The sequence below is a fragment of the Nuphar pumila genome, chromosome 2, assembly GCF_984573655.1.
Source record: "Nuphar pumila chromosome 2, dmNupPumi1.hap1.1, whole genome shotgun sequence".
NCBI lineage: Eukaryota > Viridiplantae > Streptophyta > Magnoliopsida > Nymphaeales > Nymphaeaceae > Nuphar > Nuphar pumila.
This window is the reverse complement of record NC_143250.1, coordinates 4260340-4363345: the sequence shown is the minus strand read 5'-3', so window position 1 is coordinate 4363345 and position 103006 is coordinate 4260340. Positions and strand designations below refer to the sequence as shown.

The 103006-nt window shown below is 38.0% G+C and overlaps 3 protein-coding genes across 7 annotated transcripts; all 3 read left to right on the top strand.

Moving 5' to 3' along the window:
* Positions 1–9160: 9160 nt before the first annotated feature.
* On the top strand, positions 9161–23120 carry LOC149844531 (cytochrome C oxidase assembly protein). 2 transcript variants are annotated; one of them, XM_089994744.1, is made up of 4 exons: positions 9161–9463; positions 21535–21748; positions 22297–22423; positions 22619–23120. In XM_089994744.1, exons 2-4 carry the CDS (start codon positions 21561–21563, stop codon positions 22700–22702), a joined length of 399 nt encoding a protein of 132 aa, XP_089850870.1. In that variant the 5' UTR covers positions 9161–9463; positions 21535–21560; the 3' UTR covers positions 22703–23120. The 2 variants fall into 2 exon arrangements, with proteins under 2 accessions (XP_089850870.1, XP_089850866.1); XM_089994740.1 differs by having other exon boundaries at positions 21524–21748.
* Positions 23121–29369: 6249 nt separating this feature from the next.
* LOC149844530 (ADP-ribosylation factor GTPase-activating protein AGD5-like) lies at positions 29370–65282 on the top strand. Of its 4 annotated transcripts, XM_089994716.1 has the most exons (11): positions 29370–29550; positions 30365–30423; positions 31543–31633; positions 33080–33134; positions 33262–33352; positions 33448–33664; positions 60670–60874; positions 61305–61492; positions 61622–61858; positions 62011–62069; positions 64771–65282. In XM_089994716.1, exons 1-11 carry the CDS (start codon positions 29500–29502, stop codon positions 64922–64924), a joined length of 1407 nt encoding a protein of 468 aa, XP_089850842.1. In that variant the 5' UTR covers positions 29370–29499; the 3' UTR covers positions 64925–65282. The 4 variants fall into 4 exon arrangements, with proteins under 4 accessions (XP_089850842.1, XP_089850849.1, XP_089850856.1 ...); XM_089994730.1 differs by lacking the exon at positions 30365–30423 and having other exon boundaries at positions 29444–29550; XM_089994735.1 differs by lacking the exon at positions 33080–33134 and having other exon boundaries at positions 29473–29550.
* Positions 65283–88128: 22846 nt separating this feature from the next.
* On the top strand, positions 88129–90118 carry LOC149844529 (uncharacterized). Its single transcript, XM_089994696.1, has 2 exons — positions 88129–88878; positions 89430–90118. Exons 1-2 carry the CDS (start codon positions 88275–88277, stop codon positions 89819–89821), a joined length of 996 nt encoding a protein of 331 aa, XP_089850822.1. The 5' UTR covers positions 88129–88274; the 3' UTR covers positions 89822–90118.
* Positions 90119–103006: the final 12888 nt, after the last annotated feature.

Below are 103006 nucleotides of genomic sequence, written 5' to 3'. Positions count from 1 at the left end.
CGGGTTTGTCATAAGAAAAACCATACCCGGATCCTATAAGGACAACGTGAACCAGACCTGATAAAATAATATTTTTATCATTTTTATATTGAAAATTAATGGGTATTAATAAGAAGTTGAGTTGGACCCGTGTCTGGTATGAAATTTCACAAGCCATTCTATATACTAATCGTACCCATCTGACCTAGTTTCTAGTCGGACTTCCTTCTTTATCACCAAACACTAACCCTATAGGGTTTGATACGGATCAGTCTGACTGAAATCTGATTCATGTATCCAATTAGTATATGAACTTGAGTATGGTTTGTGAAATTTCATACCAGACACAGATTCCTATTAAGATCTGCGATTTTGAAATGTAAAAGGTAAAAAATATTAATTTATCGATATATATTTTTTTCTTATAAATGAATCAGATCGGACCCGAGACCGGACATAGTACCAGCACCTCAAGTTAAACCCGGGTTCGGTTCCATCAGGGTCCGAATCAGATCCGACCCGTTGACACCTGCACCGACATACCACAAAAAGGAAAGCGAGAGTCGGGAAGAAAAGATCAAAACGACCCAACTGGCAGAAGAACTCGGTCACTGTGTTCCCTTCACGCTCTCCACCGACCCAATGGTTCTCTCATTCGTTAAAATTAGTTAGAGAACGAGAGAATGCGGGAAAGCAAGAAAACCCTAGAAAACTAGGGTTTTTTGAAAATGGCGGATGCATACGGCACGGCCGGTGGCGGAGCACCCTTCACAGCCGGTGACGCCGGAGGGCAATCAAAGGCAGCTCCGACATGCTTTTCGGCATCAGAAGGGACGCGGTTGGCCAAGATTGCAACTTCCGTCTGCTTTGTTTTCAGCCACTTGAGCTCTGGTAGCTCCCGCTGACTGGTTCTTGTCAAGGGAATCTATAGCATCGACCTCGTTGATTTTGGAGGGGAAAGTCCATTATGTTTCCAGAGGGTCGTGATCCTTCTGGTATCTTGAGAAGTGAGAACTAATCTTTGGCTAAAAGTCGCCCAAATGCTACGTGTCTCAAGCTAATCGATGTCGATTGTCTTGATAAATTTTGGTTGTCTATTTCTTTTGCTGTCAATGAGATGAACGAAGAGAATATTATTGTCTGCTAATTTTATGGGATTTGATCGATGAAATTGCTTACTCTACTATGCAGTTTAGGGAGAGTGTCACATCATGGGTGTGCTTGTTCTATATCCTATTGCAGTGGGTTATGATGCTCAAGGTTAACCACGAGAAATAATCTTTGGCCAACAGACTAAATACTAATGACGATTCTCACGATCAGTGGGTTATGATGCTCTTTGGTTTTTTTCCCATATCAGGAGAATCTATTTGTTATTTTGGAGGTGTTTGATGTCGATGTAGATGATAGCCTGGTGAAATCCTTAGAATCGGGATTCTCTTCAGGTGGCAGTAAGGATTGATGAATCCATGTTGAGTGGCATCTTGTTCCAGTATGTCTTGCTGTGATGAATGTTATGGGCTTGTGATCTGGGATCGATGTTCAATGCTTGCCTAGGTCTAGTGGAGGTGATTTCCTAGCAATGCTTAGGTGTGTGGATTCCTTCAGTTTGAGCATGCCTAAGAGACTAGGCTCTTAGCTCTGCCAGATTTACTTTACCACTTATTCACTTTTCTGATAGATAGACTGTTAAAATATGTTGAAAGTAGAATACAGGACTAAGAAAAAAAAAATCTACTGATTCTGTAGGCTCTTCTCCATGAACTTGGCTAAGAGAAAAAGCTCTAGTGATTCTGTAGGCTCTTCTCCATGAACTTAGTAAATTATGAAGGCAGTTTTTTTTCAGTGACTGAAGAAACACTTTCTAAGACGGCTTTTTTCCAATAAAATACTGTGGTTAGCCACAAGTCTTCCGTAGCATGTCTGAATAGTTTCGCCATTCTGCTAACAGGTAAGCACGAATAATTCCTTTAATCTCTATTGGGCAAATTTCATGTTCCATTGTTCATCGACAGTAGCTTAAACAAACCCTGGCATCACAGCAACTCTGAGACGGTCAACTTTTCTGCACGCCCATGTCCAATGCTCAGTTAGTGGTTTTTATTGGGTTTCATGTTGTCATTTATATCCTTCATCTGTATCAGTGTTGGTGTCACTTGGGTGATTTTACACTGTTTTAATGAGAAAAATAAAAGATGCCAACGCCGATGAGTGGTGATCTTGAACGAATCAACAGATCTAGAGTGTTGAGGCATTGGCCACAATCGATCTGTGTATTCTTAAGCTAAAATGCTGGGTGGGATCCACTTATGTTACTTTACTACCCAATATTTGCAGGACTAAGCTGCTTATTTTTTCTGCTTTTTTTATAGGCATGATTTATATTTTCTTGACAAAAAACACATTGATAAAAAATGTCTACATTGATCTAGTATAAATGGTTAATGTCTTTCATTGTTTTGGATCTGTTGAACAATTACCTGATCGACAGATATAGCACAACAGATTTTGGTTTATGAGTAATTTGTCTGTCCTCCCTAATTTTATATAATATAAAAGTCAGTTTCTCATTGAACCACTTTGATCCAAAGCGTGTTTACTAGTACATAGATGATGATCAACACGTTTGCAGACTCAGATTCAGCAAAGAACGCCTACAACTTTGAAAACTGAGTGGCCCATGCATCGGGGCGTTCTATCCTGGTTAGAAGGAACCAATTGTATGTGTGTGTGTATGCACGTGCAGTTATTTCCTTCCTTCCCTTCCTTTGCATATTATATTTTTTAGCTTTTTATTTATATATATATATATATATATATATATTTTTTTTTTTTTTGAAACATTATGATTTTAGTGAAATGTAGTTTTATTAAGTCAGCTATTCATCGTACTGTAACAATTAAAAAACAGAAATACAACACATACCCGACTTAAGAGTGGATACTTAACATTAGTTACCATCATAGGAGAAACCTTCAGTACAACCATGACCAGACTTTTCTATCTACAGACTGTTCAGTCATGAGTGCCCTACAATATGGTTCAGTTATTTTACGAAGGAATTACATTAATCACATTTTAGGCCCATTTTGGAATCTGGTAGCTGGGATGGGCGTTTATGCATTTGGGATGGGAAGTGAGGCCCTTTCTCCTTTGTATTTACACTAAAGAATGGATTTGGCAGCTGCTGCTGCTTCGAATGCATAAACGCACATGATTCCATCCCAGCTACCAGATTCCAAACAGGGCCTTGAATTTCTCTCCTGTACATCATGCCAGTTCCACTGGTGGTGCTTTCCGAACCACTGTGGCACTGCTTTCCGAGCTGAGGTTTGATGAACAACTATTGGCTGTAAAACACAGGAAAATCCAACCATAAATAATACCACACATGCATCAGGGTTCCTTTAGATTCATGTGATCTAGTGCTGAACGTGTGGTCCAATTTAATACAAACCAAAGAATGTTACTGTTGACATGTTGCAAATCTTTTTGAAAGAAAGGCGCCAATATTCAAGCAATAAACCAATAAGGCTCCATTTGGAAACTGGTAGGCAGATGGAGATTATGCATTTGAAGAAGTGGTAGCTGCTAGATCTAACACCTCTACGAGGTGGTGGCTATCAATTCCATTCTTTAGTGTAAATACAAAGGGGAGAAAACCCAACTTCTCATCCCAAATGCATAAACACCCATCCCAGTTACCAGATTTCAAACATCCACCATGAAAGCAGTTTGACCAAGTTTTTACCAATTGCATTAACTCAAGCTCCAGCTACTAGTTTCCAAACGGAGCCTAATATCTTTTGGATAGGAGCTGAAAGTTGTTTCAGAGTTTGAAATCAATGACAGTTTTGACAGTAAATTCAGTACTTCAGAAACTATATTGAAAAGTATATGAAACTAATTGCTCGTGAGCTGTTGAGAATAGATTCCAACCATAAATGTGCTAATGTTATTGGCAGAAGATGCCCCTGAAATCAGGGCAGCTAACAACGGTTGCGATCAGTAGTCACCTGAGAGCCATGCCATCCTGAGCTAGTTAGGAAAGAGATTATGCAACCTTAGGTCCAGCGGTAAGGTCACTGAACGTAGTAGTTCCAATGAGAAAAGAAGCCCTAAGAAATGAGACAGAATGGTATTTGCTGAGGCCTGCAAAATCATAAAAATATATGGGCACTTTTCAGATAGAAAAAGCACCAGATCAACAGAAATGGTTATGTTAACAAGAACAAAGCATATTTCTTGACCAATGAGGAACTTTCGCAAAGTTCATTCTGGATCCAGAAGAGAAAATGAAAATATTGTAGTTTCCATGATCCATAATTTAAGAAGTTGTTGATTGTTTACATCTTAACAAGCCCTTGGAATAGCTAAAGAACGTACTAGATTCAAGTGCTCAACTTTTCTCCTTTTTTTTTCCTTTTCTTCTTAATGTTGTCTTTAAGCGGTTTCTTGAAAGACAAACCAAGACAGAAGCAACAAAAAAATGCAACCATTTTTAGCATAACTGGTTTTTCAAAATGGAAAGTTTAAGGCTTTAAGCTATACATGTATTGAGGAGCACATACTTTGCTGGGAAAAAAGTTGGTCAGAGTACCCAAAATTAGTGTCATTTGCATGCCCAACACGTTCATTATTTGCTGAAAAAACAAAACAGGTTATATGTCCCCCCCCCCCCCCCCCCAACCCGAACACGCAGGTGCGTCTTTGGGGATTCGAATGAGCGCCACGTATGTAAGCACGTGGGGCTCGTATCCTTGTGTGTCAGCATCAATTATCATCAGAGTTCGGTGCAGTTGCAAAGACTTAAGTACCCTTTCTCGTCATTCCCGTCATGAAACGATGATTCTAGAAAAAGACAAAAATGTCCTCTATCTAGAAAATGGAGGATGATCTTAACTCTTTAAAGTCCAAACATTCTATTTTCGCCCTAAACAGTAAACTTCTCTACTGTAACAAAAGCTTCGCTCAATATTTTGCCCTTAACATTCTGGATCACCCTTTGACAATGCACCATCTGCTGTAACAAGAGCTCCTTTTGATGACACACCCTTTGTTGTCGTCTACTACCATCAGAGCACCCTTTGCCATCATCTGTTGTCGTCGGAGTACCCTTTGTCGTCGTATGCTGCCGTCGGAGCACCCTTTGTCGTCGTCTATTATCGTCGGAGCACCCTTTATCATCGTCTGCTCGTGAGAAATAGTAGAACTACTAGAGAAATCAATATTTTGTCTATTGTTCATCATGATACCAAAGTGAAAGCATCAAACTGAATAAACAGAGAATAACGATTTACAACAGATATAATGATGACAACATCAAACTTAGTAGACAGAGAGAAACAATTTGCAACAGAGATCAGATCAAAGCGTAGCGATTTATAGTAGAAATCAAATAAAAAAATAGTGATTTAAAGTAAAAATCAGATCATGAGTAACGATTTACAGTAAAGATCAGATAAAAGAATAACAATTTACAGTAGAAATCAGATCAAAGAGTAGCGATTTATAATAAAGATCAAATCAGAGAGTTACGATTTACAGTAGAAATCTGATCAGAGAGTAACGATTTATAGTAAAAATCAGATCAGAGAGTAGCGATTTACAATAAAGATCAGATCAGAGAGTAGCGATTTACAGTAGAAATCATATCAGAGAGTAACAATTTACAGTAAAAATCAGATCAGAGAGTAGCGATTTACAATAAAAATCGGATAAGAGAGTAACAATTTACAGTCGAGATTATATCAGAGAGTAGTGATTTATAGTAGAAATCAAACCAGATAGTAGCGATTTACAACAGAGATTAGATCTGATTTCTATTATAAATCGATACTCTCTGATCTGATTTCTACTATAAATCGCTACTCTTTGATCTGATCTTTACTGTAAATCGCTACTCTCTGATCTGATTTATACTGTAAATTGTTATTCTTTGATCTGATTTCTACTGTAAATCGCTACTCTCTGATCTGATCTCTACTGTAAATCGCTACTCTCTAATATGATTTCTATTGTAAATCTCTATTATCTGATTTGAGTTTTACTGTAAATTGTTACTCTCTGGTCTGATTTCTACTATAAATCGCTGCTATCTAATCTGATCTCTGTTGTAAATCATTGCTATTTGTCTAATCAGTTTGACACTGCCACCATTATCTCTGCTATAAATTGTTATTCTCTGTCTACTCAGTTCGATGCTTGCACTCTGGTATCATGATGAACAATAGACAAAATGTTGATTTCTCTGGTAGTTCAACTATTTCTCATGAGCAGACGACAATAAAGGGTGCTTTGATGGTAATATACAACGACAAAGGGTGCTCCGACAGCAGTAGACGACGATAAATGATGCATCGTCAAAGGGAGCTTCTGTTACAACATATAGTGCGTTGTCAAAGGGTGATCCAAAACCTAGACTCGTGGAAATGTGGACTCACGAGAATGTGAAAAGCTATTTATGGGAGGGCATTTCTGTCAAACACATATCTATCTTTTAGAGACTCCTATTTTTACAGAAGAGATCACAAAAACATCCATATCGTTCATCATCAAGTTTATTTTCTGCTGCAAAGCGATTCTATGTGCAGCTGAGGATACATCCTCTCAAAATAAATGAGCTCATTAGTAATGACAGCCCACTACACCATTTTCTTCAGACTGAGGTTGATTCTTAGAAACTCTAGCAATGGTGTACTCTTGAGAATATACTTCACAAACTTCAGCTCAGGCAATGTCCCCTTGAAAGAGCCGATGGGCTACATGATAAATCACTTTTACGATGTAGGAACAAACCCAAAAATATTTTGTAACACAAAAGCAAGAACGAGAAAAAGACAATGTATTATAAAACAAGTTAAAAATCAAAGCAATGATAAGAATTGCGAGAATATGCAAAGCTATTCACGGGAAAACATTTTCGTCAAACAAATATCTATTTTATGATAAAATATTTTTGTCAAACACATATCTACCTTTTTCATATCTTATTTTATTATAAAATCATCATACATAACATTGACATATGAATTATAGTGGATCCCAAGATATTCCTTGGTACACACCCGAACAGGTGAATTTGTCTTTCAGGGAGAACACAACACCCTGAATTGGTATATGTTCTCAAGCACATTTTCCAATATTGAGCCTTTATCATGGAGACAAGATAACCATGCATATGTACCAAAACACTTACCTATGTTGGATAAGAGTGACGAGCATCTGGATTTTTAACCTTGGAAGTTCCAACTGTGCCCCCAGATGTTTTGTTCTAGAACAACCAAATAGTTTCAAGTATGAAATACAACTTTTTTATTTTATTTTATGCATCTCTTCAATATGCACACTTATGCAAGCATATACAAATCACCAAATAGTATAACTGTTGAAAAGATCTCTGTCCATTCAAACCTACTTTTATAAGCCACTTTTGTAGGTTAGATGATACAGTGTTAGGCAATGCTCGGACTGTACTTTCAGAAAGACTGTCATCATGGTCCAAAGATGCAGTAGAACATAGATATGAGCAATATGATATGGATCTTTTAGAAAGTTGAGACATCATCTAGCAAACAAATTCAGTTGCAGGTAGTTTGAAATTGGAAGCTTGAATTGCCTTCCTATTTATTCTGTGGAATACCTCTTTCAAACTACAAATTTGTATCATCACACTCTTGAACACCCATAAGTCTCACCAACGATATCGTTTAGCAGACAAATTTAGTGGTGGCAAGTTTGAAATTGGAACTTGAATTGCTTTGCTATTATTCTATGGAACACCTCTTTCAAACTAATTTTATATGACCAAACTCTTGAACATCCATAAGGCTCACCAAAAATATCCGTACATCATCAACAGTTGGATAATAATGACAGAGAAGAATTGGTCTAAACAAGAGTCCGGAGCGGGTGCAATATGATTGCACAAAAATTTGTCCATTAATCACCCGATTGCCCTTCATAAGTCTTGGGTCCCTGACAGACCCTATTTCATGATGGAAGGTGATCAGGTGTTTAATGCACAAATCAGTGTTGTTAAAAGCGCAAGGTGCTCCACTCAATATTTTGTTTTGAAAACCTAAAAAAACTAAAAAAATATCTAAAATTATAAATAAATAAAAAATTACTTTATTGATGAAGCAACAACCAATAAGAAATAGAAAATCTGGAATAAATACTAAAAAATATGAGATTAACATATACAAGTAACTAAGAAATTGAAAAACTAATTATATAACTGAAAATTATAATGTATTCTTCTTCTTTACTAAAAAAATATGAGATTAACATATAAAAGTAACTAAAAAACTGAAAAAACTAATTATATAACTGAAAAATATAATGTCTTCTTCTTCTTTACTTTAAAAAAACATATAACAGTAACTAAGAAACTAAAAAAACTAATTATATAATTAAAAAGTATAATGTTTCACACCTCCGGCTGGCGCCTTGAGGCGCGTCTTTTGTGCCTCAAGGCGAGCATTTAACAACACTGGCACCAATATCTGTGCAATCATTGCACCTGATCTTTTCACGTCTAAACAATGGCACTGATGGGCTGTTCAATTCTTGGTGAAATGTGCACTGGAAAAACAAATGGGCTATTAAAGATGAGATGGACAAGTAAGAACTATCATTTTTTGCCAAGCCTTAGTTCACTGGTTTAGTAGATTATATATTGGGTTTTCTACCCTCATTGTGTACAACCTTCATTTCCTCATTTTTTGCCTTATGCTGGCCACAGTATTTGCTATAATCTAAGATCTATTACTCTCTATTTTGTCAATGATTTTTTCATTTGCTTAGAAACAAAGAAAAATCAACAAATGAATAAATAAAATTATAATCCATTCCAAAGGAAATTTAAAAGGCATCTACTTACAACATTATAGAAGTCAACTCCATCGGATAAGGATTACACATGAGGACGGAACACGTGCGTTTTGGAACCTCAGGGAAGCGATAATTTTAAATGAGAAGTGTGCTTCCTATTAATGGAAAGCGCGCTTCCTCATTAACTGGAAGGAAGCTTCTCATTAATGAGGAAGCTCGCTTCCTGATCGAGTTTCTTGTTTTTGAGTGCTTGGACAGTTTTAGCCTTCGATGTTTTTATTACCGAGAAAAATAAAGGAATCTGTTTTGGAAAGAGTAAAATGATAATTTTGAGTTCTTGTGAAATATAAAATCCTCTCTCTCTCGCTCGCTTGCTCCTCCCTCTCCGGCGACCTCTAGCGTGCTCTGGCGGGCTCCGGCGACCACCATGGGTTTCTTTTTTCTCACTTCCTAAAGCCCCACGACCATCACCCTTTCCTTTTCTCACTTCCTAAAGCCCTACCACCACCAACCCTTTCCTTTTCTCCTCTCTCACCTCTTCCCCCCTTCCGATTCCCTTCCCGAACCCCTCTTCGTGATTCCACTTCTGATTCTATCTCCCCATCGTCTCCTCCAGGTGAACAACTTGAGAAGGCGAAACTTGCACAGGTTTTCCTCCATTTGTTCTTTTTTGTGTTTCTGTTTGCTCATATATAAAATCTTAGGTCCTTCCGAGGATGAGTTTGCGTCGTTGATGGTTGCCAACCACCCAAATTATTGTTGGTCTTATTGTGGTATACGGGATGTTCATTTTTTTTCTTTTTGTGCAAATGGATTTACATTTTGAGTTATTGTTATCGTGACATTAGGTTTGTCATCTTGGTATAATTGGTTCCTTGTGTGCATTAGGACATCTAAGTTTGTGAGGAAAAAGAACCTTTGTATGGATCCAGGTGATGGTAATTTTAGAAATTAGTTATAAGATGATGGTTTCAAACTTGGCCTGATTGTATATGGTATAGTGGAAGGGAATGGAGTGTTTTGTTTGAGTGACATCAGGAATCTTTCTTGTGGGCATTTTGAATAGGATCATAAGACTCATTTTATTGGGCGTGGAGAAAGAGAGGAACAATTTAGTATAAAAAACTGAATTGTAGGTTTTCTTCTAAATTTTTTAACCAACTATTAGTTTGCTTAACTTGGAGATAAGGTAATAGATGAAAATCACAAGGCTATCGATCATTTAGAAGGGATTTGAATGGAAGTAACCATTTATTTAGGAAACAGGATAGGTTAGGATATTACGTTGTTATTCACCATGGAATATTCCCAGTTCATTTCATTTATCTTGATACACGGATACTACTAAACACTCGTTAATAGGTGAGAGGGGAGAAAATGAAAGGGTTGGTGGTGGTGGGGCTTTAGGAAGTGAGAGAAAACGTGAGCTAAAAAAAGGCAGTCTTGGTACATGCGGAGGGAGAAGAGTGGAGGAGAAGGCCGTCGAAGGCCTCCAATCTTCGTCACCAGCACCACCAGCGAATAAGCACCTTCTTGAATACTAGCAAGTAGCAACTCTCTCTCTCTCTCTCTCTATATATATATATATATATATATATACGGTGGTGGTGGGGTTCAAAATAAGCTTTCTCGTCTAGCTAAGGATATCAAAGCTTGGCTTCATAGTCGTAAGGTGGAGAAATATCAGCAGATAGCCGCATGAGAACAAGAGATTTTTGCGTTGTATCAATCTATGTCTTCTCCTGACTCTCTTTCTGATTTGCAACTTCTCAGTCTCCAGGCCAGGTCCTTAAAATTAACTATGCTCTTGAAAAGCTAGAGGATCAAAGAGGAAATTCGTTGGAAGCAAAGGTCTAGGGTGAAATGGCTTGCGGCTGGTGATGGCAACACTAAATTTTTTCACTCATATGCTTCCCATCGTCATAGGAGGAAGGTTGTTCCTTCTATCTTCATTGAGGGTGTTTCTTATCTCAATTAACACGTTAATCTGACAATCTCGCTATACTTTAAGGATTTATATTCTGCTTCGTCAACTACGGAGGGTGTCTTTGGTAATATCCTAGTTGACTCAATTCAGTATGAGCAAGCCCGATCTATGCAAAGAAGGTTCTCTGACGATGAGATTTTTACGGCCATTAAGGATCTGTCGGGTTGGAAAGCGCCTGACATTGACGGGTTTCATGTCGACTTTTTTAGAATCTTTTGAGACTGTGTTAAATCAGACGTGGTGAGCATGTTTGATGAGTTTCATCATAACTCCAGACTGCCTTATCATTTGCATGTTGTTATTATTTCACTCATTCCGAAAGATGATGAGGCCACTGATATTTCTCGATTCCGACCAATCTCAGTTATGAGTGCTCTCTATCGGATGTTTGCCAAGGTTTTGGCGAATAGGCTGAAATCGGTGGCTAACCAGATTTTTTCAGACTCTCAGTTCACCTTTATCCGTAATAAGAGGGTCCAACACTCGTTCATCATGGCGTTCGAGGTTGTCCATTCCTTGCAGCATAGCGGTCAACCTTACTTTGTCCTTAAATTAAACTTTCATAAAGCTTTTGACTCTGTGCATTGCTCATTCTTATTTCAAATGTTAGCAGATTTCGGTATTGGTCGTCGTTTTTCTGGTTGAGTGAGAGAGCTGGTCTCAAATGCTCAGGCCATGTTAAATATCAATGGTATTAGAGGAGACTGGTTCAAGCTGGGGCGGGGTTTGCGGCAAGGGTGCCCCCTATCGCCTTTGTTGTTCAGTGCAGTTGCTGAGGGTCTTGCGGTCTTGCTTAAGCGGGCTGCTGTATCAGGTTTCATTGATCCTTTGCAGGTTTCTGACTTCCCGGGTCATATTCTTACTTATGCTGATGATATGATCATTTTTGGTCGTGCAAATGTTCAACAGATGCTTAGGTTCAAGCTTATCATTCAGTTCTTTCTCTCCCTATCTGGGCTTTCTTTAAATGAGACCAAATGCTCTATTACCATGTTCAATGTTAATGCCAATATGCTTGCAGCTGGAAAAAGAATTTTTAATTACACTATTTCTGACTTGCCTATTATGTACCTTGGCTTGCCGTTACAAGTGAAGCACCTCTTTTCAGCTGCTTGGGCTCCGACACTTCAAAAAGTGAAGTGCAAATTGCTTTCGTGGCAGTCGTCTTATCTCTCCAGCGTTGGCCGTCTAACCTTAGGCAGACATGTTCTTTCAACTATTCCAGAATTTTTCATGTCTATGTTTGTGATGCCTGTGGGAGTAGAGAAGCAGTTGACGCGCTTGCTGGCAGGCTTTCTATGGTCTGGGTGTCAACTCAAGGGTAAGTATCACTTGATTGGTTGGCGTTCGTGTAATGAAGTGCCAAATGAAAAGAGCAACGTCTCCAAGCGAAAGCACGAAAGCACGCACATACACAAGATGCCACTAAAGGGCAAAATAAACCACAAAAGTGGTCAAGCACAAAAAGAAGATAAAAAATATATCTCACTTCATAGAATGCTTCAAAAGAAGCTTAAGAAATACATGGGGCTGTGCCCCTTATTTATACACAGCAAGAGACCCAAGGAGGGGCTCCCATAGAGTCGTTGGAGCCCCCCAACGGTCATATTTATGACCGTTGGAGGGGTCCAACGACTCTATGTGGACCCCTCTCAAGTGAATAAAAACAAAAAAAAAAACAAAAAGGAAAATGAAAAAAGGAAAAAAGAAAAAGAGAAAAGCATATCAATGATATGCGTGTACAGGGTGAAATGACAGAAATACCCCTATCGGGTTTTACAAAATAAATATATATATATATATATATATTTATATATATAGATAGACACATAGACATATATATATTATATATATGTGTATGTGTTGTAATCTATGTATATAGATATATATATATATATAAATATACATCATATTTTAACACCCCCCCTCAAACACATGGTGAGATCACCGAGAGTTTGCTGAGGAGGAAGTAGAAGCGAGGCGAAGGCAAAGCTTTGGTGAAGAAGTCCGCCAACTGATATTCGGTAGGGACATATGGAAGTTGAATGGTGCCTCGTAAAAACTCATCTCGAACATAATGACAGTCCATCTCAATATGCTTCGTTCGTTCGTGAAAAGTGTGATTGCTAGCGATATAAATGGAGCTCTTGTTGTCACAGCATAGCTTTGAGGGAGTTGAGAATGAGACACCCATATCTTTAAGTAAGCTTCTTAACCATATAATCTCAGTGGTGGTAGTAGCCATCGCACGATATTCGGCTTCAGTAGATGAGAGAGAAACTTTACGCTGCTTTTTACACCTCCAGGAGATAAGTGACTCCCCAAGAAACACACAATAACCTGTGGTAGAAATACGATCATCGGGGTTACCCCCCCCAATCAGAGTCAGTATACGCAAGTAAAGTAAGAGGTGAAGAAGAGGATAAGAATACTCCCTTAGTTATGAAATCTTTTAGATATCTGATAATCCTCATTACTGCTGCCATGTGAGTGGTGGTAGGAGCAATCTGAAATTGGCTTGCACTATGAACTGCATGGGAAATGTCAGGTCTGGTAATAGATAAATATGTTAAGGATCCAATCAATTGACGATAAGGCGTGGGATCTGCTAAAGGAGTGCCATCATTGACTCTCATCTTGGCATTGATCACTTCTGGAGTCTCCACCCTTTTGTCATTTGTTAGCCCAGACCTAGCAATAATATCAGAGGCAAGCTTCATCTGAGATAGGACATACCCCTTGGGGGAGTATGCAACTTCAATTCCTAAGAAATACCTCAAAAAACCCAGATCAGACATATCAAAATTTTTCTTAAGAATATTTTTAATAAGATCAATACCTTTCTTATCATTACCTGTGATAATCATATCATCAACATATAATAACAAAATGGTTATGTATTCATTAGAAGATTTAACAAACAAAGCAGTATCAGTGTAACATGAGGAGAAACCATTATCAAGAACTACTTTGCTAAAAAGATCATACCACGCTTTTGGCGCTTGTTTTAACCCATAAAGAGCTTTGTTTAATTTTAGAATATTGCCTTTCCCAATTTCAAGACCCGGCGGAGGATCCATAAGAACCTCTTCACATAAAGTTCCATTTAAGAAAGCATTTTTAACATCAAGTTGGTATATAGGCCATTGTTTGATGGATGTTAAAGCAATTAAGGTTCGTACACTAGTCATTCTGGCCACGGGAGCAAAAGTCTCTTCATAATCAATCCCATATTCTTGGGCATAGCCTTTTGCTACCAAACGAGCTTTGTATCTTTCAAGAGACCCATCACATTTAGTTTTGACTTTATATACCCATCTACACCCAATTGCCTTCTTCCCTAAAGGTTGAGGAATAATGCTCCAGGTTTGGGCCTTGTTAAGAGCTTCTAGTTCGATTTTCATGGCTTCAATCCAATGTGGGTGATCTTTAGCTTCCTTGAAAGAGATAGGTTCGTGATACAAATGAATTAACATAAGACAGGCCCTATAATTCGGAGAAAAAGATTCATAGGACACAAACTTTTGTTGTGGCCTACTTGTACGAGAAGATCTCCTAGGTAGATTGTTGTCAGTAGATTCTTCTAAAGAGAAGTCTTGAGAGTATCTGTCAATAGCAGGTTGATGTTCGTTTCCTATCCGCCGGGTATAGACATTTATATCATTAAGGTTTTCATTTTGGGAGGTATTATCATGTTGTTGTATATCATTATAATGTGAAATTCCATCACAACTAGTATCACAAGAAATAGCCTCAGGAGACTCAATTCTAGGAGCTAAGTCAAATAGAAAAGAATAATCGATGTCTTCCTTAGATGTGTGGATATCGAAACCATTTTGTTCTTCAATAAAGTTTACATTTCTCGACACATATAATTTATTGTTTCGAATATCAAAACATCTATAGCCTTTTTGATTCTCACCATAGCCAATGAACACACATTCAATAGCTTTAGGTGACAACTTATCTTGTCCTAAACTAAGTACAAAACATTTGCATCCAAAGATTCTTAATCTATTAAAATCGGGAGTAATTTTAAATAATTTTTCAAAGGGCGAAACATTTTTCAAAGAGGAAGAGGGCATATGATTCACAAGATATGTTGCGGTAAGAAGAGCTTCGGCCCAAAAGTTTGTAGGAACACATTTAGACACAAGAAGAGTTCTTGTGGTTTCAATTAAATGCCTATGTTTCCTTTCCGCGAGACCATTTTGTTGCGGAGTTTTAGGACAAGATCGTTGGTGTAAAATTCCATTTGTTTTAAAATAATTTTGGAAGTCTTTAGACATATATTCTCCTCCTGAGTCGGATCTAAAAATGGCTATATTGTGTTGGAATTGGTTTTGAACAAGAGCGTGAAACTCTTTAAAATTAGTGAAGACATCAGATTTATTCTTGATAATATAAACCCATGTGTATCTACTAAAATCATCAATAAAAGAAACATAGTAAGAGAAGCCTCCTTTGGACATAACGGGTGCCGGTCCCCATACATCGGAATGCACAAGTTCAAAAGGCCTTTTTGACACAAAATTGCTATGAGAATATGGAAGAGAGTGAATTTTCCCAAGAATACAATCATTGCATGTAAATGTATTTGTATTACAAAATTTTTCCAAAAATGGAAAAAGGTACAATTTGGAAATACTAGGGTGCCCAAGTCTCTTATGCCAAGTCTCAATATCTTTGGATTGAACATGATTACAAAATGATTTGGATGGCAAAGACAAAAAATCCATATAGTAAAAGTCCCCTCTTCTATGGCCTTGCCCAATCCGCTTCCCGGACCGGAGATCCTGCACATAGCAATGGGTTGGTGAAAAAGAGACATTACACTCAAAATCGGTAATTTGAGAGACGGAGAAAAGATTTAGATTAAGTTTTGGAATGATTCGGATTTTGGGAACAAAAAATTCTTTGTTTTGGTCATAAATTTTCTCAAGGTTTCCAATACCCTCAACATTTAAAGAAGTTCCATCGGCGGTAGATACATATGATTTAAACTTATTGAGACTTGGTTTTGACAAAAGTGATGCATTTGGAGTCATATGGAAAGAGGCACCCGAATCAAGAATCCAAGAAGACATACCTGGGAATGAAGAAATGGCGGCACCGGAAGTGGAAGGTGAGGATGATGATGTAGAGGCGTTCATCTTCATAAATTGTTGGAGAGTTTCGGTTAGATGAGCGATGGAATCCTTTATGTCACCATCATTCTTTGAATCTTCATTGATGATTGGAGGAGTTTCTCCCACAGAAGCTACCTTCTTCTTGAATTTAGGGCAATCGGGACGAATATGGCCCGGTTCATTATAATTATGACAAATGATTTTCCTTCCTCCACCATTGTTCTTCCAAAAATGTGGTGGTTTATATGATCTTACATTGTTGCCGGGTCTAGACACGGCATGTACTTCATCAACATCCCTTTTCAAGGCCAAACGGGTTTCTTCTTGACATAAATCGGCCAAAATATCGTTTAGAGGAGTAGAGGCTCTATGAAGTAGAGATCCTCTAAGTTGTTCAAACTCGGGACGAAGCCCATGAATAAATTGAAAGAACCTCTCTTTTTCCATTTGCTCTTGTCTCATAGCAATAGCACTTCCTTCCCATTGCGGTTCGAGAAGGATAAGTTCATCCCATAAAGAGGATAGGGCACTATAGTAGTCCCTAATGCTCATATCACCTTGTTTGGTAGCTCTTACCTTTTCTTGAAGAAAAAAATGCCTAGCAAGGTCTCTTTGAGTGTGTCGCAATCTGGGCAAGCGGCTCCGGCGTGAGCCCATTTTATCTGTCTGATGTTCTTTTCTCTTGTGCTTTCTTTATTTGTTTTGGCTTTTGCTCTTGTTTAGTTCATGTGTTCAACATTTTGTTGATCTTCATGAGTGGTAATGTTGAATTACTTTCGTCTCTCTCTCTCTCTCTGTGTGTGTGATCGGGTCAGGGAAGACCATGAACGGAAGGTCTGATATGGGGACATAAAATGGGCTCCGGGTTTTGGTAGGATTTCGGTGCAACGGTTCAACTAGGTTTCACAGGAACCGCGACGCCTGACGCGTAGCACCGTTTGGAACAAAGGTCTTTTTAAATCCTCGACATTGAGGAAGGTTTTGGGAACCCTCCCCAATGCACGGTTTTGACGCCAAGGTTGTTTTTTCAACACCCTCCATCCGAAGCCTACCTCGACGCCCATCACCATTCCGACGAACCCTCCCAGTAGCATTCTCACTGCTAGTGATCTCACTCCCGGTAGGATTTAGTCTCTGCTTGTACACCGCCCTCCATGAGCTAAGGAAGAGGGCAAGGAGGCCCAAGCAGAACATATTCAAGGTACTCTCTCTCTCCAGAAAAGGGGCTGCCGACTGGCTCCTTTTCCGGTCGACCCCTCTCTATTCCTGTCTCTCTTGCTGTCCGGACAAGGGGCCAGCGGTTATCCCCCTCTCTCTGATACACGTTTCACCTATCTGAAGAAACAGAAAACAACTCCTGAACAATTTTAGCATCAAGTGAAAATGTATGTGCAAAAATTGAAAATATTTCTAAATTATCACATACAAAGAAGAGCCTGTGATTGATGGTGCCTTTAATTGTCTGACTTGTTCATGATTATTGAGATTTGTATATCGTGTGTATGTAGTTGTGATTATGTATGTGTAGTTTGTACTGGATGCATAAAAGATGAACTGAAATGTGCTGTAAAAATCATTTGTATTGGGTATCTATATATATCGGGTAATATTTGTTTTGTGTTTCTCTCATGTGAGTTTTACTGAAATCAATACTTTTTTGTTACCTGGCATGTTGAATGAATGAGCATATTCCTCAAGTATGGCTGGGAAAGATCCTTAGCCACCATAATGTGTTGTGGCATCGAGCAAGGTGTTTGGGGGTGTAGCCATGAACGCCATGATGGATTTTTAGTTTTGGCAGTGTAAAAACGATATGGGATTTTGAGAGATGATGTGCCATGTGTCATTCTATGTGGATATTATGTCATTGCTCGTTATCAACTTATCAACAACATTCTTGTTCATGATACAAATACGCAAAGAGCCTATTTATGATGAATATCAACATGAGTTACTACCCAATTAATGAATCATACACATTTTGGTGTCAATTTGACACGTCAATATTATTAAAGTCGGAGGCACAAACATCCATGGGGAATTAGAATCAAACAAAAAATCTATAACATCCATGGTAAATTAAATTTAGATGAAAAATCTGCACTAACATCTTACACAAAGGTTTATGGAAAGATGCATTGGTGGCATATTGCTGATTAACAACTGCAATGTGACTCAACCTATAGCAAGAAAAATATGTATTTTGCTCACCAAAGGTTTCCCAGTGAACGCCCTATTGCTATTATGTGTATCCTGTGGCCACAATTAAGAGGTCTTCACTTTAGAAACCCATTTACATGCTGGTAGAATTACCCTAATAAGATAAACTTGATCAAATGTTTCATTTCCATTGAATTAGTTGGTGATCTTTTAGTTAGCTTTGTTCAGTCAAAATTGCTTCAAAGCTTATAGAAAATGTGACTTTTTGATCCATGTGAGAATATGACTTGTCTAAAATGGTAATAGGGAGGGCATACTGATGGAGTCTTGGGATCTAGCTTGCAAGTTAAACTAGATGAAGAAAAGGAAGATAACAAGTGATCAAAATTGGAAGGTTGATAAAAAAAGTCAAAAGTGGTGCTAATCTGTGTTACTCCTAGAGGTCCAACTTATTTATCACTGTCCAGTTGTGTTCGACACCAACAGTGACAATCCCTAACATGGCTATTTTCAAACTTCAAAGTGTCCAACACTATTGAATACACTTAACATTGTGTGAAGTGTCATAGATTCCATGTCTGGTGTATGGACACTTGAAAACTTGTGTTTAGTACATTATGAACTTTTTTTATTTTATTCTCCAAGTAGTAATTATATTGTGAATGATGTCTACCTCTAGACCAAAAATGCTCTTTGGTTTTATTCTTTAAAAGAACCTAAGAATTCTTCACCTAAACTTCAGTGATTTTACAACTTGTGATTTCTTTTATATTTTTTCCTTCTCAACATGTTTGACACTTTGTACTCGTGTCTGACACTGACACACATATCAGTGTCCAGGTAATATAGGTGGTAAATGAATAAGCTCTTTCATGACAAGTAGTGCACCAAAAACTCATGACTGGATTTGAGGAATGCTTCACCTCTTGTAACAAGGGAGGAGAAACAAAGCTGCTGCACACAAGAGCTACAGTGGTTATAGTGAAGTAAACTTACATGTAAAAGCCTAGTGGGTGAATCATCTGCAAGACAGTAATGCAAAATGTACTAACTTAAGCAGTGGATGTTTGACCAAAGGAGCAGGAACAACAGGTTGTCCTCTCCCAGCGCAATAGTTCCTCACACATTTCACCACTCCACCAGAAATTCCGTCTGCACAGCTGAAAATTTTGAAGAACAAAGGATCTTTTTGCAATGTGCATATGCTTTCATTATGCTGATCTGTTTATTGAGGTTTAGCATCGGCGAAGAACCCTTAGTTTGAAATCAGTTTTGAAGCTGTGATGCAAACTGAATTTAGAAAAAGCATTGAGAGGGCTGACTTTCCTGACCTCAGGATGGGTGAGAGCTCAAGACTGGACTAAGATAAGTTGGAAATTTGAGCTCCTAGTTGTAGATCCTGATACACCTAGGATCCCGCATTCCCACTACCCAGCAATATTACCTTACCATTCTTTGCTAGGTCCCTTTGTTGGTTGGCCAACTGTGTATGATATAACCATTTTTGAAGGGCATCAGCCCCTTGTATAAGAATGCACAAGGGAATTATGTCCCTTGCTCATGCCGAATCAAGGCGACTCCTTGGCGGTAGGAGGTGTCAATGGGTTGGGTTTACCCGGACCCGACCCAGACCAAACCCTATAAGGTCCAGGTACGGTGACAAATAAGAAGACCTGAGTCTGGACCCGAAGGTCTGATTAATACATGGACCCAGGTATAGTTTGTGTAATTTTATACCATGCCCGGGCCTGACCCGAATCCCGATTAAGATCCGCAAATTTTTAATGTAAAAACGATAAAAAATCTTATTTTACTGGTTATGGTCCAAGTCTGGTTCATGTAGTTCTTATCGGGTCTGGGTATGGTTTATCTTATAGTAGACCTGATTAGACCTGGGTCTCGACCCGATACAATACCCGAAAATCTGGTCCAAGTCTGGTTTCACCTTAGTCCGAACCAAACCCGACCCGTTGACACCCCTACTTGGGGGCAAGGGGTGCGCCATGAGTTCACACCGCCAGGAAAGTGACCGTAAGCTATGTAGTCAAAAGAGCCGACTAGTTGGCCTAGGCGTAAGTAAAACGCCTAGCCTTTGCAATTCTTAGGTGGGTACCTTAAAAGGTATCAATTTTGCTGATTAGGCATCAACTAAGGTGCCTAGTCAGTGACTAATCTGCCTCGCCTAGGTGCAAGGGCAGTTTAGGCATTTATTATTGTCATTATTTCATATATATATATATATATTCAAAACTATACAAAGGAAGGGGGTTAATTCTAAATGATTATGTTTTGATGAAATTTTCTGTTAAAGGCTGAAAGTGAGATATATGTGTGGTTTTTGTAATTTTTTCTATAAAAGCTTGAAAGCATGTTTTTAGTGTGACTGATGATGTACTTTGTTATTTATATATGTATTTGTTGTTGTGCTTCTATGATTTTTTTTGTGAAAGGCGAAAAGTGTTATTTATATATGTATGTGTTGTTGTGCTACTATGATTTTTTTTGTGTAAGGTGAAAAGTGTGTGTATCAGAGTTGCCAGTCGGGAAAGCAGAAGCAGAAAGAGAGGCATTTTCAAAATTTTAGGAAGCGGGAAGCGCGGGACGACTTAGAAGCGAATCAGGAAACTTCTCGGAAGCGACTTAGGAAGCGAGGGGGAAGCGAAAAAAAAGAAAAAAGAAAGAAAAATAAAAACACGAAAAAATGAAAAAAGAAGGGGAAGCAAGCTTCCCCTAATTGGGAAGTGTGGCTTACCATTTTTTTTTGGCGCTTCCCAGCACGTTTTGGAAGTGCCACATTTCTTGCTTCCGAAAAATGCATTGTGGAAATGCGCTTCCCCATGCCGTATATATTTTTATTATTCTATGAATAAAATGTGTGTGTTTGTTATAATCAATTTTTATGTGTAAGGCTGAAATCATGTTTTGTTGATTATACTTAATATGTTATGAATAATTGTATATATATATATTTTATATACATATATATTTATATTCTGGTTATATATTTTGTGAAAGCATGTGTAATTGTGGACTTTTCGATAAAAACAACTTATTACCAAAAGAATTAAACATATATATATATATATATATATATATATATATATATATATATATATATATATATATATTAATTAAGGTACCAACTAGTTCGATTAGTCCTGCTTAGTCCTCTACTAGTCTTTTTAGGGGTGTACCAACTAGGCACCATCTAGTGCTTTTGACTACATAGACCGTAAGTATGATGGGCATAGCCTGCGCAACTAGGCCTCTGATCTCGGGGGGTGGTTTCCCCATTCCTCATGGAAAAAAACTGATTATTTTCTTACAAAAATGATCTATTTTAGTTTATAAGCGTTAAAAATTTTCTTGTGAGCTTTCTGTTTGAATTTAATATCTATGACTCTTAACATAAGTTGAAATGTTTGATGTTAGTCCTGTTTCAGGGTCAAGTGGTGGATGGTGGTGATTGATGATGAGTAATTCTTTGGATTCTGCTAACAAAGTTGGCTTAGCATTCCCTGGTTCTGACAAGATAAAGGAATCAGCTGCAGCCTTTAAAAGATGGGGCCGTAGAAGTCCATTTCTTAGATATGGTCTTCCACTTATTTCACTTACTGTCTTCGGTGTTGTGGGCCTTGCTCAACTTCTACAAGGGAGGCAAGTAGTGATCTTTTGTTTCCTCTCTCTCTCTCTCTCTCTCTACAAATTGCTACATGTTTCTGCTGGGTCTTGAGGGTGTTACTAAATGCATAGGAATCTTCAAAATTCTCCTTTATGTTGTGGAGGTACAGCAGTGGGTTTCTGAATGAACTCACGCAACAGTTAGACAGTGGTAGTGTCAACATGATACAATCATACAAGTTATCATCCATACAGATGATGACTGAAATTCTCAGGAATTCAATAGTGTTCAATTGTACTAGTTCCAGGGTACGAGTTTTGGCCAATTTGTTCCTTTTTTGGTCAACCTACATGCTGATTCAGTTTGTTCCTGAATCCCTGAGTTGATGCACGATCTGGTCTGTCTTTTGAGTTCATACAGTAGGGTACATGCACTATATACCTCCAAAAGTGCAATTTTTTATTTCTTAGGCTCAAATTAGCTGTCAATTTTTATCCAACTAGCAATCCCTTTGTCTCGAGTTAATGTTTCTAGGTTGAGGGATTGGGTTTCTTTCTCACTAGAGGCCTTTGCTTTCATCCAGTAAGGACATGGATAAGGTGAAGGATGACAGTGCATGGGAAATTATTCAGACTACAAAGGCATTGTCGAGAACTGGACCTCTGGAAAATTTGAAACCTAAGAAGATTTCACTAGAAGAGGAATTGAAGGTATGTATAATTTTGCAGATTGATGGGCTTTATTTTCTTCTCCTTTATTTATTATTAAAAAGTTAGTTTGCTATGTTCTCTTCCTCCTTTATTTATTGTGATCGTGGTGGGGTTTTTCTTTTTTTGTGGGTGGGGAGGGTTGGGGTGCAAAGGTAATGCGTAAATTTGTATAATTGCTTTGTTTCTTGCATACAGGCCCTGCAGGAGAAGGTGGACATAAACAACTATGAGTATAAGAGAATTCCTAGACCAAATGTGGTCCAAACAACTAAAAGCTAGTCAACTTGATAAATATCTCATTGTTTTCTGTTGTTCCTTGAGAGGGGAAGACTGCAATGTGTTTGGTTTTCCATTACCTTTACTGCTGCTCATAAAGGAAAATCGTCTTATAATTCGGAACTAAGGGAATTTGAGATGAGTGGTCATGTAGTTCATCTTATGGCTGATCACTGTACCATTTAAAGATCATTCTCAGTGGAAATCTTCATGCAGTTTTGATAGATATGCAAGTGACGGTTCACCTTTGTTTTGAAATAGCTAGACTTATTCATGCTAGGAGTAAATATGAATATTCTTTGTAGCAGGTCCATGGAAGAAGAGCATGTTGATCAAAGCTTATATTATTTTATATAATAAATTTGTATGGTCTTCAACGCTTAATGTAGTTATCTTGTTTAATGATTGTGCTGTTTCTGAATTGTTGGTCTGCATAATCTGAACAATGTTGTTGGAGCCTTGCTAGTAGGTCTGAGTTGCCAGCCACAGCTTATCATTTATCTGTCTATGCCATAACCACGAATTACCATGAACATAACCAGATTGGACTTGCTTATTAGAGGGACAGTGTGGTTTTGCCATGTAATACTGTCAAGGGCAGTCATGCATTTGTGAAAAGGTTTAGTTGAGTTCTGGAAAAAGTGTGCAACTTTATAATTGGTAAATCACAATTGCAGCAACTTTGATTTCACAAACACGTACGCACACACAAACAATGTTTTTACGTGGGAATTGGTAGGTCTTAAACAATTTACCCTCCTGTCTTAAACCATTTCAAAAAATGTTATGTGCAAGTGGTTTTTGCTTAATCAGAACCCATAGATGAGTTTATCATTGATGACTTATTAAATAACATAAGATCAAATTTTATCTACCAAAAGTTTTTTTTTTTGGCTTCAAACAAAAATATGTTCCTTTTATATTTTTAAGTTTGTAATATAATCCAGTTGGTAATTAGGTATTTTGATTGGTATGGCATGTCTGACATAAAGCGTGTTCATTTTGCCAAGATGAAGTGAATAGGATCTGCCAAGAAATATTGATGGAGTGTCCAACACAACTTAGGGCGTCTAGGTGAACCACCCATCACTCAGTAGGCAGTCATGAAGCAGAAGTTGAAGGAAAAATAGGAACCCTAGCTGGTTCTTCCCGAAATGCGTTGAGGCGCAGCAGTTGACTGGACATCTAGGGGTAAAGCACTGTTTCAGTGCAGGCTGCGGGAGCAAATGGAGACCAACTCTGAATACTAGATATGACTCCAAAACAAAATAATAAGGGTCAAGATCGGTTAGTTTGGTGATATCTATAAGAACTCATCTGAACATTGAATTGCCTAATTGAATTCATGTTACCCCAAAGTTTCATGATTCTAGAAAATCGGTGGCGGGGTGGTGGTTGGTCCAACATGGCAAATTCTTCTATGGAGTTTTGATTCCAACACCTGATCCGCTTGTTATTCTAGTTCTACCAAATTAACTTTGCACATTGTAGACATGCAATGCATGTTCAATGGTATGATTCATATATTCATGTTTGTCATCCACGACTCTTCCACCAATGGTTCCAATCATATGATAAACACTCGCTTTTATTTCTTCAAGGAATAAAACCATTTATATTAAATTCAATACTGAATCTAAATCTGATTATTAATTGGATCCTATTTTGATGACCGAATCCAACTAAATGGATTTGAATTCGTGTCGAATTCTACTTACATCCGTCTCGTTGACAACCCTACGTGCACTATTGTTTGCCGATGCTGTTGACTGGATCGGGTCTGACCAGATCCAAATCAGATAACAGCGTAAGACATAAATGGGTTTGATTTGATTATCAAGTCAGACCGGTACAAGTACGGGACAGGTTTATCCCAACCTGGCCAAATAACAACCAGTAAAGTGCCCATATCTTACTCAAATCATGTCAGGTTAATAAAATGAATCCCCAGATGCAATCATTATAAATTAGAAGGTATTTAAAATTATATTTACTCCAAAAAGTACATATAAAATACTCAGGTCAGCCAGGTCGGTTTGGATATCTTAGCAAAATTATATCCCAAACCTGGCCCACATGGAAATTCAGGTAAAAATTTTCTATGCCCATACCCAGATATTCAGGTCCGGTTTGGGTTGGGTATCCAACAAAAACCCACCCTATTGACAGCCTTATAGGCCCTTCTTTTTCCTTTAAAAAAAAATAGATCAGATCTAGATTGAGATCCAACAGAAATACTATGTCAGAATCATGAGAAAAAATGAGATATTTGATTGGCTAAAGTAGGGACATAAGATCCAGTCCTGTTCTGATTATCCAGGAACTAAGTCTGGTAAATGAGCCAAGGGATCCGAGCTAATTGGGTTGTTCAGGCTCGGCTTGTTAAGGGTACACCCCTGTTTGGGCTTGGCTCATGAGCTCGTCGCAAGCTGAGCCGAACCTAAGCTCATTATGAGCAGATCAAGATTGAGCTGACTCATTTTCTAAAAAAATTGTTTTTTGTTTCTTTTAGAGCTTGATAATATATAAAGTATGTATATAATATATGCATAGATTATGCACATTATATATAATATATATTATAAATATAATATGTAAAACGAGCTGAGCTTGTTATATTCATGCTCGCTCATTTACCTAAACGAGCTAGCACCAATCTCAATTTCTGAACCGAGCTGAGCTGAACAGCGAGATGCTCATCTCGTTTCTCAGCGCTACCCCAAACTAGCTTGGACAGGCCAAGGGTTCCTCCAATTCAGACCTGGACCTGGGCACATTTGGATCAATAGTCCTGACCCTGATCCATTGTCAAATTTTTAGGACCGTAGTGAAAAAAATTAAATGACAATATTTATCAGGAAATTATCGGGATATTTCCAAAGTAAAAAAATCACAATATTTTAAAAATATGCTAGAATATCACTTTTTGTTGGTACCAAATGTATTCTGGTGTTGTGACTATGATTAGGGTGAGGAATAGACAATATGACAACATATTAAGAATGCAATAAGTTTCTGTCCTACTTTTGGGTCCATGATTGAGTACATAATGACAGTATTATACTTGAATAGGATAGTCTGAGGTGGGACCCAGTCAGGCTGGTGGTGGTCCTGGCCCACTGGGCAGTAGTGATAATGACTAGACCAGCCTGCCAGGCTTTGCCCAACTAACCCACCCGAGCCTGTCTCTACACAAACCGAACCGGTTCACCACCACTGAGTCGAGTTGATGGGAGGTCGCCGTTATGTTTCTTTTCGGGGAAATTTCTATGTAGAGGACAGCCTTTGGCTCCTAAGTTCCTAACCCCAGAAGAAGGCCTCCAGTTTTCTGAATTTCTGGTTATGGGGTGTAAATGGATTAGGATCAGATGTGGCCAATATCATGGATTTGAATTGGGATTTTGATGGTGAGAAACTCATACTATATATATATATATATATATATATATATATATATATATATATATATATATATATATATATATATATATATATATATATATGAGTAATGCGCTCGTTCTGCCCTGTTAGGCCCTTTCAAAAATCATAGTTTTTGGTATTTCTCTCACATCTAATACCATAGATATGATTTATAGGTTTTGTTTAGTGGAACCTGCTTTTGATCACCGGAATCTGACCTATATACAGGTTCTTCTGGTGATCCAAAATCAATGGCTAGGAAGGTATCAAATTTTTTTGGCTCATAAAACTACATTTTTTCATCGAAAAACATGATCCAAGAGTCTATTTTCACTAAATTGAGCATGTAAAACACATCTAACAGTTCAGATCTATCATAAACACTTCAAACTATGAGGCCTAACGGGGCAGGCAGAACAAAAAAGTGGCTAATATGTTCAGTTCTCTCTCTATATAGAGAGAAAGTGTGATGGGTAGGTGCTAAATGAGTTTTTCAGGCTTATTTTATTTTATTTTAAAATGCTGGCCCTACAGATGTGATCTATAAACTTGATATTATAAGGATCAGTGCTTGAAGTGTTCAATTAAGACACATGGGTGGGTTTTTAATTATAAGGTTGAAGTCCAAAATCTTTGTAAAATTTTGAGGCTCCAAATATCAGAATTTTCATCTAAACACATGATCCAGGTATGGATTCCTAGTAAATCCACCATGCCCAACACATTTATAGGGTCACAACTGCAAAAAAAATACACTGAAAGAGCAGAAAAACCCCATTTATTCATATCATTTAGCACCTACCCATTTATCTCTCTATCTTTCTTCCATTGTTTTTTTCACAGTTCTGACGGGGCATGGTCTATTTACAAGGAATCCACACTTGGATCATGTGTTTTTGATGAAAAAAATGATATTTGGAGCTTCAAAAATGTACAAAGATTTTGGACCGTTGATTTTTCAAACGTTACAAAAGCCCATCCATGTGTCAGATTTGAATACTTCAAGAGCTGATCCCTATAAAATCAATTTCACAGATCACATCTGTACGGTCAGAATTTAAAAATAAAATGAACAAAACCTGAAAAAGTCATTTAGCACGTTTCATTCAGCACAGACCCATTACTCTATATATGGGTTCAAATATCCATCAAATTTGGATATCAGTCCGATTCATTAGCATAAAATCAAGACCATATTCACATTTGATTATCTTACCTAATGCAACTAATGACATCCCTAACATGAGCCTGATATCAGATAAAATTTCGCTCATTGACATCCCTAACATGAGCCTTTATCTTATTAAAAACTGCCAAGCAGAGGCCTCAGATTAACATCCATCGTTTTGGGAAACGTGATTCTGTTGAGTTTTCTATATTGCGTTCTGGATTTGGATAATACTTGTTTTTTTTTTCTAAAGATTAGCCCCACCAGTTACACAACATACCATTGAGTTTTGAACTTACAGCGTCCCAACACATGGTGATTTGCACTAACAGATCCTACCAAAAAAGCAGAGCCCCTTACTTGTTTACCCTAATAAAAGAAAAGGGTAAGTATTATTTTGAACATTTAAGGTATTATTATCATTTAAATCAATTTATTTCATCGCCCTACCTTCTTTTGCAGCATAATGCTGCTTTTAATCAAATAAATTTTCATTTATTCTAAAAAAAAAATTATCTGATACTTGAGTTAATGTTCAATGTCAAGAGTAGGTCTCTGTATGTCAGTTTCAAGAGAAGCATAGGCTCTTATCAGCAAATTCAAAAATTTGAGGCCTTTTTCTGGGTTGGAGGCAAAAACTTGGCCATAGACTACATGTTGTGTTAAAAAAAAAACTTGACACAAGTCTTAGTCTTGGAATTTTCTTGGCAAGGAAAAATCTTGTCATAAATTAAGAAGTAAAAAAAACCCTTCAAAATCACATATAAAAAATATATATAAAAAAATATTACAAATGGTAAAATATTCAAAAGATGTTGGTATCGTGATTGAGTTAAAAGCACAGTAATTTCAAGACTGATGATAGTTTGAAAATATCGTGGTTTCTATCAGGATGATATCGTCATTTGAGATAGTAAGCGGTTTGATCGCAATAGTTTAAAAAAGTTTACTATCTGTGTGGCTATGGTTTTGAATATGTAGAGCCTTTTTCAAAAAAAAAAAAAAAAGGAATATGTAGAGCCCACAAAATTTGGTATAGTTGGTGCATGTCTATATTAATAGGAATGGGATGCAAATGCCAAAATTCAGATTCAGGATGAAAAATTTTCATTTTTTTGGCTATTCTGGATCTAATTCTGATCCAAATCTCTACGTACTTTGCTGTTCCCGATTTGAACCGTTTGCATCCCTGTATGTTCAGACCCTACACGAAAAGTCAATAAAGTCTCATTTGAATCCCTTGGATTTGATTCTCTTTGCGTAGGGTCTGAATATACAGTTCGGATCCGGAACAGCCAAGTACATAGAAAACAATCAATGGATGACCCTTTTTATCAGAGTTTTTAAATCATTCATACAAAATCCACCATTTTGAATGCCCCCGGATTTCGGTATGGAGCCCATGTTGCATCAGCATTGCCCTACACTCTTGAGTTTAAGGCATTAAAACATGCCCTATCCTACACACAAATGCTAGGTTGCATCTTTTCAATCAGACCATATAGATGTATTCAAAATAGTATATTTGATAAGAATCATGCTTCATATCATATTTTTTGAACATAAAAACAAGTTTTTTTAAGTCATGAAATTTTGATACATTGCAAGCCATTGATTTTGAAAGGACTTAAAAAACCTACATGCAACTTATAATCACTTTATTTAAAACATGTTTTCTACTAAATAATGCTTGTAGATCATATCTTATAAGGTCGGATCAACAAAAAAAGTTCAAAGAACTTGAAAATTTATAATTTCTATTAGGTGGGAGTAGGTGAGCACCCTATCATTACTAAATAAAATATTATATAGGCGGCAAGGGATCCACTCATCTAATAAGGGTAAGCCCTTGAAGTTTTAGGCTGACAGGACAACGACCGTAAGTACAACAGGCAGCGCGGCTAGGTCAATGCGCCTAGGGGTTCCTCCGAGTAAAAAAAAAAATATTCATAGGCCGCAAGGGCTCCACCATTCGAATATGGGGTAATTTGTGACCAAGGAGAAGAGGAGGAAAAATACGGAGAAGGGAATCAGAATCATAAAGACGATAAATTCAAGACGGGAAATATTTTCCCCAACGGATTTCGTTCTCACGGAGAGAGAGATTGAGTCTTCCTTACCTTTCTTTCGTCTCCCTCTTCTCTCTCTCTCTCTCACTCGATCGGATCCCTCTTGTGATCCCGTCCGGGCAGCTAGGTCCGAACGGGTAGCAATGAACGAGAAGGCCTCCGTCTCCAAGGAGCTCAACGCCAAGCACAAAAAGGTCCCTCATTTCCTCCTCCATCCTCCTTTTATTCCCTTCGAATTTCCGATAAAATTGTCGATCGATTATTCTAATTTTTGTTATTCGTCCTTTCTGCGTCTCCTTTTGATGAAGAATTTTGTGAAAAATTTCTCCTTTTTATTTTTTTTATTTTGGATTAGGGATCGACGGATGCACGTAGTTTCATATATTAGGAAACATATCTGATTTGCCTCTTTTCGTGATTTTAGATCTTGGATTCTGTTTTTTTTTTTTCGTTTTACCGATTTGATCTTTAGGAATTCTTTTATTCGATTCGTTTCGTCGATGATCGGTTGCTTCGCGTTGCAAATTGCCAATCGCGGTGTTGTCTTGGTCTTCTTTTTCGATTGAATGTTTTGCTTTTTAAAGTAAACATCAAGAAGATCAAATTTCCAATCGAAAATTGGTCTTTTTTGTTTTTTTCCCTTTGGTTATTGGGTGCAATCTTGTTAAAACTCATCCCTACGTTGTCATCGTTCCGTGGCTTGCACGTCTTCCGCAATAGCGCGTGGATCTTGCGTAATGAATGATCGGTTCATCCATTTTATGATTTTTAGGGGTTTTCCTTTTATTTTTGCCCAATGTTTGAAAGTTTTATTTTTGATGGGATTTTGACCGTAAAAATCCAAATTTTCAGCTGAATGACATGCAATTAACGTGAGATGGCGCATTTAGAACGGTGAAATCTGATGCACGATGATCATTTTTGTTTTCCTTTTGGTTTTGCGATTGCAATAAGTTGTTGGCTACTACAATTTTTCTTGACATAGTCTGTGGCGTTCGGATTTTGTAGATTCTAGAGGGGCTCCTTAAATTGCCAGAGAATAGGGAGTGTGCTGATTGCAAATGCAAGTAAGTATATGCATAGCCATTGCAATTGGTTTGTTATACGTGTTACAAGTATAAGCAAACGAATGAATATCAAGATTCCCATGATAAACATTGTGTATCTTGGATGTTAACCTCCTGACCCTTGACAGTGGACCCACAGTTTTGGAGGCCATTGTTGGATATTTGAAGACTTAAGAACTATTATATCATCCACATACTGCATTTAATTCTTGGATGAAGGAAGTTTCATTGTTTGTCATTGCTATAATATACAATTGTCGTTGTTGCCATTCTTGTTGTGTTGCTGCTGCTGACTTTGTTATGATGATGATTACACTGATGGTGATGATGTTGTTCAAACAAGAAAAGGTGAATTTGATTAATGTCACTGTTCTTCTTCCGCTAGGACAGAAATGACTTGTTCCTGTCCCTATTAGGATTTTCTAGTTGTAGAGAATCTTCATCATCCTTTTTCTCTATTATATCTTGGAGTGCCTGAGATGATCTTTGTAAGCGATCATCTGAGCCTTGTTTTCAGTCTAATCCAGTTGAAACACTTCATCATGTTACTTTTCCTTGTTCTGCTAAGGTTTTTGCATTTTTTTTATTCATAGCAAGTTATCTACCTCTATCTAATGAGCCTGGTTGCGCAATCTTCCCTGGTAAGCTGCTGACCCTTGCTCTTATTATATGTAATGAGTGGTTGACTTCTACTCCTGTGCAACTCTATCTGGCCCATGATAAGTGAAGCTACCTTATAAGTTTCTAGGCTCTAGACAGGATGACCTTCATCTTGGTTGCTGTTCTTCAATTTTGTTGACTTTGAATCTGTGTAGTTTTAGAAGCATGACATTGGTTGAATGTTGAATGAACATTGTGCTCTTTTGGTTGACAGGGCTTTGAGGAAACTAAATATAGTATATGTGCCTCTTTATATGTGAAATGCCTGCATATTTACCATATGCTTCTGTTATTCTCTCGTAGACATGCTATGTTTGATTTGTGTTACTACTTTGCCAATTCTGTAGGTTGTGTCTTTATGTTGGTATGGTAAGTCTTGGATGCATTTAGTGATGCTATTTAAGATTCATATTTTGCAGCTTCCCTGCCTAATTCTTTTTGCTTCTTTCTTTCACGCAGAGGCCCACGATGGGCAAGTGTGAACCTTGGGATTTTCATATGCATGCAGTGTTCTGGAATTCACAGAAGTCTTGGTGTGCACATTTCAAAGGTTTCTTTCCTTGCCTTATGCACCTTATCAGAATCAGGACCTCTTTGTAGAGATTTAGATTGGTAGATGGAGTTTAATCTGGGTGGTTGTATTGTTCAGTGGACTTGTAAGTTAAAACATTCTCTCTATGCACTTGTGTCTTAGAAGACTCCTGATACGTTGTCTCGCCTCTTGAGACATAGCTTTCATGAATATGTGCTGTCATCAGTGCAAGTTGATCAGAAGTTCTTGTATGGTGCATTATAATACAGACAACTTCTTATTATTTTTCGCCTTCATAATATTGTACAAGTTAAACATCTTTTATCTCTCTTTGGTCAAGCAAAACTTGTCTCAAGCTATTGCTGATAGTTTAAGGGGGAACAGGATGCATAATATAAAGAAAAAGGATCTGCTGGGAAATTGCATCATGGAGCATGATCTGTTTCCCATCTTCTCCCACATTTCTAGATAAATGGATGCATCATCAGAACACCCCCCTTACAGGAGGAAGAATTGTTCAACCGATCAGCTTTTCCAATTGATAAGTCCTTATATAATTTGATTCTCCGTTTATTCCCATTAATACACAGATAGGACCCATAGAATGTGACATTCGTGGTCTGTTTAGTATCCAATACACTTTATTTATATGGTTAAGAAATTAAATTCTATTTGGAGGATTTTGTTGGTGCAATCTTGATGTTTAATGTGTTCTGTGTCCTATGAAGCTATTTAAATATCTAAGTTTGGCACTCTTCTCTGTGTGTGCATATCTCTCTCTCTCTATATATGTATATATATGTATGAATGTATATATCCAAACATGGTAACATCTCAGTCCTGAGAAGGGATTGTACCACAAGATTTAGGCTTGAGTTTTGTTGTAATGATTGCCAGAAAATCTTGACAGAACCAGAATAACAGAATAAAGAAATGAATTGTGGAAAAAGAAGTATAGGTGGAATGAAGTTGAAAACTAGCACAATGTTATTGGTATAAAAAAATATTATCTGAAACACTAATTAAGAAATGGAAAAGCAATAAGAAGAAAGTAGCAGCATATCAATCAGGGTACAGGGCCTAGAATGTCTAAAGAAAAATTATTATCTTGATGTCATATGTTAAATCTAAGAAAACTCCTGTCATTTTGTCCACATAGAGGAATAAACAAGTACGTGTTGCTGAAGCATTTGGTTCTTTAAATGGTAATAACGTCTACTTCTCACTAGTATCTGATTCTTGTTTTTGCTTTATTTCTGTTATTTTCATGTTTTGACTTGATGCCTTTGTTAATGGGCCTACCATATTAAAGATGACAATCTTTTTTTAACCTGAGAATCTTGTTTGGAGCTTGCCAACTCAAACTTGGGAATATGTGATGAATTGAGTATTCATGTGTGAGATGAATGGTTGCTGTGAATTTTTATGTGATCGACTACTCATTGTGTCAAATGAAAACTGCAGGTACGATCTGCCACATTAGATACATGGCTTCCGGAGCAAGTAGCTTTCATTCAGAGTGAGTATAGTTAGCATAGAATTGTATTTTGAGTTCTCAAGAAACATGCTGTACCATTTATCAAGATGTAACTGCAATTTAAGTTTTACTCATGATCAATATCGATCTTTTTCCTTTTACCTTGTAGCTATGGGAAATGAGAAGGCAAACAGCTACTGGGAAGCAGAATTACCCCCAAATTATGACCGAGTTGGGATTGAAAATTTTATTCGTGCAAAGTATGGCTCAAGTTTTATTAAGGTTCACAGGAGATGCATAAAAATGGTGCTTAATGACGGATTTAATTCTCTTGTTGTTGTTACCAATGCTTTAGGTATGAAGATAAAAGATGGATTCCTAGGAATGGAACATCGAAGACACCTTCAAAGCCATGTGAAGTGGAAAAGGCATCTGAGTTTAGACAGAGGTCACGAGATACAAGTACTTCAGAATCTGCAAATGGTTCAGAACGAACATCTATTGAGAGAAAGAGCCCTCCTCCACAGATTATAAAGCATCATAACCCAATCGTTCTTAAATCTCCAGATCAGGTACTTTGATGCATAATTGTTCCTCTTCAACATGCTTGATACATTGATGGTATTAGCAAACTGTATTGAGTTATTTTAACTTAATTCTACCTATCTGGACCCATGTTCATTTCAAATTAGTTGTGGTAGAATCAGGTTTTGAACCGATCTGTGTTATATTTGGATATGGCCCAGGTTTGCCCTTAGCCTGTCTATTTAAAGTAAGGAAGTGGTCTTGCAGAATGTGTGCAATGAGGGCTCATTTCTTGTTTTATTTTCTTGAATGTTGTCAAGATGCTTCCCAGTGTCCCTAGTTTTCCTGCTGTGCTCTATTTGAATTCATGCCGAGATCTCAGTTTGAAGATTTTAATTTTATTGTATTTAATATTTCACAAAGTTCATGTTATGTGTTTGATATCTTTGGTTACCTTGTTTGATTTTTTTGTTATACTATTTTCTGTAAGGAAATAGGCGGAAATACAAATAAAAAGTGATAATACTTGAAGGTCCAATAATGAACAAGAAATCACAAGCACATAAAATGCAAATACGCAAACCCACCAAGGGGAAATTACAAGCATATAAATTGCAAATCCATAAATCCACAATGGGGTAATGCCAAAAGGCAAAAGAAATAATTTTATTAAGAGAATGTGTGAGAACTACAACAAGAACGAGGGGTAGCACCCCTTTATATACAAGATGAAAAAGAGAGAGAGAGGGAGCCATTGGGGCTCCCACTAGATAGACGTTGGGGAGAGCCCCAACGTCTATACAAGTGGGGCCCCAATGGTCCCAAACAAGGAAAAAAAATAAAAATAAAAAATTAAGAAAATAAAAAAATCCTAAATAAGTTGTACACAACTTATATTACATTGTGAAAAGACCAAAATATCCCTATTGGGTATTTTGGATAAAACAGAAAAATACATACATACATACATATATATATGATACATATACATATTTTAATATTTTTTGCTCAATTGTTTAATATCTATTAATTTCTTGTCTTCTGGTCTTATTTAATTTGTTTATAAATTAATAATTAAGAGTTGATGTTAAAAATGAGAAATGTGATACTGCAACTTTTTTTTTTATGTTTTTTGAGCACGCCACAAGTGGTTCTGTAGAAACATGGTTTCATTATAAAATTTCCTAATTACAAATTAACTAGCTTCACTTTACACTTGTAAAGTCAAAATGCTGCATTGGGTTGTGCCTTGTGGTAGATAGGCATAGTTGCTGTGTGAATGGTGGTTTAAACATCACACTGAGGCTCAGGTGGAGTTTAGCTCTCCAACCGATGTCTTTGAGGATGGGATGACTCTATATTTCATTTTGGTACTGTACCTAGCAGCGATGCTCTTCTAGCCTTCAAGTAACTAGGTTCTTTGATATCTATAACTTTGTTAAAATATAGTTTTGCGTATGGATCTGGATCCAGATCCATACGCATGGCATGTTAAATGACACATGCTAAATATTGCTTCATTAATGGCATCCTTGTAATATCTCTGATATTACAAGGATCATTGTATATCCTTTTGTTTTATAAAGGCTAGGGCTTGGAGGTCGAGCCTGTGTGTGCCGTGTGAGAAATCAGATGTGGGAGTCACCTTACTATCGTAGCAAGAGATAGAGAGAGAGGTAAGAGGGAAGAGAGAAAAAAAATGTTGGGCGGCAATGATGTCTTCTCCCCTTTCCATTGATATTTATATGTTGTACGAGTGGTACAATACAGTACAATAGTACAATACAATACAGTATGCTGTACAATACAGTACAATACAGTACAATAGTACAATACAGTACAGTATGCTGTACAATACAGTACAATACAGTACAGAAATATATTCATTTACATATACATATTTAACAGCCTCCCTCAAGTTGAGGATGATCTTCAATCATGCTCAACTTGCCCTTAAGTAACCAAAATTGATGACTAACCAATCCTTTGGTGAAGATGTCTGCTACTTGGTCTTCTGATCTGACATACGAAGCCTCAATTTCTTCTGTTTCAATCTTTTGTCTAACAAAATGCTGATCAATCTCAATGTGCTTTGTGCGACAATGATGAATAGGGTTAAAAGAAATATTAATGGCACTTTGATTATCACATAAAAGCAGAGAGGAAGAGATAGGTTCATTCAACTCTTGAAGAAGATGCCGTACCCAAGTGACATCAGCTGTCCCTGCTGCCATTGCCCTGTACTCTGCCTCAGTGCTGGATTTAGCAATGGCCTTTTGTTTCTTACTACTCCAAGTGACAATATTTGGGCCAATAAAAACACAATATCCTGAAACCGACCTACGCTCATCAGGGTCCCCACCCCAATCTGCATCACAATATGTAAGTAAACGGTGTCCTGTAGTGAAGCTTTCATCTTTGTGATAGAGCAATCCATCTCCAATAGTCCCTTTCAGATATCTGAGAATACGCTTAATACATTCCATATGACAATCAGTGGGAGCATGCATAAACTGAGATGCTTGATTTACAGCATAAGCAATGTCAGGTCTTGTAAATGTAAGATATTGCAACATACCAACAATGCGGCGATATAAAGTGGAATCATGATATAATTGGCCTTCTTTTGCACTAAACTTATGATTTAAGACAGATGGGGTGCTGAGAGGTTTACAATTAATCATACCAGTGGTGTGAAGAATGTCAAGAGTATACTTGTGTTGACTTAGAGTGAGTCGATCATCTTGTCTATCGACTTCAACTCCCAAGAAGTATCGCAATGGGCCTAAGTCCTTCATCTTGAATTTGGCCATGAGTAAAGACTTGACCAAGGCAATATGTGCATCATCACTCCCAGTGATAATGATGTCATCAACATATATAAGAACCCAAGTAGTAACATGATCATTCTTATACATAAATAAAGAATGATCAAGTATACTCTTAGAAAAGCCATGCTGCTGAATTTCCATGGAGAAACTCTCAAACCAAGACCGAGATGCCTGTTTTAAACCATAAAGAGACCTTCTCAATTTACAAACCCATGTAGCCGCATCATGTTCACTATATCCAGGAGGTTGCTCCATATACACCTCTTCCTTCAAGTCCCCATGTAGGAACGCATTCTTGACATCCAACTGGCTAAGAGACCAACCATGCTGAAGTGCCAAAGTGAGGATCACACGAATGGTGCCAATTTTGACAACAGGGCTAAAAGTTTCCTCATAATCTTGCCCATATTGTTGTGTGAATCCGCGTGCAACAAGGCGAGCTTTATATCTTTCAATGCTACCATCTGGTTTACGCTTGATCTTGTAAACCCATTTGGAACCAACAACATTTCTATCAACAGGTCGAGGAACAATATCCCATGTATGACATTCATGAAGTGCTGCCATTTCTTCGTTCATAGCTTCAACCCAAGCTCGAGAATGGACTGCCTGATGGAAAGTAGACGGCTCTTTCTCTTTGGCCACATTGGTTAGAAACAACTGAAAGTCAAGAGAAAAATTGTTGTAACTAACCCAACGATGGATAGGATGCCTTTCACGTGTGGATCGTCGAAGAGGGGGAGCCTCGTGAGATGGAGTTGAAGGGGCTCCTCGACGGGCATAAACCAAACCTGAAAACCGTGAAGGTGCATCCTGGATGATGGAGTTGTCTGCTTCAAACTGAATTGGTTCATCAACAACAGGATCTCTGATAGAGTCATATAGCAAAGTATCACAAAGCCATGGATCATAAGTAGTTTGCTCATATACCTGAGAAGTATCACAAGTGCTGAAATGGTCATCATAAAAAACAACATTTCTAGACACCTTAATCTTACCCAAAATAGGATCATAACATCTATATCCTTTATACCCATCGGCATATCCCAGAAATCTGCACTGAACTGCTCTGTCCTGAAACTTGTTACGTAAAGAATGATCCACATGGACATAACAAATGCATCCGAAAGCATGCAAATCATCATAAGAAGGGTGAGAACCGTGAAGCAAATAATAAGGAGACTGATCTCCTAATAATTCCATAGGCAACCTGTTAATGATATGCACTGCAGTGTGAAAGGCCTCAGTCCAAAGAGAGAAAGAAATATCAATATTGTGCATCATACTTAACGCGGTTTCAACAATATGCCGATGCTTACGTTCTGCTACTCCATTCTGTTGTGGAGTGTAAGGACAATAGGAGTTACGTGTGATGCCATGGTCCTTTAAATATTCACTAAAATCATGAGATATGTATTCTCCACCACCATCACACTGGAAATAAGTGATATTTGAATTGAAAAGGTTCTGAACAAGAGCATGGAATTGTTTGAAAAGTTTGAACACTTCAGATTTAGATTTCATAAAGTAAATCCAAGTGTAACGAGTGAAAGAGTCAAGAAATAACACATAATAACGAGAGCCAGATAGAGATGAAACAGGAGCTGGGCCCCAAACATCAGAGTGAATAATTTCAAATGGCTTGGAAGCTCTTTTATTGATACTTTGAAAGGGAAGTACATGACTCTTGCAGACATTACAACTAGGACACTTATGATCTAATTTGACTTTGGGAATAAAACCCTGAGAAGACAATTTGTCAATGAACCCTTGACTACAATGACCTAACCGACGATGCCAAGAAACTGACTTATTACATTGCATAACAGAAGAAGACTGACTCAAATAAGCAGGAAAAGATGGAGACACGGTAGATGACGTCTTCAAAGTCCCGGGGGCTGCTTCGAAGACGTACATGTTTCCGCGTCGTTCACCCTTAGCGAGCATCTTCTTGGTTCGAAGGTCCTTAAGACAAACAGAAGACGGAGTAAATTCCATGGATGAATTTGTTTCATCAACCAATTTAGAAACAGATAAAATGTTTTTCTCAATGGCAGGAGTGAGTAAGACATTTTTCAATGGTAGTGTAGATTGTGACAAAGAGAGAGATGCATTTCCAGTATGAGAAATAGGGTGGTGGGAACCATCTCCCGTGACAATAGTGCCAGTGCCAATATAAGGAACCATGTTGGAAAGTTTACCTGCATCAGAAGTAACATGTGCGGCTGCTCCAGAATCAATATACCAAACTCCATCATCATTCTGACGCAAATTCATGTTGTTAAATGCAGTCATCAGAATTTGTTGCACATCATGTGGCAACCCTGCACTCTGTCCCTGATCAGTACCCTGATGTGCTCGAAAATTTCCCTGCGGCTGCCCCTGAAACTGTCTAACATTCATCTGTCCAGCTCTTGGTCCTGGCCTCCCTGCCTTGTTGCGATTCTGTGGGTTGTGCCAACAATCTGCTTTCACATGGCCACGCTTGTTGCAATGGAAGCAAGTAGGGACACGGGTACCTCTAGTGGCAGGTGGAGCAGTAGGAGTAGGAAGGAGTCCTCCACGGCCCATATGAGCAGCAGGTGGACGAAATGAGGTAGACCCAGATGTAAACATGACAGGATGAGGATCATCAATAAGATGATCTTGAGTCAAACTAACTTCATACTGTAGGAGTTTGGCCTGTAAATCCTCAAAGCATGGAAGTGTAGAGGCAACCTGTAATGCAGTGCAAAACATACGATATTGGGGCCCAAGGCTTCCCAATACCTGCTGAACAACATCTCTGTCAGAAACAGGATATCCAATAGCGGCCAACTGATCAATGATAATTTTGATATCCCCTAGAAATTCAGTAATGGTCTTAGTTCCCTTTCGCATAGATTGGAACTGCCATTTCAGTTGAAGTGCACGTGATTCAGAAACCTGTGAATAAGAGTGAGCAAGATGTCTCCATAGTTCTGCAGCAGTAAAATGGTCAGAGATAGTTTGTAATATACGATCAGATAACGTGGCAGTCAAATAGGCAACCACAGATTGGTCATTCTGAAACCAAACATCATACGCAGGATTTGGAATAGCAATGCAACTCACCTTCCCATCATTACCAGTTACCTCTTGCGTAATAGTCATAGGTGGGGCGGGTGATCCCCCATCCAGATGCCCGGAAAGACCATGACTTCGGATAAACGGCAGAATTTGGCGTTTCCAAAGTAAGTAGTTATCATGAGTTAATTTGTGAGAAACAAGTTGAGAAAGAAATCCGGGGCTGATTTTAGAATCCATAAGGAAGAAGATCAAAGATGAATCAAATAGCACGACAGAAATTCGTAGGTTGTACGGACAGAACCGTACGGACAGAAATTTTTGAGTTTTGGAAATCACGATTTTTTAGTTAATCGTGCAGAATGTACGATTTATCAACTATATTGCAAGAAATAGATAAGAAATCACAAGAAGTTTGAGAAAAGAGGCACTTTTGAGAAATGAGGGTTCCCAAATTTGGGGAAAACAGAAATTAGGGTTGATAAAATTGGGGATAACAGAATATGTAAGAATGAAAAGATGCACGATATGAGGAAATGAAGAAACGACGTCGAAATATAGTGATTCAACGGAGAAACAACAGAGAAAAGATGAAAAAAAACACTTTCCTTGAGAACGCCAAAAAACGCACGTCAAGGTCCTTAGGGGCCTTCCAGATGATCGTGATTACCACGCCCTTGGCTCTGATACCATGTGAGAAATCAGATGTGGGAGTCACCTTACTATCGTAGCAAGAGATAGAGAGAGAGGTAAGAGGGAAGAGAGAAAAAAAATGTTGGGCGGCAATGATGTCTTCTCCCCTTTCCATTGATATTTATATGTTGTACGAGTGGTACAATACAGTACAATAGTACAGTATGCTGTACAATACAGTACAGTATGCTGTATAATACAGTACAATACAGTACAATAGTACAATACAGTACAGTATGTTGTACAATACAGTACAGTAGTACAATACAGTACAGAAATATATTCATGTACATATACATATTTAACATGCCGCCCCAGCCGATTCTGCAACTCCTCTCTCTCTCTCTCTATACTTTCCTGTGAAGCTGAACATACGAAATCTGATATGGTATCAAAGCACAGGGTTGCGAAATCCTATTAGAGGCGTCTTCAGCGAGATCTGAGCCAGCCAACTGAAGAAACAGGTTTTGGCTCGTCATCCATCTTTTATTCTCCTCTCCAATCTTTCTTTCTCCTCTCCAATCTTTCTACCCAATCTGTTAGTTCTCGTTCCCCTTTTTATTCTCTCCGTGATATCCTTCTATGCCATTTTTTTTTATCCTGCTAGTCTGCTACTCATAAACAGCCTGTTTGATTCTTAACGTGATATCCATCTCATCGTCTGCTACGCAAATTTTTTTTTTCTCGTTTATCAAGGACTGCAATCAACATTGCAAACTGTTCTCCTATCTGATTGCAGCCTGTTTGATTCAATTTTTGATTGTAGTCACCATCTTTATTCATCCTTTAATTGCAAACATTTTGCAATCTCTTTGCTTCCAGATTTTTTTTTCTTTCTCCTTTCCTTTATTGCTATTTTAGTGTTTCCTGTACAACGCCTATAGGTAGATTGTAACAATTTGCAATCTCGATTCTGAATCCTGCAAAAAAAAAAAACTGAAGTTCTCTTGATTACCTGTTCGTTTCTTTCATTCGTTTTGTTTGCTTATTCATTGTCCCATTGATATGGATTACTCATCGTCATCCGGTCCCTCTGCAAATTTCTTGAGTCAGCTCGTTACAGAAAGACTTACTCATTCTAATTTTTTGACTTGGAAGAGGCAAATCCTACCTTTTATACGGAGTCAGGATCTCGATGAACATTTGGATGGTTTAGTTCCTATACCACCACGGCTTATTTTGCAGAAAACCAAGGATGAGAAAGGTGACACAATTACCATTTCCATTAAGAATCCAGAGTATACAGTTTGGAGGAAGCGGGATCAGTCTTTAGTTGCTTATATTACGTCAACACTCTCTCAAGAAGTGTTGGTTACTATTTCAGATGATTGCACTGCGGCGGATCTGTGGAGTAAGCTGTCACAAACTTACTCTCAGATATCAGAATCCCGAGTTATGTTCTTAAAAAATGAATTTCAAAGTTTGAAGAAAGGCTCCATGACAGTCATGGAATACATAGGCCGCTTGAAGAGTATTACTGATCAATTGGCTGTCGTTGGAAGTGCTATTGCAGATAAAGATAAAGTTCAACAACTCCTCAATGGATTGAGTCCTGATTTTGACATGTTTACTACAGCTTTATCATGCCTTCCTCACTTGCCCACTTTTGATGACCTCCAAGCGAAACTTCTCCAGCATGAGATGATTATGAAGCAAAGGGCAGAAGGAAATGAATCAGCTCGTCCTCATTCAGTTTTGGCCATGGACACTTCTGTAGGTTTTGGACGATGGAATGGCGGGCATCAAGGAGGCAGAGGCCGCGGACGTTTTGGGTAGGGAGGACGTGGTATCTTGCCTATACCTAATCTTTCAGGGGGTTTTAACACAGGGAATCAGAGGAGAGTGCCCACTTGTTTCTTATGTAACAAAAGAGGACATGTGAAAGCTGATTGTTGGTTCAATCTACAGAATAGAGGAAAAATAAACAAAATTGAAAATAAATCCGCCACTGCTGTGGACACAAAAGGGCCATCCACAGATGTGCAACAACTTTTGTTATCAGCATTGTCACAGATGACGATCAAGCAAAATGAACAAGGCGAATGGTATGTTGATTCAGGTGCCGCCACGCATGTTACGGGTAATGCGGGTAAGTTATCTCACTTATTGCCTTATTTTGAAAAAGGTAGTATAGTTACGGGAGATGAAACTTATCACTCCATTAGTCATACTGGCAATGCACATATCCCTATGTCAAAGTCCTCACTTCACTTGTCCAATGTCCTTCTTGCTCCTAATATTAAAAAGAACATTGTTTCTGTAGCTAAACTTGTTGACGATATGAATTCTTCTGTCGAATTTACTCCCTCTTTTGTTTATGTTAAGGATCTACGAACGAAGGAGACGTTCACTAAGGGGGAGCGACAAGGAAACATGTACGTCTTCAAGGAGATTCCTTCAGTGTCTTCGTCTTCAGTCCCAGTCCTCCAGTTGAAGTCGTCTAAGCATCCTTCAGTGTCTTCGCCTTCAGAGTCTTTGTTTTTCCCTTCATTAAAAGTTTTTAATTCATCTTATTGTAATAAGCCAGATATTTGGCATAGTCGTTTGGGACATTGTAGTCGGGGTTTCGTTGAAAATCTTGTATCTGATGGTCTCTTTCCAGAGTCTAGTTTATGTTCATTTTTTGCTAATAATAATAAATGTTCTTCATGCGAACTCTGCAAAAGCCATGTTCTTCCTTTTCATATTATAAATAAAAGAGCTTCAAAGCCATTTGAGATTATTTGTTCCGATGTTTGGGGACCCGCACCTATTCCTTCTCTTTCTGGGAGTCGTTACTATGTTGTCTTTATTGATTCCTATTCCCGTTATACTTGGATATATTTCTTAAAACACAAGCATGCAGTTTTTCAAATATTTCAAGAATTTCATTCAATGGTCAAAACCAAGTTTGCTTGTGATATTGTGCATTTACAATGTGATGGTGGAGGAGAGTATTCATCGAACGAGTTTATTGCCTTTCTTCGGGATAAATGAATAAGTCGACAGGTTTCTTGCCCTCATACTCCTCAACAAAATGGGGTTGCAGAGAGGAAACACAGGCATATTGTCGAGAGCGCGATGAGCATGTTACATGATAGCAATGTGCCCGTTAGTCTCTGGACAGAAGTTTTTCACACATCTATTCATATCATAAATCGTCTTCCTATGGCACTTTTGGATCGGAAATCTCCCTATTATACTTTATTTGGGCAACATCCCTCTTACGATGAACTGCGTGTTTTTGGTTGTGTATGTTATGTACATATTGATTCATCTCTGCGAAATAAGTTTCAGGACAAGGCTGTCAAGTGTAGATTTGTTGGGTATGCAGATGAATACAAAGGTTATCGATGCTATGACCCTACTACAAAACATATTAGGACCTCCAGAAATGTTGTTTTTGACGAACGAAATTTTCAGGTTAATGACTCTGCAGCGTTGCCATCTCGAGAATTAGAAGTATATGATCCATGGATGAGCGCCGATCTTTTTGCTAATACAGGAGAAACATGTCAAACAAATTGTCCTTCCTTCGGCTTGAGTAGGGAATTGAATGACTCACAGATGCATGTTGAATTATCTCCAGTTGTGCCACCCCCAGTAGAACGCTTCTCTGGACAGATATACACTAGACGGGACAAAAATACAAAGCCGAGGAATGTGGAAAGCATCGCCAATGATCCGGCTCAAAGGCCGTCACACATTAAGCATCCTATTCAACGATGGGTGAGTTATGAGACCTTCTCCCTTGATTTCCAGTTGTTTATGTCTCAGCTCACAAAACAGGATGAACCCACTTGTTTTAATCAAGCTCTTCAATCCCGTCATTCGACTGAAGCTATGAATGAAGAAATGGAAGCTCTTCATGAATGCCAGACTTGGGAAATAGTCCCTCGGCCAAAAGGAAAGAATGTAGTTGGCTCAAAATGGGTTTATAAAACAAAGTATAAGCCTGAAGGAAGTATTGACAGATATAAGGCACGACTTGTTGCTCGAGGATTCACACAACAATATGGTGAAGACTACGATGAAACTTTTAGTCCGGTAATCAAAATGGGTACTATTCGTGTCATCATATCCCTAGCAGTCGATCGAGGTTGGAGCCTTAGCCAGATGGATGTTAAAAATGCATTTTTGCATGGAACTTTAAAGGAAGAAGTGTATATGGAGCAACCTCCTGGTTATGCCGAGAAGGATCCTACTGCCTGGGTGTGCAAACTAAGGAAATCTCTGTATGGATTGAAACAGGCGTCCCGTTCCTGGTTTGAAAGTTTCTCTATGCAAATTCAGAGTTATGGTTTTAGAAGATGCTCTCTGGATCACTCACTCTTTATTTACCAAAAGGCAGACATTGTTATACTTCTTCTTATATATGTTGATGACATTGTGATCACTGGGAGAAAACTTTCAAGATGAAAGATTTAGGGGAGTTGAGGTATTTTCTTGGTGTGGAAGTTGACAGAAAACAAGACACATTGACACTCATGCAACAAAAATACACTCTTGACCTTCTGGAAAGAGCCGGGATGACGAATTGCAAACCAGTCAGTACTCCTAGTGTATTGCATCAAAGGCTGAGCTCTGAAGATGGTCATCTTTGTGTCAACCCTACAACGTATAGAAGCCTCGTGGGGATGTTACAGTACTTGACCTTCACCAGACCTGATATAGTTTATGCTGTCAATCAGGTATCCCAGTTTATGCATGCTCCAACGGAGGGTCATATGGAAGTTGTGAAGCGCATTCTACGCTATTTAAAAGGAACTATAGGAGACGGACTTGTTTATCGCAAGAACGATAATCTGCATAAAGGACATGAACTCATCACTTATACAGACGCAGATTGGGCAGGGGATCCAGATGAGAGACGATCTGTCTCTGGATATTGTGTATATATTGGACACAATTTAGTGTCCTGGAGCAGCAAAAAACAAAAGGCAGTGGCACGATCGAGTACAGAGGCTGAATACAGATCGATGGCTGCAGGCACGACAGAAGCCACATGGATTAGACACTTATTGAGTGACCTTGGGGAGACAATTATTGGATCATTTCTTTTATGTGACAATCAAAGCGCAATAAACATTGCATGTAATCCTATCCAGCATAGCAGAACGAAGCACATTGAGATTGATCAACATTTCATACGGCAGAAAGTCGAGATGAAGGAGATAGAACTACGCCATGTTCGAACAGAAGATCAAGTGGCAGACCTGTTTACCAAGGGGTTAACAGGACGTCAATTTTGGCTATTGAAGAGCAAGTTGTACATGCTCCAAAATCACGTACAACTTGAGGGAGGGTGTTAAAATATAGTTTTGCGTATGGATCTGGATCCAGATCCATACGCATGGCATGTTAAATGACACATGCTAAATATTGCTTCATTAATGGCATCCTTGTAATATCTCTGATATTACAAGGATCATTGTATATCCTTTTGTTTTATAAAGGCTAGGGCTTGGAGGTCGAGCCTGTGTGTGCCGCCCCAGCCGATTCTGCAACTCCTCTCTCTCTCTCTATACTTTCCTGTGAAGCTGAACATACGAAATCTGATAAACTTGTCACGACCCCAAAACAATCCCGTGATTGGTCATGTCTTAGGGCATGACTGTGAGCTGTTCATTTCTGACATTGGGTATTAAATAAACCCAACAAGCTTTATAAAAGCAAGAGAAAATAAATATTTACAGAGCATTTGTGCAACTTTATTAACTAAAACTATACTTTTATTTCATTTTCTATAGAAGCCCAAAATATGGTTTTGCAGACATTTACAAGTCTTTAGTATATAAAGTTAACAAAACAAATGATTCAATTTTTTTTTATCATTTTCTATCAATATCTTTGTCCATGATTGTCCTTCCAAAAACTTTGCAACTATTACCATCCTCCTTTATTCTGAAAAGCACAATAACTATATAATGGGCTACCACTGCCAGTAAGTTACTAATTTCCATCCATCCATTAGAATGTTAGGTTCATTTTCGAAATAGTAAGGAGCATTGCTTATACAAACCTCTTTTCAAAATTCAAACTTTTTAAAGATGATATCTCAAAAAATCATCTTTAAAAAGTTTCCGATAACGGTTGGGTTACATCAAGGATCTGCTTTAAGCCCTTTCCTATTTGCGATAGTGATGGATGAGCTTACGAGATCAATTCAAGAAAATGTACCGTGGTGTATGATGTTTGCTGATGATATTGTTTTGATTGATGAGTCTAGAGCTGGGGTTAATGCTAAGTTAGAATTATGGAGACAAACATTGGAAGCTAGATGTTTTAAGTTGAGTAAGAGTAAGACTGAATATATGAAATGTCGGTTTAGTAAGCAACGAAGTAGTGTTGGGAGTGTAGTGAAGCTTGGTGAGCAAGAAATACTGGTGAATGATTATTTCAAATATTTGGGATCCATCATTCAAAAATATGGAGAAATTGATGGAGATGTAAATCATAGGATAAAGGTTGGGTGGATGAAATGGAAAAGTGCAACTGGAGTGTTGTGCGATCGTAGAATGCCATTGCGGTTGAAGGGAAAGTTTTATAGGACGACTATTAGACCCGCTTTACTATATGGTACAGAATGTTGGGCTGCCAAGAGACATCATATTCAAAAAATGAGTGTAGCTGAGATGCGGATGCTTAGATGGATGTGTGGAAATACAATAAAAGATAAGATTCAGAACGAGGAGATACGTAAGAAGGTAGGTGTTGCACCCATTGAAAATAAGATGCGAGAGAATCGTTTACGGTGGTTTGGACATATTCGGCGAAGGCCTAATGATGCTCCAGTTAGAAGGTTGGAGAAATGGGAAAATATATTAGTTAAAAGAGGTCGGGGTAGGCCTAGGAAGACTTGGATGGAGATGATAGGAAAGGATATGAATGCTTTGAACCTCACCGAGGACATGGCATTGGATAGAAATGATGGGAGGAAAAGGATTCATGTGGAAGACCCAAAATGAATTTCTTTTTTGGTTCATATCGCTGACCCCAATTGTTTTGGGATGAAGGCGTAGTTGTTGTTGTTGTTGTTGTTGTATATCTCAAAAAATCGGGTCACTTTTAGGAAGGATTTATTCAAAGGAATTAATTTTCTAAGACGACTCTCTTTTATAAAAAGCCCATTTACAATTAGCCTTTGAAAATTTGAAATAAGGTGCAATCTTTAGTTTAGTTTCGATAGCATTGGCTTAAACAATACTTTAAACAATAACCATTGGTATAAACATTACTTTAAAACTTTATTGTCTTAAACTCTTGTCCAAATCACTATCTACCAAAGCTTCAAGGGTTGGACAAAATCCCTTCACTATTACTGATGAGCCAAAACATTTAATGCCAATCTCATTGGATAATAATTACCAAGTAGTGAGGGGTTCACTTCTAATAGTTTAGAACCTAAAAGGGGTTAAAGCACGAGGCAAATACCATCCACGGGTAACATTTTATCCCATTAACTCGAACAAAAGATCTGTCAAACCTAGGGCCAGTTCACTGAGTTAGTAAAACTCTCATGATAAGCGTTTGAGCCATATAACATTTAACACCCAACACTAGAGGACTTCCTCGGAAGATGCATCGAGGAACACTTAACCAGTTAATGGTTTGATACATATACAATACAAAAGCGATTGAGGCTCGCGAGTAGACTGCGAGCTACGAGTGTAGACTCTGCCTACAAGAGCAAAGCGAAGTGAGATTGGATGCGAACAAAGCCGTTCTTAAATTGACAAATGCTTTAAAACTGAAAGCCATTTTGCTTGGAAAATCATGAATACTTTCAATCAATGATTTAAATCAATGAATATAAATTCAATTTTTTTAAATGAAAAGTTTAGGTATGAACAATCTTTATAATAATCATTTTTGAAACCATAGGCGGCATAGACTTTTTCAATCGTACTGAAGTATATAAAAAATGAATAGCTTTACAATTATGACCAATAAATTCCATAATTATGAAGGAAAAAAATTCTTATCATTATAACTTGCATTAACAATTTATAATGGAAGGAATATCTCTACTTTAATAATCAAAATGTAACTCTATCACAAGTAGCAATGGGTGAGTAGAAAAATTATAACTTTAGCCATGAATGGTAAAATATACTGTAATTTCAAAATAAAAATTTCTAACTTTACTTTGAAATGTAATTCTCATTAAAATATTATTCTAATTTTAAATGGTAACCAACAACTTATTCTCATTAGGGAGGGTAAATAGTAACTTCAATTTAATTTCTAATTACAAGTCATAAATCAAATTTAACTTTAAAATGATAAGTAGTTACTTACCTTGAACTTGGTTTCTCTCTCTATGGAACGATCTCTAGGTCTCTTTTCCTTGTCTCTACACTACAATTGATGGAGAAGGGGGCCTCGATCACCCCCATTTATAGTTTTTCAGCTCTACTAGGGTGTTGCCACCCAATCCGCTATGTGTCTTCTTTGTATTTGGTATAACAATGTTCATGGACACTCAACTACATGAGGTGTACATTCATTATTTGCTTTAATTCATGTGTTGACACCTAATGAGCTGAGGTGTAAGCTCTTATTGACAAAAAGCGACTTGATGTGTCTTTCCATTATGTTACCATGTAACTAGTTGGAGTTTTTGTGTTGGATCTTATTGGATTCCAAATCCAAATCCAAATCCAAATCCAAATCCAAATCCAAATCCAAAATGATATATTTAAATCCATGACCATACCCAAAATGATATCCAAATCCAAATCTATATCCGTATCCAATTTATTGCAACTATTTTTCCTTTATATCCTTCTCCTACGGTACCTATACAATTATAACCTTGTGTTTGACTTTATAGGTGACCTAAGTTTGACTTTTACAAAATCCCTAGAATATTTGTCTCTTATAATTCTTAGATAATTATGACCATGGTTTGACTTTCTCAGGTGATCAAAGTTTGACTTTTACAAAAGAGCTAGATTATCCGTCTCTCATAATTCTTGGTCATTTATAACCGTGGTTTGATTTTCCTAGAGGACTCAAGTTTGACTTTTATCAAAGACTTAGAATATCTGCCCCTTAGAATTTTTGGACAATTATGATCATGGTTTGACTTTTTCAGGGTTAAGCTTGACTTTCACAAGTGACTCACATCAATATATTACGTTCAATATCATCCATGCAAAGCCAACATAGTCTTAGATGCCTTGAGTATGAAAAGCATTGAAGTAATGACTCATATGATAGCAAACTTAAAAGTCCAACCAATGCTGATTGAAAGAATTAAAGATGTATAGGAAGAAGATCAATATTTGAGGGTTATAAAGGATGAAGCTGAAAAAGGTTTGAATCTAGACTGCAGTATATAGAAAGATGGTATATTGAGGTACAAGGGATGACTTTGTGTCCCTAATGATGCAGGTATAAAGAAATAACTATTAGAGGTGCATCAAACTCAATATACTATGCACTTGGGCAATACAAAAATATACCAGAATTTATGGAGTATTTACTGTTGAAACAACATGAAGAAGGAGATTACCTAGTTTATATAATAACAAGTTAAAGCAGAACACTAAAGACCTGATGGCTTGCTTCAACCCTTGCCAATTTTCGAATGGAGGTGGGAATATATAACAATGGATTTTGTTGCTAGACTGCTAAGAACTACAAATGGTCATGATATAATTTTGGTCATTGTAGATAGATTGACTAAATCATCTCATTTTCTAGCTATTAAGAAAACAACATGAATCAATTAGCAAAATTATATATTTGAGAGATCGTGAGACTGCATGGAATCCCTATAACAATTGTATCTAACAAAGATCTGCTATGGGTACTAAGTTACAATTTAGTACAATTTTTCATCCCTAAACTGATGGACAGTCTGAAAGAATGATCCAGATATTGTAAGATATGCTTAGATCCTATATAATTGACTTCAAGGGGAATTGGGATAATCACTTGTCTTTGATAGAGTTTGCTTACAATAACTTTCAGGCTACTATTCAAATGGCTCTATATGAAACATTGTATGAGAAGAAATGCAGATCACCAGTTTGATGGGAAGAAGTAGGAGAAATGAAGCTCATGGGACTAGAACTGGTACTAGAAATCACATATAAAATAAAATTGATATGTGACCAACTTCACAATGCCTAAACAGACAAAAGAACTATGCTGATAATTGAAGAAGGAATATGGAGTTTCAAGTTGGAGACCATGTGTTTTTTAAAGTATGTCCCTGCAAAGGAATCATGAGATTGGGAAAAATGAAAAGTTGAGCCCTAGATTTATTGGACCATTTGAGATTTTAGAAAGGGTTGGAGAGGTTGCCTACATAGTAGTGCCTTACCTCCCCATCTATCAAATATTCATAATGTATTTCATGTATCAATATTGCAGAAGTACGAGCCAAATCCATCATACATTATTCATTATGAGCCTTCCCATATAAGAGATGATTTGACATACATTGAACAACCTGCGAGGATTTTGGACCAAAAAGAACAGGTTTTGCGGACCAAGGTTATACAAATGGTCAAAGTATTGAGGCAACACTATTCAGAAGAAGAAGCTAGCTAGGTGCATGAAACAGAAATGAAAGCAAAATATTCAAACTTATTTTAAGGTACGTGAAATTTAGATGACTAAATTTCTTTTTAAGAAGGTCATAGTTATTTGTAAAAGACAAACTAAGGTCATAGTTATCTTAAAATTATAGGGGACAAATATTCTAAGTCTTTGGTAAAAATCAAACTTGGGTCCCCTGAGAAAGTCTGACCATGGTCATAATTGTTTAGAAACTATAGGAGACGAACATTTTGTCTTTTGTAAAAGTCAAACTTGGGTTCCTTGAGAAAGTCAAACTATGATCACAATTCTATGAGGCATATATTTTAAGTCTTTTGTAAAAGTCAAATATAGGTCACTTGTAAAAGTCAAAACTAGGGTCATAATTGTCTAGGTGTTGTAGGAGAAGGATAAAAAGGAAAAATAACAAAAAGGGTTATAATGGATTAGACATAATTGGGTATTCGATCAACATCCAACATAGTTTGGATCCTAAGGGTTTTCGGATAAATATATGGATTTGGATATCTTTTGGGTACGTGTATAGATTAAATATGCTATTTTGGATTTGGATTAACAATAGGGTCTAATCCAAGTACTTCGATCCGCCACATGACAACATAATGGAAAGATACACCAAGTAGTTGTGTGTCAACAAGAGCTGATACCTCAATCTATCATGTATAAACACATGAATGAAAGCAAATAAGAAATGAATTCTTCAATTAACCAAGTGTCCACGAACGTGGTTACACCAAACACAAAGAGGATACATGGTGGATTAGGTAGTAGCATTCTAGTGGAGCTGAAAAACTATAAATAAGGGGGAAGGGGATGAAAACCCCATTTCCTATCATTTGTGGTGTAGAGACAAAGATGAGAGACCTAGAGGCCATCCCACAGAGAGAGAAAAAGAGAGGAACGAAATTTAAGGTAAGTTACTAGTTATCATTTTGAAGTTAGAATTATGGTTTGAATTATAATTTAGATTAATTTTGAAGTTAGGACAATTACCATTTAAAATTAGAGTTATATTTTAAAGCGAGTAATTTTCATTTTGAAATTAGAGTTATATTTTAACTTATGTAACTTGATTACATTTTGAAGTAAATTATGTTAAAATGTATGTAAATATAATGTGTATATATAATATATATATATATATATGTGTATCTGTATGTATACATACTTATGTATTTATATGTATTGCATATATATATATTGTAATATATTTGTAATTTTTTTGTTTTATTTTTATTCTTTTTGACTAGGCAACATAGAGTTGACTAGATTTGAATTAGCCATTGGAGCTAGTCCAACGGCTACAAATACAGCTGTTGGAATAGTTCCAACAATTCTTTTGAGCCTTTTCTAGTGTATATAAAAGGGGGGGGGGTGAACCCTCTCATTCAACGTATGATTTCTTGCATATTTGGTTATTAATAAATTAGTATTTTTTATTTCCTTTGTAGGTTTTGTGAGTGTGCCTTTAGAGGCGACTTTTGTGCTTGTTCATTTCAATCCTTGGTGGACACTTTGTTCGTCATTAAAGGCCCTTGATTCATTACATGATATCAAAGCTTGGTGGTGCTTGCTCATTGGTGACTCACATTCAAGTGTTTGTGTGATCGTGCATTTGAAGATTGACTTGGTTCTTTGGTTTAGGTGCTCGTTGATCTTACCCAAAAGTTCATGGTGTGGTACTCATGTTCATGCTTCTTTCTCGTCTCATCTCTTTTCTCTCCTCTTTATATCTCTCTCACTCTTTGTAAAAATGGATGACAAAGAAAGTGTCACCATCATTCTCGTGAAACTCAATGATATAAACTATATAATGTGGTCTTCAATTATGAAACACCATATTTGGGAAAAGGGGTTGTGGGGACTAGTTGATGAATTCGATTCGGAGTCTAAACTAGTTCTCACTAAGGCGGAGAATGAAAAGGAAGTACTTCTTTCATATGGTGATAAAACTAAGGCCCTAGCCACCTATAAGAAAAAATGGAAAGAGTGGAGAATGAGACATGCCAAGATTATCTTTTGGTTTATTAGTAGTATTAATATTAAAAAATGCTTTAGTCTTGCAAAATTTAAGCATGCTAATAAGTCTTCGGAATACTTCAAAAATATGTATTTTCTTAAGGATATTGCACATGTGTGCAACTTGTAAGACAAAGTTCAAACCATGATTCAAGGTGACAAAAGTATTAGAGAATATTACAATGAGTTATCTGAACTATGAGAAGAGTTGACTCTTCTTGAACCTAAGTGACATCGTTCCAAAGATATTGAGCTCCGCAAAAAGCAAGTAGATGCGAAACATTTCTATTAATTTATAAATGGTTTGAGACCAAAATTTGAGACCACCAAATCGACCCTTCTTCATAGAGAAAAAAATCCTTTTATTGTTGACACTATTAAGGAGTTAAATATGGAGGAGAATAGGTTAAAGAAACGTACTACAAAGAATGAAGATGACTCGGTTCTAGTTGTCTCTAGGCTGAAAAATTACATACTTATAAGCCGCCTCATTTCGGGAGACATGGCAATGAGTATGACAAGAGAAAATTAATGTCACTGTTTTCATTAACCAAGACACATTAAACCTCAATGTCCAAAATTGAGGGAAGAGAAGAAGGTGGCTTCAGTTGGTTCACCTCAAAAGACTAACGACATTAGCAACCCACAAGACTCATCCGTTGGAAACATGTCCTTGGATCAATTGGTGGAAGCACTTCAACCTCTTTTAAAAGAAGCATCTTCCTTAATTAGAGTTGTAGTTTCATCTTTCTCCAATCCCTTTTAACTCTTTGGCTTCTTGACTTTGGTGCATCTTTTCATGACTCCCAATAATAATATTTTGTTTGAATGCTATAATAACTCAAGTGTGTCAAATGTTTTTACTGTCAATGACACATTTCTTGAAATAAAAAGAATAGAGAATTTCAAAAGTAATTTTTAAAACTCTAAAAAAAAATTTATTTGAAAAATTAGATATATCTATAAATTAAATTTAAACCTTTTGTCTGTTTCTCAAATATCTAACTATGGATGTAATGTCTCATTATCGTCTGATGATTGTTGAGTGTAGGATCGCTAGTCAGGGAAGTTGATTGGGGAAGGTTATAGAGAATAATGCTTGTACTATATGAATTTTTTGAAAATACCTAAGAATATCCTTTGTTGTAATGTTCAAAAATTGGATTTGGACTTATGGCACAAAAGACTTGGTAACCCTAATGTATAAAAAATTCAATATTTTTCAAATTTGAAAAAAAATTGTAATTATGAAAATTTTACTTGTAAAGATTGTATTATTGGTAAAATGAAAAGATTACCATTTCAATAAAAAACTTTTGTTTCTTCTAGACCACTTGAATTAGTACATTCAGATGTTTGGGGCCCAACATCAGTTATATCAAAGGGTGGATATACCTATGCAATTTTTGTTGATGATTTTTATAGGTATACTTGGATCTATTTCCTTAGACATAAATCTGAAGTTTTCTTACATTTTTAAATATTTCACAATTTGGTCAAGAATAAGTTTGAAAATGATATTTCTATCTTTTCGTACCGATTCAAGAGAATATTTTTTATCAAAATAATTTAATAATTATCTAAATTTGCATGGCATCACATAAAAAATCTTGTCCTCACGCACCAAAACAAAATGGTTTGGCTAAAAGAAAACATAAGCACATTATGGAAACTAGAAGAACTTTACTTATAGCAAATCAAGTACCAAAAGATCTTTGGGCTGAAGCTGCTTTAACCGTTGTGTATCTCATCACCAGAATTGCATTTTCTTCTTTGCAAAATAAGACACGAGTTGAAAAACTTTTTAAATTAGTTCCTGATTATTCTAGACCAATGTTGTATGTATCGTGTCGTATTGTACGATACGATACGTACCGTTACTATGAGCAATATCGATATGATACACATTTGTATCGTGATACTAGTGTGTATCGTATTTGTATCATACGATAAAAGCCTGTATCATGTATCGTACAATACAAAGTCGGTGCACTTAAAAAAAGACTGAATCATAATTTTTCACTTTTGGGTTTTAAAGACCTCTTGAGGGCTGACTTCCTTATTTATGTAGAAGCCATTAAAGAGGTATCCATTCACCTTAGGACTCGTGAGAGCGATTTGGTGGCCGATCTGTGCGCAAGTGAGAGAGCTTTTGTGGTTTGCTAAAGTAAAAGTGTATTTTTACTATTTTTCTGTGATTTGGAGGCCTGCTCATAGAGACATAAATGCTTTATATAAGATTTTATGGTTGTATTTTATGCAATTCATCATTGTTTCATGTGTTATAATTTTTTAGAATTTTTGCTAGTTTTTTTTCATGCTTTTTGGATTTGTTTGAGTTTTTTTATTAAAAATTATGATTTTTTACAATACGATACGATACGTATCTTATTTTGGGCCCGATCGATACGGGTAACGATACTTAAAACCTTGTTCTACACTAAGAGTTTTTGGGTGCAGATTTTGTTTCTATTGACAAAAATAACATGTTTCTACTAACAAAAATAACAAACCTTCCCCTCGTGCTATCCCTTGTGCTTTTTTAGGTTGTGCATATAACCAAAAAGGTTACTGGTGCTTTGATGTTAAAAGTAGAAAATTATATGTTTTAAGAAATGTGTCCTTAGAAAAGGAAAGTTTCTTCTAAGTAACTGAGTATTCTTTTTTGTTAGATTTAATTTTGAAGTATGCTACTGATGATTGTGATTATAAATGTAATCTTGATAATTGCAATGACTTTAGAAATTATATGATTAATGAAGAACAAAATGGTGTGATTAGTGAAGAACAATCCCATAGTGACAAAGATTATTTGCAATATTCTAGGCGTAAGAATCCTAAGCATCCATGTGCACTGGAAAAATATTTTGAAGTGCAAACCAGAAGGCTATCTAGAACCTTAAAACCACCTGAAAAGTTTGTCTTATGACTCATTTTCACCCAAGTACAAGACATGTATTGTGTTAATTCAAGCCAAAGGACATTATGAGTGGGTAGAAGCCATGAGAGTGAAGTTAAGAGCTTTAGAAAAGGCTAGTACTTGGACAATACAAAATGTTCTGCAGAGAAAGAAACATATAAGTTGTAGGTGGGTATATAAGGTGAAGACCAAGAGTGATGGGGCTCTTGAAAGATATAAAGTCAGATTAGTTGTTAAGGGATATTTCAAAGAATATGACATAGATTATGAAGAAACCTTTGCTCCAGGATGACTACCATTAGGACCTTAGTAGCCGTAGCCTTTATTAGAAAGTGTCATATATACCAAATTGATGTCAAAAATGTCTTATTTAATGAAAATTTAGTTGAAGAAGTGTATATTAGAGGCACCCTCTGGTGTGAACATGCCTAAGAAAAAAACTCTTTGTTTGTACAAAGCACATTATAGTCTCAAAGAAGCACTGAAAGTTTGATATGACAAGTTTAGCAAAATTATGCTTGATCTTGGCTTTAGAACTTGTTTGACTGACACGACTTTGTTTGTTAAGATTACTAATTCAGGTATTATTATTCTCCTCCTATACGTGGACGACATGATCATCACTGGAGAAGATAAGCAAGGAGTTAAAAACATTTAAAAACTTCTCAAAAACCATTTTGAAATGATTGATTTAGGTTTTTTAAAATACTTTCTAGGGATTGAAGTTGCTTACTCCCCTAGGGGGTATTTGTTATCTCAAAAATTGCTTATAACATTGTCTCCAGGTATGAAATCACAAACAATAAGAGAGTTGATACTCTCGAGGTTGTCAATGCCAATATGAGAATCGATGATGGGGAACCTCTTGAAGATCCAACTCCTTAAAGATAATTTATCAGAGCACTCTCTTACCTTTCAATTACTAGACCTGATATAACACACACTGTACACATAACTAGTCAATTTCAGCACGCTCCTAATTCTGTTCACATGTGAGAAATTTTGCGCATCATTAGATATATTAAAACTTCTCTTTCTCGATGCATCTTTTTGTCTGCTTCATCTACGTTGAATTTAATTGCTTATACTGATGCTGACTGGGGAGGTAATCCCAATAATAGGCACTCAAACATGAGTTTTTGTGTTTTTTAAGTGAATCTCTGATTTCGTAGCGATGCAAGAAGCAATATAAGGTCTCTCTTTTGTCAACTAAAGCTAAATACCGAGCCATGACTACCACAATGATGAAGATGGTTTGGCTAAAAAGACTATTAACAGATATGAGAGTTCAAGTAACAGGAGCTTCATAAATGTGCTGTGACATCAAAAGTGCAATCTATATTGTTAGCAACCATACATTTCATGAGTGCACCAAATATATCAAGATTGATTGTCACTACGTACGAGAGAAGTATCTACATGGCAATATTGATCTGCCTTATGTTACATCATCGACAGACTTCTTCACCAAACCTCTCGCATTTCTTGGATTTTACTTTCTTTTAGGCATACTTTTAGTTATTTTTTTGTAAGTTTGAGGGGGAGTGTTAAAATGTATATAAATATAATATATATATATATAATATATATATATATATAATATATATATATATATATATATATATATATATAATATATATGTATATGCATATATATATGTATTTGTAAAACTTTTTTTGTTTTATTTTTATTCCTTTTGACTAGTCAACATAGAGTTGACTAGATTTGAATTCTAACTCTTTTGAGCCTTCTCTAGTGTATATAAAAGGTGGTGAACCCCTTCATTCAATGTATGCTTTCTTGTATATTTGGTTATTAATAAATTAATATTTTTTTACATTTGTAAGCCTTCTTGTGTGTGCCCTTTGTGAGTTTTGTTGAGTGCCCTTAGAGGCCACTTTTGTGCTTGTCCATTTCGATCCTTAGTGGACACTTTGTTCGTGATTGAAGGCCCTTGATTCATTACAAATTAAGTTTTACCATTTATGGTTAGAGTAAGTTACAGTTTTCTACTCATAATTAGAGTAAATTACCAATTGTTACTTGTAATTTGAATTAGATTTCGATGTTCCTTTCACTGTAAATTGTTAATGCAAGTTATGATAATAAGAATCTTTTCATCTTTCGTAATTGTTGGATTTATTGGTCATAATTGTAGAACTATTTTTTTTATATACTTCAACATGATTGAAAAAGTCTACACCACATGTGGTTTCAAAAATCATTATTTTAAGGATTGTTCGTACCTGTGGTTTCAAAAAAATAAATATACGGTGTTTTTAAAGGACTATTCACACCTATGATTTCAGAAAGAAATATAAGTTTGTTTCAAAAAACTGTTCATTTAAAATGATTTATAATTTATATTCATTGATTTGTTGATTGAAAGTATATGTGATTTTCTAAGCAAAATGGTTTTGAGTTTTAAAGCATTTGTGAATTTAAGAATGTTCAATCGCTTCCGTACTATATCTGTATCGAATCGTCGACTTGTTAAGTATCCCTCAATGCATCTTTCGAGGAAGACTTCTGTTGTTGGGTGTTAAATGTTATATGATACAGAGACTTATCATGTGAGTTCTACTACCTTAATAGACTGGTCTTGGGTTGGATGAATCCTTTGATCGAGTTAATGGGATGAAATGTTACCTGTGGAGGGTATTGGCCTCTTGCTTTGACTCCTCTTAGGTTCTATGCTATTACAAGTGAACCCCTCGCTAGTTGGTAATTATTGCCCAATGAGATTGGCATTAAATGTTTTGGCTCATCAGTAATAGCGAAGATATTTTGTCCAGCCCTTGAAGCTTTGGTGGGTAGTGATTTGGATATGGTTTTAGGACAATAAAGTTTTAAAGTAATGTTTATACCAATAGTTATTGTTTAAAGTATTTTTTAAACTAATGCAATTGAAATTGAACTAATGATTGTACCCTATTTCAAGATTCAAAAGGCTAATTGCAAATGAGTTTTTTTCTGAAAGAGAACTATATCTTAGAAAGTTAATTACAAAGTAATAAAATTTTGAAAAAGTTCTTCCAAAAGTGGCCAAATTTTTTTAGATATTGTCCTTAAAAGGTTTGAAATTTCAAAAGAGGTTTTCACAATAAACTGTTTTCTAAAGCAATGCTTGTTAGACGATTCTTTCAAAAGAATGAACCTGACACTCTAATGGACAGTGGTAAATAGTAACTTAGTGAGCAGTGGTAGAATTACTGTGCTTTTCATAATGAAGCTGGGTGGGTATTAGTTGCCAGTTTGAAAGGATAATGGTGAATCAGGACATTGAGAAGGAGTTAAGAGTTTTGAGTCATTTGTTTTGTTAGCTTATATACTGAAGGTTCTTGTAAATGTCCCCAAAACCATGTTTTGGGCTTGTTTTAGAAATTGAAATAAAAGTATAGTTTTAGTAAATGGAGTTGCACAAATGCTTTGTAAATGTTCATTTTCTCTTGCTTTTGTAAAGCTTTGTTGTGTTACCCACCGTCAGAAATGAACGGCGTATAGTGTCATCCCCTGAGACATGACCTGTTGGGGTCTTTTTTGGGGGTGTGACAGGTTGTGGTATCAGCAAAATGGTCCATAATATTTTTGCCTACCATCAACTGCATTCAACCCATCCAATATGCATATGCCCTTGAATTTTACAATTCTTATGATCAGTACAAAGGACTTCTCTTCCAGGAAATCCCTTCAGTTCAGTATGCTATTATAAAACCTGCAAGCTAAGTTTGAGAGACATATGAAGCAACTCATTAAAGTAACTGAATGAGTAATGTCAGGTATGGTGATAGTAAGGTAAATAATTTTTCCTAGGAACCTTTGAGACATTGAAGCATCTTCACAACCTGGTCAAAGGTTTGGTGCTGGTGGATGGATCATATTCATCCTTTTGATATTCAGATTTTTTTCTTACCCAGCAACTTCTATCCTAAGAACATATAGAAAAACACCTTAACCTTTGTTGTCAAATGAAAAACTGAAAAATGTAGGACTGGTCAGAATCGCACAATCCTAGCTGAGGGTTCACAGGTTTGAATCTGACTGGGGACTACCCCCCAGCTTGTATAAAAAAGAAATACAATTCAAACATGGTTTCAAACTTTTGATTTCTTCCAGGCCATCTTTGTTGACTGTGTACCCATTCTCATATAATTTTTTTTTAATCAACTGTTTGAACCTCCATTCTGAGAACTGTGCACTGATTTTGATGTGGACCCCATGCTGAGAACCGAGGCATTCAATCATTGGATACGAAATCAGGGGGTTTCAGATTCAAATTTACACTGAGATGCACAGATCTCTGCCCTTGGTGAAGGCGTGCAGGCGGGGGGGGGGGGGGGGGGAGCGCACAGAAGAGCAACCAAATTCCTCCTAAACCTTGGGAAACATATAGAGGAATTGTTCTAATAAAAAAATATATCTGTACTTGATTAGTTTTTAAGGATCCTATATTTTTTCTCCATGTAGATTGCCATGATGGTCTTTGATTCTTGACATCTGCTTGTGGATTAATGAGTAACAGCACCACCATGGGATTTGACTTGGACACTGTTGTGAAAGTTTCTTCATAATGAACCCCATAAATTTATTTAATATTTAGGATACACATTACTTGTTCATTTTGTACTTCACAGTAAAAGTCCACACATCTCCAGTCCACCACTTAATTTCTTTAGGTAATATTTTTAACTCTAAATTCTGTTTCTTCTTCAATAACCATGAAGAGCGATAAATGACGTGCCTATTGAGATAGTTGGTTATATCTTTATTTCTTTTAATTGAAGCACATATAAGAATAACTGGCTTTAGCTGCTTTGGATATTTTCCTTTTGTTCTTTGTGACAAAGTATTAGTATATCTTTTGTCTAATTACCCTTTGTAATGGATCTCATATAGTGTAGGAAAATTTTGTTTTCATTTCATTGGCTTTTACTTGAAGGATATTTATGCCAAAGGTGTCATCTTACTTTGTGCTATTCCCGTTAAGCAGGGTGCCTCTGATGCAAAATTAGAACCTGTTGTGCCTCAGAGTGAGCAGCAGAATGATCCACCCAAGACAGCCACTCCTGTGCCAGATACGATGACTAAGAAGGTTGATTTGGCCACTGATCTTTTCAATATGTTGACAATGCAGGATCCTGTGGCAAATGGTGCTGAAGCATCAGCTGACGATAGTTCTTGGGCAGGATTCCAGTGTAAGTGGGCTTTCATGACATGATGGATGATGGTGGATAGTAAATATGAAATATTTATGGCAGGCTTGGCGGCTATGGATGATTAGTTTGTCAATGATGAATCAAGCACTTTTTTCATGATAGTCTTCTAGTAGGGATTACAGGTTTAAATGGACTGTAACGAAAATGCCATTGTTTTTCTCATGCTCTTGCAATTCCCCATATATGTCTCATTACTTTGCCTAGCCAATCAGGTAAATTGTTGAATCAGTTCTTGCTGCATGACAAAGAGTTCTATAATACACTGGACTCATGAGGTTCCCAAGTTGACTCATGAGTCTTCAGTCTTTAGAGGCTAAACTATGAAAACTAAGCTAGCTTTTCTCAGCCCTTAGCTCATACTTTTCTTTAACTTTATCTTGCAAATAATTGCGAGTCTGCAACTCTGCAGCTGCTGAACCAACACCAGCAACTGAAAAAAGTAAAGCTCCAACCTCGAGTGAAACTAAGCAGCAATCTTTATCTGGACTGGAAGACCTGTTCAAGGACTCGCCACAATTTACAGCTGCAACTACCCCTCTAGTTCCAGATAAGAGCCAGAAGGACGTGAAAAATGATATCATGAGCCTCTTTGAAAAGGTATCATCTTCTAATTTTTTCTTGCATTTTTTGTAGAAGCCTTGTCTATGTAATGTGTTTTAGATTGTTTACATCTTAGTTGTTTTTGGATAAAATTTCAATCATCTAAGCTTCCCTGATATTCTGCAGTCCAACATGGTGTCACCTTTTTCAATCCATCAACAGCAACTGGCATTTCTGGCTCACCAGCAATCACTGATTATGGCTGCAGAAGCAAAATCTAGTGGTGGGACCCAGCAACCCAGATCTAATGATGCTAATGCACTTGGTGGAAATTTCCCTACCCAAAGCTGGCCCAACATGAACTTTCCAGTTGAAGGAATGAGGATTCCAATGATGGGGCAAAACGATATGCAATTTAATCAGGCAAATCCTATGAAGCTAAAGGCTCACCATCTGCATTATTGCTTCATTTATATTGCTCGTCTTTCTCCTTTTATTTGTCCTTTATTTTCTGTATACCTTTTTTTATTCTCTTCTTTTCTGTATACTTATTATATTGTTTATTATGCTAGCAGGCAGTAAGCTATAAATTGGCAAATCCATCTGTCAGCTCAAACTCTTCTCCTCTTCCCAGGTATCTTTGCACTTGTCTTCCATGCTTCTTTATTTGATGTGCCGTTGGATGTTGTAATAGCCTGACTAAACAGATCTCGTCGTATGACATATGATGGGATCCATTATATGTAGGGATGGCAGTGGACCGGCGGACAACGGGGCTCCGCCCTGCCTCACCCCGTTTGGACCGGGGATGAAGGGCATGAAACGGGGATGGAGGCGGGGATGAAGGTTAAAATCTATCCCCGTGCGGGGATGGACTTACGCTTTTCCCCGCCCCGTTCCAATCCCCGCCCTGCCCCGTCCCCAATCCTTTAAGGAATGACTATAGACTAAGGGGAAACGGGGCCCCGCCTCGCCCCCGTTTGGACTGGGGATGGAGGACATGAAATGGGGATGGAGGCGGGGGTGGAGGTTAAAATCCATCCCCATGCGGGGATGGAGGTGGGGGTGGAGGTTTGGATTTTGAAACAGGGCGTGGGTGGAGACCTTGTCCCCCACCCTGGTCCACTGCCATCCCTATTTATATGCAAATTTACTATTCATAAAGTCTAGAGGATACAAGCACGTTGCCCATCTGTCTCCCCTTAACAGCAGTATAAGCCGTTACCCTTTCGTCCCCATCTTAGTTAAATAAAAAAAAATTTAAAAAAAACCTATTTTCATTTTCTTCTGGCTGCTCCATTTTCTACTGGGTTTATGGGGTTTGATTGAGGCAGAACCACACCCACAACAATTTTCCCTTGAATTCGACCTGTTTACATGCCTAGGCACATTGTTTGTGTCTGCATGTTCAAGTTCATGCATAATGATGCTTAACATTCCGGATCTCCTCTGTCATGCAACCATCCTGACCGAATGTAACCCATTTACATCCCCAGTGTGCATGATTTACACGAAATCATGTGGGTGTATAAATTGGTGAGAAGTGAGAACATCCCAATTCTTCTATTTCAAGCCACTTATATCTAACCTGCTATCTCTAAAGGGTCTATATTCTCATAAAGATCTAACCGTCCTGCCCTACGTGGATGTTTGACCTGATTTGGTCTAATTTCCGAGTACTTTACCTTAGGTTCATAAATCTACACTTGCTCTCGATGGATGTTTATCTTATGCAAATCATGTCTTCTAAAATGGTTGATATGTGCTCCTAGTGGGTCGCTAGACTGCAGTGTTGTGAAAAGCGTTGAGGCGTAGCGAGGCGCTCCACCAAAATCTGAGGCGAGGCGTAAGCCTCGAGGCGCAAAGCGTAAGCCTCAAAAAAATTTTTTTTTAAACTTAAAAAAAACTATAAAAATGATCTAAAATTATAAATAAATAAGAAATGCTTTATTGATGAAGCGCCAACCAACACGAAATAAAAAAATCTCAAATAAATACGAAAAAAAATATGAGATTAACATGTAAAAGTAACATAAATGGCAAAGAACAATAAACATCCACTTGAGCCTTTTTCTATAGCTACAGTTGGAAAAACCAAAAGGAAATAACACACAAACATAAAAGCAAGAACTGTGGAAGGTGAAGTCCACTGAACATTACAAACAAGAGAACAGTAAAAGAGAAAGCTCCCATCAATATACTAGAGATAAATTGGGCCGTTGATCCTTTTCCCTTGGTACCAGAAATGTGGACAGCCTAAACACACAACAAATCAAATGAGTGAGTTTAAGGAGGGGAGAGAAATTCAGCAAATTCATGTCAACTATTGTAACAAACATAAATAGAAATTTCAAGCAATTGCACATAAAGATTCAAGCAGCCTAGCATGCAATATGGTGAAAATTGGTCTTCAAAAATATCAAACAATTTCTCGAGAAAGAAAAAATCTCAGCGACAACAATGAGCCAATGTATTTCCATCGATGAAGAGAAGAACATAAGACACAATCGTTATGTGGGTGAGTGAAAAAATCAGCCTTTGGATGTAATCGGAAAAAGCTTTCTTTTGGAAGCACTAGACATAGTGGTGCTCTGATCTCGAGTGGCACCTTAAACTCGAGATGAGGGTTGCCAAGGGAGCGGAGCAACCGCTTCATCTTGCCCAAGGTGATAAACCCAGAAAATTGTTACCGGAAAACGCAGAGGTCGCCGGCGACAGCAGTGGCGGCGGCGAGTGGTAGCACGGTGGTGGCTGTGAGTCGCTGGCACGGCTGTGAGTCGCTGGCGAGTGGTCGCACGGCGGTGGCTGTGGTCGCACGGCGGCGGCGAGTGGTCGCACGGCGATGATCGGCTACGGGTGGTGGCCGGCTGCGAGTGGTGGCCGGCGGCGAGTGGTGGCCGGCAACAGCAGTGGCGGGGGACAAGAGGGGACAGAGTGGAGAGAGAAGGGGCGAGGGCTTTCCCTCGCCCCGAAGCGCCTGTGTCTTTTTTAAAGACACAGGCGCTTCGATCTTTCGAGAATACGGGCCCGGATCCGGGTCGAACTCGGGTCTGGGCCATCCGATTTTTAATGCGCGCCTCACTTTGAGGCGCGCCTCGCCTCAAGGCGTACGCCTCAAGGCGCATGAGGCGTACGCCTTAACGGTGTTGCACTTTTTAAGTGCGCCTCAAGGCGAAAAGGGTCTCGCCTCGAGGCGAGGCGCGCTTTTTGCGATTGAGGCGCGTTTTTAACAACACTGCTAGACTGTTTTGACAATGTGTGGTCCCACCTATGATTTCTAAGTTAGCTAATGTGGTTTCACAATGTATTTCTTCTAATTGAATTTCATTTTACAGTTTATATAATGTGGGCACAAGACCTCCAGTCTCCAATGGAGCAACAGCAGGACTATCTGGCACACCTTCAAGTGCCACTTCTAGCACCTCTATCATGTCTGGTAGAGACTATGATTTCTCTTCACTGACACAGGGCATGTTCACAAAACAATAGGTGAGGAGGGTGGCACTGTCAGGGCTTACAGTTTGGTAATGGTGGTTTAGTAGTGCTATCAGGATTTATCACATTCTTCCTCTGCTGAGTTCCGGCATTCAGGCAGTTCAGTTTTTTTAGGCCTTGAAATGCGTCAGTAGATGTGTTTGGAGTAATAAAAAGCTGGATTAAATTGCATAGTTGTTATGGTACGGCCATGTATTGGGGGTTCAGATCAGGTGTACATTTTAAACAAACAGATTGGTTGTATAATAATTCAGAGCTCATAAATGTACTTTGAGGTGACATGATATTGGTTTGTAAAATTGTTCCTCACCTGTTATAGTTGATGAAACATTACACATGGTATGGCCTTGAACGTGATCTTGCATTTACTCAAATGAGTATTGGTTCATTTGCTAATTTCTTTTTATTAATTTGAAGTTTAGGGTATGTTCTTGCATGCACTGGAATGATTATAGGCACACTTGATAAATTCAGTTTATTAATTTGGGGGTTTAGGATTTGTTTGGCAAACCAAGAAAAAAATAATGTTTTTTTAATGAGCTTGAATGCGGAAAATGCATAACTGTTTGGAGGTTACTTTTTTATTATGAAAATAAAAAAATTGGTTGTCATAAAAAGAACTTTAAATATAAGTTGAAAAGTTTTTTTCCATCCAGTCTTTCTCGCATCTCTCTCTCTGCTAGCCACTTGCTTAAGCGATTATATGTTTATAAGTTAAAGAATCTTGAATTCATCAATTTATATCTTGGATTTCCAACATGTCTTGTCCCATTAGTGTTAGGGAAGTTGGATCTGATTTGAGCTGATATGAGTTGGTGCAGGTATCAATTTTTTCATAAAATCAAACTGAGCCCCTTCATGTAATAATGTTCTATTTATTTTGGGTTGGTTTTTCTCTGATTTTCTGATATATTGGCTATTTTTTTTTTAAAGGCAAGCTGGCCACCAGTTATTATTCAAAGTATCACTGGGGTTTTGAACCTGCAACGTCCCACCACAGGGAGAGACTTGCACTGACAACTCCTACCAACCACGCGGAGCCCCCGTTGGTTAATCTATTGGCTATTTTGCCTAGACCTATTCAAGCTGATTTTGATATAAAGTCCGGCTTTTTACTATTTATAGTCCTGTCAAATGTTATGGCACAAACAAACTGATTTGGGATTTTGCTAATACATTTTCATACTCATCGAGACATATAAAGTTATCATGCTTAATAGTAGGGCTGCAACTATGTCGGATCCAGGATTGGGGGTTTGTGATTTTTGGTTGTTCCAACCCCATCCGGATCCAACTCTCCCATGTATTTAGCTGATCCGAATCCGACGCTCACATCCCTACTTAATAGTATGGTGCCTCAGCCATGCTGCTTCTGTATATGGCGATGCTCTAACCATCTGTCACTTCAAGAGGATGGAAGCCATTATGGAGTTGGTGCATATCCCACTTAGACATAATCAAGCTCTTTTTCTTTTATTATGTTTCTAAACTTCCTTCCTATTAATATTTTCTGTAAATAACAAATCTTACCGATCCTATGTGGGTTTTCTGACTCACCCTCCTTCTAAAAGTTAGATAACACTAGATTTCAGTAATACAGTAATACATCGAAGCACAGCCCACAAGGTTCTACCTTCTTGGCTAGGTGCGACCGTGGTTTGTCACCTGATATGGGATGACTACGGTTCAATTTCGAAATCCACATAGGACATCTCTTGCTGCAAGGTAGAAGCTGGGTGTACTTTCCAGTCCAACTTCAAGGGTTTTACCAACCAAGGCCTGCTAATATACTGCCAGTAATGGGGGGGGGGGGGGGGGGGGGGGGGTTCCCTTTTTTGGACAGAGAAAGCTGGGGTTAGGCAGACCCCTACCAATTATACAACCATACCATTTGGGGTTCCAACTTGCAACATCCCAACTAGGGGTGGCAATCGGGTCGGGTTGGCGTGTCAGCATACCTCAACCCGAACCCGACCCGTTTATTAAACGGGTCGGCTGTGGCAAACACGAACCCGACCCGTTTAATAAACGGGTAACCCGACACGACCCGCCAACCCATTTAATAAATGGGTCGGGTAAACGGGTTTTCAGGTTCGCGGGTCGGGTTGGCGGGTTGACGGATCGGGTTGGCAGGTTAGCGGGTCGGGTTGACGGGTCGGGTTGGCGGTCAGGTTGGCGGGTTGACGGGTCGGGCAGACGGGTTGGCGGGTTGACCCACCCGCCTAACCCGTTTATTAAACGGGTCAGCCGGGTTGGCATACCCCCAACCCGAACCCGACCTGTTTAATAAACGGGTTACACGGGTCGACCCGTTTATTAAACGGGTTGGCTTAAGCCCAACCCGAACCCGCCTAAGAGGCGGGTTGGCGGGTCGGGTTGGCGGGTCGTGTCAGAAATTGCCACCCCTAATCCCAACACAAGGTGACATGCACTAACTGCTCTTGCCAGACAAGCAGAGCCCGCATTGGTTATGAAGGGTTTTCCGGCCAAAAAACAAAAACCCACATCGAAAGCAACCGAGCATGTGAACAGTGTTCATTATAAGAAGGTACCCAATACTGGTTCTTGTTTGCATGTCAATGTATGGCTTATCATGCAAACACGATCAACGTACAGTATTTACTGCCATAATATTATAGTTCTGGCCATATGGACCAGGACCATAACTGCATTGGTGCATACTGTTCTAAGGGTACCACAATGAAAGTGAATTTGTTTAATTAATCTATGTGGGACTTGCAGTCCATTTTATATAAAAAATGGCCATGGGGCTTGTGTTGATATTGTGTACAAGTGTGTTTGTCTACTTCAACTAGGAACACTCCATGGTTGGAATTCCTAGCCATTTTTTTTGAGAGAAAAGCAAAATTCATTAGATCAATTAAAACGATACAAGATGGTCAAATTGGTGATGACATATCACCCTGTCGTCACCAGTGAAGAGTATAGATGAACACATAAAACAGGTAAAATTTACAACAGTGAAGTGTAAGTGGAAATGCAACTATGAAGCACCATCAACATATGCTCTGTTCCTTCCAATCCAACTCAAGTCCTGCCCAGGCCATTTAAGATGTGCCTTGTCCGTCACCTCCCATTTTAAGAGATCTATCAGGCCGGCCAAATCACCTTTGCAGCCTCTGAAGATTCGCGGATTTTGTTCCAGCCACAATACTCTCAGTGGAATCCAAACACGCCAAATGAACTTCCATCTTGGGTCTTTTGTAGACATGTGTGATCTGCGACCAGCACGCCTCTAAGAAAGATTATACAATCCCAAGAGGTGTACAAATTCCCCCATGAGTGATTGAGTAGTGTGCGCATGCATGGGCATTCCCAGAAAAGAGGTAGAAGTGACTCTTCCAATATCTGCTCGTCAAGTGAGTACCACCTCTCTTGATGCGCAACTCCGCATTCACCCTTTCAAGTAGGATGAACCAGCCCATGAGCGAATATCCAAGTAAGGGTAGATGCCCTCCCTAGAGTGCATTTTTTGGGAGCCAACTAGGGGTCAGGTTGGATAATGCTCTATAAAACGAGGATACATTGAAAATGCCATCACGTCGTCGCAAATTAGCACAGCTCACAGCCACAACGACGCCAGGCATCAAAGCCAACACCACTCATGCGCCAATGCATGTACAACATGCCCGAAGCTCCACCCACCGTCCGGCACAACGGCCGAACAAGTGAGCAGGCAAGCCAGGGGCAACACAATTAGGTCGGACTCAGTATTGCCTAGATCCAACCCGAGTCTGACTTGTTTACATTCCTAGCCAGGGAGGTGGAGCCCTCCGGGGTAAGGTGTATGTAGTGCTTAAGAACCCAATAATCTAAAACCTAAATATTACATATTATTAGCACCCACTATCTAAAGGAGCCACATTGTTTGGCAAGTTTCACACTTGGAGGGAAATGGCATTTTTGAAATCATTGTCTTGATATATCGTTTAATGACATATATTTTAATTTTAAATTAGTAGTAGCATCATTATATAGTTGTAACGGTTATATATCACTAGCCCCAAAGGAGTTTGGGGTAGTGGGATAGGACCTAGGCCTCTAGGCAGGTGGTCTAGGTTCAAATTCCATGGGCATCAAGCGTCGTGACTCCTTGGAGACCAAGGGTTAACCCACAGAGTTTTACAGTGATCGTAAGTATGGTGCGGCTAGGTCTATGATCCTGTGGGTGGTTTCTCCATGTAAATATATTTAAAAAAATGGTTATATATTACATGGAAGTTGGACATTTTAGATGGAAAAAATATATAAGTTTGGTGGATTTATTTTCTAAAACAAAAATGAATGTAAAAGATTTTATTTATTTATATTTGTGAAAGTTGATATTTCTGCATCCACCTAGCAATTATCTCTGATCTAGATTTGGCGTGCTCCTTTCAAACTAATACTCAGACCCCAGTTGACACATCCTGAATCCAGCCTGATAAGCTCCAGACCCGACCTGAACATGACTGCTGCTGGGTTGAATTTTCGGCAGGTTAAGGACTGGATCAGGCCTGTAGGACCTTAATGAACTTGGTGTAGGGCCATGTTATGACCTGACCCCTACCAGTTAGGGGTATCAACGGGTCGGGTTTGGTTCGGACCCAGGTGAAACCAGACTTGGACCAGATTTTTGGGTATGGTATCGGGTCCTGACCTGGGTCTACTATAAGAGAAACAATACCCTGACCCGATAAGAACTACATGAACTAAACCTGGACCATACCCTGTAAAATAATATATTTTTTATCATTTTTACCTTGAAATTTTGCTGGTCTTATAGGGTCGTAAACTGGACCCGTTGAGCTACAAGTGGAGGAATTGGCAGCCACCACGGCTCCTGCTTCCTTAAGCGGTCAGATTTGTGATGGACCTGAATGGACCATATGTGATTTTGAGAAGCTGATCCTGGTTCAGCTGTGTATCCATGGGCTACCCCTTAGGGATGACCGGATCTGGGATTGAATCCGGACGTTAAGAGCTAGACCTGGTAAAACCTTTTATCCAAAATTTCCACATGTTGGGTTTAGTCTATAAATTTTCAAACTGACCCAGGTCCATGCACTTCTCAGATTTCTCGGCCCTATTAACTAAACAGACCCTGTTATTAGGTCCAGACGCCAACATTGTTGGATTACGATCGGGTCGACCTAGGAAAAAAATGGCCCATTTTATTTGATTGGATTGGCCAGAGACTTAAAAAACTGCTTCTACTGCAGAGCGACTGAATGAGGGGCAGATCGATCCAGATCCCTTCCGCACCTCCTCGACATAACACTTTCAGTAGGACTGTCAACAGATCAGGCATGATCTGATATCTATGTGCGGATTGGATCCAATAGGACATGGTTTAGAGTTTAATGCATTGGATCCAATTAGTTAATTGGGTAGGACACACAAGACCTGAGTAGCATACAGACTACTGGTGGGGCTGGTAAGTGAGCCGAGCTTGAGTTGTTCAAGCTCGGCTTGTTCTTCGGCAAGTTGAGCCGGGCTTGAGCTCATGATGAGCCCTACACGTATGTAATATTCTTTTATGTCTTTAGATGACATTTTATTAAAAAATAGTTTACATATAAAAATGTCAAAAAATAGCTATGTCAGCGGATACGAGGCAGGTTTGGCTTGCAAGTTCGTTTTTTTTTTGAAAAATAGAACACAAGGACATGAATTTTTTAATCAATAAAGGTTATTTTTTGATATTTTAATGTTAAAAATGCATTTTATTGAATACAACCTTAAAATAATAATTAATAATAATAATATAATATTAAAATATTATCCATACGTATCAGTGTTAGTCTCCACGTGTCAAAATTTTTTTTTTTTTGAAAGGCAAGCTGGGCAGACTCCTCCCAGATATATGATCCCTTAAGCCCCATGAGGCATGCAGAGGGATTTCAACCTACGCCTTCTGCTTGGCACAGGACCCCGCTTACCACATGGGATACCGCCTGGGTTGTCTCCATGTATCAGCTTGTATTAATTGGGACACCCTAAAACGGTGTCCTTGTGACATAGGTAGATAGTTTCATTAATTAATTTAATAAATCAGTGTTTTTGTATCTATGGGTCTATGTTTGGCACAAACTATTGTACCTACAATCTAGTTTGAATCCCACAATGCCAGTTGTTTTGACACAATTTAACCTTATAGATGTGTTGGACATGCTGGATTTAACATTTATGGACTCTTGGATCATGTTTTTATGAATAATATATATATATATATATATATATATATATATATATATATATATATATATATATATATATATATATATATATATATATATATATATATATATATATGCCTTCATAGCCATTGATTTTTAGATCACCTAAAAAAATTGTATACATGTTGGATTCCCAAAAACCTGTTCCCATTAAACAAAACCTGCAGATCACATCTATGATATTAGATGTGTGAAAAAAAAGCCCAAACAAGGGTTTCTGCCTATTTGCTAGGTCATTTACACATACAAACGACTTTAGCATATATATATATATATATATATATATATATATATATATATATATATATATATATATATATATATATATATATATATATATATATATATTTGATGACAAAATTTTCGGCTGAAGTTGATAATCTCTGGTGAGATCATGGTTACCCAAGCCATTAATTACTGAACCCACCAATAAAGAGCACAACTAGGGGTGGGCAATGGGCTGGGCGGCCGATGGGCCAAGCCAACCCAGCCCACCATGTGCCATGATTTTAAGCTTGGGCCCATTAGGTACGGGGCCGAAACCGGGCCTATTATATATGTGGGCTGGGCCTGGGCCAGCCGGACGGACCTGAGTTATTAGATTTTTTAATAATATAAACTTTAAAAAAAAACTATTACATAGTAATTTGAATAACTATTACTATTTAGCTAATTAGTTGCATGAGAACTTGCTATTTGTTAATGATTACTATTTACCTAATTAGTTGCACTGATTAAGAATTAAGTTTTCTGGAGTTTTTTCTCAATCACCTTCCTGCAAACTGCAAGACTGCAAGTCCTTTATCAAGTAACCAACCAAGCAAGTCGAAATGGCTGCAGGCACACTTGAGCATAAGTAAGATACTGTCAAAACTTTTCTGAACAAAGGGTGATGTTTCTTGGGTAGTGTCGTATCATGAAAATATATAAAGGTCAAAAATAAGAAAAAGGACTCATAGGCCATGGCTGAGTTCCTGTTTGTTTATAGTAGTTGTGCTGCCCTGTGCTTTGCTCCGTGTGCATCTCTTGAGAAAACCAATATCATCCTAGAAACTGGTTTATTGTCATCTAGAGATATATATTTGAAATTGAAAGTTGTGGTCTCCATCTTAATGGTTATTTTTTCAAAATGCTTATTGAATGATTTTGTTAACGTATGTGCAAAAGTTTTTGGATGATTTTGTTGAGAGCATACTTATTATATGTATCTAGTTGGTGTTACGCCTCTTGGAAAATACCATTTTAGTTTTGGATTCTTCATTAATGGATTAACATTAGATCATCATGTATTTTTGAGTTGGTATCTCCTATAATATCATCTTAGAATCAAGTGAACTAGAAAATAGCAGGGCTGATGCTGTTCTTACCAGATGGTTCTGCCTCTGATAGTTTCCAGTCCTGCTGCCTGTGGATGGGTCCGGAAAGAGTATCTTATCATATGTGATGGATCACGTTCATGGTTGTTTTGCTTATCACCAAGTTTATTTAATTCATTGCTTTTGTATTCTAAGAATTAATGTATTAATTTTATTAAAAAATAACCTACAAATGGATTTGGGCCAGGCCGGGGCAAACTCAGCTCACTTTACATTGGCCTACCATGAGCTTCTCTTCAAACCTGAGCTTGTTAAAAACCGGACCAAAACCCGACCCATTAGTAAACAACCAGCTTGGTGGAAGTTGAACCTGAAACGAAAGGGTCAGCATCTTATGCTACCAACCAAAGAGGCAGCATCTTTCTCTCAGGAAAAAATTGGGGGCTAAGAAAAGAAGAAATTGAGGACGCTAGCAACAAAGGCACCACTAGAGGCTTGCTTCCCCAAAAGCTGAATGCGAAGAGGGGGTTGACACGTGGCAACACGGTGGGCTCACAAAAGGCATTGGCTTTAAAGAGATGGGAGTTCCCAAGTCCACAACCACAATGAGTCATATTTTTTTTTACTCAAATTATAGCCTCTGGTTTGTGGGTTGAGGAATCAAGCAACATGGCACGTGGCATCCATGGATTGATTATTTGAATACAACACATCACCAACCGAAAGACCACTATGGATCAGATCCAGTGGGTCCAGATCTTATCACCAGCATGCATTTTGCCATACGAACCATTGTATTGTTCGGCTGTCGGCAATGCCAAAGTAGGCCAAACAGTTGTCATTTTTTTTTTTAAATTTGTTGATGATAATATTGTAATCCAACTGCTAAGAAAAAAGAAGTGGGAAATTGGAAAAATTGCAAAAAGAAAAGTATCTAATGCATATTTAAGTGCAATACTTTCTATAAGTTCAATTTCTTAATCGTTTAATAGCTGATAGAGCTGTTAATAACATATTTTAATTTTTTTTTTGGAAATCTATATATGCGAAAAGGATGTTATTTTTGTTAAGCCGTGTCACAGTGACATGCCATTTAAAGGGTGTGTCATGGGTGACACGACTCATACATGCTATGACACACTGGCATGACTTTGACACCTACAGGCATTATTTTAACAAAATTGTTTTTGATTGTTTATAAAATTAAAAAATATGTGCCCTCCATATCCTATTTTTCAAAAAGTTTTTTTTAACTTGCATGATGATCTCGAGTCAGAGTTATGTAACAAAGTCATACTCCTATCATTGTGGCTTGCTAAGTACACAGAAAAACCTATGAAAATCACCGTTCATACCAGTTTACATATTTCTCTCTCTCTCTCTCTCTCTCTCTCTCTCTAGGCACACACACACCATCCTATTTGGAAGGATAATGTCAAATGTAAATTTGGTCGAATATCACAAACCTCGGTATAGGGACTGCTTTTAGCAAGGGAAAATCTTGCAATGAATTGAAAAAGCTTATTTTTTGAGAAACTCTTGAGAAATATCAACATATATAAAATTTTATAAAATCAAAATAAATATATAGACACATTAAAATATTAAGAAACATTACAATTTTTTTTAAATACTTGCTAATTATAGCACAATAATCTCATTATATTTTAAAGATATCACAAATTTATTGGGATTTTATATCAAGATAAAATTGCAATATTTTTATAATGTCACCATATGTTTGTGACTAGTTTGGGTCCACTGCCTACAAGATGCCACCGTCCTCCTTTGTCCAAGCTTGAGATTGATTGTCCCTTATGTTTAACTTCACATACCAAGAATGGTGGGACCCCCACCCAAAGTAAAGACTGTCCCTTATGCTTTCCTTCTGATTGTTACAATCTGCCTTGTTTGGTTCAATCAAAACACTGAACTCAGGTTCAGGTATAACTTTACCTGGCTCATGATTTTACACGTTGAGGGAGTGGATTGGATACAGGTCAGAGACGACCCATTGGCAGACCCACCTAAGGTGACCTCCCTTTTATGAAGTGTTCTCAAGAATGGGATAAAACAAGATGCTGTTCCATCAACTTTGTGAAAACTTTGGATCAAATACCATATCCACACAGATGCGATGTGCCTAGAGGCCTACTCCATAGAACATTCTAGATATTGGATCAAAGAAGCCAACCTAGCCTCCATTTCTCTTTTCCCTTATTCATTGATCATATTCAACTAAAACCCATAATTAATGCCTCTACGTTGCATCAAGGACAAGCATATCAAGGAGTGTTAGATACACTGCTACCAAGATCTTGATTTTCACTTTTCATGTTTGAGGAATTTTCCCTGAAATAGAAAGCATAACCAGTAGGAGTACATATATGTGGCTCCCTCCTGTTGGATTCTATTCTTTTGGTGCCCAAGTAGATAATATCAGCAGTTTTCAATATTAGAATCCTTTCAAAGAAATAATTCATGTATTATTGTGTTTTATATGATTATCAAATGAATAATAAGATATTCGACCAAAAACCTAGCAAGTCATTCTTGAAACAAATAAATAATTTAAGTCACACGAGATCCATTTATCTGGCAGGAGTGACTTGTGAAGGTCACAAAGTTGACATGACACTAGGAGTTCGAAACCCATAAATGAATGTTCCTTACCACAAGGTTGAAGCTGGGTGTACTCCCTAGTGGATAAGGGGGGCCTCAAAGGTTTTAACAACAAGAAGCCTCACAATGTGTGGCCAGTAATAAGGGGTTGTTGAGATGTGCCTTGAATTTCATGTTACAACCTCATCACTTGAAGAAAACTAAGGTCCTACGAATACTTTTTGAAGAATTTTCTTGCTCAAGTAACTTTTGTGAGTTTGGGTGTTGTGTGGGGCTTTAGGTTTTCTGTAATAGAGAGCTGTCATCTTCCTTTGTAATCTCTTTTTTGATATAGTGAAAATATCTGCTCCTCCGCCCATGGATGTAGGCCATTGGCCGAACCACATAAATCGTGTGTCCTTGTGTGTGCTTGTTTTCTTCTCTTTTGTGTTTATTCTGCTGTATAACTTTCTAAGAGGTTTTCACTTGGCCTTGTTAAAAAAAGCAACGAATAATTGCTCAGAACATAGTTCCTTGCATGGATTAAGAGCCTAAAATTTAAAAGTAACACCATTTAATGTGTGACTTTGTACTTGGTTCATGCTGTGTAGTGTAACCTCTATGCATTAGCATCACATAGATAGTGATCATAGCTCCTCACTTGAGGGCCCTCTGATAATAACACTAACATTAATTAATAAACACAACTTGCATAACAAGAAGACATCTGATGTCAAGTGAATGGTTGTTGTTGCATCACCCAAAATGTGCATCTTATAATAATAAAGAAAAAAAAAACAAAAACGAAAATTGACAAAAAGGTTAATATTAGATGCATATTTTTTTTCATAAACCTGTTTTTATTATTCTTAAAATTTGTTTCTCTTGATCATTAAGATCCCCAGTGAGTCATATCCTGGCCCAACCTAGGAGTCAAACCTTTGGATATGAATCCAATTTCTTAGGCCCATATAAAAAACATCGAATCTCAACCTAGCGAATGGCATACTGCAACATGGATTTGGACCAATATCTCTAATTGACCCTCTAGTACTTTTTTTCTTCTACAAGAATGATAAGTCACTACTGTTATGGTTCAGATGTCCTGTGTAGGCCGTATTCATTGCCCTGTTTCTGTATTCACAGTGTAAAACACTACGAGAACACTATAAGAAAAAAAGCTTTTACTGGCGCAGTTCATCAAGGATAGCTTCTCCTAACTTTGACCTTAAGGCCAAGGATGCACTTCATGAAAGCCTTTCAGTTTTAATGATTGAAGCAGATCCATCTCGCCAGGTGTTTGAAACTCTGTCAAAAGTTGGCAACTGGGCTTTATTGCTCTTTGTCTAAGGTAAAAGGTTGTTGAACTAACACGCTACATGGAGAAGTCGAATAAAAAAGCAATTTGTCCTACCTTAACTAAATGTGAGGACATGGTGTTCAATGTGGGGATAGTCATACCTAGTTTTCCAAAGCTAACGTTCTATTTGCTGCTGCCATAGGTAGAGATTCCAACGGTTGGGATTTCGGATCTCAAAATGTATTGGCGAGTCTGATTGGTTCAGAGCTATGTCACACGGACTCGGCTAAGGAGGTGTCGCACCCGAGTCGACATGCCCCGACACGGGTGCGGACTCAGGTGCGGCTTCAGACTCGGTCAACATCGAGTCGGACTCGGTCAACATCGAGTCGGACTCGGTCAACGCCGAGTCGGACTCGGTCAACGAGTCGAGGCCGAGTCCGTCCACATTTTGGACTCGGTCAACTTTGACCGAGTCCAAAAATGTCCATTTTGATTTTTAAATTACGTTTTGGATCCGGGTCGGGTCCAGACCCAATCCAGATCCAAATTTCTTTTGCAGTCAAACCCTAAAAGGGGTTTATCGACAGGGGGAGGGGCTTACCCTCTCAATTTTGTCTTTTTCCGTCAGCCCCTGCAGCTTTCTCCTACACCCACGTCGGCGATCCAGACTCCGGTGACGGTACGCACAGGCAACCACCGTCTCCCCCACCGTCAACACTCAACAAGTATGTCGATCGACCCTCCTGCACCCTCTGCTCGCAACCTCCCTCCTTGCACCCTCTGCTCTCCGAAGAGGGGCTCGGTCCCTCTCTGTGACTCCTATTCACAAAGGAGGGGCTTGGCCCCTCCTCGTTTCACTTATGTCAGGCAGCCCCCCCCCCCCCCCCCCCCCCCGTACCCTCTGCTCGCAGAAGAGGGGCTCGCCCCCCCTTCCTGCACTCTCTGCTCGCAGAAGAGGGGCTCGCCCCCCCTTCCTGCACCCTCTGCTCGTAGAAGAGGGGCTTGCCCCCCCTCCCTGCACCCTCTGCTCGCAGAAGAGGGGCTCAGCCCCTCCCTGTGCCTCCGATTCATAGAGGAAAGGCTCAGCCCCTCCTTGTTTCCCTTTTATCACAGGGGTAAGAAGTAGGAGTGGAGGAAGGAGGGGGCTCGACTGACAGGCTGATCCTTGCCCCGCCAAACAACAGGGGAAACAAGGAGGGGCTGAGCCCCTCCTCATTTTCCTTTTGTTCGGCAGGGGTAAGAAGGAGTGGGGGAAGGAGGGGGCTCGGCTGATAGGTCGAGCCTTGCCACACCAGATAGAAGGGAAATGAGGGGCCGAGCCCCTCTTCTGTGAATCAAAGGCAAAGGGAGGGGCCGAGCCCCTCTTCTGCGAGCAGAGGGTGCAGGGAGGGGGGGGGGGGGGGGGGGGGGGCTCCCTGCACCCTCTGCTCACAGAAGAGGGGCTCGACCCCTCCCTTTGCCTTCAATTCACAGAAGAGGGGCTCGGCCCCTCGTTTCCCTTCTAGCCGGCGTGGCAAGGCTCGACTTATCAGCCGAGCCCCCTCCTTCCCCCACTCCTTCTTACCCCTGTCGAACAAAAGGAAAATGAGGAGCGGCTCGACCCCTCCTCGTTTCCCCTACTACCTTTGGCTTTTTGGCAAGGGCGAAGCCCCTGGCACGGATAAGGTTCAACAGGGGCTTGCCCTGACCCTCCTTTTTGCGTTAAATAGGGGGCATGCCCCCTATCTCGAACCTGGTTTGCAGAGGAGGGTCTGGTTTGAACCTAATTTGCACAGGGGGGACGAACCTGAAGCTTCTATTACTATTATTTTAAAGTGTTTATTAACTTTATTTTATTTACTTATTTTCTTTTCAGTTTTCACTTTTCAGATATAATGGCGAGTTCTAGCGGTAATGTCAATACATTTGGTTCAAGTTCTAACTCTAAATTAGAAGTTTCTCAACCACTTTGGAGGCTTGTGACAAAAGGGGTAAAAGCTAGTAGTGGTGGTGGTGGGAATGTGCAGTTTCATTGTAATCTATGTAAGACTGTTTTCACAGGTTCTTATACGCGTGTGAAAGCACATCTTTTGCATATTCGTGGTCAAGGAATTAGGGCATGTTCTGAGGTTGACAAATACATGTTAAAGCAATTAAAAAAAGAACAAGAGAAAGATGAAAAGAAGAAAATTGCAGAGATGAGAAGCGATTCGATTAATTTGTCTTTTCCTACTGCTAGTGATATACAAGAAGAGCTTTTAAAGAAAAGAAAGACGGAAAACAATAAAACAATACAAGCGTCATTCAAAAACATGGCAAGAGCAGAAATTGATAAAAAGATTGGTCGATTCTTTTACTCAAGCTCAATTCCTTTTAATGTAGCTAGAAGTCCATACTGGAAAGATATGATTACATCTTTGGCTAATTGCAATTTGAGTGGTTATGTGCCTCCTAGTTCAGAAAAACTAAGAACAATCATTCTTGCAGAGGAAAAAATAGAATTGAAGACTTGTTAGAGACCCAAAAATTTGCATGGAAACGACATAGAGTGTCGATTGTTTCTGATGGGTGGACTGATATACAAAGGCGACCATTGATAAACTTCATTGCTTACTCACTTAATGGGCCAATCTTTTTGAAGACTGTTGATGCATCTGGAGAGTATAAAGATGCTAATATTTAAAGAGATTATTTGTCGAAGTGATAAAAGAAGTGGGTGAAGAAAGTGTGGTGAAAATCATTACTGACAATGCTCCAGTTTGCAGTCGTGCAAGAATGAATTTGGCAAGTGAAGATACATATTCATATATTTTTTGGACTCCTCGTGCAGCACACAGTTTAAATTTGACACTTAAGAGTATATGCAATCCATCAAAAGATGATGCACATGCACATGAAATGTGCTTATGGATTGAGAAAATAGAGCATGATGTTCGAAATATTAGAAATTTTGTTGTAAACCATCATCATGCCCTTTCTATATTTAATAGGCATTCTGATCTCAAGTTACTGAAAGTTGCTGAAACTCGTTTTGCTTCTCTCATTGTTATGATAAAAAGAATTAAACAACTCAAGAATGCATTAATGATGATGGTGGCTGATCAAGATTGAGATTTTTATCATACTGAAAATGATGTCAAGGCTCAAGCTATCAAGAAATGCATCTGTGATGATTTTTGGTGGGATAAAATTACATATTTTGTTGAATTTACAAAGCCTATTTGGGAAATGTTGAGAGAAGTTGACAGAGATGTACCCATGCTTCATAGAATTTATGAAATGTGGGACAATATGATTGAAAAAGTTCAAAGTATCATTTTTAAACATGAGAAGAAAGATATTGCACTTGATGATTCAGAATTTTACAATTATGTACATTCAGTTTTAGTGAGAAGATGGGATAAAAGCAATACACCTTTGCATTTCATGGCATGCTCTCTCAATCCAAAATACTATGCAAAAAAATGGTTGACATCAGGTGTTGGTCGTGTTTCTCCAAATGAAGATCTTGAGATATCAAGAAATAGAATGATATATTTGGAAAAACTTTTTAATGATCCTCACATGTTTAAGGTTATAAATAGTGAGTTTGACAAGTTTTCTACTGGAAAACTTGATTCTTTAGCAGCACTTGTGGCAAGGGACGAGGAAGATCCCCTTAATTGGTGGGCAACATATGGATCAGAGACACCAAATCTGCAACATCTTGCAATGAAGTTGTTATCCCAACTTGCTACATCATCTTATTGTGAAAGAAATTGTAGTACATATGCTCAAATTCACAACATTAAAAGAAACAAACTCGCTAGTAAAAGAGCAGAGGATTTGGTTTATGTTCACTCAAATCTACGATTAATTTCTCACTGCACCAAAGAAAAGTATAGGTACTTTTTTTTCTTTGTATTCAAAGTTTGTATTTAAATATTTGTATTCAAAGTTTTAAGTTAGACACTAATATAGTCATTTTTTGATGCAGTTGTGGACCATCCAAGAATTGAGATGTAAATCCAGAAGATTTTGACTTGGAGGGAGAACATAATTTACACACTCTCAACATGGACTACCTCGATCCTGTTCTTTCATCTAATTCAGACGATGAGGCAGATTTATGATAAGTTTTGTTGTTTATCACACTCACAAGCTTCTTTATGTGTTATATTTTGGTAAGTTTATGTTGTTAAGAATTGCTTTTTTATTTTTGCTTTAAAATTTACAATCTTTATGTGTTAATTTATTGTTATATATATTTAAATATATATATATATATATATATATATATATATATATATATATATATATATATATAGCCGAGTCCCCGTGTCCAAATTTTTTGGAATTGCGCCACACCCGTGTCGCACCCGCACCCATGTGACATAGGTTCAGAGTTGGGGACTGTCAAAATTTGCAAAAGCTCTTTCCTAAATCTTACTTGATTGCAACCCTAAGGGCCTGTTTGGAATGTGGTAGCTGGGATGGGCATTTGTAAAATCTTGGTCAAACTACCTTGGTAGTCCCGTTTGGAATCTAGTAGCTGTGATGGGAAGTGAGGCCCTTTCTCCTTTGTATTTACACTAAAGAATGGATTTGGCAGCTGTCACTTCTTAAAATGCATAAAAGCACATTATTCCATCCCGTCTATCCGATAGCAAATAGACCCTAAATGTAGGTGGAAGGCACTTAAGGCATAACAAATTTGCCGGCGAGATAAAAAAAAGGAAATAATTGCTAACGAAATTACATGATGTTTATTGCAATCTATGAGGGCTCTACTCATTTGGTAGGGGTGACTTGTGAACGCTACCAAAGCTGAAGGGATGTCATAGATCAAAATTCAAGAACCCCTTTTGCCATAAGGTCTGAGACTGGGTGCACCCCCACTCAAGGGCGTAGCCAGGATTCATGTGAGGGGGGTGGCAAACAGGGGTGTAGCAAAAAAAAAAATGTGTGATAGTCTGGTTTGAGGGGCAGCACCCCCGATTTTTTTTGAGATAAAATAAAAAATGGCTATAATTATTAATAAAAATCTATTTCATATGGACAAATCAAACTATTTGCTGCAGTCAGGGCTGGGCTGGGCTACAAAAATGGATAAAAATCTATTTCATATGGAATCAGGACTGGGCTTTTTATTTATTTATTTTTTTAAACTGGGCCGGGAGGCAGGACTGGGCTACAGCCCAGTTCTGCGCCCCCCCCCACCCCACCCCCAAGCTCCGCCTATGCCCCTACTAGAGTTGAGGGGGTCAAAATGGTCATGCAAGACTCTCAAATCAAGGTTTTTTTTTTGCTCATAGGCTGGAAACCCTTGTAGAATTCGAACTCAAGACCCCTTAGTTACGATAACGCCACCTAGTCATCCAACTATTTCATTTCATCCAAACATTCTACTTATATTGAAGGTGAAAAGTGGAACAAGAAACCCTTGGGTTTCTATTAGACACATGAACTAAAACCTCCTCACCCCCCCCCCCCCCCCCCCCATCGGAGAGTACTCCTAGCTTTAACCTTGCAGCAAAGGACACCATCCGTGGGTTTTGAACTTGTGATGTCATGTCCACTTGGTGACGTTCACAAGTGCCCCCTACCAGATGAGTGGAGCCCTCGTGGGCTATCTCAAGATATTTGCCATATATAAGAGTACTGAAATACCTACTGAAAAGACGAACCTGACTCATGTCATGGAGCCTGGTGATATCTACTTTGGATGCAGACCGGAATATCTAGGGCCCAGGTCCACATAATCCTGACTGCTTATTTTTCATATGTGAAATATCCATCTATGTCAAAGATTTGCTTCTATTTGATACGAACTGGAATCTGAATTCTTGGACATTGATCCCTGATATTAATCGGATATAGGTCCAGATCCATCACCGGAATCCAGCCCACTGAAATGCCGAGCTTTTGGTAATGGGACCGTTTTTCATTTGTTTAATAGGTAGGTGAACATGAGAACATGCATACGGGGTCGAATGCAATAGCTGGATAGTAAAGTCGCTCCATCATAATTGAGGGGTATCTTATTTTGAATCCCACCAGGTCAGTCCACCAACTTTTCTATTATAAAATTAAATAAAAAAATGTATATCAAGTGGGGAAGCTAGGGATGTTAACGGGTCAGATGTAATCTGACATCCAATCCAAATTAGAATCCAGTTATTTGGTTGGTAGCCAAATCTAGTTCCAATTAATATTCGGATTTGGGTTTGGTATTAAGTTTTGCATGCAAACCCGAACCCGAATCTGACTAAAAACATGAACAGATTATGTGTAAATACCAGGTTTTATGCTAGTCAGCTTCAGGTTTGGTTTTATCTTCTTTCATCTGAATCTGATTAAGTCAAACTCGGTAATGCCTAGATCTGGCCTGCGCCCAGGGGCGTAGCTAGGATTCATGTGAGGGGGGAGCAAACAGGGGTGTAGAAAAAAAAATTGTATTTGTGTAATAGTTGGGGGTTCGGGGGCAGCGCCCCCGAAAAAATTTTTTTTTGAGATAAAATAAAAATGGCTACAATTATTAATAAAAATCTATTTCATATGGACAAATCAAACTATTTGCTGCAGTCAGGGCTGGGCTAAAAAATGGATAAAAATCTATTTCATATGGAATCAGGGCAGGGCTAGGACTGGGCTTTTAAAAAAAAAAAAAATTAACTGTTTGGGGAGGCAGGACTGGGCTACAGCCCAGTCCTGCCCCCCTAGCTACGCCCCTGCCTGCGCCCAACCCATTTACATCCATCCATATGCCTTGCTTCAGGGGCTGGTGAATGAACCAAACAAAGGGTGCTCAAGCTCGGCTCATTGTTGTGGAGAACAGAGTCGACCTCCTACTGGTTCATTTATAAAAAATACATGTTTCAAAGTTAACAATAATACAATTTGGGCCAAACTCAAGCTGGCTCATTTACAAAATAAATACATTGTTTCAAAGTTGTAAGCAATAGGATTTGAACTCTAAACTCATTGCTTGTAAGCCAAACACTTCAACCATGAACTTAATTTAAGCATGTTTGCTGGTATCAAGATGAATGCCTTGAATTGTAGCTTAAGCATCTGTGAATAGAGTGGCAACAGGGTTCGAAGTTTTTTGGCTCCATAAGATCCAGACTGAGCCTTGGCTTGTCTAGTGGGTCAACTTATTGGTTCGGCTAGGATCCAAAGCCTCTTGAGCCTGAAGCTAGTTTTCTTGTTTAAACTTGGATATGGATCCATTATTGGTATGACATGCACATGTAAATCATCAAGAAGTAAAAGGAGAAAAGTGTCATATCACCATTGGGTTAGGATCAGATATTTAGCTACTGGATCCAGATATTTAGCTACCGTAGGGGTCGTTCATGTGGTCAATGGGGTGGTTGTGAGGTTGCTTAGATGAAGGGGTCTGTTCAAATTCTGCTGGTGCATGGGTGTGTTCCTAGCTTTTAAAGGTGAGCCACATAATGCAGGGTGGTCGTGCGGCACCACTTTGGGGTTTCCTCCCTTCGGTTAGGGTTCCTCGTCATAAAACAAAAAGATAAAACATGTAGTTTTACTCGAATGCATTTTTTAAATTTGCGACATACATATAGATGTTATAAAAAATAATTCAGAAAAAAAAAAATCTTTTGACATGGATCTTCGGGTAAGTTTGGTTTGTTGGGCTACATGCGACTCCAAATCAAATTTTAATTTGAAGTCATATGAATCAGAATAACAAAAGGAGCCTTATGATTCTAATTCCCATGTACATGAGAAAACTATTCTCATTTGCAAAAGCTTTTGCAATGACAGTCGGTTCCTCACCACTCATTTTCTTATGTTTGATTAGGCTCTAATACCAATGAGATTCATTCTTTCATTTCCATGAGAATCTGACTCTCATGAGACATTATCAAACACGCCTGAAGAGTATATCCCAACATGTAAAGTTCGATTGCATGTTAAGAAAAGTAATTTTTTAATTCAGTGAGGTATTGGAAGCATAAAAAGCAACACATGATCCATGCCTTTTGGTCGAGCTTCATAATGAGCAAAGTTCTACGGTCATGAGAAGCATCTGTTCAGAGGTAGAGCTACTTTGCTCACCTTGACCCAAAAATCCCTCAAGGGGTATGGACCTAGAAATCTCATGAGAGTCCCGAGTTAGGGTGGGCACCACCTTGGTTTGACTCCACAAACCCACATCGTAAATATCAAATATGTGATTTTAAATAACATGAATATTTAATTAGGTTTTAGAGTTTTTTGTGTTTTTTTAATAAGATTTATATTTTTTTATTTTTGTTTTTTAAATGAGATGAATATTTAATTAAGCATTTTTGTGTTTTTTAATCAACATTAAACATGATTTCACTTTTTTTTATTTTAGTTAGAATTTTAACTTTTTTTTTTAATTAGCTTATATATAAATGATGTTTGGTAGGATTTAAGGTTCTTATTTGGTTTTTTGTAAAATGGCATAAGTATTTAGTTATAGTTATATTTTTTTTTTGTCAATTACCATTAGCATGAAACCATGAATAAATAGCAGTGATCGTTTGATTTTGATATTTTTAAAGGTTGTTTTATCAATTAGCATAAATGCATAATTTTTGAAGTTTGTAAAAATTAGTGTTTTGATTTGGTATTTTTTAAAATGACATTAATGTTGATTTATGTGTTTCTTTTTATCAATTGCAAAACGTATACTTTAAAATAACCTTTTGACTTTTTTAAACTTGTTAGTATAGTTTAGATTTTTGGTGCTGCTATGACGATGCAACTACCTTTCCTAGTGCAAGTGCTAGAAAAGAAAAAAAATCTTAATTGATTTGAACTTCTTGTTTTTATAGTTTCCAAGGAGAAACCTCAATTCAGGTGGTGGTGCTTGAGAGATCGCCGGAATCTGCCGGTTCTGCCTTTAAACCAAAATATAGGCACATCAAGCATCGAATTCATGACATCCTTCAACTTGAATGCTTTAACCCGATCCAATGAGCCCTTGTAAGCTTGCCAATTTGAGCTTGACATTTCAATTGCATGAGTTGATCATGGTCCAAATCACAATATGGATCTCTATTTAAATGCATCTAGCTCTAACTACAGAATCTACCATTCTGACCTGTCTTCTCATTTTTCTCTTCTTAACTATTGATAAGTCTCGCAATGGCTCTGCTCATTTGGTAGGGACGACTGGTGAATGTCACTAAGTTGACAGGACGTCACAAGTTCCAAACCCACGGGTGGAGTCCCTTGTCGCAAGGTTGAAGCTGGTGTACTCCCCGGTAGTGGGCAGGGAGGACCCTAAGGGTTTTACCAACCGGAGGCTAGCCATGGTGCAGTGGGTGATCGTTTTTTTTTCCTTAGATTATCCAAAAAACAAATTATCCACTAATTGCATTTGTATCTGTGATCTTACCCAGGGTTTATTTTCTATTAAATGACCCGGTTCTCTGCGATCGTCCCTCGTCATAGGAAAAAAAACACTGACTAACGTTTCTCTAATTTTTTTTTCCTTAAAAAGAAAATTACTGACTCAGGTACGCACGTGGCATAAATTTACTTAAATCAGGTAATTTAATAGTTTAATTATTTAATCTGGCAGTTAACCATGTTTACATTGGGGTGATGAAAGGGTAGGAAGGAATCAGACACCTACCACCCAGGTGGTATCCCATGTGGTAAGCGGACTCGTGTCAAGCTGAAGTCCCAGGATCGAATCCCTCTGTCACATGGAGCGTCGGTTGTTGACGTAAGAGTCTACCTAACAACAGCTTGCCTTTAAAAAAAATTAAAACCAGACGCGTGTACGCGTTGTCGATAACAGAGGGTGTTTTGGTCATTTCCTCAGAGACCTGGTTCCTGGGTTCCTGCGGTCGGTCGTCACGTGTGGGGCCCGGCCCTGGGGATCGTGCTGCCACTCCGGATGTAACGGATAGTATAATATGACCGTTGAGCAACAGAGAAAAATTTGAAAAAAAAATACGGATTGACCAACATCTCCCCAAAATTCAATTTTTATGACCAACATGCCCCTCACTTGTCATTTGTGGTTTTTTTGAATTAACGGGACAAGATCCACTGATCCAGTGTTTGTTTTCTGATCCAAATGCCGTTTGGCTCCTTTTCCTATTCCATCCTGTTCTTGGGATTTTCTGGGGTGTAGCGAGTTCTCAAGATAAATTAAAAGAAGTTGATCTACCTCAGGAAATTATTGGCATCGGATAAAAGTTTTAAAACATTGGAAATTTTATAAAAATAAGAAAAGCATTAAATAGGATAAATATGACATTAATATTGTGATAAAATCAGGATATTCTCGGAATAGTTAAAGTATTGGAAATATTTCAACTTATTCATTATATTAAATTATGAATTGAGATTTCATATTAAATTATGAATTGTGTTAGATCTCTTCCTCGTTAGAGGTGGGAGTAGGAGTCAAAATCCAGTATGAATCATTCTTCCAAGTGTGGAAAGGTGATGCCAGCTACTAGCTGAGCAAGGTTATCTGATCTCAATACGAGTTCATGCTAGCATGACTGTGACTAAAGCTAGGATCTGTGAGGTGGGTGGGCACTATCACAAAAAAAAAATTTCTAAAAATATTCAAAATAATGCTGTTATTTGTGACTATGCTTCTAACCAACAAAAATCTTCATGTCTGAATTTAGGCCTCATTGACATATATCATGTAAGATTGTCATGTGGTTTGGAGCATAGTTACCGGAAGCTTGTTGCTACATGGGGAAGCTCGCTTCTCTTGAAGCAAAAAATTCTTTGTTTCATTGAAAGGAGGGAAAGCTTTAGGAAACTTGCTTTGAAAATATTAGAAACCCGCTTCCCTTTTGGGAGAAACCCCCTTCTCCCTTAGTTTCCAAAATGATTCCCTTAACATTTCTCTCTCCCTTCTTGTCTCTTCCCACTCATCTCTCCCTTACTTCCCAAGTTTTTATATTAAAAAATAATAAATATTTATGTTGATTTTATATTGTTTTATACATGTTTCACTTCATTTCATACTATGCATTTTATTTTCGTTTCTAATACATTTGCAAAATCGCTTCATAACTATATCTGGCTTCCTAGATCATGGTTAATCTAAACCTGAATTCAAACTTTTAGAGGCATTATGTTTTTTTTTTTCTTGATTTTGAATTGAAGTAAGCTCTAAATTCAAATCTGAATTTGTAATAGGATCTGATGAAGCATATTTGAATTTGGATCCCAATTTTTATATGGCCCTACCAGATTCAGAAAAAATAAGTCAAAGGAACATGTACTTTACATGTCAAAAAGCCAAATCAAATCGGACATGATCCCGGTCCAGGTAAGAGTTTGTACTTTAGAGGTAAAAAAATCGCCACCAGATCGGAATTGATCCGGATCCAAGAGCACTGAGGTCTAATAATGTCGACCCGTATCCATATCCCCAAATACCAACCCAAAACCTCTTAATTTGTCATTTTATAAAAAGAACAGGGTATTCCAGTAATTCCCAGCGCAGAGGCTCCTTAGAAACCCGTCGTTATCGGTAACCAATCCCAGGGACCTATCGGTAATTGCCTTTAAGCGGACGCGAAACGAGTAATCAAATCGAGCGTACAAAGTGGGACAGCATCCGTGGCCGTACGTACACTCGACGCCACCCGCGAGAGCCACGTCACGCAAGAGAACCCAACCCATCAAATCGTGGCTGTGCCAACTGGACGGCTGTGATGCGACCTTCCCGCCCCTGGGTTCGCTTCCCGACCGCTCGTCTCCCCACTATATAAACCCCTCAGCAAACCACCGCACTCTCTTATGAGCTCTTCTCCAGAACCCCAGCTCTCCCTCTCTTCTGAAAAGCAACCATCGACGGAAAATTTCTTCGGCGTCTTGTTCGGCCATCTGTTTCATTCATTCCGGCGACATTTACGTCTAGACAGGTAAATTCCTCACCGCAAAGAATGGCGATAGCAGGTCGGAGCTCGAGCAGCACAGTGCTGATCCTGAAGATCGCCCTGGCCTCTCTCGGCGTCGTCTCTGCGGGCCTTCTTCTTAAGATTAGCGTCCCGCTAGTGGTGGAGTTCCTCGTCTCGGAGGTGCCCCGGTTGTGGAATTCTTTCCGGCTATGGTTGACCCCGCCTTACCTCTACATCGTCATCAACGCTATCATTCTCACGATAGCGGCGTCGTCTAGCTTCCAGCACAAGCTGAGGGACGGTTCCGAAGCCGAAGTTGGCCGGAAGGAGGTGGATGGACGGCCGATGGAGTTCGTAGTTTCGGCGGAGCCCTCGCCGCAGGAGCTCGTGGTGATGCCGGCCTACAACGCGGCCGAGTTGAATGCGGTGGCTCCAGAGATCAAGACGGCGACGATGTCGACGAAGATGATGGCAGCCGGTGACGACGACGAGGAGGATTTCATCGCGAGGTCCGACTGGTCTCCGGCGACGAGGAGGCCGGAGGAGGGCGCTGTCCTCCCGTATGAGGATGACTCCTGCGTTACGGACACGAGGCCGGCGGCTTCCGTACGGTTTGGCCACCGGAGGAGCGTGAAGGCGAGCCCCGAAGGTAAGGAGCTGAAACGTATCGGTTTTTTTCTCGTTCAAATAACATCGTTGCTGAGCCGACTTGCATTCAATGCGAGACTTGCTTCTTCTGGTTTTGATACAGACGACTCGGATAAAAAACGAGTCACTTCTGCTTCTTTTCGAGCTTCGGAACTCGGAAGTCCCTTAAATGGATCACCTGGCTGGCCGGGGAGATTGGAGAAGACCCGGTTGAGTCTAACTCGAATCGGATATAAACTCGTCAATACGAGTCGAATCGGGTCCTATTTACGTTGTCGCTAGTGAAAAATTTGCCGTCTTTTGAACTCTGTTAAATTGAATTATTACGTCTCACGCTAAAAATCGCCAGGATTTTGAAAGCACGCTAGAATGCTTTTTTCCGTTGTTTTTCCACTGTTCTCTTTTTATCCATGTTTTTTACCAAATTTCACCCGTTAAATTCGTTAAACTCCGTCATCTGGTGAAACTTCACAGTCAACAATTGCTTATCCGAGTCGTTATCGAATCGTGTCAGTACTCCCATGATCAGATTCGTTTGGTTTCTCCCTGCAGGCAAAGCTCTGGGCGTGGCACGCTCCCGGCGCCAGGAGACGCTAGAGTGCACCTGGAAGACGATCACGGACGGCCGGTCGATCCCGCTCGCCCGGCACCTGAAGAAGTCGGAGACGTGGGAGACGCAGACGAGACCGCAGCACGATGTGGCGGCGACACCGACGCTGAGGAAGTCGGACACGGTGAAGGAGGGGAAGGTTGACGGCTCGCCGTCGGCGACGCCCTCGCCGAGCTCGGGCCGGCAGGGCCTCCGGAAGGACCCCTCGCTGAGCCAGGAAGAGCTCAACCGGCGCGTCGAGGCTTTCATCAATAAGTTCAACGCGGAGATGAGGCTGCAGAGGCAGGAGTCTCTAAACCATTACATGGAGATGGTAAACCGTGGAAGTAACTAGAGTTTATATATGGTTTCTTTTCCCATTTTCTTTTCCTTTCCCCTGTTTGTTTTGGTTGTTTTTTGTTTGTGGGTACCGTGAAATGGGTTTATATTAAAGGAATATGAAATCTTTTTAATCTTATTTTCTTAGTGAAAACTGTAGATTTTTCGTCTACGGTGATAGGGTTGGGTTGGTGCGTCTCTTTTTTGTTGCACAGATGGAAGGTTTAGAAACTAGAAGATGATGTGTGTAAAGTCTGTTGGAGAAAGTATATGGTTCCCTTTGAACACGTTTGAATTGAATTAATTGATTAAATGAATTTGTCTCTCTCTTCTTTGTGTGCTGATTTTGAAAGTTTGATCGATTGTAGTCTTGTGGGTGTTCTTCATTGGTGTTACTTTGTCGAAGTTACTATGGAAGGACTGTTTTTTGGCTAACATTTATTGCCTCGTTTCCTTTCGTAACCATGTGATGATGTGAAGCCTCTCGTTGTATTGAATGAAGACTTGAAAGGGTGGAGAGGGGGGTTGGTGAGAAGTGTACGAGGCTCAATAGCTTTGAAGACCGTTGTAAAAAAGAGAAAAAAGAACGTTGGAGGATTCAGTTTGGGACGCAGTATTCGCGTGTTTTGTATTCGCGTTTGACTGATTTTCTTCTTGCTGTGATCTGAATTTGGCCGAACCGGATCTGAAGGTTGAGAGAAAAAACTCTTAAAAAATTTGAAAGTAATGTGTTTGTTACTCTTGCATCCACTTTAGATCACGCTGTTTTAAGTGTGTAGTTCATTAATGAGTGCCACGTGCACACGTGCGAAGGTGGGGGGAGGGGGAAGCAGGTTATATCCCCCCTCTCGCCGGTGCGTGTTCCGAACGAGTGTCACTTATGTAAGCTGGCAAATACTTTAAGTACCCTTTTCTGCCATTCAAAGGGTTAAAATCATCATCGTTTTTGCCTTAAAAAGTAAACTCTTCTGCCTTAACAAGAGCTCCTCGCAATATGTGGCCCTAAACGTTCTGATCTGGGCTATGCTAAAGAGGATGAAGACGTTGGGCTGAAAGAAACTTCATGCGAGAAACCCAAAAAGACCAGAACCATCCAATATCAGGCACCTTGTCGATCAATGGCCCCTTCTTTTAAAGAGATTTTCAGCTTCATTTTAAAAAGATCGCAATCTTTTCAAAGCTTCCGTTACATCTTTTTGAAGATTTTTTAAACTGAAATATTCAATGTAGCCGTTTTCAAGAGGGCGCCTCTTGTTTTTTTCAAAAAAACTTTTTTTCATTTACCTAAGTTTTAGGTAAAATGAAACTTATTTTATTTTATTTATTTATTTATTTTTTTGGAAGTTCGGTTGTCATTTAAGGCTGCTTCTTTCTTAAAAAAAAAAATGTAAACAAATCAATAAAAAGGAATAAAATAAAAATGTGTATTGAAATAAATGAGAGACTTTTATGAAAATGCCACCTAACCTACTTTTAAAATCCTTTTGAAAATAAAGTTTTATTTTGTTTTTGCAAATTTTTTATTTTCAATTGGGGTGCCACATGTGTGTGGGCCCACTAACTATAAAAAATAAACAAATAACATTAAAAAATTAAAAAGAAGAATTTCCAAATTGGTGCGATCTCCGGATGGGTCCCGCTCCATTTATTTGAAAATAAAAATAGAAGAAATAACTTTTTTTTTGAAATTTTTGTAATAAGAGATAAAACTTTGTTTGTTTTCAAGAATTTGGAAAAAAAATGGTTTTTCAAGGCAAAAAAAAATATGGATAAAGAAAATACAGAAATTTTGTAAAGAGATTTAAAATCTTTTTGTAAAAAGTTTTGAGATAAAATCTTTAAAATCAATATCCAAATATCCAGATTGTTTTCCTGAGAAAAACTTTTTGTAATTCAAAAGTCCTGAGGGTAAAATGGAAAAGATTGGCAATTTTGAAAACCCAGGGTTTTGAAATCAATTTTGAAAAATGTTAAAACTCGAATCCAGATTGAGAATTTTTGAAATTGAGAGTTTCTAGACCTCGAAATGACATGTTATGCAGTGAAATGATATGAAATGTTCATGCAATGCTATGCATATAGAAATTTTGAGGCTCAAGAATGAAATTTTGGACTTTCTGCAAGGTTTAATCTCAGAAAATAACCATTTTGCCCTTTATTGCTTCGGGAGAACTGAAATGTGTCGATTGAGGGCGATGTCAGAGAAGTGAGTGAAAAATTGAGGTATTTACAAATTACAACAAAGAATTATAACATTACAACAAAGAATTATAGATTTACAACAAAGAATTATAGAATTACAAGAAAAAATTATCGATTTACAACAAAGAATTATTGAATTATAACGAAGAATTACAGAATGCTAAACATTACAACAATTTACACTAATGAAAGTTAAGTGCTACAACTATTTTATAGCTGAAGAATCCACGTGTGATTCCTGTATTGTGTTGCTCACTTTTGAATTGAACTGAGTCTGTCATTAAACAGAACAATATCAGGCACTACAATAAGTTCAACAAGAAATACAAACATCATCACAAAATTGTTATATACCAAAAGACTTGTCAAACTCATGCCACCGTTTCACTCAAACAGGTCGGGTGGATTGCAAATTCCAACATTGTAATGCACGTCTGTAGGGTATTACTGCATATTGAAAATTACACAAGTTAGATATTGATAGGTTGCACGTAATATAATTTACATGAGAAGCAATATATTGTATTACATACTTGTTTATGTAAAGGGATTGATTGCTTAAGGGTTGGTTGTTTCTTAGACATTTTCTTGCAAACCAATTTTAGTGAACCCTTTGTCCTCCGACGACTGCGATAAGAGGCAGGTTTCTTTTTAATACCCTTCACTAGGTGAATATTTTCATCATAATCTACAAGGTTTACTCCTAACTTATTGAAGATGATGTTTACGCTTCGGTGCAACTTCTCACAAGGGTTAGGGAAAGCATGATTTTCACCTACGTTGTTCGATTCCGTTATCTTAGATTGGTCTTCACGAGTTACAATGGACTCATGATGAATTAACTACACTTTTTCAAGCAATTTCCTTGACACTTTTCTCATACATACATAGGCTTCTTCATTTTTTGATGTCAAATCTGCAACATCCATAAGTGACCTACATAGTTGTTGGTAACGGGAGGCTATGTGACACTTCTCATTAATACCAGATGAACTAACATTATTTCTATCCAGCAGTTCAATCTTCGCTTATCTTGTCAATCTTCGTATTATATATGATTCAGGTATTTCATGTATCTTCTTTTGATTAAGTGTCTTTAATGTATAACAACATAAAATACCTTTGAATTCAAACATTTTGCACGTACATTTAATTGTTTCGTTGTCAACATTGTACGTAACATGTGTTTTTTGCCGTTTTGGATGCTCTTCGCCCTCCCATACAATATGATATTTGTGCATATTCTCATATTGCACACGTCCTTCTATGTTGCAATTCATGACCTGTATAACCTCTTCTTAGTTCATTCAAATACAGTTAGTGTATACAAATCTGCACGTAGCGTCAATATTTTCATGCCCAAAGTTACATGGCGGGTGTTGAAGCATTTCACATCTTGTTCAAGCTCATTCTTTCTAAGATTGTCTACAAATAATTCATACTGTTTCATAAAGCGAAACATTGTTAAACATGAATACAAGGTTTTTTTCAGTGTAGCATGCATAGATTCAGCTCTTTGTGTGTTTATCATACATACACAAAAGTATTGTCTTCCATATGCCAATATCTATTTCTCTTTGTCTGTATATAAATGTTGTAACCACACACAGTCTTCAAGGTCATACATCAATTAGACAGAAAAGTGACCTCATCCATGCTCTCAAGTACGCACTTTCTAAACATTTTATCAAACTCTGTCTTCTGATTAAAAATGTGTCCTATGTTCTTTGCTGCATTTTGAAAGATATGCCACAAACATAGGCGATGATGTGTATATGGTCATACATGAGACACTGCAGTCGCAATTGCATAATCACCATCTATAAGTACAACTCTAGGGTGATTCTCATTCATTGCTTGTGTAAATACTCTGAACAACCACTCAAAGGTTTCCTTGGTCTGGTCATACAAAAAAGTGTTGCCTAATATGCAACTCTGTGAGTGATGGTTCACTCCGACAAACTGTGCAAATGGCCATTATACCGTATTAATTTTCACTGTCGTATAAAAAACAAGCACATCATTGAAGCATTCATAATCTACTCTTGACTTTGAATCTGACCAAAATATATTCATAGCATACCCATCTTCATCCAGTTGCATTGCACTAAAAAAACCAGGGTCATTGCTTGAATTCTTCTGTAGGTAATCAACCAAGGAACATATTCCTTCATTCTTCATGTTGTCTGACCTTTTCCTTCTCAAATGGTTTCTTAGATTCATATGTGTGAATGGTACATTCTCGCGACCACCATCTATGCATGCACATAAATTGTATGTCTTCCTTGGTGCAATGTTGTCGCTATCGGCTATTTCAGCAACTGCAACATACACTTTGGTTACTTTACGATGAGACCTTAACATAGGAGTCATACCTCTTCATGTTGTCTGACATCTTCCTTCTCAAATGGTTTCTTAGATTCATATGTGTGAATGGTACATTCTCGCGACCACCATCTATGCATGCACACAAATTGTATGTCTTCCTTGGTGCAATGTTGTCGCTATCGGCTATTTCAGCAACTGCAACATACACTTTGGTTACTTTACGATGAGACCTTAACATAGGAGTCATAAAAGAAGGGGCTAATTCATGGTTGTGATAATTGATTAAAGTACGAACTACATATTTCCCATTCGGAAGTCTTCTTAACATCATTCTTGTTGGACAACCACATCTTGAATCTGGCTTGCTCCTTGTTAGATTTTCACTTGACTTCTTTCAACCTTGCTTAGAACAAACATATGCCTTTCTCACCACGACACCCTGTGCATTTTTTACTCAAGAATACCTTCTAACAATGAATCTAAGTTTTAAGGCATAATCATTGTAAAATTTGTATGCAGCTTCCTCATTATTAAACTGCATTCCCTCTACGGGAACATAGTCAAGTGTAATATCATATAGACTTGAGGTGCTTGCATCTTTGTCAAGTGCACTGTCATGATCGTCTACCTCATTATCGAATTGCAATTCGTCTGATGAAATATCATTATCGAATTGCATTTTGTTTGCTGGAATATTCAAGTCTAGAGTGAATCCAATGCATGCACCCTTATTATCATGTGCATCAATAGTGCACATATTCACTTTTCAGGTGCATCGATCGTACGGATGTCCGTTGTTCCATGACTTTTCAGTGATTGAGACACATCTTCTTCACTGCAACCAGTTGATATGCTCAACACTGTCATGAGCAAAACATCAATTTGTGTTAGCCAGCACATACGTTTATAGCAATTCAGCAAAATATATTACAAATCGATAATAACAATCAAAACAATATCTTAAAAATCGGCACTAAAAAATAAATAACCTCTAGAAATTGATTTACTAAAATTCAACATAATATATTTCAAATCGAGATTAACAAACAAAACAATATCTCACAAATCGACACTAGAAAACACATAATATCTTATAGATCGATATACGACAATTCAACATAATATATTACAAATCGATATTAACAAACAAAACAATATCTCACAAATCAACACTGGAAAACACATAATATATTACAAATCGATATACGTCATTTCAACATAATATATTACAAATTGATATTAATAAACAAAAAAATATTTCACAAATCGATATATGTGTTATTACAATCGTGATTTGCATTACATTGAATATACTGAGTGAATGGACGATATTGGATGGGGTAGAGGCCCTTGCTCGCATCTGTAACCAAGCATTCTTGTCAACAGGTCCCAGCGTCTTACAAATATCTTCAAGTTTCCAACTGTTAAAACGATAAAATCTATCTGCAATAACAAAACAATGCCTTAATGACACTCACGACGACATATGTTCTTCAACAATAGCATGATGACATGAAAAGATACTCACAATGTGACCTTAATGGCACTTGTTGGAATGTTTGTGCGTCATTGTTTTTTTTCATGCTGCCTAACAAAAACGAAGAAGAAGAGAAGACTGTAAAAAGAGATGGCCGGCAAATCCCTCTATGACACCCACCAATGATCGAACCAGACGTTCAATTTATAGTTATCTCCACGAGGTAGGAACAAACCCGAAAAAGTTTTCTATCTACCACAAGGCAAGAACGAGAAGGTGGCCATGTGTTGTAACAAAAGCTAAAAACAAATGCGGAACGCTCAAATCTATTTATGGGGAGCGGGAGGACATTTTCGTCCAACACATATCTATCTAACGAAAGGGCATTTCCATCAAAAACATATCTACCTTTTTTATATGTTATTTTATTATAAAGTTGTCATGGGCAACATTGGCATATGAATTATCACGGGTCCCAAAATATTCCTCCGTACACACCGGAACACACAATTTGTGTTCCGGGGAGAACACACAACACCCTCTCGTTAGGTCCTGGTCTCTTCATAATATATTTTTGTGAGTGAATTGGAATATTGGATAGGAAAAACAGGATGACAAGGCTCTGGGCTCACTTGCTTAATCCAATTATTAGGAATTTTTATTGTGGTTGAGTGATGGTTGGATGGGTTAGGTCCTAAATGGAGAGAGGGTCTTTTTTCTGAAAATCCCACGAAGGTGTTATGTCACAGCTTGGCAATAAAAAAAAAGATGAATTTTCTATAATCATCCCTCCCTTCTTTAATAAGGCAAACCCGAAACCATGGGAAGAAAACATTTTTCTGAAAAATAAATGTTGGATTGAATAAAAAATAAAATAAAAATTAGGAAGGAGAAAGGGAGAAAAATGTGGATATAAATGTATTGATCCAGATAAATAAGTTGTCTACAACAATTCTAGGAATAACCAAGAGAGAATAAGAGTGGATAAAATCCCATCTCTAATCCTTTAAGTTTATCAAATCTTGAAAAGATTATAATTGAAGATCTTGCTTCCGATTTGAGTAGAACCATTTCCACATTGAATCTAACAATTTTGAAATGTAGGGACGATTTTGAAAAATCAAATAAGCTAGGGATGTTTTCGGTTGTCATCTATTTTTTTTCATAGGAAAGTTGGGGTTAGGCAGACTCCACCATGGTTTTGAACTTGCAACATTCCCAATTACTAAACAAGCAGAGCCCCCTCCACCCCCCCCCCCCCCCCCAAATGTATTTTCTTATCTGAAATCCGAACTATTTGCTTCCCTAGTCGCAAGGCCAAAGTAGCAGGAGGGGTTACCCTGCCACATGACACACACCCCACCACCTGAAACAGGAGGGTGGTGTGTGTTCTCCCCAAAACACAAATTTGTGTGTTCCTATGTGTATGGAGGAATATCTTGAGACTCGCAATAATTCATATGCCAATGTTGCCCACGATGACTTTATAATAAAATAACATATAAAAAGGTAGATATGCTTTTGACGAAAATGTCCTCTGATAAGATAGATATGTGTTGGATGAAAATGTCCTCCTGCTCCCCATAAATAGATTTGCACGTTTCGCCTTTGTTTTTATCTTGTGTTACAACACATGGCCGCCTTCTCGTTTTTGCCAGATGAGTTATGGAGCCTGATTCAAAGTTTTTGCCTTTGCAGGAAGGGGGTGCGGGTCTCGAAGGGTTGTCTCCCTTGCCTTATATAAATTCTTTCTTTTCTTTCTCTCTTGTAACTGTTGAAAAGAGCAATAAGATTTCTCTCTGAGCGACCGCAATTTTTTTTATTCTCTTTTTGTTGAAAAAAAATGATTTACAGTAGAAATCAAATCAGAAAGTAATGATTTACAGTAGAAATCAAATCAGAGAGTCGCAATTTACAGTAGAAATCATATCAGAGAGTAGTGATTTATAGTAAAAATCAGATAAGCGAGTAGCGATTTACAATAGAAATCAGATAAGAGAGTAGCGATTTATATTAGAAATTAATTCAGAGAGTAGTGATTTACAATAAAAATCAAATAAGAGAGTAGTGATTTACAATAGAAATCAGATAAAAGAGTAGAGATTTATAATAAAAATCAAATCAGAGAGTAACGATTTATAATACAAATCAAATCAGAGAGTAATGATTTACAATAGAAATCAAATAAGAGAATAGCGATTTACAGTACAAATTAGATCATTGATGATTTTAACCCTTTCTGACGGAAGAACATTTTTGTCATTTTCTCGAAACATCATTTTATGACGCTAATGACGGGAAAGGGTACTTAAGTCTTTGCAAACACACCAGACTCTGATGCTAAGTGATGCCGACACACACGAGGAAACAAGCTCCGTGTGATTACATATGTGGCACTCATTTAGACCCAAGAACACGCACTTGCGTGTTCCGAGGGGGAACATATAACCTGCTTCAACCTGAAACAGGATATTTCATCAATAAATATCTAGAAAAATAAAGAAGTAAAATAAAAAACAATGACGCATTCTGCTCATGCATCATAGTCTAAGGGATCAGAATGGAGCGTATGCTTATGTTTGTTTTGAACTAAATTGAATTTACAACTCTTTTTTTTTATTATTAACAAGCTGGGAGATTAAGGCTCTCCACCTTTACCTACCTACAGTAGACAAGACCTACTCTGGTTATATGTAAATTTGCCAATCAGGGTGTTTATTTTCTATAAAACATGGTCCCCATCTTATAATACAAGATCTAATATAAGAAACATTCTGGGTCTCTAACCTGGAAGGTGCGTCTCTGCAATATGCTATCTCGAGCTCGCTCAATTTGAATTCACAACTTAATTTACAAATTATGCAATGAACTCACAAGAACCTCATGGAGTGCATACTTATGTTTGTTTTGAGCTATATGCATTTCAACTTGCCATGTTTTATGATACAAAAAGTAAGTGGCCTTACTGATTTTTGTAAATTGGATTTGATTTCATATTTAAATAGGTCGGATCCAAATAAGTTGTAAATTCATAGGTAAAATATGAGTAATAGTTCAATATAAAATCCACATTTAAATGTATTAGATGTAAAATTAAATGTATATTTGACCCAATATCAAATTCAAGTCAAGGTTTTATTTTACATAGTTCTAATTTGATATTTTTTGTTATTTTTAATATCTAACCGTTTGTGTGTGAAAAAAGTCTGAAATGCCTAGTTTGCACTTTAACATTTTGGTGTATATATATATATATATAATCACTAGAATAGAATATGAGAAGTAATGTATGAAGTGCAGTTTTTATAGATTTTTTGTTCTTTTCTCTTGAATCAGCGTACAGATGTGATCTGCATGCTTGGTTTTATAAGAACCCACTCTTGAATAGTCCTATTTTGATGCATAAACAAGATTTTTTTAAGGCTTTAAAATTAATGGCTCATAATCTTCATAAATATTCAAGCATTCAAAAATCACATTTTTTATCGAAAATACATGATCCAATGGTTGATTCCTAGCAAATTCATCATGCCAAGCACATCCACATGGTTGGATTTGCAAAAAAAGTGTTGAAAGTGCCCGCATTTCTCGTTCTCATATTCTAGTTACTATATATATATATATATATCACTAGTTTGTAATGAAAATATTTACAGGATGTTTTGCAGACAAAAATATGAGAAAAAAATGATTTTTGGTTAAAATATGCTGAAATACTTGAAAGGATAGTGAGAGTTGTATCCTTTTTGCATCATTTCATGCATGCATACGCATTTTCATACACTTTTCATGTGTTTTTGCATGTTACTAACATTTATTAACACTGTCATGTGATTGTAGGGGTTTCTTGTTAGACTTGTTCATTCTTTTTATCAACAAACACACGTCATTGAAATGCGTCAAATAGCCTTTTTTGAATAAGTTGCCCAATCCTCAAAAGAGGGGGGGAGGGTGAATGCTACTTAAGTTTCTTTGGCAAGGTGGGTGTATTTTTTCATTCTTGAGATAATGGATCTCATGTTTGATTTGAACTTAGTTACATGAGAAAATATTCATTTTCACATGAAAATATTCAATTCTCACTTTGCAAAAAAATGTCCTATGTGAAATCGTTTGCGTATAGGGTGATTTTACAAACCTTTGCCATTGACGTGATTGTCAAAGTTAATTAGGGGTGTCAACAAGTCGGGCGTGACCAGATTGTGACCCATTTGTGTCCGATAACACTGAGATATCTGATTAAGAATTTAGGTCGAGTCAAGCATGGTTTATGGATTCATACCAGCGCCTGCTCCCACCCGTGTTCGATTAATGAAAATATTAAAAAATATACTATTTTATCGGGTACGAACTAGGCCTGGTCTATGCAAACTTTATAGGGCCTAGGTATGGTTTACCCTCTGGTAGGTCCGATTGGATCCTGCTCCAGAACCAGAATTAGTACCTCAAAGTGAGGTTTGGGTCCGGTCAAAGCCTGACCCATTGACACTCCTAGCCAGGTTTGGGTCTGGTTGCACTCATCTAGACAAATGGGATAATTTAAGAAATTCTGTCTCGCTTAATGCAGCTCCCTATGAACGTTAAACCTCCATTTTTTAGAGAAAATAGCTCCGAGACATTAAAAAGTTAAAAATGAGGCTAAAACATGCCTGGTGCAAATTGCATGTGAGTTCCCAAACTGAGAAAAAAAAAGTTGCTACAGAATTTTCACATCTTTAGCTAGGCCGGATCAGGTGCAATCACATTGCACAAACATAATGTGGAGGGTGGATCAGGTGCAATCACATTGCACACTTTGAATGTGCCACTGCACCTGACTGCCCTTCATCTCTGGGATACAGCTTGTCAAGCTGTGGTGCTCAACACAAAATGGAGGGTGGATCAGGTGCAGCAGCCCGCTAAAGTGTGCAATGTAATTGTACCTGATCTGCCATCTATAATGTGCCGCTGTACCTGATTACCCAACAGCATATGGAGGGCGATTGGATACAGCGGGCATTATATTTGTGCAATGTGATTGCACCTGATCCCATTTCTCTCTAGCTAGGGTCAAAGCGTGCGTGAGACAGATGATTGTGCCACACGCTGCATGGCTGATGGCTATGGGGTGTAACGGTTTGGTTCAGACCCAGGTGGAATCAGACTTGAACCCGATTTTTGGGTATGGTATCGGGTCCAGACTTAGGTCTAGTTAGGTCTACTATAAAGAAAACCATACCCAGATCCGATAAAAACTACTTGAACCAGACCTAGACTATACATTGAAAATTTGCAGGTCTTAATCGGAACTCTGGTCGGGTCCGGGTCTGGTATAACATTTCGCAAACTATACTCAGGTCCATGTATTAATGAGACACAGTTCTTCATCGGGTCTTATTATTTATCACCATACCCGGACCCTATAGGGTTTGGTTGGGGCCCGTTGACACCCCTAATGTCTGCTGCTTAAGTCACAGCAAGGTCATTATAGACCATTATTTCATGATGACTGCTCTAACAGTGCCTGCCACCACAATGTAAAGGGTTCACGATGACACTGGAGCTTGGTTCTCGAGATGTATAATTGTGTCTTCCATGAGAATTCAGAAGGCAATCCTTATATTCCTCTAAGAAACAACGAGCCTACCCGTATTATAAAGGGTTCCTCACCTACTTAGATTCATTATGGCACAGCATACTTGCTAGGGATGCACAACGAGTCACTCAGGCTTGAACTCGTTCGAAAAAAAATAAATGAGTTAGCTTGAACAAGGGTTTAGGCTCGGTACATATAAACGAGCTAATAAGCCCGATTAAACTCAGATCACATAGTTATAAAAAAATTAGATTTATATATGTATGTATAAGTCGTTGAACATTTTTTAAAGTGGCATGGGTTCAAATCCCATCATTTTTTTCTTTCAAAAAAAAAACATTTTACATAATTTTCAAAAAGTTCAAAAATACTTTCAAAATAAAGGTTTTAAGCTCGAGCCATGATCAAGCTTGACTCGAACTGATCCCGAGCCATGGTTGTTCAAGCTCGGCTTGAGCTTGAGCCAAGCTTGAACGACCAATTTTCTTCATGAGACGAGCTGAGCCCGGCCAAGCTCGGCTCGAGCCTGGCTCATGTGCATCCCTAATACTTGGAACCATAGTTACCATGATATAAAATGAATACTAAATATGATGCATGAAGCGAAAGTGGGAAAGTGAGTTAAAAAGGTAGTATGAAGCGTGAAACAAGATTCATTTTGAAAGCAATTGTAGAAGCATGTAAGAGGAGAAAGAGAAAAGGTATAGGAAACGAGGGAGACACAAGTAGGAAGCGAAAATTAATAAATATTAATATAAAAGTTACGTAACACGAGAGAAACAAGGAGAAAGCAAGTGAAAAGCGATAGTAATCGAGTGGAAAGCAAAGAAAAAGTGAGAGGAAAATGATTTGAGAAGCGAATGAGAATCACACTTTCTATAATATAAGATGCGAGTTTTCCCATGCTTCCCCTTTGAAAGTACACTTACTGCAATAAGTAAGGCGCTTCTCGTAATGATGCTTGGAACTTCCGAAGCCAATCAAGGATGTTAATGTGTGTTTCTTCAGTTACACGGAGAAGTTGAACTCGGAGCGGGATGTATGCATTATTGCTTTTGTTACACACTCCAAGTGTGAGATCTGCCGCAGTAGAAATTCTTGCCAAGCTATGATCACTTGTCTGATGGCATAAAAACTTCAAGCCACTAACCTGCCTCTGAAGAGCCTGCTGCTTTGGCTTGTGCAACAGAGATGCCCCTTCGGGGGTTCTAAAACCCTTCGGGACAAGTTAACATGCTTCTTAACTTATGAGAGTATATGCCATATCTCTGAGTATGAAAGAAACATTATAGAACATGATACCATATTAATACATGAATTGAAGAGTTTTAAAAGTGATAATGCGATCCGAGATTGTCAATGTCAAAATGAAAATCGATGAAAGAGAACCTCTTGAAAATCCAACTCTCTCTACATAGCTTATCAAGGAACTCTCTTACCTTTTCATTACTAAACTTGGGATCAGAATCAAACGCTTTCTTATGTCATTCTGACATTACTTTATAAACTAAAAGATTTTTTGACAAAAGTTTTATTTCCGTACCAATGACACTGCAAATGATTGACATTAAAACGTGAATTTAGCATGGTTTGTTTGCTAAGGACCAAGCTTTGGATAG

What these genes read in the sequence shown, in the direction of transcription:
- LOC149844531 (XM_089994744.1), top strand. Translation starts at nt 21,561, where the DNA reads ATGATGAGTAATTCTTTGGATTCTGCTAACAAAGTTGGCTTAGCATTC. An exon ending in GCTCAACTTCTACAAGGGAG is followed by an intron (nt 21,749 to 22,296) that starts GCAAGTAGTGAT and finishes GCTTTCATCCAG; the next exon opens with TAAGGACATGGATAAGGTGA. An exon ending in CACTAGAAGAGGAATTGAAG is followed by an intron (nt 22,424 to 22,618) that starts GTATGTATAATT and finishes TCTTGCATACAG; the next exon opens with GCCCTGCAGGAGAAGGTGGA.
- LOC149844530 (XM_089994716.1), top strand. Translation starts at nt 29,500, where the DNA reads ATGAACGAGAAGGCCTCCGTCTCCAAGGAGCTCAACGCCAAGCACAAA. An exon ending in TGTGCTGATTGCAAATGCAA is followed by an intron (nt 30,424 to 31,542) that starts GTAAGTATATGC and finishes TCTTTCACGCAG; the next exon opens with AGGCCCACGATGGGCAAGTG. An exon ending in GAAAATTTTATTCGTGCAAA is followed by an intron (nt 33,353 to 33,447) that starts GTATGGCTCAAG and finishes CCAATGCTTTAG; the next exon opens with GTATGAAGATAAAAGATGGA.
- LOC149844529 (XM_089994696.1), top strand. Translation starts at nt 88,275, where the DNA reads ATGGCGATAGCAGGTCGGAGCTCGAGCAGCACAGTGCTGATCCTGAAG. An exon ending in CGTGAAGGCGAGCCCCGAAG is followed by an intron (nt 88,879 to 89,429) that starts GTAAGGAGCTGA and finishes TTCTCCCTGCAG; the next exon opens with GCAAAGCTCTGGGCGTGGCA.